Source organism: Amblyomma americanum, chromosome 5, assembly GCF_052857255.1.
Source record: "Amblyomma americanum isolate KBUSLIRL-KWMA chromosome 5, ASM5285725v1, whole genome shotgun sequence".
In the NCBI taxonomy this organism is placed as follows: Eukaryota; Metazoa; Arthropoda; class Arachnida; order Ixodida; family Ixodidae; genus Amblyomma; species Amblyomma americanum.
This window is the reverse complement of record NC_135501.1, coordinates 134,582,310-134,726,488: the sequence shown is the minus strand read 5'-3', so window position 1 is coordinate 134,726,488 and position 144,179 is coordinate 134,582,310. Positions and strand designations below refer to the sequence as shown.

The 144,179-nt window shown below is 45.1% G+C and overlaps 4 protein-coding genes across 12 annotated transcripts in view; 1 reads left to right on the top strand and 3 right to left on the bottom strand.

Moving 5' to 3' along the window:
- The window catches only part of Calx (sodium/calcium exchanger 3), a 345,062-nt gene extending 324,606 nt beyond the window's left edge, over window positions 1-20,456 (top strand). For 4 of the 6 annotated variants that reach the window (XM_077665296.1, XM_077665297.1, XM_077665299.1 and 1 more), the window contains 5 exons: window positions 945-1,084; window positions 3,318-3,417; window positions 10,778-10,903; window positions 12,466-12,624; window positions 14,851-20,456. In XM_077665296.1, coding sequence (XP_077521422.1) covers window positions 945-1,084; window positions 3,318-3,417; window positions 10,778-10,903; window positions 12,466-12,624; window positions 14,851-15,227 — 902 coding nt within the window. In that variant the 3' untranslated portion in view covers window positions 15,228-20,456. Of the gene's footprint in view, window positions 1-944; window positions 1,085-3,317; window positions 3,418-9,907; window positions 9,980-10,777; window positions 10,904-12,465; window positions 12,625-14,850 lie in introns of all 6 variants that reach the window. The other 2 variants (XM_077665295.1, XM_077665293.1) reach the window with 1 other exon arrangement.
- A 12,295-nt stretch (window positions 20,457-32,751) lies between these two features.
- LOC144135057 (progestin and adipoQ receptor family member 3-like) lies at window positions 32,752-33,998 on the bottom strand. Its single transcript, XM_077667815.1, has one exon. The coding sequence runs from the start codon at window positions 33,938-33,940 to the stop codon at window positions 33,116-33,118; it is 825 nt and encodes a 274-aa protein (XP_077523941.1). The 5' UTR covers window positions 33,941-33,998; the 3' UTR covers window positions 32,752-33,115.
- A 4,510-nt stretch (window positions 33,999-38,508) lies between these two features.
- LOC144135056 (uncharacterized) lies at window positions 38,509-40,411 on the bottom strand. The gene is made up of 2 exons (XM_077667814.1): window positions 40,302-40,411; window positions 38,509-39,041 (listed from the first exon to the last, which is right to left on the bottom strand). Exons 1-2 carry the CDS (start codon window positions 40,351-40,353, stop codon window positions 38,629-38,631), a joined length of 465 nt encoding a protein of 154 aa, XP_077523940.1. The 5' UTR covers window positions 40,354-40,411; the 3' UTR covers window positions 38,509-38,628.
- Window positions 40,412-52,098: 11,687 nt separating this feature from the next.
- LOC144132702 (ATP-binding cassette subfamily G member 4-like) lies at window positions 52,099-143,794 on the bottom strand. Of its 4 annotated transcripts, none has more exons than XM_077665290.1 (14): window positions 143,664-143,794; window positions 92,554-92,657; window positions 86,257-86,388; window positions 82,797-82,914; window positions 79,980-80,169; window positions 77,162-77,307; window positions 65,110-65,233; window positions 62,210-62,324; window positions 61,363-61,529; window positions 60,240-60,329; window positions 57,913-58,081; window positions 56,985-57,085; window positions 55,956-56,111; window positions 52,099-52,875 (listed from the first exon to the last, which is right to left on the bottom strand). In XM_077665290.1, the coding sequence occupies exons 2-14, from the start codon at window positions 92,600-92,602 to the stop codon at window positions 52,516-52,518; spliced, it is 1,917 nt and encodes a 638-aa protein (XP_077521416.1). In that variant the 5' UTR covers window positions 92,603-92,657; window positions 143,664-143,794; the 3' UTR covers window positions 52,099-52,515. The 4 variants fall into 4 exon arrangements, with proteins under 4 accessions (XP_077521416.1, XP_077521418.1, XP_077521417.1 ...); XM_077665292.1 differs by lacking the exon at window positions 143,664-143,794 and adding an exon at window positions 122,082-122,312; XM_077665291.1 differs by lacking the exon at window positions 143,664-143,794 and adding an exon at window positions 104,095-104,191.
- Between the last annotated feature and the right edge of the window lie 385 nt (window positions 143,795-144,179).

Sequence of the window (144,179 nt, the reverse complement as noted above, 5' to 3'; positions counted from 1 at the left end):
CCATATCTGCAGACTAAAATTACGCATAACCCTCCTCTTACACTTTTTCAGTTAACAACCTTGATAAGATGCTAAAAATATTATTTCAGCGTCACTGTAAAAACAGTGTACCTTTCAGCTGTCTGCGAAAAGCTTACGTCTGGGCGCATTTTGTCACCTGCGTTAATTGGTAGATAACCTTTTTTTTTTACAACTTCAGAGTTCCTTGTCTACTACACAAATGCATTAAGCACAGACCTTGCTGCCGAGTTATATCTCGTGCTTTAGGCAGGAGAAACATTGTTTTGCAGGCGACATATTCCTAAGACAATACTAAAGACCAGATAGTCCCAAATAATTTGGTAAACTTAAAAAAATATCATTACAGAATAATTTGTTGCCTTAAGAGGAAAATCAGATATGCTTTATGAATTGTTGACTTTAATCCTACGCTGTTCTTGGGGCCGAAAGTTTATTGAATTTAATTTCTGAATTTATTCTCCCAAAACAGAAGGTTAAGATGCTCTATTTGCCAAGATCTCAAATGAATAAAAGTGATGCTTTTTGGAGTTAATAACTTATGCTTTTACTTTGTTCGCCTAAGTATACTAAGTATTTCCTCTCATCAGAGGTCCAGCAGTATTCCTGCGCACAGTGAAGAGGTCCATAGCCTTTAACGGCCGGTGGTTAACTCACGCAGTTAACTTCGTGAAGCTTGTCAAGCGACCACATTGCTAACCCGGAAAATTCAGCATAACATCGTGCACAATTTCAGCGGAGTATATCCTCTGACGCTCCAAGATGATTCGCACATGCCCCTTAAGCTGCGAGAACCGAGATTAGCTTCTGCTCATTAACTTTCACGCGATCGTATCGCTGTGCGGGAAGCTCTTATCTCCCCCCTTCCTTCCTTCTTTCTATCTGTAATTGCGAGAGATTCACGCTCGCACTGTCGGTGGGCGCAGATCGTCTCCGAGAGCACGGGGTGGACGAAGTGCCCGAGGTCGAGCTCACCGAGGCGCAGAAGATTGCGCTCATGGGAAGACCACGACTGGGCGACCAGTGCCGCTGCACTGTTCGCATCAAGGAGAGCAAGGAGTTCAAGGTGAGTGGCCCCGAGACCGGAGTGTGGCAGTCCCGCGCTGTGCTTCTCTCTTATTCGCGAGAGGAAGCACTTCTATTCACGAGTCAGGACTTTCAGTGCGATTTTCTAGCATTCTTTATTTATATAACCTGTGTTCCTGGGTAAGTCTACATCCATGTGAGTGGTTGGTTGTGCCCTGGGTGCACACTAGACAAGCTGAGCTTGCTGAATTTTTCCGTGTCTCGTAATATCAGTGACGTTCTTGCCAAGATGTTCGTTTAAGTTCCCATAAACAAACAAGCGACACTTTCTATTCGCAAGCGGAAGCACATCTTCTTAAGAGCCAGGACTTTCAGTGCGTTTTTCCAGCATGCTTTATTTATATAAGCTGTGTTCCTGGGTAAGTTCTACGTCCATGTGAGCGGTTGGTTGTGTCCTGGGTGCACATTAGACTAGCTGAGCTTGCTGAATTTTTCCGTGTCTCGTAATATCAGTGACGTTCTTGCCGAGATGTTCGTTTAAGTGCTCATGAACAAGCAAAAAAAATCGTTTGCTGTGCGTACTTTATTTAATAACTATCTAGTGCATCAGGAATAGTGTGTTGAGTCGTTTCTGAGAGTTTCGCTGCAGTTTCAGAGTTATGCCCTTCAAGTGGGTTTAGATCGTCCCATCTTCCGCGGAGTGCCACTCAAGACATTTTGCTTTGGGCTAACCCATAAAGTGTGCTCTTGGATACGTAAGAAATAAGATATGAATACATACCGAGGGAGCCCTAATGCTTAATGTGTCAACCCTTCCTAAATCACTTTTCTGAGCATGTAGCGTCGCATCGAGAAAGTACCGCTCTTTGGCTGGTTGACTATCCTTGGTTATTAACTTCAGGTTTTTTTTTATCAGTGACTTTTACTGCGCGTAGTGATTAAAGAAACAAATATGAAAATCTGCCTAAACATGTACACTTACATTGTATATGTTAGGCATTCACATGTTTTGCGGATAATTTTAGGTGGCATCCTGTAAAGCATAGCCAATGAGATAGACTGTGTCTGCAAATTATCCTCAGACTATACGACTTTCTTTCAATTCCTTGCTTGCCGAAACGTTCCTGTACTTTCGCATTAACTGCAAATGGATATCAGTCCGTATACAACGGGAATTTTAAAAACCTTCAAATCTAGTTGTTCTCTGGTCAAATGTTGGCTGCTTTTGTCCTTCCCTTTTATTTCAGGGAACTCTGCGAGACAACTTCGTAGTTTTAGCCCCAGAAAGTTGCTTTAGTAGCAATATTTCATGCTTTTTATTTCATTCTCAACCTCATGCACTCTAGCTCTAGCACCTGAGGTATATGTTAAACTTGCAGGCTTTTCTTGTAGTTTTGAGGCGCAAAGTAGTGTCCCAAATGGTCTTGAGGATATGACCTAAAGTTTCATCAAGTTTAATGTTTGTTTTTCCAGCAGCTAGTAGCAGCACACATTTGCAAGGTGACTGAAAACTGCACTCGGGCGCACTAGGAAAATGATTATATAATATCCTCTAGTATATCTTACACCTAGTGAGAGCATTTTGGGTTGATAAGTGAAAAAGTGGCCGATATGAGACCAAGGAAGTACCTCGTGTCCCACACAGGGGCAGCCTATCGGTTATCGACAGTTAGTATACTTATATTATTCTAGTGTTTCTCATTGATTTCGTTGTGTCATAATAGTACATGCTTCTCTCATTATTTGCTTATTTTTTCTTTATCTTGTTTTACTCACTATATACATTAGGCTTTTTGCATCTTAAAAGATCGAATCGCTCTGTCACTTATTGCAAATAAACTTCTTCGAAGGCGGGAGGGAAGTTTGATGTTAAGACTCCACTGCAGAAATAACTAATCGTAAAAATACTGAGCAAAAAATTACGCTCAAGAAAATGCCAGAGTTTGCCTAATCTTCCTAGAACTCTCTCAGATTTGAATGGACGCTGAAGCTGATTGTCCTCTGATAAAGTAAATATTTGCTACATGAACTCAGAATAACATACATATTGCTCAATGCCTTCCTCGCCGCCTCTGTAAGGCGTTCACAGGGACGTGACTACATCGATCGATGTTCCACACCGCGGGTAATCAGCACGTCTTCCATCGAAGCCAAGCGCGTGTCGTTCGTGTGGTAGCCATAGCAGCGGCCATTTCGCTCAGCGTAAAACTTGTGTGAACACATCGTTCACCATGGCGTGCCCTAATGACCTTCTTTGCCTTCGCCTCTCGCAGAACACTGTGGACAAGCTGTTCCAAAAGGCCAACATTTCGTTGATGATTGGAACGTCCTCATGGAAAGAGCAGTTCATCGAGGCCATCACCGTGGTCGCTGGTACGTGCCACAATCTAACGCATTCTATCTCGGCGGCTCGTCATTTTGTGTCCGTGTGTGTGAACGTCGTTCTGTACCTCACCCGAGTGACACGTTATGGACATTGCAGTGGACCCAATTAACGTTCCGTGCTATTCCTTGCATGCTGTACACATCTCTGTGTTGTGAATATTTGAGTGCGTGTGTGCATGCATGGTGCAGACGCCTATCGCGTGGGGCCGAAGCGTAGTGGACGCATCTACGCGCTGAATAAAGTAGCTGCGCCTGAAAGTCCGTAATCGCAGTCGACGCCTTGTCCGCACACCATTAGTTAATACGGTGGGACCTGCGTCGAACGCCATTCGGCCGAACTGTTCGCCGGAGTTCATAGGCTGCAGATATGCGTGCCTCGTTATCGTCTCCTGAGCGTCTCTTCTCGAAATGTCCACTAAATCGAATCGTCCACTTTTGTCCAGAGAAAAACTGATGACATTAGTCTGAGTCCGAAAGCGCCCAGGCGATAGTTGTGTGAGGTCAGCCGACTCGTCTTTCTTGTTACGTCATTTCGGCTTAAATAACGCTTGTAGTTTCACCAACAGCTGCACTGTAAACGTGAGTGTAAACCTTGGGCTATAAATAGTTAATTAAGAGTTAAAGCGCTAGAAAACTGAAACGGCCGGCTGCGTTTGATTTAAAGGAGATTAGAGCTTCTGGGCAACTGACGCTTTTCGAAAAGGAGGCGGTGGCGATACCTTCTGTAGATCATTACGAAAACAGTGAAGACGGCACAAAGGATTGAGACCCGCTGCGGTGGCTCAGTAGTTAGGGCGCTCGGCTACTGATCCGGAGTTCCCGGGTTCGAACCCGACCGCGGCGGCTGCGCTTCGATGGAGGCGAAACGCTAAAACACCCGTGTGCTGTGCGATGTCAGGGTACGTTAAAGATCCCCAGGTGGTCGAAATTATTCCGGAGCCCTCCACTACGGCACCTCTTTCTTCCTTTCTTCTTTCACTTGCACCTTCCTTCCTTCCCTTAAGGCGTGGTTCAGGTGTCCGCCGAGATGCGAGACAATTACTTTCCTCAAAAACCAAACCAAAGGATTGACAGGACAGGAGCCTTAGAGTCGCCATCGTTGTTTTGTGTTGCGATCTACAACCACGAACTCGCCCAGCTTCTTGTTCTTTTATTGACATTCCCACTTACTGAACACTCCAAGAAAACGGGTAAAGCTCCAATTTTACTTTATTGCCGGATCATATGCTTCACCACTGTGGCACTCTTCAATGGTTAGAGGTGTATCGGAGAACTGATCAACTAGAGATGTCGCGGTATGGGTCGTAGCTCGGGGACTGCAGAAACGTTATCGGATAAATTCAGAAACCCAGCACGGCATGCAGCAACCTTAACGTGCAGGGGGTGCCCAATGTACAGCCATTGGTTCTGGCTGGGAACATTTTACATTGCATTAAGAAGCTTGCATTGCCACTCCAGCACGGCACGAGGCAGCCGTGCTTAAATGGTAATGCAGCCTTTCGTGCTGCGCTTGCCGGTTTTCTTTCGAGCCACGCCGTGGTTTGTCTGTGAGCAAATTAGCCTTCTTGGAGTGAACGACGACAGATTCAGCTTAATTCCGATAATTCAGCTCCATGGAGTAGGCATTTATTGTAACGGTCGCACCTGCCTTTAGGATCCTCCAGTATTGTTTATCTGGGTGGTCATGTTCTTTCCCCCTACGTATTACTAATTCGCATTATAAAATTGCTTGATTTCTTAATCACTGAATATAATAATTGAAACTTTAGTCGTCCAGGAGAATGACACTATTGTAGTGGCACAGGAGACAAATAATCTTCAGCGCGTCATTGATACAAGAATTGACAGTGTGGCGTTGTTTACGCCTATGTCAGTGTCACAAAATTGGCGTTGGCCAAAGTTCAGTGCCGGAGCTCATGAAGCGGTTCATAAAACGGGCTGCTATCGAAATATACAGAGCTGTTCGTATTTTTCGAAATACTTTGCAGTCCCTTGCGGCATAAACCTTAATATAAATGTCTTTTATCGATGTTTTATTACTCGTTCGTACCATGGTAATGAATTGGCCTCCTTGTTTTACCGCTTACAGCGTGGGCCTGCGCCGTCGAGAGTTCCGATCCCGCCATGAATGTTAGCTGCAGCACAGCAGAGTCATTCTGGATACTTTGGCAATAATCATCCGTGCTTTACAGGCAGTCGCGGCCATAACATGTTGTGCCATCACCCTTCCCAAGGTTTCTTTCCCACATCCTCGTTTGGGAGGGAGCCTTGGGTCGCTCAAGAGAACGACTTCGCCACGACGCGTGCTCGCTCATACCACGACCGCGGTCCTTCGCAGGAGTCTTAGTTCCAGCCGTAAACGTGTCGCGAATATTCCAAGTAATTTATTCGCATTACCTCTTTACGGCTTGTTCTTTACGGGCTCAGTTATACATTGGGGGCTGTCGGTTGCAACGAGCTCTTTACGCGTTTGCGCTGTAGACAAGGCGTAGTCTTTCCTGTTTATGATGCAGTGAGAAAAGTAGGTTCTTAAATACTCTTTGAACAGTGTCTGAGACTGGCGAATGGAAAGGTTTACGCACATTCGCGACTTATTCTTCAGAAGCAACAACAGTTGTTTGCAAGTTTGTAGCAAATGGTATTCTTCGAAGTCATATTTTATTTCGCAAGCATTATGAAAGGATCCTTCGTGTTTTCTATTGATTCTGAATTTTCGCTGTAAAGGTTCAGTGCTTATGAAACTGCTTTAGGGGCGAAAGCGTGATGGTGATCCTTGTAACGCGCCAACCCACGCCATGAGAACCCACATTTTTGGGACCGCGTAGATAACATTTCATCGGCGAGCTGGTAAGCGTGATAAAATGTCAGGTTTTGATTTACTACACCGCGAACAATGCTTAGAGAGAATTGGCCCCCTTGCAGCAGTCGTTGAAAGAAAAATAAAATATGGCGTATGGCATGGCCATGGAGTACCTGATACCATCTTAAGGCTTCAATTATCATTCAAACGTTTAGGCCCCGCACACTATTCCAATTTTCAACTCATTAATCTCGCTCGGTATTTAGTGAGCCTTTTACAACTTATTTGCTCTTACAACGTGTTTTAAAAACATTCGTGATAATGACATAAGTATAAGACCAGTTCAAACATTAAATTTGTTCTTGAGGTTCCGTCGCCGCAGGTCGTATTCTCCGTAAAAAAATCAATCAAAATTATCATCACCAGCACCAGCAGCAGTATAGCGTGCGATATACACGGCGACCTGCTCGTACCCTGTTATGAGGCCCAAATGTGTGCGCTAAGCGCAAAATTTGAAATGGGACTAATGGATGCGCTGCAAGCCGTGGAAAGAAACATAGTACCTCCATTTCCAAGAAACAAGAACGCATGGTGCGACAAGGCGGCTCAGCAGTTCAGGTTTCAATGATGAAGAAACAACGGTACGATGCGATAAGCGAAATAATATTTAGAAAACGCATAAAAAGTCCGTAACCCGGCAGCTTCCGCTCCATATTCATGCTTTGTGGGGCCGCGATTTCCGGAATCGTTATTGCACTGCTTTCCTCTATGGCGATTATAATAGTTTTTTTCATACGAACGCTTCAACAATGCTATTCTTTTAGCTGTGCTGTTCGGACCAGCGAACCCATCATTCTTCCTCCGCCCCGAAATCAACTTAATGTGTTTTTGCGTCTGGATGATGAAACGTTTTTCCGGGGCCAAACACTTAGTCACTCCTGGAACTAAGCGATGTTTCGCGCTGGAGGACCTGTCACAAAGTGCGAGCGCTTAAGCAGTGGGCGTTTGTTCTGGGCTGTCTTCATCAAGCTTGCGTGATAACCAAAATTAATCTCACATCTTTCTGCCGTTCTGCCTCTATTAAAATAAGTTCGTTTCCTTTTTTTAATTCGTTTCCTATTTGCACGTTGTTGCTACTCATCAAGGGTTTATTTATTACCTTGTCATCATTCTCCCACCAGCGCGTATGTAATTTTCTTTTCCTTTCACCTGCCCAAAAAGTTGCGGATCGCTATTTTGTTGCCCTTTGGGTGAAGGAAACTTTTTCGTTAGCTATGCTTGTCTGAGGAAGCTTTGCGATTCTGATGAACCTTTGCTTCCAAGGATTTAGTAAGGTAGGAGTTTTGCTCGTGGCACGACCGCTTTTCCACCCTTGCATCGTTGGTGGCACTGGCTTGTGCATAGTTATCATGCATGTCCAACATTCTGTGGCAAAATTTTTGAGCAATGTGAGACAGTGCAATGAAAATATTGAACGTAACTGTACATTATTCAGATATGTAGTGAAACTTTTTTTTAATGTTTCCATCAGTCGCATCAAACAGTTAAGACTGACATAAAAACGCACATGGAACGCTTTCTACGATAGCAAGACGTTAATATAATAAAAAAAATACAAGACGACCGTCGGGTAGTCTGCGAATGTTTTGGTTATTATTGTGAAATTTTCCATTATATGAAAAAATGGCGGTCATTAACGCCTTACCGGTCAAAAAAAATGCTTTTGCCAAGAACTTTTGGGTACGTTCTGCGCCGAAGTGCTTGACGATGCATATTTGTTGTGTAGAGGAAATGCTGCTAGCATTCGAGGCTGTGTGCCCACAGAGGCAGCCACGTGAGCGCACTACTCAGTTCTCTACGTGGTAGACAGCTGAGCATGCCACTTAGGTCACGATTAAGCTTGTATTGTTGCAGTTGCTCGCGTGCTCTTTTCTAGTCGGAGTGTCTGCTACGCCGGACGCGTGGGAGGAAAAAGAGTCGAAACAGTCCGACATTAAAACCAAGGATTTGGTTCTGTGGATGTAAGAGGGAATGTGTGGACCATATTTTACCGAAAATTCAAAATTAATGTCTTAAGGTTTGCGCGAAATTATCAAACTCTCTTCCTGCCTCGGCCTTGTACTCTTTATATAATCGTCGAGGGCCAAGCGCATAGAAATGCTACGCATCATGCACGCACACACGCAGAAAAAAAAGCATGCGTTTCTTGTTCCGATTGGTTTTTTTTTTTCCGGTTTGGTCCTGAGTGTGACGCACAGAAGGCCAGCGAATGCGGCCTGTGCTCCCGGTACAGAGTGTGGTATGCCTGTGGACGATCTTTACAAGTCCCGAACGCCAGTGATAGGCCTGTCGTGGACAAAATGTGTTTTAGAATTTCCGGCTGTTTATCAAGGCTTAGCGTTTTACCTGTATTGTACGAACGAATTACGCAAAGAAGAATAGGCATTACTGGTTGCGTAGTGAACATGCTCTGCCTCATCTTCACGTGTACACACAGCGTATCGAGACTGCCTAAACAGTTGGGCTGTGTTCAGTGTGTGTCAACGAAAGATTGTGAACACACACATGACTTCGTTAAAGCAGGGAAGGAAGAACACTCTTTTCTTCCATTGAGACTGAAGAATAAAAGAATTTTTCATTGGTGATTTGGTGGCACTGTAAAAAACTAATACGCTATAGCTGCTTAATCTTGTCGAAGCTTTTCTTTTTTATGCTCGAGCGCAAGTTGCGAAATTTCTTCCCTTTGGTGCCTTCTCAGCTTCGCTTGTGCTACTGCGGGAAGCGGACGGTCACAAGGCATTTCAAAGAGAGGACTGATTTAATAAAACTCACGACTGTTCTTTACGTACCATCAATTGTTCAGAGCAATTTGAAATGATCTCGAAGTATACTCACTGGGATTTGAAAGGACCGATGAGTGACAACATTACATTTAAGCATCTCTCGAAACGTTGTGTGCAGCAGGATATGATTTTATTTTCAGTGTCAAGTAATCTACCGATTATTTTTTTTGTTCCTTTGCCCAGACTGTCCCCGTTTTTTTAAACCAACACAGACGAAAAGTAATCGCGTCCTTATGAAAAATGCGCCACTGTAACCGTCAACTGAGCTTTTATAAGGTAGAATAGACGAATAAACAAAATGAAGATGTCACTGTAACCGGCCGATTTCACAGTAAAATATGGGTGCTGAACCCGGAAGCTACGCCACAGCTTCATTGACTTCTAAAGGGTGGCAACCCGTCCGTTTCGGCATGGACGTAGCGAATTTGAATCCATTGGCGGAAAGCTTTTTAAGCCAATTTTTCTGAGCGTTAAATGGGACTATAGCTTCCGGGTAAGGGTCAACGTAGCCAGAAATGACCAAATAATCAGTTTTTACTTTCGAAAACAACTGAACTAAGTTGCCCTCAACGTCGCTCTAAATTCTTCTGCTCCCGATTTCCTGTTACACCTGTTAACCCTGCTGCATTGATTTCAACAAAGTGCTTGTTCTTGTTTTGGTTTTCTTTTACGTTGGCTTTCTACCTTGGTTTTGGGCGAACGTGTGACCACCATCACCTGCCTGTCTGCCCTGCTGCCTGCCTGCCTGCCTCACTTACTGAAACCCCGCATGAAACAACCTCGAATGCCTCCCTGATTTAACAAAAAAAAATTCAAAATCGATGCACGGTTAAAGACGACGACAAGAACAGGTTTCACGCTGAAGAAACGATCGAAATGGAGAGTCTCAGCTTGAAACTCGCCAAAGGTAAGTGCATAACTAGACTGACCTGGTCGGGATTTAAGCCCGGCGATTGGTTAAGGGTACTTCCCATTCGACGTCGGCTACGCAGAAACAAGGAACAGAAATTATAAAGTTGCAGTCGAACGTAGTGCGTGTTTTTCTTTTAATTGATAAATTCTCCGCTTTGGGGTTTAAGAAAGTTCTGCCAGTTCTTTCGATCGGCTCCGTCTATTTCGAGGTTTTCAACAATAGTTGCTGACTTTGTGTTTTGCTGCGTTCGAATGCCCGGTTTAAATCCACGAAGTTAATTACCCTCCGTTGTTCGATCGTTTCCTGTGCTGCCATATTCCACGCTTAGATTTAACGACCCTGCTTGACGCCTTACTCATTATGTCCAACATTCTCGGACAAATATTTTGAAAATTGAAAAAATATCAGACACTGTTATGTAAATATTGAAGGTAATGATCCATTCTTCTGATATGTAGCAAAATATTTCTTTTAAATTGTTTCTATCGACCGCATCGAAGAGTTAAGTCTGCCTTACAAAATCAATAGAGGAACGCTTTTGACGACAACAAAAGCGTTAATACATAGAAAAAATAAGACTGTCGTCGGGTGATCTGCGTATATATTGATTGTTATAGTGAAATCTTCCATTGTATGAAAAAAGATGCTGGGAAGAATGGTTTCCCGCCGAAAAATGCTTTTGTCCAGAATGGCTGGGTATGTTCGGATTTTTAGCCCTCAGAAGAAAAGAAGGTTACCTTACTTCACTTCACTGTTTTTTTCTTCATCTGCTCCCTCTCGGCCAATCACCAGACGACGACGAGGAGGGTGGTGAAGATGGCGACGAAGTGACTGTGCGCATGCCTTCCTGTTCGGATTACGTCATGCACGTGTTCACCGTCTTCTGGAAGGTCGTCTTCGCGTTCGTCCCCCCCACCGGTGAGTCTCGGGACCAAAGTGGGAGTTGGGACTAGTTGGCAAGCCATGATTTGGAGGGGGTCTTAGTGCGAGAGGAAGGACGACATGAGGTCTTGTGTCGCTCTAATGTCTTTATTTTGCTCACACCAAGCCCCCTTCCAAATCTGTATAATATGCACGAAACAACGTGATGGTACCCGATACGGTATGATACGATGTGTTTCGATGCGACGCGACACGACACGGCATGACATGGCAGGGCGCGATAAGATGCGGTCCGATACTACTGAGCGCTAACACCAGTGTTAACGGAGTCCACAAAAGCGTCGAGTGTTTGTGAGGGGCGCACACAGTCATTCAATGCAGTTGCAGACATTGTATTTCAGGTTGGAGGCCTGCAACTGAGGAAGCTACGTTCTCCAATCACGCCCAGAAAGAACCAATCTAAAAATTGAAAACATTCAAACGCACGTGATGAAGAAAAATTTCCCTGGCAGGATTGTATCTTTGGAAAATAAAGAATATTCTGCAGTTTGGTGTAATAAGACAAAGCAAAGTAAGCTTAGAAACAAAACAAACTAATTTATCACTTGTCATGCTCCTGATGGTGCGCAAATGAGTCTGTTGCTGATGCAATTTGTGGCATACTTTCGGAAGAGGTGCCTCAGAAGAGTAACGTATGAATGCATGCGTTTGCCGATTGCAGTTGCGTCTCATATAGACAGCGCGTGCACAACTATATATGCTTAACGTAAAATATACATCGCTTCTTGGCTGGCAGATGTTACACTCATATGGTGTCATCGCAAGCTTGGCTTGAGGATAATCAAAATAGTATGCCTAAATGCTATCAAAACAGAGCTAACGGCTGCTCAGTGGTTGTATTTTGACTTGTCCCTTTTCATAAAGATATATAGTGGCGTCTTCTGTTTTCCGCTTTTTATTGTGTGCTTCTGTGTTAGATATATACATTGAGCGCTTTTATATTTCGTCCTTTAATATCTCATACCTTCCCCTGATCTCGTCGTTGTCCCGATCTGAATCTGTTCTTTGAAGTTATTGTCTTTCTCGCTGTGTTGCTTGGAACCCGGCAAAATGTGTAGCTAGCTTCCTAGTGGCCTCACGACAATGTTTTTGCGCCTAGTATCATGCCTTTTTGCCAATTGCTGCAGAGTAAAAAAATTCTGGCTCATGCTGCATCAGGTAATGACTTAACTCTGGAACCTAAGCAGCAACAAATAATTTTCCGTACCGAATATGACGGTAGAAGAAGACCGTTTGTGCGGCTGCTTGGCGAAGGCCCTCAGAATCTAGCACTACGTTTTTTCTAGTGTTCCATAACGCTGCACAGTACTGTTTTCTTTTTCTTTTGGGGGAACTTAAATCTCTCAGATTCGTCGCGGTGGTACCTGCTAGAAAGTTTCTGAGTAGCTTTTAGCGCTACTGATACTGTATACCGCGACAGCTAACAGTGGCAGCTGGTGGACGCGGTATGCGGCAACAGTAGCTCCAACGCGTGCTAAAACTTCCTATAGCAGGTTAGTTCCAGCCACAGTGCAACTTTGAGTTTCACGTTTGTGCAGACTACTGGGGCGGGTGGGCCTGCTTCGTGACCAGCATCCTCCTGATCGGCGTCCTGACCGCCTTCGTCGGTGACCTGGCGTCTCACTTTGGCTGCACCATCGGACTCAAGGACTCCGTCACCGCCATCTCGCTGGTCGCCCTGGGAACAAGTATACCTGGTGGGTGTACACTAAGAAGGCATACTCAGTCTCTGTGCTGGCCGGTTTCTGACCTTTCTATATTAGTGAATGTAAAGTTTAGGGGTGTGCGAATAGTTCTTCTTGGAGACTGAATCTATTGCAAATGGTGCTAGTTTGATGCTGAATCGAATACGAACAGCGCTGGGAAAAGCGAAATCGAATATGAATCGAGTAATCATAGATTCGACGCGAATGGAAATCGAATATTTTTACAGGTATCACTAATTAAGCGAATATGGGTACGAAACTTGTAGCTACGTCAAAAGACATAACACAGAACTCATTAGGAAGAGCGAAACGCGAAGCGAGTAGGCCGCCTCGATGACCGTCATGTTATACATGTATATCGAAGCTACGTTTTCCAACGGGTGACGAAAGCGAATACTACAGCACCACAGCTCAGTAGGTTAGAGGCATGAAATCTGCGCATCAGCGATGCCTCCATCTGAGCAGACAGGTCATGTTAGCATGCTGTGCGACGCCTCAGTAGGCACATTTTAACGCGAGAGCGTGAAGGCGCTCCTTCTGCAGAAAATCCGGCTTTGTCGTCGTCGGCGTTGTGAGCGAAAAATCCTCAGAGAATCAACCTAGGTAGGCCATCTAAGTGAAGTGACATTGTGGCGTCATCACAGGCTGCCCACCGCATTGTGAGCAAAGTGACCAACGTGGCAAATGAGAGTTAAATTAATGATTGGTCACGATAGGTTGCTCAGGGAGAGCAACTTTGGTCGCACTAGCCCCACCGGTGGCAGCACCTGTCATCGCAGGGAAGTGGCGCATCGCTTCACGGCTGCACCAGTTGACCACCTCTACACATCTATTGCACTAGAATATGCACATCAAAATCAGTTAAAGGCCCCTTTAAGGGTAACGGACTGGATTCCAAGAGAAGGCAAGCATAGCAGTAGCGAGCAGAAAATTAGGTGGGCGGATGACATTAACCAGTTTGGAGGCATATGATGGGCGCAGCTGACACAGGACAGGTTTAATTGGAGAGATATGGAGGAGGCCTTTGCTCTGCAGTGTGCATGATCAGGCTGATGATGATGATGATGGTGTCCGACATTCGATGTACAGGGTCCTTCACCCTCACAGTGAATCCGCGAGTGTGTGGCCGCGCTCTTCGGGGCACACGTACGTCCATCCCGACCCAGCGTCAACGCGAAATGGCAAGCATCGTGAAGTACCTCCTCCAGGTCCTTCTGTTCCTGCGAGATTTTCCTTCGATGATTGGCCATGTTGAGCGCGAAACATCTGTCATATTCAGCACGGCTACATTTGTTAGACAGCACGGTATCTTGGTGATTCATTTAAACATCTCAAGTATTTGTTTGAAAGGCGTGGTATTGTCATCATAGGCAGGGCATCATGACTTGCTAAAAACGTGTCACTTTATTGCTCTATGCCCCCGCTTTCCTTCTTCCAATTCTTTACGATACGATAGTCGGGCCACTGTTTTAGGCTGCGACAGAGTGCGAAGCATCGAAAGTGGCAAGGGAATACATCTACTTGGAGCAGGCAGTGACCGTATGCCCGGACCACGACAGCGAAATTACTCGAAGAATAACATAGGGGTGGATTGCACTTCACAGGCAGTCTGTGGTGACGAATAGGAATTTATCCATACAGCAGCTGTATCTTACAGGCACTCACCTATGGGGCAGAAACGTGGAGGCTAACAGAAAGGGTTCAGCTTAAACTGACAACAGCACAGCTAGCTGGAGAAATGAAAATGATATACGTAACGTTAAGAAATATAAAGACAGCAGAATGGGTCTGAATATTAATGCCAGGTAATGATATCGTTGTTTAAATTAAGATAATAAATATGAATGTGCAGTACACGTAATGGAGAAGGCAAGATAACCTGTGGTCTCTTAAGGTAGCGGGGAGATCCGAAGAGAAGTCAACCTTAGGTGTGGTCTTCAGGGAATCGGATGGGCGGATGAGATTATAAAGTTTGCGGGGATAAAGCAGCCACACCTGCCAAAGGGTTGGACTAACTGGAGGAATATCGGACAGGTATTTGTGCTACATAGGACGTAGTTAGCCTGCTGCTGATGCTGCTGGTGATGATGAAGGAACGTGCTCTTCTGAAAAGCAAGAATTTAATGCCATGCATTTTCTTTCTACGAGAGATTCTTTGCTAAAACCGAATTGAGTAAGAACATCGTCTTGATGACGGACACTTTGTCCTTTTCGCAGACACCTTCGCCAGCAAGGTTGCGGCCCAGAACGACAAGTACGCCGACTCGTCCATCGGCAACGTGACCGGCAGCAACGCGGTGAACGTCTTCCTGGGAATCGGCGTCGCCTGGTCGCTGGCCGCATTCGTGCACTGGGGCCGCGGAACGACATTCCGCGTGCTCCCGGGCAACCTGGCCTTCTCGGTGACCATATTCTGCGTCTGCGCGCTCCTCTGCTGCGCAGTGCTGCTCATGCGTCGCCACAAGCTCGTGGGCGGAGAGCTGGGAGGACCCTGGCGCTTCAAGCTGCCCACCACCATCCTCTTCGCCGGCCTGTGGGTCTTCTACGTGACCATGTCGGCCCTCGAGGCGTACGGAGTCATTCAGGGATTCTAAAAAAAACTCGGGACAAAATACCCTTCCTCGCTTCGGGGATGGTTTAAAGGCTGGAAGACATCGAAGGCCATCATGCTCCGGAGGGGAAGACTTCCGGTGGGCTGGTGCGCTCCTGCCGGAAAGTCTACAAGCTGGTTCCCTTTGAAGCGCGGACGTTGACAGTCTCAAGGACAGGATTCAAAGGTTTCCGCGCACACCTGTACGCCTGAGCGCGCGTTTTGAAGGTGGCTGTGGACGCCGTGATCATTCTGTGACGCGCTCCGAAGGCACATACAGACGTCCTCTGTTGGTGACAGTGCGTTTCAGCGTCACCGTGCTGGCTGCTCAGAAATACGCGCTCGTTGAGCGGTCTTCGAACGGCCAGGTGGCCCCTTGGGGTACATGCAGAATGAATAATACGAGCGGAGACATCGAAGAATTTGTTACAAAAAGGGACCTCATGCGATGTGTAATCCTTAGACTGCCAGCTACCTTGAGACATAGCAGACTTCCGCACGAACGAAGGCTTTCCTCCCCAAGACAGCACGCGTCATGAAGATGCCTTTGTGTCAAGCTTCCTGAGCAGTCTTGGCAGATGCGCTACACGTTACCCACTATCGCTGCATTCGTCCAGCTGATGGATCCGCTATGTCAGTGCGCCAGATGACAGGATGCGCATAGACTCTCAACGATTCATCTCGGCATGCACTGTCTCCCCCTGTGTCTGTCTGCCCAAATTGTGGTGAGGTCTTCAAACCGTACTCGCACCAGTTAAAAAACACTTTCCTCCGCCTACAGGTGGAGAATATTACAGTGCGTCAGGGCGCATAAGTACTCGCTCGAGATAGAACGGGAAATTGCTTTGGAAAGTCGGACAGCTTGAAGCCATCGTTTATCAGCTCCTGGAGCCTGCTGTCACCATGTTTGAAGAAGATATTGTCTCATGAGTTACTGGCTGCAAGCTAATAGCAGCCAGTTCTTTACCGGCTTCAGAATCTGAGTGATCGAAGCTTTAGCAATAGAAAGTCAGCGAGAAGCATCTGAGGAATCAGCCGTTGGAACAGCCTCGTCGTCTGATGAGGTTTCCTGTTGGAGCGGCTTCTCAGCCTTCGTCTGTACTAGCGGAAATTATCGAACCGCAACACGGATTCACGCTCAGTCCATGCTTGAAGGATGTGCTTGAGGACTAGCAGAGTGACCTCATAGCAAGACTGCCAGGCCAAGAACCATCGTAGGGAAATCTTGAAGAGGTTGAGGCTTGTTTCACTCCAGCAGGAACTCCCCTCTACTGCGTCGCCATATGCGGCAGTTTCAGTGCACAGCTTTCTTTGCTGAAATTTCCACGTCAGGTTTTTCCATACATCTCACTTGAGTGCCAGCGAATGCCAGCTATCGAAAAGTAAGGAGGTATACAGAGGCCGTGCTAATGTTCGGAAGCTCATCTTGCTGAGAATTCTCTTTGGTGGTCATAAATACTCGACAAAGAAAGCGTGGGCTACCAGTGAGCTTTTATGTCCTTAAGAACCTCCACTTGCAAAAAGAACATGCATAGTTCTCTAAGTTTAGTCTATTGCTTAGTGAATTCGCTCTGAAACATGGCACAAAACCTTGGCTTCACCAGAATTTTATCAGAATAGTAACAAATGCATAGACAGCTAGTTTTTATCATTAAGATTAAATAAGCTTTCTAGAGCAGTGTCAGTGAGGTCCCCCGAAACGAGTATCGTTCAATGGAGGATACAAGTAGTGAAAATTTTAGAAATGTCAACAGATGGTCTCCTTTTTCGCCACTGTGACGGCCTTATAATAATGAGCGTATTGAGGACCAGTAGTCGAAATTGTTTAAAGATACTTCCATTGGAAGAATGCGGACTAACTCTCCTCTTAGGTTAGGAACGTTTTTATCAAGGCTGAGCGCTTTGTTTGGTGTACCACAACGTACCACAACGTGTCGCATTTTAAGCTTGTCATGTTGAGATTGTCCTCCTTTAGGAACAGGGTACTCTGGGCTTTCAGTATCAAACAGCCAGACTACATTCTGTCGTTTACAACGGTAAAACTAAAGGTCGAAGGCGGTTTTTGTATTTTAATTGCGTGGTTGAAAGCTAGATTTCAGGTATTAGCAGGCACATAGATGTAAATGTTTCCCTAGGCCTCGGCGTTCCTATTAGCTTAAAGACACTGATACCGCGTTCTCACTCGCGCTGGTCCTGAACGTTGTCTATGTACTGTACCGTGCAGCATAATAGGTTCAGTTTTCTCCGGAACTGTCAGTAACAATTTCAGGTTGTCCATTACAAGATCGTTTTTTAGGTTTTTAAAACACATCCTAAAAACAAAATGATCCAAAGCAGGATGAGGTACTTCCTTTTCTTTAATGCGCCGTTCGAGCTCTGATCTATACTCGAGGACGAAGTTCCACAGCAGTACAAGATCGAATACGGAATTTTTGCAGACGCCCGCAATTTTATGGCTACGGAGAGGGCTATGTTCTTTCCATTATTAACGACGATGATTCCTCTACGGCTTTTTCGCACGCAGCTTTGTTCCCTATTTAATGCGGAATAAACTCTTGACACTACCTAACTATTCGGAACTTTAGACTTTAACAAAAGAATTTCTATTCAAACAAGTGCACCTCTTTCGTTCTAGTCACCGTCCGCTTTGATTTAGTGTAGCTGTTGCAAATATACAACAGGTTCATATGAAATGTTACAAATAATAAATCTATCCTGTGAATATATCAAGCTGAAACCCGTAACCGAACCAGGAACTACCAGCCATGACCGAGGGACAACTTATTGGTAGTCCTGTTAAAGCAAAGGAGCTGAAATGAATTGGGTTTTTTCATGCGTGACGAAACAAACTGGCAGAAAAAGCTGTGCAGACTATCCGTCTGAGAACTTAAGTGCCGCCTGACCTGGTGTGTCTACGAATAAAAGCATTGCTGCGGCCGTCAGAGCTGCCTCCGAAGGTACTCAGCTCAGGACTCCCAGAAAAGCCCTCTGGACACCTCTTGAAGACTTGCCGAAGGATGCCTAAAGTCTGGGAAGAAACATGTGCCTGCCTCTGGGGTTTCCGACACCTCACACCTGTCTTTCTCTCCAGAGGGGGCAGTGCAAACAAGCAAACGAACTTCGCTCTGAGCAGCACGCCGTGTTTCTGTGGTTTACCACCTCTGCTACTCCTGTCGTAAATAGCTCCTGGCTAGTCAACCAGACATGCTTGAGTGTTAGTCCAGGAGCCATAAATGTCTTCTTGCCTACCGGGAAGTCACAACGCGCGCCGAGAGAGGGCATAAGAAGCAGCCAAGACGGAATATACGGCTTAATATGCGTTGACGTATGAGTGACGTCAAGTGGCCCTAGTGCTGAAGAGGACTATATTGGTCGACACCATATTCTTCGTGCTGTTACTTTTGTTTTTCTCTTTTCTTTTGTCATATATTATCACTGAATCCTCGATTCCAACCCTCATCCACAACCCACGAGTGCTGCTCCGACTTCTACACTCCATTTTCAAGAAGGAAAGGTTATGCTGGCTCCCAGAACAGAGAGCGAGTGTGTTTCTGTGTGTGCTAGCGCCGTAGTCAAGCTTTCACTTTGCAGCTCTCGCGAACTTGAGCGTACTTTTCTAGCGTGAACGTGCTGTGAACTCAGAGTGGTTTACAGGTGGCTGCACTGGCTTTTGCGTTTTGTGTTGCCTCTCGCGAACCTGCGAATCAATACCAAAGATCGACGGACTTGAAAGGACACTGAGCGCAGGTTGCGAGTTGACAGAAAAAAAAGTAGACGGAGACTCAGAGAAGAATACCACATTCACATCTCCCTTCGCTGTTTGTATTGCGACGTGTACTCGTTTATTTAGTTTGTTTACTGCTGCCTCTAGAAATTCGCAGTTCTAGAGCGAAGATAATTGGTATTACTGTGCAATCTACAGGTTCAATGATCGTAAATAGATTCGAAGATTAGCATTCATGACAAGCACGTTTTTGTCAGGGTTGCTGCGCTATTAGAAGCGTGTTAAGGGCTGGACCATTTGCTGCCCGTTCTTACCGACTCGTCTATATCAGTAGAATTTCGCGGATATCGTACTGTTTCACAAATCGAACGTGTATTTCTACTCTCAATCATAACACCAGTATAGGAACGACAGCGTCTTCTGTAAGCTTTACAATGCTGTCAGCGGTGATTTTTTCGACGCAGGCCATTTAGTGAGCTTCGCTTTTCGCAATCTCAGGAGTAAAGATGGCAGATTAGGGAATACAGGTACGCTATTCTACATGTTCATATTCGAAGAGGCATATCTTAGGCAGTGGTCGACCAATGGATACCGCATTGTTCACCGAGATATCGGCACTGGGGTTTGTACTTGTGTATGGCATTTAGCTCCGCATAAGGACAGCAAGTGGAAGCTGTAGGTACGAAGCTCAACACCGCTGTATATTTTCATATTGAGAAAGATGGAATCATTTGCACTCAACAAATACTGCGGCGGTGTTCAACTAGCTCAGAGTAGTGGCGTCGATGTACGGCATTGCGCTTTAACAATTGTGTTTGAATGAAAAAAGTGCTTGAATACAGAATTTCAGCTTTGTTCTTCTTGTAGGTATGCACGAAGCTGGGTATATGTAGCTGCAGGGACAGATAACCTAGAGAAGGAGTTCTTACTTAAATAAAACTTTCTGTCGAGCTGTTCACAAGTTTTTAAATACAAAGTTTACTATATACATCTCGTGGACATAAGCCATGTGTATAAAAGATGCGTATAGTTAATAACGTAGAAAAATTTGTACAGAAATGCCCCGCACGTAGTTGAATTGCGCACTGCTCTGCGAGCCTGTGACGACGTTGGTGACCGATGTCACGATGAAAGCGTGCCTCAAGAGGATGCCTCTTTGAACTGAGAGGCAGGACTTCGTTGAATTGTTTCACCATGTAACTCGCTTGCCTCAACCGGTCGTCTCCTCGTCCTTAGTCAAGCACGCTGTTAACGGTATCTCCGACTTTCCCCTCTTCACACTTTCCGGATTTTCTCTTCTCCCCTCTGCCTCCTCTTTCCATGTAAGCTCGGGGAGTTTGTACAATTAACACCAACTACTTTACCGTGTTTCTTCAAACAACTCGCTGTGCTCTTGTCCGGTTGCTCCATTCCCAGGAAAAGAAGATAGAAGAAATGTTGTTCATGAGTGAATGTGCTGGAGGAACACTACAAAAAAAAAAAGAACCACAACTACGTGAGCAGCTGTTACCGGTGTCTGTTGTCTCATTTACTCGACGTGTGGTTTTGGAAGCAGCTTTTATCCTCAATGGATGTATTGAGGAATTTTTGTACACAGATTCTCGTGGGCGGAAATCTGTCCGTAGAAAAAAAAATGGTGCGCAGAGTCAATGGTCATCGCCACCAGCCCCCACAACGTGTGTTCGCCCGTACTGCTGGTGGCCCTCTGACGGCATGCGCAGCTGTAGAGGAAGGGTCGGCGCCACGGAGGCGGTGGGATAATCCCAAAATAAACGCGCTATGTGGCGCCCACATGGAGTGGCAGCTGCAGCGTTTCACGCTACAACGTACTTTCCATGCCATACGACGGCTGTGCACGAAAAAAGTTGGTCGGGCTGGTTGGGGTGTTACACAGTGAAACAATGAAGTAAGGCAACGGCCTGAGGAAGATAGACTGAGAAAAAAAAAGAAAAACCAGCTCGTCCCAGACATGGCGCATGATATGTCCTCCGATGATCACGGCTGTATTAAATGTAGTCACATACCACAGCGTACAACTTGGAAGAGACACTGGCATAGGAACTTGCCTCGTTTAAGGAACGCCTACCAAAGTGTCAGATGCACACTTCGACTTTGTTTTTCTGGGTACAAGGAGTATATTTTTAAGCTCTCCTTATGCTTTGAACTGTGCTTCGTTCAATGATAATCTGACGTTTGGCCTAAGTTCTTGCGACTGGCGATGCAAGACAAGCAGACAAAGGTTGTTTTTGTTTAATCTGTAGCCGGTCTGCTCTTCTTGTGTCACTATGCCATCATCTTCAAACACCCTGCACGGAGTGTGCGAATAGTACTTTTCGAAACTTACAAAGACGAACAGTCTACGTTCGATACCTAATCGGAAACAAATGATGCAGCTAAAGACCGAATTGAATGCAAACTGTATCACACATGAAGGGAGGGTTCGCTGAACCTGGCTGAACGCTGAATTGTCGCTCAATCGTGGAGGCCATATGTTCGAGCATCATGAACGCCGTTGAAAGTTTCAAATAATCGCACATCTGTAGCCCTTTCATAATTCTTTATGTTCTTTCCAGGTAGCTACTATGCTCTAAAGTGCTCTGGGCCATTTGGAACTGTTTCATGGCACTTCGTGCGCAAATAGAAATAGGAAACTACACGAGGGAAGCCTCCTAAGGTACTTAGTCCGATTAAACTTCAGGGCTACAGGATTGCACATGTAGCGCGGCCGCAAAAATTCCGCGACTATGGTTCATTGGTCACTCACCACTGGTATAAGCTTTTGGCTGATTTGTATTGATTGCACCAATGAGCTCGAAGGGAAAGCTCACGACAAAGAAGGAATCTGCAGGAAAATGCTCAAGTCTGCAAGCGAGGGTGATATCAACACTTGTCGCTTCTAAGCAGGAGCCGTACCGCTGCTCACGTGCACGTTGAAGCTTCCCAAAAGTTAGCACAATCTTTTCTTGTGGTGTCATACCTTAGTTATGACAAAATAGCCTTCCCGCAGCTCACACTGTCAGTCCGAAACGGCCATTCGGAATGGTCGAAGCGCTTTCCCGGGATGCAAATCATCGGCATCCTAATAGTAGCGGTGCTTTCCCCCTTATAAAACCGGACTATAGACTGTCTATACACTTCTTATAGTCTCTATTGCCTTCCTATAGCTATTTCCTTTTGCCTGTTTATAGTCTAAGCTTTGTCTATAGAAAAAAGTCTGCTAAAAGTCTATGGCCATAAGTCTAGATTGCCTATAGACTGTCTAAAAAATTTGAGTTGCCTCTAGACTAGCCCATAGGATATGCCTATAGAAAGTCTATAGACTCTATAGACAGAAGTAAATGATCAGTCTATATACTGTTTACAGAAATTTTTGTCAGGGCCAAGCAAGCAGCAATCAGCTCTGCAGTTCTTATAGAACGCCCTTAAAGTGATACACAGGTGTTATAACGCCCCCGATGCCGCGTATGCGCTGTGATTATCCAATAGACGGCATTATCCTACCCAGAAAGCGATTTCTGATGTTTGCGGTGAGATACTGGGAGAAATAGCAAAGCGCTATTCGTATTTTGGTACCGCAATCAGCTTCCACGGGGAGCAGATGGCTCTGACGGGAGCACACCTGCCACTGCACATGCACAGCTGGGTGTACGCGGAAACGGATCACAGCTATGCTAAATCTCTCTACTGTATCCCTGGAAACAAACGTGGCTTGCTCATTCGCTTTGCAATTTCACTGAGAGGCTGCTTTAGCCGGAACGTTCTGCGCATTGCGTTAAGCGGAACTGCATGCCGCACGCACATCGCAACTGAAACACGCTCCTACTATTGCTTACAGTGAGCGATCCAAGTCAATGAAATGCTTATTATATTACGGCTTCGACATAATCGCACGTCGGTCACATTGAAAATATGGTTTCCGCAAGAGCCCCTCTTGCGAAACTCCACTCCCACTTTTTGGTCATGATTTGCAGGTAACCTTGATCGTGCAGCATCGAAACTGAGGGCGTTAGTTTCTATTTTGCAGAAGCGTTTCACACTGTACCTTACGCACGTTTACTAGTAAAGCTAGAGCAGATAATTATGCATTCCAAGTCCTTGCAAATATCAAGCAATTCCTAATTTAAAGCTTCAAGTTTATTTTTGTGAATAAAGGATATTCTACCTCCTTATCTGTATCATCAGGCGTCCCATAGGGCTCTGCCCTGGGTCCTGATCTACCATAATTATTTACTAACACATCTATCATGTACTGCTGGCATATTTGCCGCAAGTTGCCTCATCAATCATGCAGTCACTAGTGTACACCACTAAAGAGCTCTTCAAAATGATCTCAATCACGTTCAGGAATGGCGCGACGAATGGCTCATAAAACTAAACGCTAACAAATGCAAACTTCTCTCGTTTCACCGTCGCAACAGCTGCCATATTTAACTAGGCTATGGTCGCCTATGCTGTTCAGCCTGTACTAGGTAATAAGCGCATTGGCTTAACTCAAAACAGCAATCGTTCCTGGTGCACTCATATAAGTAATGTGTGTGCCGCCTGCAAACAGGTCTCTCATATTTCTGGAACATCACCATCGACAGGCAAAACTGCACGCAAAACCACTCGCGTATAAATCGCTCATCGAGTCGAGGCTACGACAAGCATCTGCAATCTGGCACCCACATCAAGCTTATCCAGGTAGCCTACTTGAAGCTTTACTGAATCGCGCTGTAAGGTACATTCATTCTGTGTGCTGCTTTAAAACCAGAACAGCGTTACTATTTCAATCCGGTGATGCAATAGTCTGTAGTCCGACTGGCATCCAATCCAAGGGAACATCGTTTTTAGCGTACTGGAGCTTGCCAAAATGCAAATATCTCGTCCTATTTAGGAGCTGAACAGCTTGAAAGAGAAGCAGCGAACGCTTTTACGCATTTGTGCGAAATGTGTCATAATGATGGAATGTATCACGTAATGCGATGATACCGGAGTAAAAATCTGCGATGATAGCGGAGTAAGAATCAAGTCCTGTATGTATTACGGGGCCAGCTTTGATGGGCACGAGGGCGTCCTGATAATGTTACACAATGCGGTAAATGTGATCGGTCTCTAGGTTTAACGTAGCAGCTCTCGATAAAGCCTATTGACTTTGTGAGTGAATGATTTCCTTTCTTTGCCCTGTTCTTGTCTACCGGCTGCACCCAATCTTGCTACGTTGAGTTTATTCCGCTAGGTTCATATGAGGCTAACTGAACTGCATATCAGCCACAAATTTAATGAGAGAATACTGGAGTCCATTCCTGGCACCTATAAGAAGTGGTTTTGAAACTGTGTGTGGTTACCAGCAGCCTTGTGAGTTTTCGCTGATATTTCTTTTCTAATGCCCTTCACCAAAAATAGTATTGGTGCGCAACACATTAATTGGAAGATATAGTTCATTGTCAGAGTGGACAAATCAGCTTCTGCGGTAGTATTCATGCCCCCAGAGTATTGAATAGAGGCCTCAAGAGAGAGTAGCAAGACGCATGACGTCCATTTATTGTCGTATGTTGGCCCACTTCGTTTAGATTCAAAACGGTTGGTTTGTTGTATAAAAAAAAATTCGGCATACGAAATGCGGCAAGAAAAACCCGGTATTAAGTTATCAGTAAGAGACTATTGGTGAGACATTGCATCAGAAGAATCTAGGGTTCAGAAGCATCCTCGACCGCTTGAATGAGCAGGGATTTTATTAAAGCTAATGAAGCTAATGACGCCCCCGCTAATGAAGCCGCTGGAAGGTAATGAGGCTGCACTGTTACTTTTATCTAGATTTAATGTAGATAGATTTTGTGCTCTGCCGCTCAAGACAATTTCATACATATGCTTGTTTCCCGAAGCTGCAGGCAAAGACCTTTTGATCAAGTTTGCTGCTTTTTGTGCGGGTAGCCAAGTATTCATTGCGGTTATTTATATTTTCTTTCACTTAGCGTTGCTGATGAAGCCTGCTCTCACGTCTCTGATAACATACCAGTAGATCAGTTTGCCCTTTTACTTCAACTAAGGAAATACACGGGCTTGGCTTTTCAATATGCGAACTGCCTTGCTGACGCATAGCAGAGTTTTTACACACGGTGGCTAGAATATCCGCCTTTTCACTTAGGAACTTGATTATTTTTCCGGATGCGACTGAAGGTATACGCTTTTCGTGCGCTCCGCTAATAGTTACTTTCTTCATCAGTTAAGTGTGTGCCTACATACTGAGGATGAGTGGACACCCTCCTTAGTGGCTCTGGTATATGCTCAAGAGTTTTTTGGGGCCTCGGCTTCGTTTTTAGTGGACTTTTACCCATATTTCTAGCGGCGGTGACCTAGGCCTCCTGTGGACTACAGTGTACGCGCCAGTGCCTGAAACGTCAGTGCTCGGCGTTCAGCATGGCACAGTCGGACGCCTCCACCAGCTACCAATCTGGATACAGCTACTTGAGACTAGCCAACGCCATGTTGGAGGCGAAAATCGTGCTTTAATCCAGCGTCCTGGGGAACGAGATAGAGCAACCAGCCGAACACGAGCAGACCATCGGTGACAAAGACGGCCTTTCTACAACTATGGAGTGTCGACGCCCCAGCAAGCGCCACAAGATGAGCCGTGATGACAGGGTGCGCTGGCAACGGCGCGCTGTGATGACGTCGCCAACAGCATCGCTGCCACAGTTTATCACGAAGAGCATGAGGATAAGACGATGGGGCTAACTCGTCTCGCTTACAAAGGTAGAAACCAGATGACCGTCGTTCCAGTTAAGATAGAAGGCGTAATTTCTAAGAACGCTGTGCGTGGTGTCATCCGCACAGACCCGCAAGACGACAATGAAACGATATTTCAATGGCTTCGCTGCGAACAGCTAAAATCATCATCGGCCGAAACGTATGGTTTGCTAAACTTCCATAACAATGATCATATGGCAAAATACTGTACCGAGGACAGTGTGTACAAATAAAGACTGCGGCCGCAGTCGCACACCAGAGGAGGAGTACCATGACGGGCCATTTTGCGTCTCGTGCAAAGCATTTAGACGCATTGCGGAGAGCCACGCTTGCCCCAGCACTGTGCCTCCAACGGTTTCTGAGACGCCGGTTACTGCTCCACAGATGCCTGCGTCCGGAGCGGCACAGCCAAAAGCAGGTCCTCGGTGGCTGACGTAGCAGCTGGAAAATGCTCAATATTGGCTCTTCACAGTCAAGTTAATGGTGTACAAAGGAGTAACATCGTCAACTCTCTTCGCCAGGAGATAGCGCAGCTGCTCGCAGAAATTCAGTCTCTAAAATCCCAGTCAACCCGGAAAAGTGATCGATCCCTCTCATCGTCACAGGACCGAGCCGATCCAGAAGCGTACGTACAAACGTCAATCAAAAAAAATTCTGAGGGGGGGGGGGGGATTTTGTTGACCGAAAGTGCGGTGAGGCGAAAGCCTTTAGCGCGGTGTTGCTGCTTGTGTCGCAGTCGTTCATTAGCGCTCGCACGCTTGTTTGCTGGAGGACACAGGAGAGCGTTTAGGCGGCGTCCTTCCAGATCGGTGTTCAGGAGGCGTCTGGAAAGATTGCCTGGGGAGCGCTCCTCTCGAACGATGTCATTTTTAAATGCGAGCTAGTTTGCGAAGCGTTGTGTGCTAAGCCTTCCCTTACCGCGTTTGATTGATAAGCCACATATTTCAACACCACTGATGACGTCATCAGTTTGACTGACAGCTATAGGGTGGAAATTTTCTGTGAACATCCTCGCTGGCGAGTCATGAGCCTATAAAGGCTTTCGCCTTAAAACGCGGCAAGCAAAGAACCTTTAGATACGGAGACTTTGCTCGCAAACAGCTGCGAAAATCAGGTACGAAGCCACACGTGTGATTAAAGGAAATCAAGGTACTCCAACAGGACTTCAAGTCTCACATTGGTCCACTCGAGCAAGCCATGAAGTTTTTGGCATCAAATGTTGTAATTTTCCTTAATGAGGTGCAGTGTGACACTCGACCTAAAAAGAAGGCCCAATCTCAACGACCAACCGAAGCTCCGACAACACTGTGCATGACAGGGCTTGGGGCGAACACGGTTGGTTCTACAGGGGCACTGCCGGAGCTTTCGCCAAAACGGCCCCATCCTCAAATCTCGCATTAAATGTGCAAATCATTAGACATCCTACTTCAAGACACGCGAGAACCATGTACCCTTCCAGGGTACAGGGTGTTCACAGATGCTTCTATAGAGCATAAGGCAAATGACACGAATGAATTTATGGTAACTAGTCAGGCTGCAGTCCTCGTACGCACAGATTGCGAGTCTTTCTGGAGCCAGTAATGATTATTGAGAGGTCGTTATGGTAAAGATGAGGTCACTGAGCTGTAAACCCATACTTTTGGTATCTGCTTACTACAGGTCTCTTACCACACAGCTCAGGGTGTGTGGACAAATGTAAATGGCGTCAACAAGTGATTGCAACAGATCACCACAGTCCAGTTATTGTTGGCGGTGACTTCAATGAAAAAAAACGTTCTCTGGGGTTACTCCACAAAACCCGCCACGATGGCTCAGTGGTTAGGGCGCTCGGCTACTGATCCGGAGTTCCCGGGTTCGAACCCGACCGCGGCGGCTGCGTTTTTATGTAGGCAAAACGCTAAGGCGCTTGCGTGCTGCGCGATGTCAGTGCACGTTAAAGATCCCATGGTGGTCGAAATTAAACCGGAGCCCTCCACTACGGCACCTCTTTCTTCCTTTCTTCTTTCACTCCCTCCTTTATCCCTTCCCTTATGGCGCGGTTCAGGTGTCCAACGATATATGAGACAGATACTGCTCCATTTCCTTTCCCAAAAAAACCAATTAATATTATTATTATTATTACACCACAACCGACTGCAGGGGTCATCTCGAAGAAGCCATGGAATTCTGTAACTTACGCTTTTGCGACGAGCCACATGCGCCTACGCTTGTCGGCCTCTACGATAGAAAAAACAACACTACACAGGACCTTACTCTCGGAACCCTGGCAAAGTAACAGATTGGGGAATTTTAGATACTACATGTAGTAGTCATCGCTTCCCCATTGCTATCTGTGTTAACAACAAACCAACTCGAGCGAAAAAAGAACGTTGCGCTCACTTGACTATCAGAACTGTCGCGAATTGTCGCAACATTTTAAATGCCATAGCTTCCAACAATTTCTACATGAGGTTACCGCAGCTAAAGTGACGGCGAAAAAAGAAATCGAATTTAGCGACATCACCACTCATCTCGATAACCACTTGGTCAACCTGTGGAAATTTGCCTCTGTTTCGCTAACCGCTACCGTATACACGCGACAAGTGCCACAAGGATCTTCGAAAACTTTGTCACCACTACAACACTATACGCGACTACATACTTCAGCTAGACAGAGAAAACTGGCACCACGTCTGCGCTGAGATGGGGCAAGAGATAGGGCTCCGTAAACTATGGGCCCTATACAGAAGCTTGGCTGGAAAACGGAAAAAGCGGACTTCCAGTTTTGCAGAGCAATCTTTATAAAAACCGATGTCCTCGGTCGAGAAACAACTCGTAACTCGAAACAATGAATTACTTCGAAGAACCGTTGCAATCAAAGGAACTGGTTTTCCTTGACTCTCTGAGGTATAAAGTTGGCAGTTATGTTGCAAGTATTTTTATAAACAACGAGTATTACTAAAATATAACGTAAGAAATTATGAACTGCAACAGGAGAAGGACAGTAGGCGTGTTTGAGGTCTGTAGCTTTGGCTCCGTTGCCACAAAAAGCTATCGCGGAGTATAGCAGGCGTATTTTTTACAATATTGTCAACTGTCTTCGTTACGGAGGCCCTGGTTTAAAAGCGAAAAGCACGAGATTTTGAGTAACAGTTTGCAAAAGGTGGGTGGTGCAAGTCTGAAATCTCGCAGCTAGCTTTTACTAGATTTCTGCTCTGTTTTCGATCTTGCATATGTTGATGCAAGTCGGTTCCCTCATGTGCCCTGAAAAATCGCCCCACCATAGCTGTTTACAACGCTTCCCATCCTCTGTAGTCTCTAGAGCACTCCTAAGAAGTTAACTTGCTGGTAAATTCGCGTGCAGGTGCCACTTCAAATGAGCAGGATCGAAGGCAAGATAGATGAAGCGAAATATAAAAAGACATCAAGCGCTGTTTGCAACTCTGAATATGAGACAAACGGTGGCAACGAAGAGGAGGGGGGAGGGGCGTAGAATGTGCCTTTGACTTTAAATTTTTCTTCGTGCTGGCACTGTGAGCACAGCTCGTCTTTTGAGGACTTCAGTTAGGAAAAAATGTACTTACTGCTTCGATACATTTCATTTTAAGTATCTTGGTCTGGTTACAGCATCGCTAATTCCAGACAAACGCGGTGGTTAATGAGACGTTACGACCTTTGCAGCGTGTGAGCAAAATTATCGAATCAAAGCCGCTATTTTTCGGGCTCTTTATTCTTACCTCAAATTGCATAAATATAAAAAGCGATCATTGTTCTGAGTACAAACACGCAAAGAAAGATAAATCTAGCGAGTTCTGATAGCCCCTAAAGACATGCTGCTGCCATCTGCCGAATGTCTAAAGAATCAATCTAGCCGGTGCCGAATGCTGCATTTTAGTGGAAACTTGAGTGAACTCAAATAGAGGCGCCAGTTTAAGCGCACTGAACCTCGTTTTTAAGGCGTGCCTAATATTACTGTTACCAATTGCAAGTCTCTGTGGCCTTGTAAGACAAAGTCATTCTTCGCAAAAGTTGGTCAGCCCCCTGTCGCTCAACTCATCTAGCTATGACGTCTCATTTCAGGGTATACACCAATCATTGAAAGGCAACAAAAGGAACTGAAAGGCATACGAAAAAGAGGTCTTTGTGAGCTACGTGCTGGAATCAAATTAGATTATCGCGTTCATGCGACACAAAAATGATTTTTGCTTTCTTTGGGGAAATTTCCCCGAGGATATCTGCCGTATTGTTTGCCACCTGCCTTTCAAGATTGCAAAAAATCCGAGTGCTTTTGATTAAGCAGTGCGTTAAAACTCACGAAATGGGTTAAATATTCGTCCGCTTACGGACGGTGCAGATTTTGCTGTTATTATTACTGCTGGTGGTATTACTGGCAAGTTTTACCCATCCCACCGACGACTACAGAAAAACAGTGAAAAGGAGCACCCGTTCAACTACTCTGTAGTGAATTATATTTTTCCTTGTCAGATAGGCTGGTCAATGTTTTGCCGTTCGCAAGGAACCAAGTACATACTGTGCCAAGCTATCGCACAATAATGCGATCTTGATTTTACTCATATTTTCCGGCAGCGCTGGACGAAGAGTTCGAGGTTTTTGGTTGCAGGAGTTTTGCTGGCTGCAGATATGCGACTTCCCGGTCAGCACACAGATCAGGCTAGAAGATGACTTCGTTTAATGATGACGAGCTCCTCTGTGAGCAGTGGCATAAAGTGGCACGCTAGTTGGCGTCCTGTAGGATTTTTTTTTCTCTTTCGCGACCTTAATATTTCAATGAGCTAAGCTGAGCCGTAATATATACGGGCATAAAAATATGGGATGAGATGTTGCCTTGTATACTCCAGAACTGCGGAGAGTTTTGTTCTAAATGAAAAACACGAAAATTTAGCCACTGAAAGTCAGCGAATTAGTTGTTTATACTAGAAAATGTACTCTGAGTTGCACTAGCGATTGTAAATGTACAAGGTTTAAATAAAGACCTGATATACAATGAACCGCTGAACACTGAAAGCTCTGCTCACGTTTTGTGGCGCACACTGGACACAAACGCCTTTCTGTTGGTGCTTGTATGTGCGCGAGTACGTACATGAAGGAGAATGTCGCCAGTTTGCAGCCAGAACGTAACAGCTGCTCTCCATGTGCGTTATGCAAATAATTCAATGGGGCTTCTTACTGAACTCAACCGCATGCGACGGGGCTGGGTGGGTGTGTGGAAAATATATGTACAGCCCATGTGATATCCTTGTTGAATGAACGGTGCACGCACACAAAGGGGAGCGATTACAGTGAGCGTCCAAACACTCACTAATGCACTGATGAGCTAATGCAAACTCCAATCGCCTTCACAGCCACAACATTTAAGCGGGCGTCAGTTTATGCACAAACGAATTGCGGTGTCAGAGCCGGTCACAAAATTCCAAGGATTAAATCTTTCTTTGCTTATGGCGACGACACGGCTAGCAGGCTAGCACGGCTAGCAAACATGTTTTTCTTTATATGGAGCGCATAGAGGTAGCAAAGAGCACCAAATATGCACCGCCAAGAGTTGAGGCCAAACGCGTCAACTGATGCATCGAGAAAAGCACATATGGACCAACGAAGATGGTACAAAGGGGGGCGCTCGCAGGCGCAGCTGACTACCGGTGGCGGACTGGGTTGTCGTTTGCAGTATAGTCAGCTACGGTGCGCGGTACGCTGTATGTTCAGCACACAACAGTAAGTCGGACTACACGAGAGCTAGCGCGATTCGGAGATAAATAGCCAGCTTATTGAGCCCCGAGACATTGCCAATAGATGTATGGCTGGAAATAAACATTTTGCATGATGTTTTACGAAGACATAAGCTCCAAAATCACTTGAATGCTTGCTTCCTTTAAAACACTCGCAAGACGTTAAACTGCTTCGGCCTGCATGGGTACACTGCAAAATGAGAAAATAATTTTGGAAAACTTTGTTTACTTAAGGTTTTACAGGGCCACACTGACGCGTGGACCCCCCCCCCCCCCCCTCCCCCCCTCCGCTTTTTTTCATTGAAGGGGCGGTGGGGGAGCATAACTCTGGCTTTGAAATGAGATTCTATGCTTGCATATTCTATTTTCCGATGTGCAGGGCTTTTGTACGACCTCATAGGTGCGTGCGCTCTCAAGAGTCGGAAAGCGGCTGAAAACATTCGTTTGAAACTTAAAAAATAGACGCAGACCAAAAGCAAACAGGAAAAAACGACGTCTCAGCTCGCGAGTCTTGTTCACCTACATCGTTCTTTTTTATCGGTGTCCATTGTTGAGTTTTAATGACTGTCCCCGACCGAGCATGGCTTATCGTCGATAGAGAGTTTTCATTCTTTGGGCTGTCTGTTCCCAAGTGTCCTAAATTTTCAAGGGGCTGAGGCTAAGCGCAAAGCCGAAAAGACAAAGAAGAGACTACCGAAAAGCGCAAAATACTTGCTGAAACCGTTCTGTATACATAGGAGAGCCTATTTTGAATTCAGCCCATCGCAGTTTTTGTCTTTGCCTCGTGAGTGGCAGTGTGGTAGGCAGCGTGGAAACGGCTCTCGGGCAATGAGCGTTTAATAACCGAACGTCGCCGTTTGTAAGCCGTCGCCCCGCGTTCGTGGCTTCTACCGCAGAATCGCAAAGTTTACCACGAGTATATCTTCACACTGACACGAGCGCAGATTTTTTGAGGCCGAGAACACCTGCAAAGCTTACCAAAATATTTGGAGCATGCGAGAGACACATCACGTTCTTTGGCATTCTTTCTCTAAGTTTTATTAAGGCCACCTGAAGGAACTATTTTGCCTGCACCTTTTTACCGTTTGTATAGCAATTCCTTATGTCTGTTCTTTTCCGGCTCGTTCCGAAAAAGAAGGCGCATCGAATTCATGCGGGCTTCCATTCAGCCATATACATTTGGAGGGAATGGGAGCTGCCAGCTGTCTGACTTGCCGCGTCAGTCAGGGCTCTTTTTCGCGTTTCTCTACAAAGGGCGATAAAACTAAGCAGTCGTTTTGAACCACAAAACGGTTCCGCGAGTTGGGCAGGCGACTTAGTAAAGCCACAATTACTGACAACATTCCAGAAACTCTTGGCATCCTAGTTTTATCTGCCCAGCATTGTAAATTCGGTGAAGTGCAATTTTGGACGAAGATTTCCTGCGAAAAAAGAAAAGAAAAATGTTCAGAGAGTATGTGTTTGTTGACTATAATAGTTCACAACACAAAGGGGAAAATGTTACGCAGAGCACGTGCTACGCCAACGGGGTGCTCTTTCCTGATGCCAAGGGTGTCGACTGCGCAATGCCTAACAAGAGCCAGGGGTGCTGACGCGCACACAGTCACTGAAATGCGGTGTATATGGCACAGCGTCTACGCGCGCACGCAATGCGCTCAATGCGCTGAACTGAATAAGGCACGGTGCAACCCTCCGTTTGGTAATCTTGTATCGGAGTCAGCACTGGCCGCTTTTGCAGCGTATGAACTCGAAAGCCGTCTCGTGCCACCACACAGTCATCAGGATGACGAGGATGTGCCATATCTGATGGCTGGCTCCTAAGAAGTCGCAGCGACCTGGCCACAGCCGTTCGGGGAAGCGTCCTTCGAGCACAATGTAGGAAAACGCCGCGCACATGAAAAGAAGCACAATCCTCGGCATGACCACCCACATGTGAGGCGGCGCGAGGCAGAGCCAGTGGAACGTGGGGACCAGGCCAAAAATACCGAGGCTGCAGAGGACCTTGGTGTCGTCGCAGTCTTGCTTGAGGATAATGGCCATTAGAAGCATGACCTCGAGTCCGACGTAGAGGAACTTGTAGAACCTGTGCTCGTCGAATGCCATGATGACTCCCGAAGAGAACGTCGAGCACAGACTGAGGCCGACGCCCGCGAGGTCGAACCTGAGCAGCTTGTAGTAGGCCTCCTTGGACTGGCAGTTGAACGTGTGGTACAGCACGGACAGCGAGAGCGTCGTGATGTAAGTGCAGGTGACGGCAACAACCAGGACGGAGTCAGCAGGGTCGGCCTTGGCGGCGGGGAGCCGGTATCCGACGTCTCGGACGAGCATTGCGCTGAACAGCAGGATGCCCGCTAGATGGGTCCAGATGTTCAGCGTCTCATTGTTCCACTCGAACACGCTGCGGAGGCACTCTTGCGGTGTGTAGAGGACGCGGTAGCCGCTGCGGATGAAGGGGTTCTGGCGCAGGAAGCCGGGAGTTTCCTCGAAAGCCTTGAGCTTGTTGGGATCCCGTTGCTGGCCGTAGCCGGCGGCCGCCGCCATGGTGCGAGCCGGCGCGCCTCTGACGATTGAAGGTGGCCCGTTGGCGACCACGATGATGATAGCAAGTTGCTGACTGGTTTTGTGTCTAGCGGTGGCAGTGACGATGATGATGGAAGTTTCGTTTGCTTCCATCTCGTCTTTGCTATTTTACGGCGTTGAATCAACCATGGCGCTAGCTTTAAGATCGTGGGAACGAATCGAATGTTGTTGTTCACCATGAGGTGGCCTCCCATTTGTGGGCTTTGGAATCGAATATGCTGTTAGCCTGTTCTCTGTATGACGATTACAGTCGAGCGCAGAGAAACCGAAACACTTCCGAATCGAAGACGAAAGAGAATATCTCGGACTCTTAGTGCCACGTAGGGATGCAGTGAGCAAGTAGCGAGTGGAAATCGATGCTGAAGCTTACAGCAGCACACACACGATGTCGCTTGCTGCGTTTCAGAATGAAACGTTTTTGGACAAACTTTATTGTCACCGACAACTTAGCGACGCTCACAAACACCGCACAGATGTCAGCGCTGAATGGTTAGAAAAAAATGCAGCCCAAGAGAACAGAGAGGAAGCAGATGGGAGAAATTCGCTGGTTTGTCACTGATTTTTTCGAAAGGAGGTGATGCATTTTACTCATTGCCGAAAAATCTTGAAGGCCAAAAAACATGGAAGCCAAAAAGTCAGCACATAAAGCGACACACGCTAGAAGATATCAAGGAAAGAGATGAAAAAAAAGAATATTTTTATGGGTACGGGGGAGGGGCGGATTAAGCCGTGAAACGGACACTTCGCCCTTTAAATCTGAACTATATTTTATGCAACGAAAGCCAGCTTCAATTCACAGGCGTAGTTTCTTAGCAGCGGCAAGCTGCTGTCCATACGTGCAAGCTTTGCAGTGAAAGGAAATGTGCGACTAATTGCCGTACTTCAGTATAGTTCTAAATTTGAAAGAATAAACAACGATACGTTTGCCAGAATTAAGATAAAATAAGGAACTTTATGGTCAGCATGATCGAATTTGTTTCTTTGCTCTTCTGCTTGTCAGTTTCGCTCCTAGTGCTGGTGCAGGCTGCGGTGTCAAATATCGACAGACAAACACTCTCCTCGTTGTACAGAACATACATGCACTCCAGATTATTGCCTGTATAGCCACTAGGTAACCCGTAAAGCGCATGCGCTTTAAAAGCATGGCTGTGATGAGGGCACTTGCACTGCACAAGCATCGGCCATCTTAGCGGCTCACTTACCTGACCCATGGAGACCGCCATGCGTAGCTTAGCTGTTCGCGAGTGCTACATGGTTAGCACTTCCCTAGTCGCTTTGTGACAATGCCAGATGCAAAGATTAATGCTGCGCTGAAGAGGAAAAATTTTATACAGAATGTTTATCAATTTCATTCATTACGACGATTCTTCTGGCGTGCAAGCGCCAAACACAGCCTTGAAGGTTGAATTCTTCAGCGTTGATTTTTACAGGTTCCTTTTACGCAATGTGTATTTGTTGCCATAAAAAAAAAGCTTTAATAACCACGAACTGTTACCTTGTTAAGAAGAGTAGCGTGTGACGGTCATGACTGTGGATGGCGCTTCACTGCTATTAGGCTGTGACTACAATACCTACACACTGTCTTATCTATGAGTGATGGTGGCACCTGAAACCAACGACGTAATATATTGTCTGCTGGACGCGAAGAAGCATGTAGATGGTGCTTATTTTTAGAAAACAAAACTCCTACTGCACTAGGTTCGGCCTATTGCGAAGGTGGCACAAAGCGTTGCGTAAACAAAGCTCTTCCAGCACATTGTTGATCTCACATGTGTAGGGTCAAGAGTAGTCGTACTCACTGCTTGCAGCCTCCTTCGAATCAACTCGACGGAGACGCGCACATCACTTTTTAGTTATTGAGCGTAATAAGTTCTTGTGACAGTTTCGCACTGTTGCGAAAATTAAGCCCAACGTCTAGAAACTTCTAACAGATATAAGCACTCTCACTTAGCCAACACACGGCTATTCTTGCACATAATGGAAGGGGTGATAATACACATATACTTTAGGCACAGCTGGTGACTCGTTGGATCGTGGGGTCGTAATGATGAGGCTGTCCGACGTCCTTAGGGACAATGCGACGGAAAAGTCAACACCTTCGGCCTCGCGCCAAGGTAAATATATCTTGACAAGAGAGCGCGTAGAAAACGACGAAGATGAAAAAGAGAAATGACAAAGACAAGCGGCATGTCTGTCTTTTATCGCCTTCGTTATCTACACGCATTGTTGTCAGGAATGGATTACCAACTAGCCCAAACCTACACCTTATTAAATATTGCCGTTCGACGCGCTGTCGAACTTGGTCCATGTAGCTTGTCAACTTACGGTAGATCCACTTAGAAAGTTTGCTTGGAGACAAGGGTGTCGTTGAATATGCAATTTCTTATTCCGAGTTAGTCACCGACATTATCGCAGTTAATCTTTCCTTATTGTAACCATTTTCACGAAATAGTACGTCAACACCTGTTGCTAGCTATAGACTGGATGCTGAGAGAGCGCGACTACTGCTGCGCTTGTCTTTAAGACTGGACTTAAAATCGTCGAATACGCAGCCACCTCCCAATAGTGAAGCGTAAACGAAAGGTTCCTGTGAACGGCATTCTTTGAATAATGGACTGTGACACATGGGGCGCCTGTGCAACGGAGTGACGCGCTTTGATAGACGTCGCTGAGCACTCACTATGGGCGCGGAATTTTTTAATTGCACTGCTACAAATGGTCATAGTTTGTCGCCACAGCACAGTCAGTAATTGCGTTTTTGATATTTTAAAAACTTATTTGGCTGTCAGTACCAGCCAACTAACAATCTTTACTGTCAGTCTCCGAACGTGTAATCGGTAATGGGTAACTATCACAATTCAGTTGTCCAGCTTAAGAGTTCAAGATTCTAACACATGTTTTCAGGTGTCTGCCTACACTGGTATTATTGTGCCTGAAAGGTTTTGCATTCAAAAAGCCTATTTTTAAAAATCGATCCATTTTTTCTTAAACATCTGGTAAAAGCCGCATAAACTTCCGTTGAAGATTGGATGCGAGACGCAAGCCGTTCTTTCTGGCCAGCTGCCCACCACGTCCACCAAACACGTTACGTTGCAGAGCACATACGCGAGGCGGGGAACATACAAGATGAGGATCCCTTGAATATTGTGTTACGGATACTCATGTTGACTACCCACTAGCCCTAACCCTGACCCTTCTATGAACATACAAGAAAAAACTAAGACACAGAGCACCGGCCCCCGAGAGCACACAGGGCCAAAGGATACTCGACAGCCGAAGGCACTTCAACCACGCTGTTGCTGTTCGCATTATTCATTGCAGTATATCGATGACAAACCTACTGATGATACCTTCACTGTCTGTCTTAATTTTAGTGGTTAGAAGGCAAAGAAGCAGCTATTGCGGCTACCTAACTAAGCAATCAAATTTGTGTTTAAATTTACAACATTCTTATTAATGACTTCTTTGCTTTCTCTCACCCGATTGTGAAATTGAGCGCTTGGAGAGCGCGACTAGTCCCGCCAGGATTAACGTGGCAGAGATTGGCATGCATGCGCCGAAACCAGTTCACGATGGTGTATATTCTCTTCATTGTTGCTTACGGTAGCGTTGACAGTGCAGCTGGGTCTCCTGTTTAACTAACAAAGTTTCGACACACGTTTCATGGGGATTTATAGACCATGTATATAGACTGTCTATAAACTCTATAAAAAAAATTGTGTAGTTGGTGCACGGCACTCGCCGCCGTCTGTGACTATGTCATGAAAGCTGCTGGCACAAGCTCCACACCAGGGATCCATCAACGTTCCTTTGATCGTCAGTGCCTCAGGTATCAAAGAAGTACGTGGGAAGGATATTGTCGTTGAGGGACGCTGTGCTAACGTAGCAATGCTAGACGCTATGGTATAATAGTTGTGGCGGTAGGTTAGGATAAAAAACCGGCGAAAGCAGAACCGGTGTTCTGACACGGTTGAAAACGCTTGTCGTACCGGGAATTCTCCACACAAGCATAACTGAAGATTTTTTTCTTTTTTCGCCGGAAACTGTTTGCAGGCTGGCTACTCATTGAAGTTATTGAGCAGACAAGGGTGAAAAAGTGAGGGACTCGTTACGACATATGTATTAAAGAAAACAACAGTTAATTGAACTAGGGAAAGCATAAGGGAATATTTCTATTTCTTTTTTAAATTTTTTGGTGATCAACAAAATTTAGTAGTGCAGGTCCGAAAACTGATTAGAAAAGTGGTTAGAAAGTAGCAGGAAAACATTCCCCTACGTTTTCTTTGGTTTCAATGACTCTTGGCTTCTTTTATATATACTTATTGATTTAGTAGTTATAGCGTATCATTCCGAGTTGCTAATGTTAATAGCTGTTCATATTTTGGCACGTGCGTGGGTATCGATGGCTATAGATTACCACCTATCGTCCCGTGCTTGACTTGTGGCGTGGAAACGAACTGAAAGCGCAATTTTTGTAGTGTAAATCACGTCTCTCCATTCCTCTCTGCCTGAGTACGAAGAAAGCAGGGTCAGGAAAAGGTAGTCGCATTTATTTGATATGAGTTATTTGTTGTTAAAGATACGCACGAAAAGCCGTGGCTTGTGCTATTTTTACTTTCGTGTCTAAAATTAAGACTACCTGTTAATATTCAGCGGCATTCTGTGCTTGGATCTTCAATGGAGACGCACCCGGTGCATTTGCCCCTGAACATGGTCACCATACATCCCTCAGGGCAGTCAGCACAGGGACTGCTATGTTCGGTTCCTCCGTCTTCATGGCTGCTATCACCACCACTGCCGTGGGACTCCGAAGTTGGCTTTGACTGCGTCTTGTCTTCGGATTTCGGAGGTGGTTTTGTGGCGTCCTCGGTACTCTTACTGGCTTCATCTTTGCTTTGGCCGTCATTAGCGGCTTCCGGTTTTGCCTCTGGGTTAGGATCAGAATTCTTGCTTTCAGTGGAGTTACATGAGCAGTGTTTGCACGCGTCGTCAGGGTCTTTGACGGCGACGCAGTTCGGTCCTTGTTTGGCACACTCTAGGGGGGGACACTCCTTGTCGTCCGCTTTTTGGAGCAAGCAAAGAAAAACAATTCATTTAGTTCCGCATATTGCGAAAATGACACTTTACTGCACCGCAAGGATATTTTAGCCTAAGCAACTTTAACTTTGCGCGATGTAAAAAGTATTGACAATGTTCTTTGTTCATTGTGTATAAGATAAATTTGAGCGACATATTGGCACGACTACTAGCATAAAGAAGTAAGTACGGAAACAGTTGTTCCCGTTGCTCCTTCGGCACAATTCTTCTCTACGTAAGATGCGTGAAGCTTGCGAGGAATCTGGAAAGAAAATCATCTGTTCACCTATGATCATTAACGCTTCTGCGACTGCTGTGGGTAAAAAAAGTGCGGCAGCCTTGATGTGCCAGGTATTTGCGTTCTCACACAGGCTTCCTCTGCCAGCCAAACTGTTTCCAGAAGTTACGAGTTCACGGACAGTGTTTGTTAGCGAATATTTTTGTTTCGCGCCAGAAACTTCCTATTTTCTCAGTGCAAAGCGTGTTTTCAATCGTGATACTATTCAGCAAAGAGAAACTGTCACCCGTACCCAAAATTAAAACTCTTGCAACAAACGATCGAGGAACTAAAGACACGCTTTTCTAAAACTGCTTTTGCGCACCATTTTGCTCCTAAGAGACGACTTTAAGCCGACGAAAGCTGGGACAAATACCTTACATGCTGCACTTGCGGGAGTCAAACCCACCAACTACATTAAAAGCACGTTACAGACACCACATAATCACTAGTAGCCCTAACTAGTTAGATGCTCTATCAAAGAAGTTTGGTTCATGTCCTAAAGCAGAGCATGGCAGTGCCTCAGAAGAATACTTTGAAGTCACGAAAAGTTGCTTTTTGGATGAAGTACTTGCTCTCAGCGACGTTTTCAAGAAACGTATCGACCTTACGAACAACGTATCGAAAGGCTTGAAGGAATCAAATTTGTACCTCCGTACCACAACACATGGTATACTAAGCCCGAAATAAAAGCCATTCTTCACCACTATCACAACCTAGGTACACCACAGGAGAGGACTTCACTATAATTATGTCTTTGTGACTATCTCTGTGATGATCTTGCCGCGGCCAAGCTTATTTCAAGTGACCTCCTGATCGAATCTCGTTGACTCCATTCCTCCCACCCGTAATGTTACCGTTGACTTTCATCCAGTTCGTTATCTTAACTAACCATAGGCAATCTCCATTCTCACCTTTCGATTTCCGCTAGGAAAGCAAACTTATCGGGAGTGCTCTAATGCCACGTACCTCGTACGTCCCACAGAATGAGGGCAAACACGAGCGCTAATCCCAACATCATGTCGACAAACCCGGGACTTGTGCTTCCGCTGCCAGCTCGCCTTCCCGTCGTGCCTTTTTCACATGCTCTAATTACGAATGCGGGGCGTCTCGAAGTTCGTTAGTTGGCTATGTCGTAATTCACTTCGCGCCGGTCAGCAGCAGCTGGCCGAAGCCTTCCGACTTCTTTCATCGAGCCGGCGGCCAGCGCGGGCCCTGTCCTTTGGCCAGAAGCCAGGTTCGCACGATTGCATGCGATCAAAACACATGCTGCTGAGGTCTGGTCAAGCGATTTATTCTATTAAAGCGCTGCGTGAACGAGTAATGGCTTTTCGTGACTCTAGTGGCGTCTAGGCACAGCGCCAGTGCAGGTGTTGTATTTTTTTTCTCGAATTTTCTATTCACGTCAGGGTGCACATGCGCAGAACTGAAACGAGTTATCAGTAACGTGCATGGACACAACCAGCAACCACCGACACCTACGCCACCGGCTGTCTGAGGTCTGTAATCAGTTGAATGTTGTTAAGTGAAGGCTCGTAAACACTATAATTCTATACACAAACAAATTTAGGGTACACTAATTGCAGTAAGCGTTGAGAATGTGACAGCATCAATTTTTAAATGCCGCGCGATGAATGAATGTTTCGAAGACAACAGCTCCTATTGTCATTTCACATATGGTTACTAAATTAACCGCGCAAGAAATGTAGGCACATTTACAAATACGAAGCCTGTCTATTTTAATGTTACATTTTGGAAAATTGGCATTTATCATATATATAGGGCTAACGTCATCTCAAATAGCTTTCATGACGTATGTCATGCGAATTCATTTTTTCAGTTGCTGTCTATTCAAGAAAAGCACTATGCTTGACTACTGTTTCCTTTCACCGTGTGAACTGTATAGCATACAGCTTCAGAAGCCATTGTAGACAGTACGTCCTTTCTTGAGGAAATATTTTGCAGCATAGCTATGATACGCACGTCACGCAGTGATTTACATGCGGCTACATTCCATGATCACATGACCACCCTCTGCACATGCCTCGCATTAGCTTTTTCGCCTTCACGTACCGTGCATGTCACATCCTGCATGCACTCGACATCTCACTTCACAATTATCATCAGCCTGACTACGCCCACTGCAGGGCAAAGGCCTCTCCCATGTCTCTGTTTAACCCGGTCCTTTGTCAGCATCAGCCTCTGTAATCCCGCAAACTTTCTAATCTCATCCTCGTGCACCTAACTTTCTGCCGCGCCCTACTACGCTTGCATTCTCTTGGAATCCACTCCGTCACCTTTAAGGACCAGCGGTTATCTTGCCTTCGCATCACAAGCCCTGCCCCAGCCCATTTCCTCCTTTTGATTTAGGCTAGGATATCATTAATACGCCTTGGTTCCTTCACACCTCTGCCCGCTTCCGGTCCATTCACGTTACACCTACAACTTTTCATAGCTCGCTGAAATTTCAGTGATCGCCGGCTCCGCTTGCAGAGATTTTACACTACGGTAAACACCCCACCCCTTTCGTCAGCCTCCATGTGTCTGCTCCATAGATGAGTACCGTCTTAGTGCGATCTTCACGGTCATCGGGTAGGACACGTGATCGTGAGATGCCCCGGACGTTTCGAAACGCCTTTCTAGATTCCTATGTACTTTGCGATATCAGTGCACCTTAAAGAACCCCAGGCGGTGTAACTTTCCGGAGCCTTTCACTGCGGTGGTATTCATAGTCTGAGTCGCTTTTGGACGTTAAGAACCGATAAACCATAAACCACAAATATTTGAGACGCCGCAAGAAGCCAAGTAGATTAGAGCCCGAAGAGATGCGGCGGGTCCAACATACGCAGCATGCATTTAAGACGTTGGCCGTAGATGCGCTGCCAGAAAACGTCTCCATATCTGTGCTCGCATATTTGATAGACGGTGTAGGACAGAGTTTACGCCAACCGGTGCAATGTAGGATACTCAAAGATAAGAGTATCGCCTGTCTTCGAATGTTGCGGCTGCCAATTAAACGCCAATGCTCCAAGGAAGGAACATTTGTGGAAAACTCTGTGCCAACGAAAGACAAAACAGGCTTTAATTTATTATTTTTCTTTCACGAAATAGCCAGCTATTTGTCATCACATTTGTTCTGATTCGCTGATTTCAACATTGTTCTTTTATTGTGAAAGGGCTCCACGAACACTGGCTCTGGCAAGATCAAAGATAGCAAAGATACAATTTCGATGTCTTCCGCCATTAGTATAGAATATATAGAAATAAAAATTTCGACAACGGATGTTTACGAAGGAAAATGAGAAATTGCATTTACTATGTTCCAATTTTCGAACACTGGAAAGTAAAATGTTTGAGTGCAGTTTCCATACTCGCCGCATAGGCTAAGCCTGTGCAGCTGCTGGTACTGCATCTCCAGCGACGTATTTCCATGATCGCCGGCTCCGCTTGCAGGGATTGTTCACTGCGGTAGACAGGCGTGGCCTTGATTCTGGCTTCATTCCAACCTTTTACCCAGAGCAGTCAAGGCACGTCGGCACACAACCAAACTGAGCTGCCAACTTTCGCCGAGCCCTCCACTTCTCTCGGCCATGTCACGTGACCAGCTCACATGCCAACTGTCAGCGCACCTGCGAACTCAGCCATGCCACGTGGTCTCATGAAGGCACACACGCCGGCGAACATTCTGCGCTCGGCCATGTCAAGTGATCTTCCCACGGCAGCACTGTCTCGACTAATCAGCTTATTTTATCGCAAACCACACCATGTTATTTATGGCTAAGCACGCCGTGTCTTTTCCACGATGAGGCTTCTATCGCATTATAAAATACATGTGTTAGGATACTGTGCTTTGAGCTCTAATACAGGGAAGTCAAGCTAATTGAACTACTATAGAGGCATCGGTTAATACTTGAGGGTCGACATACCTGCAGTGAAGGGAAAATTCGAATGCACTTTTGTTTCTCTCTCACTCATTTTACAAGAGGCTAAGAAAGAAGTCAAATAGCTCTAGTGGCAAATGGAAAGAACTTTTTATTCTAATATGTTCCAGGTTCGCAGTTGTTACTTGCACTCAAGCCTTTCTGTCTTGCTGTTGCTACGTTGCTATGGTCTGACGTCATCGCTGACTGATCCACAAGATTTTTACGTGATTACAGCAGTAATAAGTAATACGTCCAATCGCTTAAATTTTCCCACACTCTTGGGACATGAATGTTTTTGGGTTTTTTCATCGTGTTAAGGACTTACAACGTTAATTCTTCTGTGATTTAGTTTATTCATCGTTGTTTCCACCAGGCCATTGAGCAGGGCCTTTATTTAATGAAAACGATTTTGGTTGCTCAGCTTGATATTAAGATGGCGCGCCGGTACATCTCCCAAATGGACTACCAGTGAGACACGTCATCTTCAAAGCCGACCAGGTCCACCTTTGGGAGCCACAAACCAGCGCGGCTTCGTGGTCTAGCTGTCGTGATTTCTGAGTCTCTACCTTCTGAAGAGAACTCCTCAGCAGTGTTTGCAGAAAGTATGGACGCACAAGCAGCAGAATTGGGCGCCTTAAGCTCCTTGATGCGGTGATGGAGTACCGACAATGTCCCTGCGGCGTAGTCTTCGTACTCGATGACTGACGCAGTCTTCTGCCACATTCTCCTCTCAAAGGGAAGTATCAAGCTGCTCATTAAGCAAGCGCACGTCGTCGCTGAAAGTCTTCAGTCGGTCATCAAGTGATTTCAATGCGTGAAGAGTGCCGGCGTCCGCGCTCACGAGGTTGCTGGACTCATTTAGCAGCCGGATGGGCAAAGCGCGCTGGGCTTTGCGCTAGTTTTTCAGGAGGTCCATGATGTGTCTTTAAGCCGCGTTTGTTTCATGGCGGTCTCCGGAGTTGTGACATCACAACATATAGAGGAAGGCCCACAAGTCGCGTTAACTGCTTTGTCGTAGCCTTGGAGCTAGTAGGCGTAGCACCTAGTCCCCAGACCGAGCTGTGCAGCCGTCCGACTCCAACAGAGCGGTTGTCTGCCAGTGCGACATACATGATCTTCCAAAGAGGAGTTTCCTCACACCCTGCATTTTGTAACTTGATGTATGGCTACAGTTCTTCAAAACCTCTTCTTTGGGGTTGGCGGTAATGTGAGGAGCGCACCTGCCAATGGAGTTCGGCTCCCAAGAACGCTGCAGGATTTCCGACACAATGCAAACAAGAACAGTCCGTTCGAAGCGCACACACTGTCCCGACTAGGGAAAGGAGGTGTGTATGACGCGGGGCAGGGCCTTGTAAAGTACATCCAAGCTTCGTATGGATGGTTGCAAGCCTGTTGGACACATCGTGGGAGCGCACTTTGTTAGAAAGGAGCTTCGAAATTTCGTGAATGGTGACAAAGTTCGCTTGCACACTTCCAGAATTGTATGAAAGCAGGTTCGACCGGCACACAGTGTTAAAATAGTAATTAAGGAGTAATTACCACTTAGCCGGGCTGCTACAAATCAAACGTAAAGGAAGTGCGATGGTGCTGGCAAAGCTAATTAAGTTTCTTCGCAGCCGTATGGCTGCATTCGGGCCAAAGCAGCGTAATAACTCCCCAGTCAAAACCTACACCACCTTGCGGCTTTCCTATAAATACATTGGGGAGAAATAGTAGGTAGCTGAGAATAGATGTATAATAATTTAAACTTTATTTGTTTTTTACCTCCCCGCGCACAAACTGTTGTACCATTCGCATTGAATAGTCTTTTCAGCGACACCTTTCAGCAACGATGACTTAACGAAGTGAAAGATGAACGTTTACTCGAAAATAAAGACTGCAAATGTTTGCGCTTTGCCGCGTAAAACACTGAGTCCGTTGAAAGACAACCTTCGTCTTTATTGGTCTTCACCTGAGCACAGCGCCGCCTATACTCGCGCCGTTCGCTACCCATAATCCCCCTCTCCATCTCCGTGCCCTTAGCAGCGCTTCACCTCCTCGCAATCGTCGGCCTTCGAACGATCACCTATCCGAACAATTCGCGCCGTGCTCTTCAAAGATATGACGTAACATATACCATGCAGCCCACGGCGTTATGCTCGCTTCTCTCTCCCCCTCGGCGCGTCGCCATCTGCGTGTGTGTAGTGATTAATATTATGGAAGGGGCTGGGATTGGTTGGGGATGATGAAGAGAGGTGTGCACAGCACTGTAACTGTCTCCATTGGAGGGATCACCGCAACGGCGCTGTGCATAGGAATGGGATTAAAAAGGACAGAGTAGAGGAGGGGGTCGGTCGCCATCTACGCAGCGCTAGTACGGCTGGACACCACCTCTCTCGTATGAGCCACACCACCTCACCCACTGTCTCCGAATCTACAGCACCTGAGCGCCGAGCGTACTCAGATGCGACCACCCGTAGCGCCATCTAGTACCAACGCGTCCAAGCCGTACTACATCGGGGCCTCTGGTATGTACCGTGCAAACAAATGGGGACCAACACGTGTATGGCTGCCGGATGAAAATCTGCCTTTACGGATTTATATAACGTTCTCACAGTAAAAAAAAAAAAAACTGGCGGATTCAAGAAACTAGTGACCAGCTTGTTTATTAAATAAATGGCAAGGCAGCCGCAACAGACAACTCTTGACACTTTTCTTCCTCATACGCATTTGTTTTTTCTTTAAAAGCGTAAAATGCTGAAGGTTGAATCAGCCGGTTTTCGATCAAGTTTTAGGAGCTCTCTCTTAGACGAGCAAACACTCACCAAAAACGGTTCATCAGCGACCAGTCAATAAAGAAGGAAAAAGCACGCACTTTCTACCAAATAAGAATGTTCTTGCATATCTCAGAGAAGGGAGCCAGGTGCTCTTAAACTGTTGAGTACTAGAGGGGCTGAGATATTTGAATTTGCTCACACAGAATTCATCACGATTAACAGAGGAGGACAAAATTTTTAGTATTCTTAATGTTTGAACAATGTTCTGCGTAGCTGAGAAATATATAAGCATGTCGATAACAGAAATTCACTTCCATCAGCCTTATACAGCATAGGGTTACCCAAGAAAAAAAGAGAACACACGCCGCACTTAGTTCGGTCCCTAGGCATTGCATGAAACGCCCGTGTAATGTGCGATATGAAAGCACAATAAAGAAATTCAGGCAGTCGGAACTCGTCCGGACCCTTCACGCTACGGCAACTCACAGCTCGTGGTCAGTTTTGAAAGAACAAACGCCAGATACCATATTGCGCCGTTTTGTTTGAAAAGTACATCCATGTATTGCACTGGTGACCTCGATGAGCAATCACTGTGTGTATGTACACAAGAATCCACACGTAATAACCGCAGACTCTAAAAGAGAAATGCGAAGGAATGCTCAAGCATTCTGCCTTCAATCTTGCTATAACTGCCAGGCAAGCATGCAAGGAGTCGTGTTGGGGTACGATAACTCCTTTCCGCCGACACAAAAGAACAAACTACTTACATATTCATGAGATGAGCTTGCCAATGCCGATACTTCAAAGACCACCAAGGCTATATCAATTCTATGCGCCAAGAAAAGAAAGATAGAAACCCTGGAACAACGTAGCGCCAGCAAACTATTGGCACCTTTCCTTCCTTCGTTCCAGTTCTGTTTAACCTTCGGGTCAGCCTGGTTGGCCAGCGTGCTCTCCACAAGACATAGGCACGTGCTACGCAACACCTCCTTAGCATTCATGTAGGGTCCATTCTAGTCATTTCCTTGCTCATGTGCTCTATCAGCCACTTAATCGTAGGTTGCACACGTTTAACTAAGATAATGAGGTCGTAAAAAAGGGTCTTTAGATTAGCACATCCCACCCGCCTCTCGAAGTCATGCGCATTGTGAAGCAATTATGGTTAACTGATTTTAACTTATTTTTTTCTTCGCGAGAAGAAGCTGCAATGCTAGAATCCTCTTCTAACCATGCTGTGACGCAACCAACAGGGTGACGCGGTTGGAACTGGCCCATAGAAAACCAGTTCGTTACCCCGGCTTATCGAAGAAATTGTTGGAAGTACAGTTTTAAGCTTCTCACATTCAAGTGCCCGATACGTGTAAACTTTCCGTTACGTAATAGGAACACAACACTCCCAGACCGTTTTCAAAGTCGTGTTTGTCGGCTTTTCTTCTGACAGGCTTCCAGCAGGCTCAGCTAAAGGGCCGACTTTTGTTTTAGGCAGGATCCCCCAGAGTGAGTAGTCAGTATGGAAAGGGCACAGCGTTAAGGCATGATAGAGGCACTTAACTTTAATGAGCCTAATGAACAGTACTGAAGCCCCTGAAAATTTTGGAACTAGTGACAATATTCACAAGAACTCTGCATTTGCCTCTCTGTCGTGTCTCGCGCAACCTCCCGCCTCTTTTCCTCCGGCACTGCCTCTTCCATGCCCTGCTTTCCTGGACTAAAGTCTCTGCATTTTGCAAAGGTAGCGCCAACTCCTCCTCTCCTCGCCGCTTTCTTCTCGCCCCTCCCTCTCGGCCGCCATTAGTGAGCGAAGCGCGCGGCCGCTACCGCTCGATTCTTTTCGACCGCATGCGACGCGCTGAAGCGCTTGCTTGAAACGCGACTGTTCTGGACGCATTTTCCACGGACATCCCCCATCGCACCGTCTGCATTTTGCTTAAACAAATAATGCCGAAGTGTACTGCAAAATGTTTTGCTTCGTGCATCAGCACAAGCAAACAACGACGGAGAAAACAGGATAGTGTCCTTGCACCGAGCCGGTTCCATTCCATTTACAAGTCAAAAGTCTACAAAGTTACAAATTTGGTCAAAACTCGGACAAAATAATAAAAACGCATAACAAATAAATGGCCAGCGAATAATAAACTCTCCTCTAATTGTACATGCGGGCGGAAAATTCGTAACGGAAGAACGGGGACAGAGGAAAAAAGTTGAAACTAAAATAACAGAAAAAACAAGGACGCCCGAAACTCGCTTACAGATTAACTTATAGTCCATGCGAAAACAGTTCAATTATAGGGTCATAGAACAAACACGTAGTTAAAAACATAGTTACGCCGGTTTTCACAAGGGCAGCTTTAAAGTATATTGCAAGTTATGTTGCTTTGGTGAATTGGTGGTATGTATGTGCCAATTCCTTTTTTATCGCACGCACCTGATCATCATATGCACCGCGGCAAAATGAACCCTAAAAACAACTCGTGAATACTTTTAAAGACACCAGTTTCACAGCCTCCAACCTTTGCGGAATCTGTTTCAAACGACTTGTGGCAACGAAATTTCGTGAAATCTATGGGCTGCGCGGTGGCTGAGCGAGAAGACTTCTTTAATAACTCATTCTCGGCCGTGTGCACAAATGTTTGCAAATGGAAAGAAAATTGCGAACAGTAAATATTCTGCTCTAATTACTGTCGCAGCTTCAGGTACCCGGTGTCCAATACGAGCAAAGTAGAACAATCTCGCTTTCATTGGTGTCGAAACCGCACAAGAAAACGCGGCTGGTAATGTTGCGCTGCATTTTTTCCCTTTCAAGCTAAGCGTCAGTATTAAGCCTCCCGTGATCTGAACGGCTTCCAGGCGCACGTATGCACAAAAGGGTTTAGTAGCGATCGACTTACCTCGCAAAGCCTCCCTCGGTGGCAGTCAGATTTCTTTCTTCCTATACGGTGGAGCCATATCGCTCGCCGTTTGAGGTTTCGTTTGCCACGAGGAACAGCAAAAAGCTTGCCCCCCTTTGCGATGCTATTCGAATATCCCACAGCACAGCAAGTCGGCATCGTGCTGCAGCCGAGCGCGTCTTCAAAATGTAGAAAGCCTACGCTCACGCAGAGCGCACTTGTGTCGCGGTGTTTCTACGCTCACTAATGGCGCCGTTTTCCCGCGATAACGAAAGCCGCGCTGGTTATTCGTCACGTGTGAAGCCTCGTCCAATGGGAGAGCGGAAAACGGCGAAATATTCAGGAGAGAGGTAGAGGGCGGGGAGGAAATTCTCCTTTCCTATTTGAACAATGGTTTGCGCTACCTTTGGAACATACAGGGGCCTTATCCTGGACCGCATCCACGCGCCATCTGTCGGCTGTTAGTAGCGAACATCGTGTAACTGAATGACATGAGTTTCATTTGTAAATCAGAGGAAACTAAATACTACGGTGAGATAGTGCACGAAGATGTTGAAATAGGTGGTCTACTCTTCCTGTGTGCTGCAGAATATGAATTAAAAAGTGCTTTGTCGCCCCAGCTAGTTCTGATGGCTATACGAAGACAGTGGGGTTCTCGAAAGACTGAAAATTTTCGTGGTAATTTTCAATGTTCAGCGCCATGCAGTTTGTGATATGCCCTCCACTAGCTGGAAGAGTTTCTCCTGATATTTCTGGGTTTCTTAATCAAAGAAATGAAGCAAGAAATTGCCGCCGTGTTAGAAGCTAGTGGGGGGAAATACTAAGCGAAATAGAAGCCTCCAGATGGCGGCGCCGGCAAGTGTGCCTAATCATTTAAGTAGAACAAGTGCGTTCTAATTAAGCCGCAAAAATTTTACAAATACAAACACCTTGTCTTAAAATGCGTGCTTGAATAATTTTAAGATTTACCTTTACAGAGGTAATATTTGCGTTCCTCAGGTATCTTTCTCAATTCCCATGAGAGTCTAATGTACGCACCATTTTTGAAGATTTTAACCTTGCGAAAACAAACTTCAGTCGCGAGGCCTTAAATAGAATGTTCGTTTTCCCATTGCTACAAGTATATGCTATAATTCAGTGCCGCAAGGTCTATACTGAACCTTTGTCCTGGTGACTGAGAATGTTGAACAAAAATATCTTTCTCGGTGTATATAACTGGTGTGTTAATAGGATATGGAATTAAACCTAGAAAAGTGTTCGTTCGGAATTAATATATTCTTGAGATTCTACATCAAAAATACCTACTGGTTATATTCAGAAACAATTTAGCATGAATCGCCCATGTCATAGATATTTGCTTCATAGCATATAATAAGCCTTGCTACCTTATTCCGAAGTTCATAAATGCTCGTGATACGCCCAAAATTCCCGCATGCAAAAAATTATTCTAGAGAATCTAGAGTACGTTTCTGCTTTATGAGATATTTTTCCCTGCCTAAAGAAAAAGCATCTGATTGAATTGGTCCACCGGAAATTTAATTTGTTTATTTGAAATAAATACGAAAGACTGGATTGATCTACCACACTGAAAAAAATTACCACATGCCATTCTTGAAGTGCGAAATAAAATGTTCTCTTTAATATTTAGGCAAAACGTTTAAACACATAAAGAAAAAGTACCTGAACCCGAAATACTAACTTATTCACAAGTTAATCTCAGCAGTCAGGGCGTCATTTGTTAAAACTAATTTTTGCGATGACAAGCCTTTAGCAGAGCCTTCTTCAGTGTGCCATTCTTGAGTGGAACTGCCTTCCAATGTTCAATTTCTAGTCCTAAAGTTTTGTTCGTGCCTTTAAACAGCACTTCTTTCATTGATTCAGTGCCCTATCGTTCTGTTATATTGCTCGTGTTCTTGCTAGCTACATTCTCTTGGTTCTTTTTTATTGTTTGCTTTGTATTGTTGCTCCAGCATGGGCCAAAAATTTTTGACTGCGACATTTTAAATAAATGAATAAAAAACCCTTCCTGAAACCAGCCGTCGAGCACTCTAAGTCATGACAGCCTTAGAACGCAAGCATGTGTTTAGAGAATGCGCCAGCGTTTGCTAAGGTTCGCGCACATGTCGTTAGAGGAAAGAAATGCTAAGCCTTCGGAGCTACACTTACACTGAGTTAACTGCTACGACCAAGTTGTCGATGAGCATATAGTCAATACCCCTTCCCGTTATATTATCTCGTCACTCGCCGTTTGCTTAGAAATAGCAATAAAGCATTAGTTTATTCTAACACTAAGTCAGGAACGCCGACCCGAAAGCTGGCGTTTCAAATGGGAAATACGCTTTGTCTTCCACAAAGAAACCTTGTTTACTCTCTTCCGGTTGAGTCCTGAGTAAAGATCACTGGAGACTTACGAAGGCACATTGATGAACGAGCATCCTGGATCTTTGAAATCTAATGTGTGAATGCAATGAACTCATGCTGTTTAATTAGTGTATTCATATAAAGAAGAAAGGAAACATAAGCGCTGACTAAAGGATGGGGTTAAAACGTGAGACATTTTGGTATTGAGTGACGAAAGTTTCCGCTTCTAAGCTGCGGAAAGAACGTATTCAGTTGGCTCCTGAAAATCGCGGTGGTGGTCATAGGATGCTTGAACATCTCATCATAAGGAAGCAGGACGGGTTGAACGCCTTTAGTATGTAATAGTCGCATAACAGAAGCCAGGTAGACTAATACAGTCCAGAAAATGTGCAACAGGGGGCAAACGTTTCCAGTATGAAAGAGAAGTTATTTAACTGCATAAGTGTCATGCTCCTGCTTTGACTACCCCAGACGTGAATAAGTGAGACCACCTTTCATCTCTGTCAGTGTCGTCGCGACTTTTGTCCCCGGTACAGCAGTTAGGGTCGCTATAAAAGAGAACACATTGTGTGCATGGAACATATGAGCGCTCCATAATTAGGAATAAAGGCACACATTCTCCGTTTTTTACAAGGTAGCTGCTCTCAGAATGAATAATGTGTGTGAGGAATTTTCAACTTCAGTGCAAAAGTAAAGTTTTTCCTTTTCGTTCTGCAAGCGGAAGGTTGTATATAGTATAACGCTGCTTGACGTGCCAGCTTCAGTCTTTTTTTTACAAAATTGGAGCTGAATACTCGTCCTTTACAGGCAGTGCAAATACACGTATGAACAAAGCTGCTACAAATTCACTTGTGTATTTGGTGTTTACAGCCAAGTTGTTCACTGAGTAATCATATGTAAGGTTCAAGCTAACGGTACAAATAAATGGTCCTTTAATGGGTTTATGCAGTAACTGCAGATATATACACACTGTGTTAAATGCCGCCTTTACAAAAATGCCTTCATCCTGACTAACAGTCGAGCCGGTGACCACAGCTTTAACTCATGCATGATGCCTCCGCAGGAAGCGAGGTCTGTTAGTTCTTTTCGCACTTGAAATAAAATGTTCGTTCACTTGCCCTCCTCTTTCTCACTGGTGTTTCTTTGCATACACACTGTCGCATGATTCACAAACAGTCCACTAACTGAGGACAATAACCGACTCAGAACACAACAAAACCAGTAGGCACCGTGTTGGAGTTTATGGAAGCACTCCTCAAAATGTCCGTTTGACTCTCAACCTGAGCGCCACATAAGTGGCCACGTTTAGGAGCACCGCGAAGGCAACGAGCGCAGTGGCACACACTTCGACGCTGACTTCGTTGAGACCCATGAACCGGATGAATTCCGATGGCTCCGTGAAGAGGCAGGGGACGGACCACTCGTCAGGCTCGGCGCATTCCATCTCGGGCCGGTCGTAGCCATAGATGACCAGCATGCATCCCTCGTAGGCGTAGCGCACGAACGACACGTAGGAGATCCAGTGAAGGTAGCGCGGCATCGCCCTCAGCGTCACGACAAACCCGCTGAAGAGGAGCATGGGTATAGCCACTGCCGGTGCCAGGAAGACGGCCACCTGCGAAGTGAGAAAGGTACGTAGAGCTCGCCTTGTATTCACTGAATTTATAGGGTGAAAGCAATTAAAACTGAGTGTCGATGGTTGTTTTTTGAAATTGGATTGAATTGTGCGGTTTTAAAGTCAAGATGCTAGTCAGGCTAATAGGGACGCCGTAGCGGAGGGCTCCGGATTAGTTTAGACCACGTGGGAATCTTTAACCTACGCTCGCATCGCACAGTACACGGGCATGTTGTAATTGGCCTACATCGAAATACACCCGCCACGTCTGAGAGCGAATCTGTGACGTCCGGTTCAGCAAATGAACCCCAACGACATTGAGCCACAGAGTTGGGTGGTTCTTCGAAACACGATGGAAACAAATGTACTAGGTCAAGCATCTGTCGTAGAGAAAGTGCAATTTCCAAAATTGGCCGTGAAACTTGATTTAGTTCGTAAGTTCACTGCACGCACTCTTTACACTGGTGAGAGGAAATCTACACTTGGCTCCTGTCCTCTCCTTTTTGTTCCTTTTTTTTCTATGAACTGCATACGTGAGGGGATGTAGTTGGATGGTTTAAAGGGTTTAACCTCCCAAAGCGACTCAGGCTATGAGGGACGCCGTAGTGGAGGGCAACGGTTAATTTCGACCACCGGGTGTTCTTTAAAGTGCACTGACATCGCACAGTACACGGGCATTTAACATTTCACCTCCATCAAAATGCGACCGCCGCGGCCGGGATCGAACCCACGTCTTTCGGGTCTGCAGGCGAGCGCCATACCCACTGAGCCACCGCGGCGGCGCTGAGGGGATGTGGCACTTGAAATTTATCTATTGATCCCTGCTTCGCGCCGTATTTGTCGAACAATACCTCTTCAAGACCGAGCAAGAAGCCGTAAAATTTCTCCTCATATGCAAAAGATAAAATAGCTTCCACATTTTTTTTCTTTTTCCTGGCGAAGAAGTGAAAGGTAAAAGATTATCGGGTGTGTCATTTAAGATAAAGCTGCCATTGGCTATACGAACTGCGCGCACGATTACTCGCATGCGTAATCATTAAAGGCTTGCCGGGAAAAATCTAGTAAGAAATGGACGATTAAAGCGTCCCAGCTTGTCGAATGTCATTGTGAGTAAGGGGTGCCGTAAAAGAGGACTGCATAACTTGCTTGAACGAGAAAAGGCCAAACGTCCTTAATCAACACATAAGCTCGAGCTGTAGTGCATGTTAGATACAACCGTTAAGGGACTTATTGTTCTGTGCGGTTTCGGTGTGTAACTAATATACATGAATAGAAAACTTCAGCTGTAAACCTGTATCGTAAAACTCAAAACAGATTAAAAAACCGGCAAATTCAAATGGCATTATATGCCGACAGAGGCAAGAAACAAACACCACAGGGTTTTTATATGCTACCTCAATGGCTCCTTATCTATGTCACGAAGACACAATCAGTCCAGCTTTCCACGTTTGCAGCCACACTTTATAACAGCGAGAGAAACAAGACGGCACGCGACGATTCATCTACACCTAGAGTACCTATTGGAAACCATGACAGGAGACGGCTTTCTAGATAAGATGTAGGCCTACAAAGTGATGTAGGATTGAAGAAAAATCTTACAATGCTTTGTAAGGTTGACGCAGAACTGCAGTAATTGCATTTTATTGCTATCAAGAAGTACAAGGGTCGTATTCCGTAAAAAAAATGTTTCGCATTTCCTTCCCGCTCCCGTCGACCATTGGCCTGCTCCGCCTGTGACGTCAGGCCTGACAGCTATCAAGCAACGCCGTTGGCCGTTTCCTAAATCAATGCAGGGGCTGACCTCGGGCCAAAGAGGCAAAAGAATGGAACTGGACGAGAACTGGTAAAAAATAAAGACCACTTCCTCGCGTATATCACCTCTCTCCATGCTTCCAAATGAACAACGACCCTTGGAGCCGCTTTAGATAAGCGCCGATGAAGGTACGGACATCTGCGGTGTCTGGACGCCACATATGTATTCAGCGCCATATCAGAACAAACTCCGCACAGCACTCTTCGAGCTACGAGATAATGCGCGGACGTTATCACACCGAGCGGTCGTTCGCGCCAAATAACAATAGCAAGATAATGGCACGTGCTGTTGCCGTACTCTGTTGCTAAAGGCGCTTTCTGGTTGGGAGAAGTGCGCCCTCTGGCGAAGCCTGACCACTGGCAGAACGGAACTAATAAGGCGTAGGAGTGCATTGTGCACACAGGCATTAAGTGTAGATGATGTCAGGACGGCGCGAAAGGAACAAGGACGAGTGAGACACAAGAACACAACCGGCCAAACGCCAACTTGCAACCGAGGTTTATTCACCCTTGCATTTTATGACGCACCCGAGCCGTATCGCAGTAGCCTATCACACAAGGATAAGAAATTGTAAACTACAGTCAGAACTCAGGAAGTAGGCGCTACTTCTAACAGACCGGAAGATATCTTCAGCACTACACACCTGATACCGGATAAAAGCAAACTTTTTTTGAACTAGGTCCCAAGATTGTCTTCAGTCTTAAGTCCTAAGTCCAGATCATGACGGAAGCTGAGTAATGCACATCCCGGAAAAAAATAGCTTTGAACTTGAAATACATTGGCATGAACCTGTTCTTTAGAAGGAGCATTTTTAAGAGACTCTTAGCTACAGCCCTAAATTAACTACGTGCTTTCTAAAAGAAAGTCATGGTTCATAGCTGCAGGCGATGAGCCTCGCTCACTGGTGCCTAATTATCCTGTTCCTTGTCCTTGTCCAGCAAACTGCCTACTCCCACCCGCCTATTTGAGGCTCTGCCGCCCACTGCTAACGTTTACTTTTCCTTGATATACACACGAAGCTTCATACAATGCCGAAGATACTAAGCAGAACCACTAAATGGTTCCGGCTGGTTTATTTTCTATTCCGCTTGAGCCGCACATCGCACCCTCCGGTACTTTGATTGCAGCTCTCATTTTCCTATTATTTCGCTATTTTGCGCCGCCTTCATGGTTTACTTATTTATTGTTTTAGACGCAACACGGTCGCCGATAATCTCTCTGCTGCTCTAAACAGTCTGGCACTTTTTTTCCTGCGTCGAGTGCTTACCTCGACGCTTGCGAAAGCCCCGATGAGCATCCCCAATGAGTGGGCGACTAGCGTCAGCAGGATGCAGAGGAGAGAGAACATGAAGAAGCGGCTCATCTCTGGAGGCTGCGAGGTCATCCAGTAGACGATGGCCACAAATATCGACGGGTAGGCCACCTGCACAAAGCAGCGTTCAGTGCGTTTCTACACTGCTCACTGGAAGCACTGCGCTCGCTCTGCAGTGAATACGCAATAGTACAATTGTGACGTAGCAAAGATTTTACTTTATAAGGCTTCCTGCAGATTACTATCCTTATGTATATTTAAACTCAAATAATCAGCGAATGAGCAAATCATTTTGTTAGTTACTTGAATTCAACCAATAACGAATAAAATCACTACCTGATTCACTGGTTACGTGATTGATTGACAGCATGTAATATGTAAGTAGTGACTTGATTTTCCAAACGTACATTAGTATAGCTACAAATGTGATAACTGCCTTGGATATTTTCACTTCATTTTTTTAGAATTCTTTAAGCCATCAGAATGCGTTAGATGGAGAACAAAATGGTAAGCGAGCATTGTTTAAAATGTATACACGCCAGGATTTCGCCTCCTATTTGCAAGAAAATATTTCACAGCAAAGAACTTCGATGCACCATGTCGCCAAAGAGGGTACAAATAGTGCATTGCTGACGCAGAATGTAAACAGCCCATCTCATACAGGGCTCTAAAAACAAAATCAGTGGTTAAAGAACATCGCTGCAGAGGCCCTAGCGTAATAAGGGCTCCATCAATCCTCAAGGATCACAGCATCTTTACATGATTTGCTGCATGGTGTATGAAGCGCCGTACTTGCAACTACAAACAGGTAATTTGCCATCGTAACTTTAGCATGCGGCGATCCGTTGTTTTTCTTGACCTATGAATAAGTGCTACCGCACGTTTTGCATTCTTATCCCTTAGGAAGTTTTCAATTAATAAGTGTATCGCGGTGTGCCGATCGGTATGCGTTCAGCAGCGTTTCATCAGAGAAGAAGGGCATACCTGAAAGGGAAGTTCAACGATGCTCTTGGACAGGTAGTAGGCCTTTAAGGTGTACCAAGAGTTGTACCGCTCCCGCGTGAACACGGCGGCTTCTAGGGGATCTGCAAATTGACAAAAGCCAGAGAGAGAGAGAACATGTAGGAAGATCGCTGGCCACTATCTTCATTTTTGCTTAGCAGGGGGGAAGCGGTGAGGTTTTTGACAAGCAGCCATTACTATGACAACCACAGCGGTGACCTAGTGGTGTGAGCATCCGCCTCGCACGCGGGAAGTGCGGGGTTCGATCCCCTGTGCCGCCGGGTACCACCCAGTGACACAATGAGCACAAGCATTCCCCTGGTCTGATGACCGGCTTATTTATGGTGAAATTATTGGGAAATGGGTCTTTGACCCCACATTTAGCAGAAGAAAAATACCTTGTGCCATGGCGCTGTTTGGCCACAGATGCCCTTGCGCCATAAAAATCCATCATCATAATCATCATCATAATCATCATCATCATCATCATTATGGGGGCAAACTGGGAGCAAACAGAGTGCAATAATCCAGCAATATCATTGTGATCTGCTCTAGTGATTATCACCTGCAGCATCATGGTCGCTTTCACGATGAAACTGAAACATACAGACAACAGGTAGCCCCTCTGCGGCATTGTTAAAAATCAGCTGCTCAGGTGGACGAACGTTATTCTCTTTAAACAGATTTCTGCATTTATTGAAGAAGCGAGTGCAGTTCTGAATTTTTCTTTAGTAAACATTATCTCTAAAAGTTGTGTTAGCCACACTACCGAAAGCAATAAAGATGGTATCACACTGCAGAGGCGTATCACACTATAGGCCCGCGGGCCAGAATGCTTTCATCTTTTTTCACTACTTTTTTTACAGATTGTTTTAACGTACGGGCCCACATCTTCTTCGGCGGTACTCACAGTTGAGGACGACAGGCATCATGCCGGTGAAGGTGAGAAAGATGGCGGAGAAGAATATGAGTGTGGCGTTGTTGAAGAAGCTGTCCGCCCTTTGGCCGATGTCGTAGTAGAGGAGACCCATGCACACACCGACCAGCAAGTGCGTAGCCAGCCGAAGGTGGAAAACCATCTGTAAACGCAGTGACAATAGTGTTTCTGAATACGTTGCAGATATTCCGAGGCGTAGTCTTAAAAATGCCTGCTCACAGACTGACTCAGGCAACTGACAACGATTATCAGAATGAAAAACTAAAGCGAACATTTATACGTCGCATAAGATCCGAACGACAACTGCGCTGAAAACGTCGGATATGTCAATGCCTTCAGACTAAGGACTCGTGGTGTCTGTGTCTTTCTTAAAGTTTTTGAATGTTCTGAAATAATGCTGACCAACATACCCAAGAAATTATACTTGCGAAATGACATGATTATGAAGCCGGTTTCAAAGCATAAGCGGAACATCGGTGGAAATAAATTGATTAAATAAGTGCTTGCTTTTGGGGTAGTTTGTTCATAATTTTAATGGCGCAAAGGAAGAAACACAGGAAGACAGAGAGATAGAAAGAGCGCCTAAGTAATAATAACTACCGAAACAAATGTTAAAATGTTCCGAGACCAAGGCTAAGTCCCAGCTGTGATGTAAACTGCCTTGCAGACCTGTATATTTATTCTTACTACCCATGTTTGTCTGTTACCTGATCTCGAAGCCCCGGAAACTAGCGTTTCTTCATTGTGTTTTCTCTGATAACCGGATGTCGCAGCCTGGTCTAACAAGCGGCCTTTTGCTGAGACTTAGAACGCAGCAGCGGTTCTAATTCTGAAGGCCCGACAGGTGTCGAGCATTCTTATTTTGAAGCTCGGTGTTATTTGCATTTTAGAGGGCAATCAGGGCATAATGAAGTTTCCTTATATCCATAAACTACATCATTTTAAGGACACACACTACTCCAGCTGAAGACAGAGCTTTTATAAGCTAGAAAAGGAGAAGAAACTGAATATAGATGCCGCCATCACCGACTGCTTTCGAAAGTAACACAGAATTCGGGGGTACGGTATCCCAGACGGTATGGTACACTGTCATTCACTTCAAGAAAGAAAAAAAAAACACTGGAAGCAACCCTTCCGGTTTTGACGTAATGAGTTAGAATCGAGCGGCGTGAAAATTTTAAAATTCAATTTTCTCAACCCTAGCTGCGTGTTTTGCTGCCGAATAAACGTTAAAAAACCCGCAAGTGCAAAGCAGCAAATTGTTACTAAGGGCAATAATAAGATTGAGTTTTTCTCTTTCCGTCTTTAATACCGAACTGAGAAGATGCAGTTGCGTTGAGCCGAGTCCATTGGAAATGGCCGCGTCTATGATACAGTTGAACTAAGGCGAAGCATGCGATCGAATACATGACATGAAAGAATTTTAAAGAGTAGTAACGCTTTTCATGAGCGCCTGCTGCGAAAAACGCATTTTTTTTTCTTGGTAGGGTGTACAGCGCACAGCCAGGACATGTGGAGAGAGGGGTGGCAGATGGACAGAAGCGTTGACTTCACAGACGGATCGCCATGATGAAGAACGCATGTTATCGAAGGTAAGCGGCTCAACGGAGCTTGGAGCGAGGAGAATCGCTAGTAACTTTTTTGCCGTCGCGTGGAAACTTTAACTTGAGCGATATCGAGAAGCACCGCACTTCTGACAATGACGTCTTAATTCACGTCGCCCACTTCACAGGTGCCCCTGCTCAGCACAGGCTGCATATTAGTTGCATCATAAAGAAACCTTCAAGGCAATTAGAAATTGGCCTGCCTGCGAGGTACCCGGCTATGTTATTATTCTGCTCTGTAAAACACTTTACTTGACGGAAAGCCTGTAGCACTGACGCCTGTCAGCAGGGCAAAGGTACGTAAATAAAGATATCTCAACGTCATTTGCGACGTGCTCTCGATTCCAATCCTAATGAATCGCACAAGAATAACTGGCATATTTTGAACAGGATTCAGCCACCAGCCCTCCTCTGTACAATTTTCGCTGCGAGTAAGAGAGACGCGATATTTTTTTGTAATGATATTCTGCAGGGTGCGAGTGACATTGTATTTTCTACAGGCGTTGCCTCACTACTGTGTGGTTGGGCATCTATTGCTTTATAGGTGCTGCTCTCATCATATATGTGCTGCTTAAGGCATGGTTCTAAACAGTGCCATGCAAGGGAGTTCTAAGTAGATTTACCACGAAAACAGGTACGGAGTGTCCTTTAGAGAAAATATTATGCATGAATGTCTCATAAAGGGTTGTTGCTCACCGGATTCCGAATAAGGGAAAGGCAGCAACGTTTGAGAAGAACATTCATCTGTACACAGCACGGAGCTGTGGTGACTAGGCGGTGGTCGTCCTGTAATGAAAAAAGCAGTATTCAGATAAAAGAAAATTCAGCTGTCGGAGCATTGCTAGGAAAGAAAACGCATTATGCAACATATGTGGTACACCGTCGTTTATACGCTTAGAACAAAATCGTGAGTGTGGGTATCCTACTCGAGAAACAGCACGCTCATCACGCCCAGGACATTTTGGCAGCGATTGCTGTCTGAGATGCCTTTTCTAAAGTAAATGGCACCCACGTTGTCGTCGCGCTGTGTCATAAACTCACACCTGTACCTCAAAGGCAACGGGCAAACCAGCTGCAATATGGCTCTTAACCAAATAGGTCAGTCACGTCGGCTGCAGAATTGCTGATCTCAATAATCTACCACACATGGTCATGTAATTTAAATATAACGGGGCAGATGATAAAGGGTGTTCAAATCTGTAAGGTTGGTTCTTTAAGCTCGATGGGAAGAAATAGAATAACTATTTTGTTGCCCGACATTTTATTTTTTGGGGTGATGAGAAACTAATTACCAGGGGCAGAGTAGGAACTTACGGACGAATAATGCGAAATCATTGGAATTCTATTCGGATTTTAACCGAATTCTATACTAGTTCTGTTCCAATTCGGTTTATATTGTATTGCGATACTATTAATACCCATTCTATTGTAATTGTATCCTATCGTATTGTATTGTATACAATCGAGAGTTTTGTAACATCACTTTTCGTTCGACGTCGGGTTTTCGTGCCGATGAAGCGTGTAATTCTTTCGCATTATTGTGTATCACTCAGTCAGTAAAAGAGTCCGAGAGCTAAATAGCCCCACCCTTTCCGTTTCCTGCCGTGAAAGAACACCGTAAAAAAAGGAAAACTAGAAATTCCTGTTGCCCGTTTAGTGTGGTTAACTGGATTTCTGTCAAAAAAAAAAAAACAACTGGGCAATGTACGTCGCGCTCAGCGCTATAAGAATTATTCCCTTGATTAACTCAGTCTCGGAAGTTTTCCGAACTTTGAAGCATCGATTGAAAACAGATAGATAAGAATATAAAAACACATACCTGCTTCAGCAGAGGTGCTATCGCAGTCACCGGTTCAATGAGATCATCCCCTCCATTCGCGAGCGATTTTGGAGCAGCACTGCATGGCACTGGGTCACTGTGCCGCTCAGCGTAGCGCACCAGGTCACCCTTTACGTCACCATAGTCACCTGAAGCCACTTCAATCACTGGATGCAAAGGATAAAAAATGAAGTGGCTTATCTTGGCTAACCCTGGAATTCAGCGAAAAGCAAGAACGCCTGCTAAGCGTCTGAGACTCGTCCGTGGCAGCTCCGCTACACGCTCGCGACAGCCGTTCTATATATGCCCACACGACCACGTGGCTATGACGTGGTATCACATGGTCTTACGACACCCTCATCGGATGTCATCACATGGCTTCACATCATCCCATTGGATGTTCTTAAGATCAAAGGTCAACCCAAACGTCACGCAATCCCGAAGGTCAAAGCTGAACTAAACACCATGGGTCAGGGTGAAGGGTCAAGGGTTCCGCACCATAACCACACCATATCTGGTCACACACGGCTAACGTAGTTGGACTGAAGGTCGTTCAAGGTCATTCTACCTAGCGACGACTGCTTTACCTAGCGTAGTGAAGGTTTTCGCTTCAAAACATGGGTCTAAGTTGTTGAGCCACAGCGGCATTTCCGCCAGATCAACACGGTGCTTTTAAGACATGCAACATGTAGAAGTATGAAACGAACTTAAGTGGGGTCCTCCTTCAACATTCTCCTTCCGAAGGTGAGTACGACTCTGCAGCTTCGGTTCACTTCGTTTAGGAGCAAAGTGTGAGTGGCGCAACAAAAGAAAATGAGACGTTAAGTACATATAAGCGATACCGTACCAAAGTCTGCGGGGTTGTAAAATGCAGGACAGTGCAGGCTGTTGGCTGTGAAGAAGGTGAGCAGATCTCGAACAGCGCCCTGATATATGCAATAGCCGTCCGCCAAGATGTATAGCTGTGGGCAAATGGAAACAAAGAAAGAAATGTCTGTCAGGGAATAGAGGAAACTCCACCCGTAGAGTAATAAGGGTGTAATTACTCACTGGCATTCCCTCAAGCGTAGCCATGCGGCTACAGTAATTACTCCCTTGTCCCAATCCTACTCCACCTTGGGGTTTACCCTAAAACGTTTTACGAGCCCTGTTCCCACTTCGAGATACTTAACAAATCGCTCTCGCCCTACTGTAAGCTTGCCGTCCCGGTTAGCTCAGTATGTTGAACGACTGCTCCATTGAAGCGGTGGTCCCTGGACAATGATGAATTTTTCTTTAAGTACGAAGGTCCTGAGAAAGCTGCATAGCTTTCCTTTGTAGCCGTATGGCTGTGCTTGAGTAGGTGCCAGTGACTAATTACTCCCTTGTTAGAAACCTACTCCACCAAGAAACACCGAAGCAAAATACACAATGGCAGATACATTATAAATAGTTCTGTATCGCATATGCTACTTTCCACTCTGGCTATGAAGTTCGCAGCTGCCTCATCCAGTGTGCCCAAGGGCGATATGTTATGTATTTGATAAAAATTGCTGATGGCCTAGCTCTGGTGGGCCAGGATATACGTAGCGAAAGCGCGGCGACTTCTGGATCGGAAGAGATAATGTATGAAACCTAATTCGATTCCCAGCCTCCACACAGTTTTTTTTTTATTCAGTGAGTATGCGGGGGTTTTAGTGGGTCCCATAGATGCCGCTACCGAATACAATGGTAAGCGGTTAACTGCGTAAGGACGGGTAAGGGCGGCTCCGCGGCGAGGCGCGCGGTGTGACGTCATGCAAGATGGCGTGGCGAGCGCGCGACGTCCGCCCAGCTGCGGTGGTTGCGAGGCAACGGCTCAAGGTCGGTCTCTGTGCCTCCTCGGAGCACCACCGCGGAGAAATCGCAAGTTCGTGGCCAGTGTAGCTTTCGCTACAAATCTGACGTATGCATGGCAGATGCTTGGTGTACTAGACGCTTACTTAAAGGAGATGCTCGTCAGCATCGCATAATGTATTGTGCTGTATTTTCTAGTGCGTTGATGCAAGCAGCCCTGAACAATGCTGTTATCATAATGCAGCACTTTTCTATTCCCACAGGAAGGTATGTTGCTTCAGCAAGCGTACCTTTCCGCACACGGCTCTTGGAGCCTCGATTGGCGACGAAAGTGCCCTCGTTGTCATGAGAGCCTTCCAAATTTACTCTCATTACACACTGACTCCCCGATCGCTATTCTCGACGGTGAAGCGTGTAAATAGCGCCGCGCTCGAATAAAGGACAAAAAATTCCACTGCACAATACTGTCAGATAACAACAGGATGTTATCCCAAGCAGCACAGATCATCGGCCCAATATTGCAACAGGATGGTCCCATCCTGGTGCTTTGTAGGGCCAGCTTTGCCAATACAGTTCCAATGTAGGGCCAATTACTTGTGCTGGTTGGGATATCAATGCATATTGCCGGATTTACAGCACCCTCTGTTTCTATTCGCTCTCAGCCATAAAAATTTGTATCTCGCTTTATTTTTTGACCCTATATTAATCCCCCGTAGGGCCAAAATTGGTCATCGGGCATATAATATTTGCCCCTTGGCTGAGGGAAGTGACTTCACTTCCAGTAAGGCATTAACCACTACTAATTCTTCCGCATAACCAACAAAAAACTACATCCGGAGTCCCTGTCAATTTTCATGATTATTCCTCGAGGTTCACTTTCCTACTTATTTATTAAGTTTGTACACACTGATCTTTTTGCTTGCTTTTAATAATTTGTGCAACTTCCATTTATCTCTAGACAGAAATTCCAAAAAAAAAGAGTTTAACAACCTCCTTCCCAGGAACACGTATTTTCTTTTTTTGTTAAGCCCTTCATGTAATCGTAGGAGAAAGAAGGAGGCCATGCGCCTCATCTAAACTGCAGGGTGGACGTGTCATTGTTGGACTACCGGAGGTCCCCGAAGACAGAACAAACAGCCAAAGTTATGCGCTTCACGGCTGACAGTTATATAAGTACCGCAATGCGGTTTTCGGGCCGTCAAGAAGCTCCGCCAGTGTTCTCCGACGGTATCCAAAGATCAGTGCACTCGTGACAGAAGGAAATTCTTGCCGGTGGCCAGTATATGAGAAAATTATTTGCTCACACACACAAAAAAAGAATATTCCAAAGCATTGGTTTGCATGCAATCCCTCGAAGTCTGACCACCTAACAGAAACGCTGCACCTATGCATGTTGAACTTTGTGAAGGCACTTCGTACAGTACGCGTCACACTGAGAAGGAAGAGGAGAAACGTTTGAATTGGCTCTTAACTCGAGAAAAATATCTCAGCGCCAAGCGGAAAAAATAAGGCGCATAGAGCTTTAGAGGGACAGCCTAAATAAGTGTTCCTGCTCCGCAGTGAAAGTTTGCTCTTGTACTTTTCTGAGCGTTATCAGGCAATTTAACAATTTATGTTTTTTTTTAATTATTGCACGAACTGTACATCACGTAGCAATGTATAAGCTTGAAAACAAAACACCCTTACGCACACGGGTGGTGCTAAGTGCCAACTTATTTAAATTCTCCGGAAAACACGGACACCTAAAGTAAACTTGAAGCTCTAAATCCCCGTAGGGGAAAGAGAAGCGAAGTAATTGCCTCTCACAGCATTTTGACCCTCAAGGGTGCCGTAGGTAGCGCACTGGAGAGATAGAAAAAAAGAACTTTGGGACCCGAAAATGGTTCGCCGAGAGTGTACTCTAAAACATGGAAACGAATACTGGGTGCCCACCTTGTCAAATAGTTGAAAGAGCCTTGAGCTCGGCTGGTGTATGCTGCAGACCACGGTGTGACCCTTAAGGGCGAACTTTTTCAGCGTCAGGATGCACTGTAGAGCGTTCGAACTGTCCAGACCACTGGGGTGAAAAGAAATGACATAAAGTTTTAAAATTGGAATGTTACCGCAAATCTCCAGTTTGGATCTCTGTATCAGTCAGGGTAAACAAAATGCTCACGACTTTCATCTTCATCATCTGCATTGCGAAGGTTCTAGGGGATGATACATGGCTACAATAAGAAAAAGCAGAAGCAAACCAAGGGAATACTGCAAAAAATTGTTTGCTTCTTTTCACCTCATCCCTTTCCGCTTTTGGGGTACCCCGAAAGGTATGTACGTATTGCATTATTGCAAGGTGAGATAACAATATCAGAATAGCAGTGCCTTCTCTCCGTTCACTTTCCTTGGTACTCTAGATACAGCGGTAGCATACGGAAGAACCAGTTACCTCGGGTTGATGCAGCTGTCATTTCTGATTATAACTTAAACGTATTTGCCGGTCGACTTTGTCGTAAGGGCTGGTAAAAAGAGTAAATTGTAATCTGAGCGGAAACTCTAGTGAGCCTAACTGTTGACACAACCGCTTCTAGCGAACGGGTGAACGAAATGCAGTTTAATTACAATGTCTTGATAGAAAGCCGCCACCTATTTTTCACAAGGTGATTCTGACTTGGATGGCTGGGCGGACCCACCTCCAGAGGTGTTAACGCAGAGTTCAGATCAGCACATTGTTACGAGCCATGTCATATATAAACGCCGACGTAAAGACACACAAATGCATGCCTAGTGCTTGGTCTCAGGTGCAGGCCATCTAACCAAAACTTGTATTCAAGGAGTCTTTAGACTCATACGTAATTAGAAGTTGGAGTACAAAAAAAGACAGTTCTATACCATCGAAAACATTTTTTGACGAAACAATTCCTCACTTAAAAAAAAAAAGAGAAAAGTGAGCATGACATGCGAGGTTAGCACTTGACTGGACGACACAAGCAACCTAACAAGTGTTCGTTGCACCCCCCCCCCCTCCTTTTTATACAAAAGTTGTGCAAGTTCTTTCGCGAAGTCCGTTCACTTCTCTCAGCGAAGTTAATTTGTACACCCATAGACACTCACAAGTTTGCTAAGAAAAGTGGCTAGAGTTCACCTACATTTTTTGTCACCCACATAACCCCGTGAAATCTTGTAGCTAGCACACTGCCTAAGCAGTCGCAGTGAGTTGCTCTTCGAAAACGGTGCTCGCCCTCATACGCCGTGTCCTTATCAGAGGAACGACAGTCTATTGGGCCGTGCCTGTTTGGCACCCTGAGTGTTCGCCGAGGACTACTGAGAATTAAGGGTTTTACACTATTTTATTACTTCGTCCTCTGAATGTCATCTCATCTCCTCCTGTTTCGATTATCAGCACCTCGATTAGTAACCTTCGACAACTCCGATTGCGTCCATGGTACCACCACCGGAGCGTCACCGACTGCCTCCCATCAATGTCTCTCCTGGCCCGCGTAGTCGACGGCAAGTCTTAGCGCAGCACACACTATCTCTAGTCACCTCACTACGCGCGTACTATGATATCAAGCACGGGTTCTTTGGCGTGCCCCATGGGGTCCTGAATTCCCGGAAGCGAGCTGCGATTGCGGTACCCGCTCGTGCAAAGAAACACAATCCAAGTTTTACGCTCTGCTTACAGCCGACAGACGTGGAACTTCCTCGGTATATCAAAGCAGGAGATCGACATTTTCTCTCGGCACCCTGAGGCGATTTACTGGCAGTAAATATCATCTTGCACCGCCCATGTTCTTTGCGGGGACAAGGGCTTAGACATCATTTTACTGCATAGAACAGCACCAAACAGAGCTTCTATGTGTGTGCTTTCATGTTTTTATTCACTTCTGCTAAAATATTGTGCTCATTTTGCTACGAGCCAAATTACCATATTTTTGTATGTCCGTTTGTGTTCATAACTGCACACTGTAAAATAAAGTATCCAACAACCTCGGCTTACTTTCATTCGTCAAGTGCGCTCTGCATAGCTCAGTCCCCGTGTTTTAAGTACGCAAATAACCCAGACACATGTACGTAAGACATGTACAGACACATGTACGTAATCCCGCGTAAAATGGCACGTACGATAACCAAACTAGGCGATCATAATAACGACATTTTACATTAACGTACGAGAAATCAAATTCCTTGAATATTATCACAAAATTGCATGCTATTAACCGGCAGATCACCCACATTCGACATCCATATTACACTGACCGTACGTGTCCACCAACGCGCACTTTTTCTGTCGCAGCCACCGTCGACACTTGCAGAGAACTACAACCATTAGGCGCGAACAGACACGGTGCAATGTATTAAGTGAAGCTTGTGGTGCCTAAAGCAGGAAAATGTTAAAATTAGCGCCCTCAATAACCCCGCCAAATATTGTGCCATGATGACAAGTTCCATACAAGTAGCGGCGACGGAAGCGGCTCGACAAGCTGTCCTCTCTACGCTCATAGCACTCCTCCTACACGCAGCGCCCTCTCGTGCCGCCTTGCGCGTTCATCTCCGAAAGAACACGCCTTCCGGGACACGACAACGTTTCCTGTATTTCAGTACGCTACACTTGTGAAGATCGGGCTACAGCCGGGGTGTCGTTATGTGTACGTTGGCTCCATTGTGGATCCTCGTATTCGCAATGGTTGAGCTGCTCAGGAAGAAACTTACGCTTGGCTACACCATGCACCCATTAGAGAGAGTGAGTCGCGAATTCGTCGTGTTTTGTTGCGCGCGAACGAGAAATAATGGCTGATCACACGCTTTGGGATGACATCGTTCGGGAACAGTGCGATAGCTGTGCATTCAGGCATACGAATCGGGGAAACGGCCGTTAAACGCTTATTATTGTGTCCACACAGTGTTGACTTCTACCTTCCTACAAAACGCGATGGGGTCCATGCCGCATGCGCATAGTATTTCTTTTTGCAGAAGCAGGAAATTCTACCGGCAGATTGTGAATGAATAGAAAAACAATTTCATTCGACGCTGCCGAGCGTTAGACTTTGGTAAAACAACTTGCTACATGGCCTTACAAGATTGGGTGACAGTTTTTCGCTCGAGTGAAGGTACACCCGGCGCCAACATTACTGACTGCACCGGCACTGAGAGATTAAATTATCTAATTACGCCACCGGTTGCGTGAAGTCTATGCTCGAACTTGAGAAAGCTGAGTGTGGCTGTACAGTTGCAAAGTTTTCGGTTTCAGCTCTTGACCATATTTCAGGACGGCGCCAGTGGTCTCGAGGGTAAGATTCGTGTTTTCCAAACGTCAAAGACACAAGGTAGTCCATGAGATATGGGATTGGGAAAAAAAACGCGGGGGGCCTTTATTTAAAACACACTTAGTGCATAATTTATATCTGCAGTGCTTGTATCTGCACATTATCCAAAATTCTTTCCCTGCTTGGCGACAGTCCATGCAACGAAGGAAATGCTGCAAGGACTTCATAGCAACATACCTTTATGCGGTCACAAGTAAAAGTCACTTCATGACACAGGCCGCAATGACTGGTCTACAGAAAGATCGATGCCAGAAACCAGAAGGTTACAAAAGTGCCTATAAATCTCCTCGACCAGCACTAACTTCATCGTTTTCCTTTCTTTTGTTTTGCACAGCAGGTATATTAAGCTTAGAAGATGAGTTTGAACGTGTCAAGTCTCTGTAAGCAAACCTGAACTATGAAAGGTTTCTTAAAGACAAGTTTGCACGAAAATCTGGACACGTCGCCTTACCAACCGCCCGTTCAGCGTAATAGATGAATTAAGAATTGAGTATGACCTACTAGGATATACAGTAATGTAGTATGAAAAAAAAACTAATCTGCCGATGAACCGTCATATTTAAAGCAAGAATTTAGCCGACCGAGGCTAGAGTAGCAGCGTGCCTACATCCGCAAGACTTCGTAGCAAAAAAAAAAAAAAAGTGAAATGACCGCTTACAACGCTGCACCTTAGAAGACCTGCTTAGCAGAATAAGGCGCTTGCAGCACTCCTGGACGCACGCCATTCATCTGAGCATGCTATTCCGAAAACAACGATCGGAAGCCGCCTTTGTATGGATGATGGCAAACAAACCAGCCGCAGAGCACATCCCTCATGCACTGTTCATGGAAATTATGCCTGGGATAATAAGGGAAAAAAAAACATTGCATCCTTTCCTTTCAGTTAGACTTGCGGGAGAACGGTGCAAGGTGTAGCCTCAGATGCTCTATTCGGCTAAACTTCCATTAGCTCGCTTCAAGAAGCCACCCAGCCTAGAGGCTCAAGGGCTATATATTTCAGGACGGCGCCAGTGGTCTCGAGGGTAAGATTCGTGTTTTCCAAACGTCAAAGACACAAGGTAGTCCATGAGATATGGGATTGGGAAAAAAAACGCGGGGGGCCTTTATTTAAAACACACTTAGTGCATAATTTATATCTGCAGTGCTTGTATCTGCACATTATCCAAAATTCTTTCCCTGCTTGGCGACAGTCCATGCAACGAAGGAAATGCTGCAAGGACTTCATAGCAACATACCTTTATGCGGTCACAAGTAAAAGTCACTTCATGACACAGGCCGCAATGACTGGTCTACAGAAAGATCGATGCCAGAAACCAGAAGGTTACAAAAGTGCCTATAAATCTCCTCGACCAGCACTAACTTCATCGTTTTCCTTTCTTTTGTTTTGCACAGCAGGTATATTAAGCTTAGAAGATGAGTTTGAACGTGTCAAGTCTCTGTAAGCAAACCTGAACTATGAAAGGTTTCTTAAAGACAAGTTTGCACGAAAATCTGGACACGTCGCCTTACCAACCGCCCGTTCAGCGTAATAGATGAATTAAGAATTGAGTATGACCTACTAGGATATACAGTAATGTAGTATGAAAAAAAAACTAATCTGCCGATGAACCGTCATATTTAAAGCAAGAATTTAGCCGACCGAGGCTAGAGTAGCAGCGTGCCTACATCCGCAAGACTTCGTAGCAAAAAAAAAAAAAAAGTGAAATGACCGCTTACAACGCTGCACCTTAGAAGACCTGCTTAGCAGAATAAGGCGCTTGCAGCACTCCTGGACGCACGCCATTCATCTGAGCATGCTATTCCGAAAACAACGATCGGAAGCCGCCTTTGTATGGATGATGGCAAACAAACCAGCCGCAGAGCACATCCCTCATGCACTGTTCATGGAAATTATGCCTGGGATAATAAGGGAAAAAAAAACATTGCATCCTTTCCTTTCAGTTAGACTTGCGGGAGAACGGTGCAAGGTGTAGCCTCAGATGCTCTATTCGGCTAAACTTCCATTAGCTCGCTTCAAGAAGCCACCCAGCCTAGAGGCTCAAGGGCTATATATAGGTTGCTTGGCCTTATTTCTTTGCTTTTTGTTTAAGTTGACTAAGCGAACGCTGTAAGCTGAACTCCGCCAAACGAAGGTCTTAATATCGTGAGAAACCACCAACAGCGCCCTTGGCAGACGATGCCAAGAAGGCTGCACGTGTGGAGCGCGAACTACGACGCGATAACAAGGCCGCTCCACAACTAAACCGCATAAGGTGAGCCAGGTGAGAGCTACGCATTGCGGGCATGTTTATCCCATTTTCCGGAGAACGGTCTGCGCACTATGCACATTTTGAAGTTTATGTCCCAGATTCTACTGATGATCTACTGCTGCATGCCAGGCGGCATTTTATTTTCTAGCTATACCGCCCACAGCATGTCATGGCCAGCGTTATTCCCAATGCCATTGTGTTATTTAAAGTAACACGCGCTGTGCTGTCGTCTTCATCGAGCTGATGATTAGTTTTGGTCCGTTTTTGGTACTTAAATGCATCTTGAAGTCCGAATAATACCGTTTACTGGATTCGTCTCTTAAATAAAAGTAAATGCATCGAACTGAAAAAAAAAATGAATCTGTCCACAGGCGCCTGATTTCCATGCATCATGCGCTTGTGGATACTTCAACCATAGGCAGTAACACAGTGGACATAAGGGAGTGGCTACACTGTCGCAGAGACGCGAAAGAACAGCACACGACAAAGCAGTATGCGACAAAACAGCACAGGAAAAAAAAAAAACGTTGGAGGACTCCTATGCAGCAATTATGAGCCTGACGCATAGCGTACGCTGTTTTGAGCATCATCTGATGCTGATGCGACTATTTAGTTTTTTTTTATAATATTCTTTTATTAGGACGACGATATACACCGACCCTTAGCATCAGCAAACATTAGCTTTCCATTTCGAGCTGTTTGATAGCTTTGAACGCATTTTTCAATTTTTTTTTTAATTGTATGAAACAATTAAATGATGAATTACACACTATATTTTTTTTAATTAGCATCATCAAGCATGGGTTGTGTATTCTGAAAATTTTACACCTTCAACCACCTTTTCCATTTTTTTTCATTTATTCATTTCTTTAATTATTCAATTAATTACGATAATTTCTTTAACTCGTCATTGCTTATTACACACCAATCAATCGTCAATCACTAGAACCACAAATTACCATGATACGATTTTTTTTACGCAGACCCCGATTATTTCCGACATGCGGTGCCGACTACGCTGACTGCTTTTTGACCGAACAAGCGGTAAACGCTATCGCGTAAAACGGCACAGCGACAAAACAGCACAGGGAAAAATATAGTACACGTTAAAACAGCACGCCGGACAAAAAAGCACAGAGAGAAAACAGCACAGCGAAAAACGGCACGGCGACGGAAAAGCGCCGGGAAAAACAGCACGACGATAAAACAGCACAACGGAGTATAGCGCAACGCTGCTGGAAGGGTGAACTATCATACCCATAGCCTCAAACGGCAAACCCACTGTCGCGATTTCTTCGGATGGCAGATTTTTTATCACGCTGGGCCCTGCTTGGATGTAATGCATTCTCCTACAGATGTAACGTGCGGACTGTTAACTGGTTCGGACAACCTGTTAACTTTTTCTTTTAATCAGAATTCAATTCTCCCTGGCCGTACGCCAGACGCAAATTATATATCTCCGAGAAATTGCGCTTATAGCCTCGCACGCGTTGAGTCGGAGTAAAACCGCTTCTAACGCGTGCCAAAAGCATGCGTCATAGAAAGCTGCTGTAGGGCCACCCGTTTGGCAGCTGTGTCGAAACGCGCCTCATCTGCAAGTCCGACGAGTCCATGTAATGAAGCTGGCCTCGGCAATCTTCACGCAGATCACCAATGAAAGCGGGTACATGCTCTACCGTGCTGAGAAAAAGATGAACTACTACGTTCATGTAAAATTAATGCGGACATTGTAATATGAATACACCTTGAAAGGCTTATATTATAAATGAGATGATAAGCATGCCTTGCTAGGGTGGCTGATCAGGGCTAGTTTAGCAGTCAAGCATGCCTTTCCGTTCGTTTTATGCTAGAGTGTTCAATACGAAGCGCATTTACTTCTTTACAATCAAGCTAGATAAGCTGACCATGCACGATCTATAAAATGAGTTTTACGAACACGAAAGTGGTAGCTTGAATTTCTTGTTTTTAAACTCTGGCTGCCTGAAGCCCAGAATATCTGGATTAACGGTTTTAGCTTGAACGGCGAGCAGCACGGTCCGCACAGCGCTGTAAATGCAAAACTGCCGCGGGAACATTGAATGCTTGGTACGTACACAAAAATTCATACTATGGCCGTCAGAACTAGTTGACGCAAACGCAGAAACCTTTTTAGGAATCAGATTTGCGGCACTTAGAAAGGCTACACTAGTAATAAGAAAATGTTCGCGCAGTGTGACACCACACAATTAAAAAAAATGACAGAATTACAAGTAAAAATGTATACATTGTGTTACGCGGTGTTGGCTACAGGCTACCTACAGATGGAGCTAGTTGGACGTGTAGGGAAAGCCGCGCATGATAGCCCAATGAGAAATACAACAGCCTATCAGTACCACCTGCGATACATGTACTGTGCTAGCGGCGTCTTTTACCGACCTCAGCTTACAGTCTGTTCAATGGTACGAAATTCTTGTAGGATCCATGCAGTACACTTTGCACGTTACTGGCTTTTCGTGACCGGAATTTATGCGACCCTATATTCTTCATATTCTTTACGGAGCGCTCAAGAGCCGGCCTCTGCTAACTCGCCTCATCACCAGCAAATGAGGAAAGTAATCATCGTTTGTGGAACATGCAAAGCCTCCTCCCTGACATCGATGACTGGCGTTTTCACTTTTGAAAAGGTGAAGTTTATAATTGTGCCTCTGCAGCCATGCTCAAGAACGCTATTGTTGTCCGACAACAGCCCTTGAAAAGCAAAGCAGCCAATCATCATGAGCATGATTCATTGTTTCCGTGCGCTGCAGTTTGATGCGCTAACAATGAAATTAGGCGCACGCTTAACCTCCGCGTTAAGGGTGTGACACGACAGCGTTAATGTATTTTTTCATCTTCCTTCCTTAATTAGTATCTCTTGTAATTACAAACACTGATTAGCATGTATTAGTAGGCACATTAGACCTCATCATAACCCAAAGACTCAGAAGGACCCGCTCTAAACAAATCGAACGAACGTGCCTCCCGAATGAGGCTCGAGCTCAGGGACATTTATGATGAGTCTTTCTAAAGGACTGGTTTCCGCTGTTGATACAGTGTCTATCGCTGTCGCTCTTTTAGTCGTGTTGTCTTCTGTCAAACTGATGGAGTGCAGCAACTGCCTGATTTATTTGTAAATATTCTGTGTATAGCCCCTTGTATACATACATAACCTCGTATAGTAAATACCATGTTGGAAAAAATAAGTGCCTCAATAGCCTAGGGTTAGTGCGTCTGACAAGCAACCTATGGTCCATGGGCTCGATTCCCAACTAATTACCTCTTTTTAGCGTAATTAATTTCTCCACACCTTTACATGTCATAATGACATTTGAATCGTGCTGCCACTTCTTAACCACAATTTAACTCAAGGTTTATTCATTTTCATTCCACGGCTCCAAGTGTGACGCGACGACCCTCTCGAGAAATGTTTTTCTCGGCATGCCAGCGCCTACGACTACGGCGGTTTTTGCGATCAACAGGAGCTTAACGCTGACGCGTAAAAGGCGCTTCGGTATACAACACTCGATATGCTCTATGCCTTTCTTCAGCAGCATTTAAAGCTTTTTGTTCTTCGTTTGCTTTATAGAGCTGTATTTCATATCTATTAGTATCGCTTTCCTTTGTCCGGGTCTTCTGCCATTGCTGGGGTCGGCCACGGCCTATGTCACCGGAAAACCGTAACCAATGACACAAGAACTAAATAAGTAAATAATAAAACTGTGTGGCTTTAACGCAGTTAAACCGAGTAGATGTGCGAAAACATGGGTTTAGCCTCATTGGCTCATGATTTTGCTCTGCTGGGTCGTCGGCGCGCCTGACGACTACATTGGACTCAGGTTAAAAGTGCACTAAGGAGGATTCAAAGCAGGTCTTTTTAGCACTGGAACGCAATCTACACGCTCCAAGCATTCTTAGAAACATGGGATTATTCAACTCCAGCTTTCTAGGGGAAAATTTTTAAAATTGGAAAATTATAAGATACTCTTAAGGAAATATTGACGGCAATGGTCCATTGTTCTGATATGTAGCAAAATCTTTCTTTTAATGTTTTTCCACTGATCGTATTGGAGAGTTAAGAATGCCATAGAAAGCTAATGGGGAACACTTTTGACGATAGCAAAAACATGAATAGAAAAAAAAATACAAGAATGCCGTCGGGTGATATGCGGATACATTGATGGTTTTAGTGAAATCTTACATTGTATGAAAAAAATTGCCTTCATAAACGGTTCCCCGCTTGAAAATGCGTTTGGCCAGATTTGCTGGGTATGTGAAATTAAACGTCCCGGCTCCCGCCTTTCTTTTCTTTTTTTAACGCACCTCCGAAAGTAGCAGGAGTCAATAAACGCGTTCAATTCAATTCAATACAATTTATTCAACATCTTGAGGATGTTGGGTGCGTCGACAAAAAGCCAGAGAGAAGGCTTGAAAGGTGTCGACGCACCCTACAATGACTTGACAGCAGCATCAGGATGGTATACAGATTGTCATATATGTTAATAACACGATCATTACATGAATATAAAATAAAACGGCAAGTATGCATACAGGAAAGAAAATACAAATAATAAGTACAACTCTCAGTTGGTAATAAGTACAACTCTCACGGTACCTAAGTGCACACAAATTTAGATGCCTTATTTAATGAGGACGGAAGAGTGTGTGAAAGCATTTGGCGACCATAATTCGTACGAGTTTTCGGCACGGACCATGGGAAACCAGTACGGGTGGCATACATCAGTTCTTTACATTTTAAGTTCGACAGGTGCACCATAAATAGATTATTTTTTTGTAATACTTGTTTTATACCGCCTCAGTAGTATAGATTCAAAGACTTGGGGAAGGGGGGTGATGTGAAGCGATGCAAAGATCGGTTCCGTATGTTCAAAACGTGAAGCGTTAACAATATTTCGAACAATTTTCTTTTGAAGTAGATGCAACCGTTTGATATTCATAAATGATGTTGTTCCCCAGACCAAAATACAATAGTTAGCAACAGAGGAAAACAGTGCGTTGCACAGCATCAGCTTAATATGCTTTGGAAAGAGGTATCGCAGGCGGGACACCGTACCAGCAGCCTTGGACAACTTGTCCCTGACTTTTTCAACGTGTTCATCCCATGATAAATTTTTATTAAAAAGCACTCCTAGGCTTTTGACCGTAGGAACTATTTGAATGACTGAGGAACCCATTTTTAGATGAACTTGTGAGACAGCAGGATCCTTATTACGAGATCTAAAAAGTACAGCTTGGTGCCTTTCAGCCAGTCCCGTGGCGGCTTGCCGCTCTGCCATCGGTGGAGTGATACGTAAAGCAATGAGTACAAGCGTATTTTTATTTCCGTGGGCCTAAGTTTCGGCTATGTTGTCTGCGACTGAAACAATTTATTCACTGAAACCTAGAAAACAAAGCGAACGCGAAAACTAAGTCACCACGCGACTGGCTGAAAGTCATTCCACGCGTTAGTTGACTCCTCCTATACTACTTTGGGAGGTGAGGTAAGAAAAAAGAAAGGCGGGAGCCAGGACGTTTAATTCGAATTAATAGAAAAATCGGCCGCACAGGACAATAATTCGAAGTTTCTTAGAATGCTCGGAGAGTGCAGGTCGAGTTCCCGTGTTATAAAGACGAGTACAGAATCCTCTTTACTGCACCTTTAAGCTATGATAGAAGTTAAGCTGATCTAATCTGTTCACGCCGCATACAGAAGTTGATGAAGACGACGATGTGTGATGCACAGCGCGAGAGTGTGCTGCAGTTTAACACGAGGCGTGATCGGCTGCGGCGATATAGCATAGCGCTCTGGTGTAGTGACCCGCGAAGCTGATCTGCTCACGCCGCCGCGAGTTCGAAACCCAGTCGCGGCAGTATTTATTCAAATAATTAATTATATATTAATTTATACAAGGTCAAGGCTTCAGCGATAGCCCGGCTTTTGCAGCTTTGGTCGTGAAGTAGAGCTTTCGCTCTAAAAAAATGTTACAAACTTGTTCCTTTGTTTGGCTATTTAGCCTGCCTGCAACATTGTTCTGGGAATGGCTCATCCGTTAGCGGGAACGACGGGTAACATAAAGAGGGTTTTTGGTATGAAAGCACTACTTCACTGGCAATCCTGAAAAAGGCGATGCTTGTCCGAAGTGTCTAAAATACCTGCAGAAATAAAATAAATATTGTTGCGACTTGGCTTTCGAACCAGCGGCGGCGCGAACAGATCAGCGTTGCTGGCCACCGCACGAGAGCGCTATGCTATCGCCGCCCCTACCCTTAATCGAGCTTTCTCATACTTGGCGGTGGTGTCCACATTTAAAAAAAAATGCTTTCGCAAAATATTCCGCGCTTTGAAATGCTAAACCACCAGCCAAAACTTTTTTCACTAATGCGGTACCAAAACTCTCACCACAAGTGGAAGTTTACCTGGTCGGTTCGTCGAGGAATAGCACCGGCGGGCTGTAGACCAACTCCTGAGCGAGCATCACCCTTTTTCGCTGACCCGTGGAGAGGTTTTTGACGTAGCGGCCCTCACAGGTGTCCAAGCCCCACAGCTTGAGAATCCCGGACACCTGCGAAATTCACGTTCTGTGCTAACACGGAGCTCCAAACAGCCCGCTCTAGCTGTATTCGCAACCAGCGCGCGCTAGAAGACAAGGAAATGAAGAAGCACATGCGCTCGCAGCCGATTATGCATGCCATAAAAACCGTGCATTGAGCGCTGTTCTCTTCTCATTGAGCGACCGCATCAGACGATGGTGTCACTTTTTGGTGCGATAGCTACATTACGGTAGCATTTCGAGCCCTCAGCGTGGCGGCGCCGCCACGCTGTCACGGGGTTGGTCACGTGGTGCGGAGGGCGGCGCGGCGCCGTGGCTGACTACGTGTTTCGTCACGTGGTTGGTCACGTGACCAAGTTTCACTCGGCCAGCTGTAGCTATCGCGTCACTCCAGGTTTAACCAAAGCTAAACCACCGCCAATTTTTTTGCTTCTTGTTAATCACAGTGTTTCTGGTGCCAAAAGATGAAACGACATATAAATGTTTGTATCAATAGAGTAGCGGTTTTTGTTTTATCAAAGCGTTTCATTGCCATAAGTTTGTGTATACTGTATGCCCTGAACGAGGATACGCGGCTATTCTTTCGTGGGTAGCTCTTGGTTGCGCGAAGTTTCTCGCATTGGGTTGTGGATGAGTTTTTAGCTATGCCAATGTATGTGTCGATCGTGCTGCCAGTCCCTCAAACAAAGACACAGAAAACCGACGGCGTTCGGGTCCCTCAATAGCTTTGTACGTATCGCGTACTTAGCGCAGCTGGACACGTGCTAAAATGCGGTGGTCAGTGCTAGCTTTCGAGAATGTGCGGAGAGAGAGTACACTTGGCAACCGTAAGAGGAAAGCGGCGCCTACCTCACTGCGAATTAACATTTATGCGGGCGTCGGTGCGCCAGTGGTGAATGAGACGCTTTTCTTTCATGCAAATGGGCAGTGCGATTATTGTGTACTTTTTCGACTTATGCACGCTTGCAGCTTGCGAGGCAGAGAAATGTCTCGTCCGAGCATTCCACTTTACATTAGCACGAACATTAGGATGACGACGCGCCTGATGACCGTGAGTAAAACATGAACGAATGCAAATTTCGCGGAAGCTGCTTTATTAGGAGTGATTTAACAGCAACAGCTCTGTATAGATTGGTGAAGAGTAAGGGTGTGGGTGAATTATTATACGGGCTTCGCGTGCTAAAAAGTGAAGTTGCAGCAATGTCCAACCGCCGGAGTTATCATTAAAGCTGTCGCGACTACCAATGGCGCATATTATTTTGAGAAAAAATAGTATGAATAGTACCGGAGATAAGCCGCGACTTTGTCTGATGTGAATCTATAATAGTTGCATTGGCGAGCGGTAGTGAACAGGGCACGGCCACTGGTCTTAAGTCCTCTCGTTTCTACTTAGTGCGCTCAAAACATTTTTCTGAACTGAACTGCCGGCTGTTGTGCAGAGATTTAGGGGTGCATTCCAAAACCTAACAGGGAAACCTGCGCTTTGCTGCACCAGTCCGCATGATTTACCTTTTTTTTGTGACCGTATGGTTGATGCGAACGAGTTGCACTGGTTGCAATCATTGGGCGCAAAAATATTTTAACCGTGTTCCGATCCCCGCACCCGCCAGACCTTTTTATTGATTTGTACGCCAAGCTGTGTGAAAGTATGATTCTTGTGGGACTGCCCAGGCATTCGCGGAGTGGTACTAAGGTCGTGCAGGTTGCCGGCACATATCTAGTTGTGGACTAGATGGTCCACTTTCACCTTGTGCTGTTAATGCGACGTGTAATGCACCGCTTACGGTAGCGTGGTATGGGCTCCATGACTAGATTTATACGTACCTTCTTTGGGTCGCGGCCCTGACCTATCAAGAAAGATGGTCCAGGACTCTTAAAAATGCTTCGACAGTTATTGCTCCCTCTCTCGAGCGTGTGTTCGTATCATGACAGAAATGCGCCATAAACACAGTGCAACAACCCAAGCAGCACAGGTAATCGGCCCAATATTGCAACAGGATGGTCCCATGCTGGTCCTTTGTAGGGCCAGCTTTGCCAATACAGTTCCAATGTTGGGTCAATTACTTGTGCTGCTTGGGAAGTAGGCTTATTGCACGCTCCCGGACAGAGTGATAACGATCGCATTTCAAAAACAATGCTCTCCACCCCTGCGCAGTTCGTACAGAGGCGCAACGACCACAGTTCAAGATCACAACACTGCAGACGTCTTCGGCGAGCCCGTTGAATAGAGCCGTGCATCTTCCTGATTGTTCGTAAAGTGGTTGCATAAGCCCTGAGTGGTGGCGCGATCTTTATTGTTGAAAAAAAAAAACAGCTGTAATTTCATTACCGTTTGAAATTAGCGCGATAAAATGAGACGAAGAGATGCAGACAACACAAGCGCTTCGGATAACTGTTGTTAGTAGCACTCCTATTGTCTAAATGCCTTTGCCCCGTTTAGTCGCACAAACGTGGTACGGATATATGAACCAGCTAGCTAAGATTCTTGTTATGTTGCACATTTATTAGCCAAAGGTGAGAAGTTGCCCCAACTTGCACCACCATTGAGCCCTCGCAGGTAATGATATACTACTCTAGACGAGGACGGCACTAAAAGGGAGAAAAAAATGACCTTTATGATACAACTTTGGCCGCAAATTTGAGTCTGTTCTTGTAGCCACCAAACGTAAATAATGCGTGCTTACCAAAGCGCTTCGCTGTTTGTAGGTGACGTCTGCAGGCAGTTTTAGCTTGGCGGCAGCATCCACTGTCTCGCGTACGGTCAGGTGCGGGAGCAAGTCCTCGCCGCTGACAACGTAGCTGCTCAGCTTGCGGAAGCTCCGGTCCTTGCACGGCTGACCGTTGACGAATAGGTCTGCTTCAAAACTTCTCGTCCTGCGAACGAGTGCATGTTCAAGATCATAGGTCAAAAATTTGGAATATTGGAAAACTGTAGGGTACTCTTGCGGAAATATTGAAAGTAATCCTTTATTCTTCCGATATGTGTAGCAAATCTTTCTTTTTAGGTTGTTCCACCCGTCGTATTTAATTCAGTTACGACGGCCATAGAAAACCAACGGGGAAGGCTTTGGACGGATAAATTAACTGTTATAGTGAAATCTTACAATGTATGAAAAAATTGCCTTCATAAACTCTTCTTCGATCCAACATACTTCTGTCCACAATTGTCGGCTATGATGCGGGACAGCATTTTGTGAACGTACAGCGGCAGTCACACAACACCGTATTGCAAGCATAAAGATACAAGTGGCTAACCAGAGCATACATTATTATACACACCTAACAACCTTTTTTGCAATGTCTTTCTACTTTAGATACGGCTCAACGTGAATCAGTAACGGAAAATAGCCAGGCCAGTTGAAGCATGACTTCTAGCGAGAAAAGAGCGTGAAGAACAGGACCCAGGCACGCGAACGAAAGACACAAGCGATTCTAGGTCCACTTTTTGATGCGCTGTTATCGCTAGAAGTAGCGCTGCCATGTGAAGCCGCTTCCAGGTAAGCTGACAGTACAAAACAGCATCTCTCGCTGAGGCGGGACGGCGCTCTGGCTCGCCAGTTCTAGCTTATAGGCTAATAAGGAGACAAACAGAAATACATACAAGAGGCGTTCAAGGGGTTCCAAGAGACTAACTGCCCATACATTGTGACATTAGATCGATGTAGAGGGCATAAGGTTTGCTGCTCGGTTATGTAGTTTGCTTCTCGTACACTTCCTAGTGCTCTTAGACTGCTCAGTGGTTATGAGGACCGTGCCCGCAATTCCTTGCTTCAAGCAGGACCTCAGTATGCACAGTCCTGAGTAATATGAGAGTGAAGAAATATTTTGTTCAAAAGTGCTGATTTTCTTATTATTACTCCTCCAAGTGATTTTTGGACATTATAGGCCAAGAGCAAAACTAGTGAGAAAAGAGGAAAAACCGCGCTGGTCACGCATACATTATGAAGTAATCAGTGAACTAATGCTCAACTCAGTCTGCTCTCATATTGCTCGTACAGTGCTTAATTGCTGCGTGAGTACGAAAGGTCTAATGGAAAAACGACATCAGGCAAAATTCTGCGATCAGGTGGTTTAAATGTGCATCGCTAATTGAGCTGCTTGAAATGAACGAATGAGTGTTTTGATTGCAGAACATAGACATGAAACTTGTGGTAGGTGAGGGGTGCATAAGATAATCGAAATTGTTCAGCTATTATAAAGTCATTTGTGACAGCTCTTGACGTTACTTGGTTGGTAGGACTTATTATACATCTGCCGTCACTTCATGCAGTTCAGACTCACAAAACTTTGTAGAGGAGTTGGAGCTTCCGTTCGGCTACACAATTCTGCGGGCTAGTGACGGCGATGGAGCGGCTTTCTCCGTGAGAAATGCATTTGTCCTGGCATTTCATCTTGGATGTCGCCGGTGGCGGCATCAGGCCACGGCATTTGCCCGGCATTGGATAACTAGATGCACGATACAAAATGGTCGCGATGAACGGATTTGATTCGGCATATAGATGTACCGTAACCAACGAAATGAAACTTTGTTAGCAATGCTTTCTGTGGTGTTGATTTCAAAAAAAAAAAAAATTGACACCACAGAAAGCGCTGCTTATTCACCGTAACCTCTCAGCGCTTAATGTACTGAAGTCACGAAGCACCACCTACTCCCCTTATTTGCATTGCTAGTCGGCCACCAGAGTTTCGAGCTATTTTGGTGTAAAATGAACACATGTATGGCAGAGTCCAGACGGAACCTTACTAACCAGTATTTTTTTTCCGGCAAATGGAGCAGTTTCTACTCGCGTTACCGTTTCGAGAGGTTACGTTCTTAGCGTGACATAATAGCCGGCCATTGGTAACACCGTTCACAGACTAAACAATACACGAAGCCGTTGGCTTACAAAAGAAAAACCTCGCCTCAGTCCTTGTTGTAAAAGCGGCGTCTCGATGGGCGCACTCATTTCTAATTTCGTTTAAGCCTCTCCTATCCTTATCTTATTTTTATTGCGTAGTTTTCAAATAATGGGTTTTATAATCTTCTGAGGCATTTCAAGCATTCAGTACTCCCTACAGAACCAACCCAACTAAAAAGAAACTGTGCGACAATGCTTCCTATTAAGAAGCACGAAACAACCCAATAAAAGGTGTTTTTTTAGTTAAAAGTCTCTGATGGTTTTAAATGAAAAGCCACAAAACTGGCGACATATTTGAATGAAACTGCCCGCTGAGGTTATCTCTGACAATTTCTGTTTTTACTGCAGTACTTTCCCTGTCATTATATCGGTTGCTTTCCCATCACCTGCCGACCTATGTCCCCCAAAGAGATTCACGGGCATGTTTCCCGGAGTATTGCGATACGTCGCTGGAGAGAATGCAGATAACTCGGTCATACATGAAGTAAATAAAGAAAGTCTGATAAGAACGCGGCGCAGTACTGCTGACTGCAGAAGGAAGCCTAGGTGACATTTTCTTCTGAGATCATATGTGCTTTTTGTAATATTCGTTTGGGTGCTTACTGAAAGCCGGCGAGTACGTTGAGGAGCGTCGTCTTCCCGGCGCCGGACGGACCTATCACAGCTGTCATCTCGCCAGGCCTTAGGTTGCCACTCAGGTTGCGCAGGAGTGGCTTTGTTCCTGTGAGATAACAAATGGCGGCAAGAATAGCGCTATCATGCTTCGTCTCCATCGAGAAGTGCATTTATTTTAATACTGAGTGACACTGTCACTCCGGAGTAGAGCAGCTTTCAAAGTTCTGTAAAAACACCGCTACCTATTTCAGGAGCTCAGGTGGTGACCTGAGTAGTTTTTGGAAAGGATGGACTGTGCAGTGTTGTGCGTATTCTGCCAATATAGCAAGCGCTTCAACCATCTGCTGAGCAAACGCTGTTTAGAACATCGCTGCCTTTACCAAACTTACAGGTCTCTCCAATATGAAATGTAACAGAGTTTGAGCATTCAATTATTAATTACTTCGTAATTATGCGGAACAAGCGCACTTTTTCCTGTTTTCCATTTATATAGCACAGGAGAAGAAATTCGGAGGTCGTGGGTTCGGATACCACCGGCGGAGTATGTTTTCCTTCTACTTTCTAATCAGCTATCTTTCAGCGACATAATAATTACACAAGTTAGTACCCATTGATCAACATAAGAGGTTTAAAAAACCCAGAAACATTACCCTATGGTCCTTGGTTTCGGGGCCTGTTGGTTCCTTTCACATGTTGGTTTTCCCTTGGCTTAAAAGATCTAAAAACTTTTTGCAGTATAGTTGAAATATTAAACGAAAACTGCACTTTTTTTTCTAAACAGCTTGTTATTTTTTTCATTTGGGGGTACCTGTACCTTAGACGGTAACAGCCGATGACTATGAAATGTTGCGAGAATACACCGTGAATAATTTACAGCTTGAGGACATGCAGGTTTTGAGAACCCCACTAATGGCAATTAACGAAAAAGATATAACCGAAGCCCGCACGTGCTGGAAACCATCCTTAAGGACTGGTTTACAAGCGTCAAGTGTAGCGCACGTGACCTGTGATCTCAAGTCGCTATTGAGCCTGAGACAACATCGCGCCATTTTTAAGGCTCACGACGTTGTGCAAAAGCGGCGGGGTTGCTTTTTTCTTTTGAAATCAGTTGTGAATTCCACCACCATTCGAGTTTGCCTTCTCGCGCAAATTAATTTTAAGGTTTTTCACCTCGTGACCTAAATTCGGCCTATTTCTACGGAGATCTTCACGTTTACAAGGTAACAAACACTACACAGATAATTCCACGCTTTGTTCAAGAGAAAATGGCTGCCTTGTTTCTGGTTACCTGGCACATACCTAACTGGGTAATCTTCTGCAGTCGCTTGTTAACCCATTCGATTTTTGCACAAGAAAATTGCCAGCAAATGTTTCCGGCGCGAAGCACTGCAATAGGTAGATTCCTTGTCAGTACTTTTATCGCTTTGCACCATCACTGCTTTCAAGATGCCCTGGCTGTTTTGTGGGCGGATTTATTTTGGGATGCATCCTCTCGTGCTTTAGTAATTGCCGCGTGTTGTCTGTTACGTCAGCGCCAATGATTCAATAAATAATTCATTCAATCAATCAATCAATCAATCAATTAACGCTTTATTTCCAACGAAGAGTTGGAGGGCCATCAGGCGAAAAAAGCTCTCATTGACAGCTTGTCGGTGCCTGATACAGGTACAGGAAAGCAGACATAAACACTATGCATAACACTGAACACATATGCATGCATTTTTATACCTTGCGATGCGGTTTAAAGTGCATTTGAACGTAATACATAGAAAGTCGCGACAGTCAAGGCGAAGATGTATAAATGAGGATTAAATGGACACTGAGAAACAAACTAAAGTTGGCCTATATGAAAAGGAGCTTTACCGAAAAGGGAGCTTTTATAACCCAGAAAGGATCCAAAAACAAAATAGAGGTGTCGCCATCTGTGGTCTATATCGGAAGTAACATACGTGCGGCGACACCGAGGCAACACGGATACCAGAGGCTCTGCTTCAACGGACAAACGTCAACATTACCAGAACGAGCTAAATAATAAACAAGTTACAGCGAACAAAAATTTAACAGGTTGTCCTGAGTATCCATTTAGCCATGCATCTCGAGAGCGGAAAGCCAACAAAATCGCTAGTCGCTGTATATACAGTCTCTGAGCAACTTTTTGAACGCTGACCCTCATAACATGCAGATATAGCAGACGGGAAATGTAGATGAACCTCTGCAACTTGACCATTGCAGTGCGCGCGAGCAATAACGTGTTAACTGTTACACACGAAAGCAGCGTGCAACATAGAAGTGTGGCTCAACAACACAGTGGAGCCTCACAGGAGAGACTGCATCAAAATTCCACGACCTATTGTCATCACGTTCATGACAGTCGCCCACAGACATAACCGCAAGGTAGTTGGAGGACCCCCTTGCAGCCATACTTGTCCCTGCGTTATTGAGTTGTATCCAACTATAATCAAAATTTTGCAGTGCATTGGTTGACTGAAAGCAATGTACAACCGGCTGCACTGGGCGAAATTTTTGTTGTGTGAGGTTCCCACGACATGCTGTATGCGACTGCTTGGACGTACTGCCCTCGCCTTCCATGAGTGCACATACGCCTACATGGATGACATTGGTTTGGTTTATAGAGGTTTAACGTCCCAAGGAACTCAGGCTATGAGAGACGCCGTAGTGAAGGGCTCCGGAAATTTCGACCACCTGGGGTTCTTTAACGTGCACTGACATCGCACAGTACACGGGTCTCTAGAATTTCGCCTCCATCGAAATTCGTCCGCCGCGGCCGGGATCGCACCCGCGTCTTTCGGGCCGGCAGCCGAGCGCCATAACCACTCAGCCATCGCGGCGGCTATGGATGAGATTACAGCAGATGGCGTACTCTCGAGACCACATCCGATAGATTCGATATACGCGCCACTAAGCTATCGGAAGTGTTCTTAAGAGCGCGCCATCTGTTCTAATGTTATTGGTGTAGACGCAAGCAGTGCTCTCGAGAGTACGACGATAGCTTGGATATACAAGCCATACATTCGCGCTGCGTGTTTCTGTCCTATCCGTCCGTGTCTTGGTCGCGTTGGTTATTTCTTCATATAATCTTATTGGGCTTACTCCTGCGGACAAAAATTCAACCGCACAATTTTGCATCGAATAATCCGCCGTCACAACGCTGCGGACACAAGACCTGCTATACATTATAGTTGCACAAGCAGAAGTCCAATCGCACAATTTTTCAGAAAAAAAGTGAACCATGAAGTTGTCCAAAAAAAATGCATCAAAAGAAGTATGCAGATGAAAATCGGAAAACAACATTCCTTGTTGAAGAATCCAGCCATGAAATTCTGGGGACAAGAACACCGCGGATGCAGCAATTAAAAGCAATCCTCCCTCAAAAAGAAAAAAAAAGAAAAAAGCTCATGACCTTAATAGGCAAAGTATGATCACCAACCTTTTTTATCTGGAACTTTGTACGTGAGATTCTTCCAGCTGACTGTGGTTGGGATGACCGGCGCGTCCGTGGCGTATGGTCCGTCAGCTTCATCAGCTTTCAGTATTTGCGGCTTTATCTCCACCGCTACGTCTGCAAATGCGAGCGAAGACGGCCGCAAAATCAAGCAAGACATCGCGCATTAAAATATGCCACGTAGGCAACTAAAAGAGGCAAATCGGCATCGTAACCTGGTTCCTTTAGTGCGCAAGGAAAAATGACGTTAATTGCAATGCGGACTCAGCTTTTAGGACCCACACCACGGCAAACAATTTACGCAACATCTTGCCATGCAGGTTCTACTGCTAAGAAAGGAAATATCACTTGATTGGCGGTTAATATCTGGTCGATTATTATCGTCAACTCGTTTCCCTTTTTTTAATAGTTGCTATAGGAACGCCTAGCTTGTACGGCATCCATATCGCTTTTAGTATATGTAATCACGGCAACCATCTACAAAGCAAACCACAATTCCCCTTGAATGCCGAAAACAACAGGACTTTTTCTTTGTTTTGTTTTTTGCTCTATAGCTGGCCTTCGCTTATAGGAATGCTCATGCATTCATCAAGTGCATTGCAACCGCGAGTGTCGTCAGTCAAGAGAGAATTAGGGGCAGTAATATAGTCAGTATATCTGAAAAACTACTTAAGCACAACTCACGAGCTGGCTGCAATCGGCTGTATTTGGAAATAGAAAGCGTTTGAAGAAAACTAGAAAAACAGACTAGTGGCATAAGGGGACATGGGATGAATTTCCGCCACAAATGTTTTCTGGTAAGCGCAATGAACTTGAGCGCCAGTAGCGCAACTAGGAGGTTACGGGCGTGCAGAGTGCACTGAGTGCTACGCGGATGGGAGGATTACGGATTGTGACCGTGTCACTCAAGGAGAACATTGCTGCGCATATCATTGCGTGTGATTTTACATGGGCAGAGAAATTTCTCTTGCAAATTTATTCCCTCTGCTAAATTTCAATTCTGTCTATCCACGTTACGAAACTTTCCACTGTCCATTTTTTCGTTATGTTGCTCAAAAGAACTCGCAGGACGGCTACGACTATTTAAAGCGTGGCCCGCATTGAGCGTTTTTCCGGGCGATTCGTCGGCATCGACGGCAGCGGAGCGTTTTTTTTTCTTTTTGCCGCCGGCGAGGACGTTTTTGCCATATCGCCGGGTTCTGGCGGAACAGAAAAAAATCGCCGACGCCGCGCCGACGCCGGGAGGGGGTAGCGACAGAGGGCCAATGAGAGCCGGAGCGGGCGTCACGTGAATCTGGACGGAGCCAAGCCGGTGCCCCCGGCTTCAGATACACGGCCGAAGAAGACTCCCTTGCATGGAAGATGCGCGCTGGCGCGCATCGCGCGAGAGCCGGCGGCTTCACTTCGCTTCCTGCGCATGTGTCTGATTTCAGTATGGATGGGGGCGCGCGCATCGCACAACTGGGCGGCAAAAAAAAAAAAAACGCCACTCGGCTGCTGACCATACGGGAGTGAATTCGTCGACGCCGGCGCGGGCGTCGGGCGCGCTACGCGATTTCGCGGGCAAAAAGCGCTCCATGGGGGCCACGCTTAACGAGAGATTCAGCGATAGCGCATCCACCGGTTACGCCGACGGCGACGACGCCGACGAGAAAGCCAGGGATGGGCGCTTAACAGCCATCGCTGTAAACAAAGTCACCCGCATAATATTTTGTTCATGTTTGTGCACCAAAAAACCTTTAATTATTGGCATCATGATCCCTGCAATATTATTTATGGATCTCAATTCCCCTCTTTGGCAGGTTGCTTTGGCTGCCATGGACCGCGAAACGACCACATCCGTTACAGCATGCGGTGTACACGTTTCACGTCTAAAGTCCTGCCGCTCAGCATACTAACCTCAACATGTTAACAGTAAACCTCAGTTGAAGTTCTGCGTTGTGTCTTGTGCATTCTTCTCTTCGTACCTCGTCGTTTTGCGCGGTTGCAATATGCACTCCTCCGTATTTAACGCTCCGGATATTTTCGAGCGAGTGATGGCTGTCTCTCTTGGGGGTTCAAGACGATCGCTTTTAAGCGCTACCTGGACGATGTTGTGCTCCTAATTCTCGTCTACGTTTTTCACATACCTCGAATGACTTTCTACAATTGTTGCCGTTTGTAGTCAGGCGGATCGTTTAGCTCAATTACCCGAATCTTGAGTTCAGCCTCCACCATGTCAACAATATTTGCGATCACTCGATGCCTTTATAAAACGACTGAATCAGGAAACATCAGCACAGTGAAGGATTTTTCTGTCCTTCAGTTCGCAAAGAACTTTCGTAGCTTCCTAAGCTTTTCTTCGTGCAACCGCAGTCTCTTTAAACATGAAACCAACAGAGGCCACAAGTTCCGTATTCCATAAGCTGTCAATTTTAAAACGGCGATTTCGCCCCCGTATGGTCCTTGGTCATTGGTCACGAAGCTACTATACCATCGACTTTTAAGCATGGCTAGAAAGCAAACCGGCCATTGGGTGGTTGGCGACCGAACCTCCCCGTTGGCTGCCATCGACTGCGATATGCAGCCAAGGGTGATGCGCATCCCACCTCTATGTAAACAGCAGGTGAACGGACATGCCCACTGGCTGCCATTGGCTGCGATATGCAGCCAGTGGGCATGTCCGTTCACCTGCTGTTTACATAGAGGTGGGATGCGCATCACCATTGGCTGCATATCGCAGTCGATGGCAGCCAACGGTAGATCCGGTCGCCAACAACCTAATGGCCGGGTCACTGTCCAGAGACGCTTCAAATGCACACGTATGTCGAGTGAGCAATGACCAAGGACCAGACGGACGCGAAATGGCCGTTTTAAAATGGACAGCTTATAAAATACGGCCCAGGACTCCTAAAAAGAAAAAAAAAAGATGTTTGTAAAACCTGGGGTCTTCCCCAGCGGGAAGTTTTTGATAGCTCATCGTGCTGCTTACTACGCCTCCTATTTCAGACTATTTTGACGCATCTGCCCTGCTCAATTTCTTGCCAGTCCCAGTGGACACGGAAGAAGCGGTGTGCTTAAACTATTTAGGACACTGAAACTCGTGAAAACTGTTTTGTTAGGGCAGAGCCACTGGGAACAACAAAAGCGAGTGCGAGATTTTCAAACACGGAAATAATAAATAATTGAGAAGTTTTATCCCTTATAGAGCCGTCGTGAAGCAGTCGTCGTTGTTCTTGCCGCGTCAGCCCCGAAAGGATATGACGCTCAAGGAGAGGCGGCAATCGGGACGATACTTATTGCGAAGCCAAGTGATGTAACCTGTAATTTCGTAAGGCCCTTCCACCCATGTGTCAGCGCCGTTTCCTCAGAGCTCCGCTTGTTCTGAACCTACAAGGAAGCATTTCATCACCGCCAGTCGCCTCGCTCTCGTTTCGACTTTCCTAGGTCATTAGACTCGTCCTTGAGGCGCAGCTGGCAACAAAGCACACCATTCTATTCGCTCCTGTGGGAAGTTGGCTGCTGCGGAACGCAACTAGGTCGGCGGCTAAGTTTCGCTAGCACCACGACAAGAAAAAACACCGAAAACGAACTGAGCGAAGCGTTGTCCCTGCCTTTTGCATAACTTTTATGCACAGCCTTTTATGGTAGGTCCACCTGCGGTTCTATAACCTTTTGACGTAATCCTTTATTTTCTAAATATATGAATTAAAATTGAAACTGAAGGAAATAACTAAAAAATGTGAACAGGAAATAGGACAGGAGTGAGGAAAAAAGTCCATAGAGGAGAAAGGAATCAGGAAAAGTGAAAAGGAAAGATAGGAGGAAAAGAGAGATGAAAAAGGCATGCAATATTGCCTGAAGGAAAGAAAAGACAAATAAAGCATTGAATAGAAGAAAGAATGATCGAATGGACAATAGCCTTACGTTCGCATTGATTGCGAATGGAGAAGTCAGCGCCTGCGCATCTATATATGAGCCCAATACCAGCTGTGGGGCGGATGTGATTTCAAGCATATAACCGTTTCCTGGCTATAGGTGTAACGATTTCTCCGGCCGTAAAAGGCAAGAAACTGTCATCCGCCGCTGCTTGGCGCTGTACATTTTTTTTTTTCAGAATTGCGTCGCGTGAAAAGCGAGGTATGCGTGAGAGGCGCACTGATGCAGCTTCCGGTGCAGAAAAATGGCGCTAATGAGTCTTATTGTCAACGTAAAACGAGCCGTGAGAAAGGCTTAGTCGCCCTCCCGGCGTCACGAGTTCGGAGTAGATTTTAATCGCTTTGCCACACGAACCGGATACCTTGTACACATGTGTGGGGTTGTTGCAAAACCACCGCCCTTGCTTTCAACATCCGCCGAAGGGAGACCTGCTTGGCATTGCGTAGGAAACCCGCTGTTTGGCAGGTTTCCTAGCCTTGAAACATAACGCAATGAAATGACGGTGAATATAGAAGTTCTGCAGCCCGAAGCTATGTCCTTGATACCGAGGATATAATTTCGCTGAAATATGCATTGCAAAATGTTAAAATTGCGGCAGCGGGATACAGTCAAACTCTACTTCAATCGGATTCGACACTGCGTTGTTTGAGAAGAGTGTCTCATTTTGTCTTCGCGTGAGTAATTAATATTTGTGTTGTGCCCTTGCAAAAATTTATTCAGGCTGTCTATTGACGGTCCATATACAGATTTATGCCTATAAAGTCCATAGACTCTCTACAGAAAAACCGTAGCGAACAGTATATAGGCAAAAGAAATCCTACAGACAATCTATAGATATGTGGCCTTACACTTTTAGTGTCTTTCTTCTATAGACAGTCTATAGAATATGAATCGACAAAAACAAATATCTATAGGAAGACAGCAGTCTACTAGAAGCCTATAGACGATCCATAGACCAATTTTGAAAGGGTGGTGTGCCTTTATTATCCTTGTCCTTGGCATGAGCGGGGTTAAGCTTTGGTGCGAAGCTGTAAACGGATTTTGTTCCTTTTCTCCTGGCCATGAGAGTATCTAGACAGGTTTTGACGCAAGTAAAATTCAACTTTTGCTTTGACATTGTAAGCAGCAGTTTCGCTCTCGTGAAACGCAGGCGGAAACGAAGGTTGCGGCAAAGGTTGCTGAAGCATTTGCTAAGCTGTGCTTCTGCATTGCGATAGTTCTGAAGAAGAAAGGACGCGAATACTGCACTTTCCTTTTTATTTTTTCCGGTTAATATATCGTAGTGGTCGGTAATTCACTAGGCTGATAGCGTACAGAGCCTGCTATATCTTAACCCGCGGGGCAGAGACTCTCGAGCCAGCAAGCCTTGGGGACAAAGAACACAAACATTATTCGTAATGCAGAATTTCGGTGCTTGACTGAGCCCTGAGCACATGTATTGATGATAGAATGGGACTTGTGTATATATGAGCTTTTCTAATGAGTCAAACAGGATGAGAAATGAGAGCACGTATTTTTATTTATTTTATTTAGAGGTACTCTTGGCTTTTTTTACTGAAAACAGCAAAATATGAAAGTTCAATTCCATAATGATTAGTCCCAGTAGGTTTGTGCTTTGTTTGCACTGACATCGTAGGCGTAGCAACATGTCCAGACTCGAAAGGTAATTTCAGCGCCTGCACCGAGAACTTTTAAAGTGCAGAATGCTATTTAGTGGAGGAACTAGTTACCTGTCTTAACAAATCCGAGGGATGAAAAAAAAATATGGCATAGAAAGCAGAAATTGTTAAGATGTGTGTCTGTACAATACTGGACTTTCGGAAGGTATTCGTGATTTTAAACACTCTGTATACTCTTCATACAGAAACATGTAGAGCTCCCGGCTTTAAGAATGGGGAATACAGTTAATCACGGTTGGTAGAAATTACATGCGGTTGCAAATAACAATAAAAAAGCATGAAACGCAGCGAAAGCATTATTTGAGTCAACTACAGTAATGCATGGTCATATCCTATGCTACAGATTCCTTTTGTATCATGATCAACAGAAAGATGTTTTTATTATAATTTCGCCAATGCCTGCATTCTCAAAAAAATTTTTTTCTTGTGACAGCAGATATTCCTGTAGTATTTTGGGGCTTCACAACAGGATTTTGTGTAGTATTGAGCAGTCTCCTGTCCTCACGATAGGGCCAGTTCTGTCGAAACAACAGACAACTTCACAATACTACAGAAAGATCTGTCGTAACGATAGGAAGACAAAATTTCTCTTGTATCTTGGGACCGGTTCTGTCGTATTTTTCCCCTGTGTCGGAGGCTGAATCCGCCAGCCTGCGGCATGCAAAGTAACAAAGGCCGTTGATACCTGGAAGCACTGAGCTGTCCATGGTCGATTGAAGCTCTAGGCTTCCCATGAGTCACAAATCACCTTCGGAGTAGTCCGAGCACGTGTCCTCCTCACATGGAGTCCTGTGGAAAGGTGAAATTCAACAGCGATAATGAGCCAGAACAACAACGCCAAGTAAATACGCGCTTAAAATGTTTGAAACACTTCCAGGTTCATTAGATGGCTTTCACTGCCCGGCAGGTTTAGTTTTACAGGTGTAGACAGCCTGTTGCAAGAGCTGTATACCGGAATGATTCTTGAGTAGCGAAAAATAAGAACGTACGCCCTCTACTTTTGAGGAAGAACCAACAGGAGTCAGTACCGAATCCAATCAGCCTGACTTGCTGACTCTGCTCAGCCTAAATTGGACTTGAAGCTTGTCGTACGGGCTCACAATCGGTATATGAATGACGATTCGTGAGGCGATAACACCGTGTAGGACACCTCTTCACTTGGTGACGTGTGTGAAGGCACCGCGGCAAGAAATACCTCTGTAAGTCGGTCGCTGAGCCGATCAGTGAATGGCCGACTGAAGAGTAAAAGTTTTTGTGATTTCGTCGTCGACCGAAAGAATTAAATGAAAAGAACCAAAAACGAGAGCATAAACGAATAGATTCTGTTCATAACAGAGGGCTTCGTGGACACATACTGTTGAAGAGGAAGCGAGTCAACTACGACATTCTCGCTTGAGCGAAGTTCGAAATTTGTACTAGTTAACGCTTTAAGCACTTTACATAGGTGACTTGTGAAGGCCAACTATTCTGTCACGTGTAAAGAAGAATCCAACTGGAAGCTTGGAAAGAGATAGGAACCCCCCGTACGTGGCATAGCCAACAATTCAGGACAAAAAAGCCGTTCATGAACACAGTTTTTTCATTTAATGTCAGATTTCACTATAGCGACCAATATATCCCTAGATTACCCGACATCAGCGTATTTTTTTCCTCCTCACGTTTTTTCTCTCGTCAAAAGCGTTCCCCACTGGTTTTTTATTGCAGTCTTAGCTGCTCGGTGCAAACCATGCAAACTCTTGATACCCAGAAAAACCGGAGAGTGAGCTAGGCCTCCTATCTCTGGAAATCCCTCGAAATTAGCGATTTTCCCTCTTGAACTACAGACATGCAGGTGACGCCACCAACTTCCGTCTAAGAGAGGAGCTTGTTTCTGAGAATGGGTGGACGACCTACAGAAAACGATTGCCAGAAACCAAGAGAAACAGAAATATAAATAAAAGAAGAAACAAGAACCCCCACTAGCGGCAGGATATCTATCAACTTTAATTCTTGATTACGGTTGAAGGGAACAAGAGGAAAGGCAGAGAAGAAAGGTCGTGATTCTTGCCGACTAAAAAAAAAAAAAGAGACCGACTGCCCGTCAACAGGACATCGACGATGTCTTCAGCTTTCTAATTTTTACCCCGCGCTTTGGCGACATTCTCAGCCAATGACAGTGAAGACGTGGCTCGAGAGTCGTGTCCAGTCGGCACAGCGATGTCTACCATGACATCTGAGCTTCGACGGGGCACCAGAGAGATAGTAAGTGAACAATCGTTCCTCAGAGAGTCAGATGTTCGTGGAGATGAGCAACCCGTTCGTTAAAAAAAAATTTCCCTTATTAATCTTGAAACGAAAGATTACACCAACATACACGAGATTGAGATTAAGGCACAATCTTTCCCAGCAAAACTCTTCGAAGGCATGTTTTGAAAACAATAAAAGTGAAAGAAAAAGATTGGAGAGGTCGTTTGTGCCCCTCCTTAAGGGTATGAAGACATAGAGTTAATGGGTTAATGCCCGTATTGCGGAATTAATCATGATCTACATTACAGTCATAGATCCCTGGGAGTCTTCATCCCGCTCCTGGAGCAGTAATGCAGCCGGTTTAAGCGATGCACCACTGCCCTGCGATGGCAGGTGCTGCCGCCTGTGGGGCTTGAGCGACCCTGGTTCCTTTTTCCGAGCAACCTCTCGTGACCAATAATTAATTTACCTCTCACCTCTCACAGTGGTCAGTTTGCACACAATTCCGGTGGGCAAGGTGTGATGACTTTACACGGTCACGTGATCTAGGTGGCCTACGTGCTCCAGCCGCTCCGGCTGCGAGGCTTCCGACGGTCGCCAACGCTGACGCTGACCCCGGGCAATTATTTCCGGCACTGGGGTACTAACGCTATCGCGTTACAAGAACATGACCCTCACTTATACTTTGTGACATGTGTCGCTTTATCTAGAGCCACCGGGTAGCCTTCGATTCCAAGAATTACTGTCAGCGGCAGAAAACAATTTGCTGAGGCCGACCGCACCAAGAAACAAATGCGTGATTTTGCAAGAGACACCGCCCATCAAGTGGCCGCCGCTAATGTGATACTAATCGGCCCCAGTTCTAGGTACTCATAATGCGGTTCTCAGACCCATTTCGACGTGATCAGAAATTTAAAACTCCTCCGCTGGCAGGTCAGCCTCTTTCGTCGGTTCGGTCTTATAGTTTGAACGCTTTTTCAAGGTTTACTCGCCGTATTCTTGATGTTCTGATTATGCTGTACGTCGCGATCAGACCTTCGTCTCATTTTTTTTTTGTGCCACAGTCTTTCTATCCCCCCCCCCCCCCCCCCCCTTTGAACTGCTTTCGCTCTTTAAGCCTGCGTTAATTGTTTTTATTCGCTTTTTCATAGCTTTGCTTGTTTTTCGTGAATATCACGACATGATTGACGCCAAGGACTGTGAACGCCTGTAAATTTCTTTTTGCTGGAATAGACGGCACGTTCTCTTGGTACGATTATTAGTTTCGATCATTAGTATACAGCCTCACATAATAAAATCGCGAATAGTTGGAGTCCGTTAGAAAAGTTATTATACTGATTGCACGGAAAGCACGGCTGGCTAAAGCTATGATCAGAAAATAACGTCCCCGATAAAAGAGGCGAAAATGCTCTGCACAGTCCTAGTAGCATAGTCGTTTGCAAGACTATGCTACTAGTGAACATTAGTGGTGAACATGGCGAACGTGATAGTGAGCTTAATTTTAAGGGCAAGAAGCTCGCTCCTATTTAATTCCTTGCTTGGGATCCTAGGTTCTGGTGCGGCGGGCGACACTTATTCGAAGATTGCACAGAATGCACCGTGGTAACTGCATAATTTTCGCTCGTTTAACGCCCTGCGTTTTCATGTAGAAATTTCCTCCTAGTTGATCACTTAGCCAGAACATATACTGATTAGTATTTCTCATCCACTGTGTTTTACTCCTTAGCGCCGACAACCCCTCCGACTTCGGGGAAGCATAAAAAGTTGAATAGAACTTCGAGAATCGTTGCATTACACCCGCCCTGCTCCGGTAATTTGGATGGCATCAGCATCTAATGTAGCACTACATCGTCATACACAATGTGTTCGCGGGAAGACTAAGCATTTATTAAAAGGAGTAAATCTAATTCTAAATTACTGCTCCTTTCCGCTCAGGCTGACAGCGGTTGTGGATGCTATAGAACAGGCGATATGTGCTAGTAGCTGTGGAAATGAAATAAACTCTATGCTTAACTTCTAAAATTGAGCAGCTAGGTCGTAGACTCATTGTAGACTCATTGGTGCACATATAAGAAATATTAGACGCTGAAAAATATGAGTGCCCACAGCGTTATGAGGCTAGGGATTTTGTTTTTTTTTAATTTATTTACAGACACTACCAATCGCATCCTTCTTTATTGCAGAAAGGGCACATATAAGATTGTCAAGTACATTTAACACGTTGGAATGAGCAAGGTTTGGCAACATGTTAGTGTTTACAGCAACTTGTAGCGGTTTGGATAGCACGGTAACAAAGTGATAAAATGAAGAATTGGTTTACTAATGCACACATTCATATTATTTATACATTCTGAAAAAGAAATACAACCAGATTACAGGCAAAGCTCTGAGCAAATAAAAAAAACAATGACATGGTTTATGTAAGGATGTTTCTTAGAAATGATCCGCAAGCAATGAAACACTATTAGTTGATGAACAAGGCAATACCATTCACTTCTGGCTTGAGAAAAATAGGAAAATTTGAAGGGGTCACTACGAAATGGTTGTTCGGTGAGTTTTTGTGAATGCTTATCTACCACGATTCCAGTGCACGTTAAAGAATCACAGTGGGTAGAAATTTCCGGAGCCCTTCACTACGGCGTCCCTCATAGCCTGAGTCCTTTTGGTACGTTAAACCCCCATAAACGATAAAGCATAATCTACCTCGAAGTATCTATGTTTATCTGCACGTGAATTAGCTGATACATAAACTTCGAACGCGCTGATTGGGCTCTGCTTTCCAGAGTTAATTTGCTCGTGTACTCAATGAGCCCAGTAGGAGAATCTGTTAATTCGTATTTATTATTTAGAAAGCATTGCTAGGCTACGTCGGCGAAAACATCTCCTCAAAAGGTGTCCGCAAAATGTGGAAGGAAAATGTAAAGGCGGAATTGAGGTGTCCACAGAGATGTAGAGATCTGAGAGCTACTTCGCACTTTCCTTTGGTCAAAAACGTTTCCTTTCTTCAAAGCACATGCTTTCGCATTCCTTAACGTAAGCGGACTTAAGTTCCCTCAGAATTTTTGCACATGAATCTAACTGCATACCTTTGCACCGGCTCTAGTTTGTGGATGTGTTCTTTAGTAAACGGAAACCAAGTTATGTCAGCGTACTCCAGTGTGGATCTGATGAACCTATTTTAGGCACTCATTCCTTGGGTGCGGCCACGTTACCGCACTTGTGCTGTTGCGGATGTTTCAAGGTACATCTCAAGGTTACACGCCTCTCGTCGGACGCAGACTTCGCCTAGTGCTTCACTAGGCGCCCTAAAGCCCCCTCGCGCCCTCGCCCCTCCATGCCCGCTAGGAGACACCGCTGACGGACGGACGCCTGCACGCGTCTCCGGCAAATATGCGTCTCATGTGGTGACACCCATGCGTGAGAGCGTCGGTGCAACCAAGTGCATAATTAACGATTCCGCGCTCGAAAAAAACATGTTATTTACAAACCCGCTGCGCTCGCGTGATGCACGAAGTAGCTCCCGCACAGCTCGCGCCTAAGAGTACGGGTCGCTTCCTGAGCTCTCATGTAGAAGGGAGAAAAAAAACAGAAACAATCCCGCGCAGCTGGATGATGCCTGTGAAGCTGATAGCACACGCCACATGTTTAACCCCAAGAGGAAATAGGAAAACGAGAGACATGACGAGATACAACGAGTGAGCTGCAGTATGAAATTAGCCATGTTTTAATACGAGGCACTAGTTTTCAAAGAAACTTTTTACAAATTTATCATCTCCCAATTTAGTAAAGTTGATTCGGAAACCATGCGCTACCATAGCACAGGTAGTTCCTGCAGTATGAAAACAGCCATATTTTAATACCACGCACTAGGTTTCAAAGAAACTTTTTACAGATTCATCATGTCCCCATTTAGTAAAGTTGAGTCGTAAATTACGCTCTACCATAGCACAGGTGATTCCGGATTATTTCGCTTAAACATCTTGTAATATTCTGCGGTTCCTGACGACATCGTTTCTGGTTAAGCGATCCACTACTGAAATAAGTTCTAATGGACGCAACCGCTGCCTCGGGCCCAATACATTGCGTGGGGTGTAGAGTTCTAAATTTTTTGAAAGCATTAACACCATAAAAAACCCAACCCAACTCTTCATCAGAAGTTAACGTCCTGAAATTTTCGTTTCATTTTGTATTTGGTTTCAGAGACCTGTGCCAGCGAATACATGATATTGGCTAGACGGCAGCACTGCAGACACACACAGATTATGTTGGGACTAAAAAAAAAAGAAATGGTTTATAGGAGTTTAGCGTCCCAAGACGACTCGGGCTATGGCGGACGCTGTAGTGGAGGGCTCCGGAATAATTTCGACCACCTGGGGATCTTTAACGTGCACTGATATCCACAGCACACCCGGCTTCTAGAATTTGGCCTCCATCGAAATTCGGCCGCCGCTGCTGGGATCAAACGCGCGTCTTTCGGGTCGTCAGCCGAGCGCGATAACCGCTGAGCCACCGCGGAGGGGCGAAATAGGAGAAATGTGTCCCAGCCTGCACACTGCAGACACACAGCAGCCCCACACTTGATGGGGATGTTGTGAATTGATTTAATCTTAGTGGCATCCTTCTGCAAAGAAAATGCTGATATGTTTCGTCGGCGCAAGATGGGGTCAAAGATCCCTTTAACAAGTGATTTCACACGAGAGAACCCCGTGCTCCAGGTTTCCGTGGCCTAATTCTCGGCCTCTCCGGGGCGAAATTCGTGGGAAAATTTCGTCTTTAACTACGCCTCGTTCGGGCAAACACTTTACCTTTTTACGCCTTGCCTAAGAGCGCAGTGATACCCTCTATGGTATTTGGTGCTGTTTGGCCAAGAAAATAGGAAACCCCAAGAAAATCAAACGCCGATCCGGGCACACGCGTTGTCAGCGTTTGCACGCGTCTGCAGCTGCAAAGCAATAGTCCGAGTTGATAGCACGATACTCTTGACGCGTAGAAGCGTCGATAGCGCCGCAGCCTTGACGCTTGCGAAGTAGCCGTGACACAAGTGTGCACGCGACGGGCGCCGAGCACGACAAAAACAAGTTACCCACCGACCGGCTGCGGTGACATGTGACATAGGCCACATTAAGTGCGGTTTGCTAAGCGGAAAGACGCTTTAGTTCCCCGAATTAATATTAGTTAGTTCCATGTCATTCTCAAATAATTTTTTTTAGAATAAACAAATTATTTTTCTGAATATAATTAGTAACGAAATACGCCGTCTAATTTTGCCTAAAACAGTGACATATCTTAAGACCGTCTTATTCAAGTTTATAATTCATAAGTGAAATGAATTCCTTTTTGAACGAAACCCTCATAGCAAGATTATTCTCTACTTTTACGATAAATTATCTTTATATACTCGACAGAAAACGTTGCATCTCAATTTTACGTTCAAATACATTACCGCCCAGGAAGGTGCAAAGAACCATAGACATTAACCTTATCTTGATCATTATTCATTGTGAGCTTTAGGAAACACTCGTCACTGATCCGTGTCTTCTGAGAAAAAAACTTAATGGGTTGTCCCTTTAAATGAGCAAAGCAGTTTACTCCAAATATTTATCTGCCCCCAATTCATGATGTGTTGTGAATACCATAAAGAGATATCATTTAGCTGTGGAACTTAATTACTTTTTGTGGGGAATTGTACCATTCGAGAACCTCCAGGTAATATCCAGCTTTGGTAGTCTGACTGTCAAAGCGTTTTGGATTAAAGTAGCTGAAGGGCTAGCAATAAAAGAGAGAGGCCTAAGGATGGGAAGCGCCTGGAATGCGGTAATTTTGCTTTTCCGCTGTACAAAAACAATTGTCGGAGGAGAAGTCATGGCCCCAAAAACTTTACTGGAAATTGGATCATGATCACGAAAATTATACTTAAGTTATTTTTCAATTCTTTGGGGGCCTTTTTAGAGCCACTGAAACAAACGATTAGCAAGTTTAGCAGAAGACGGGTGGAAAAGAATGACTATTTTTCATCGTCCGCAGGGGCTTACTTGCAGTTTACCGAGTGGACGCCTCGCTCCAGCTACAGTGTACATTGTGTTGTGATGAGTGTGTTTTATTACCCTCTATTCCTGAACTTATCACGCGTGCAACCTGTATATGTTTATTATTATGTAAAAAAAATTTTTGTATACATCACCCCTTTCCTTAACATTTCTTCCTGTCCCCTCACCTCTTTCATTTCATTTCTCCATTCTGCCTGCTATCCTTTACTTCCGCTGCCCCCAGCCCAGGTGCTTCAGTATCGAAGGTATCGATGGCAGATACCGGGCTAGCAAAAATATTTTCCTTCTTTGTTTCTTATTACTTTTTACAAAACCACTTACTACTAATTACTAGTTTAAGGAATGCTATATTCTGCCATCACGATTACTGCGTCTCATGTAAAGAATGTAATTACAGGTGAGGAAAAAATGAAAAGGAAATATGTGAGTAAATGTGAAATGTGGGTTTAACGCCCCGAAGGGAAACACGGGGCCACGAGGAAATACATAGTGAAGGGTACTGAATTATACTTTGCAACTCCATCGAAATGCCACTGTTGTGGAGGGGATCGAACCTGGGACCTTGGAATCAGCAGCCGAACTGCAAAGCAGCTTTGCCAACGTGGCGGTTGATGACGAGAGTATAACGACTTAAAGAACAAGATGTGCAAACCGCAACATAGGTGTCGGAATGTATACGCCTATCACTTTCATTTTAAGGCGTTACCTGAAATGCAAACAAAGCTGTTGTTCTCTGGCAGTTCTGGTAGTATTTCGGCAGCAAAAGCACAGCCCCCTTTGTTTGCAGGCTATAAAACACTTTTTATCTTTTTTATTATTTACAGTTTCTGTTGTTGGTCAATGGAGAACAATAGCGTAATTGTTTTTTGGCATAATGATACTTGGTTTGAAAGCAGAACAAACAAGAACATGCCGGTGGTGGGATCTGAATCCGTGGCCTCCGAATTTCATGTCTGGTGCTCTACCAATTGAGCTACGGCGAGGGCTGCCCAATATTCTGTTTTTGGAGGTATTCTTGCGCCGTGTAAGCGAACCTAGACAGAGTTCACCAGCGTCACCCTCGTACGTAGCGGTGGACGTGGCACGTCCTGTATTACCGCGAGTGCCACACGGAACAGAATCGAACGGGTAGGGCGGAAGCAGTGCGAGGACCCTCTTATGCTACCGCTGTCAACAAGACTGCCTCAACTGAGTCCTTCGTTCAGTTGGCAGAGCATCCGGGGCGAAATTCGGAGGTCGTGGATTCGGACGCCATCAGCGGCATATGGTTGTCTTTCTCTCCTATTTTATTCTTAGTGGTCTAGTATGTAAATTAATTCACGAATTCATTTTTTTTTCTCAGAAAAAAGTTGTAATAAAGATAGTATACAAAAGTAACATTCGCCTGTGCTTTCATCAACTCCCCTATTCATGTCTCTTATTAAAAACAACAGTAATAAGATTGAAACAAGGGGCCGCAATTTTGAAACGATGCCCTCCCGTTTGCTCTCCTGAATTCTCGGCAGTAGACAGCCGCCAGCCTTTCCAACAAGGTCGCAACTCAATTGTTAGCGGACGCCAGTTGTGTTTTCCCCACGGCCGTAAAGAGCACTGAACTACGCTAGCTCGCTTGTCGTATTCGTTCCCGCACTGATGAGTCTTAAGTGCGCTGAATTGAAGCCAAGTGCCAAACATCGTCAATGACGAAGGCCCGCCAGTTTCGTTTTCAGCACACTGCAGGCAGTCACCCTAACTTTGGGCACGCGCTGCGCCCTTGAAACGGGACCGGTTTTTGCTCCATATAAGTGCACCTCGCAAAAAAGGACTGAATTAAAGATTATAATCAATAGTACGAGCAGCAGTCTTCCCTTTATCAAAAAAAGAAATAGTTAAAGATAACAATCAATAGTACAAGCAACGGTCTGCGCCCTTCTTTCAACAAACGCTAATGTTTGATCGCGATAAGTATTTGCGAAACAATGCACACAAGGTTTGCTGAAATTGTGCTCGAGGTCTATAAATCGGTCCGACGTGCTGACGCATTGAAAAATAAAGCACACATTATGATTTTCTTCACAATAGAGGTGAAAATTTCGCTAAGGAGGTTTGGCTTGAGGAGCACAAATATCCTTTGGTGTGAATGGCTAGGTTGTCGCCCTTGATATAGTGTTCGCTAACAGAATTTCAATAACTTTCGTGCGCAAGAACGGAAGGAAGCTATCTATACTAGCTTTTCTTAATCCAATGTGAATGATGGGACAGGTTCCTCCCCTTAAAACAGGAAGCAAGTCAGATACTGTTCTTCAGAGTGGTGTGGTGTTTGAAATAGCTGGATTTTCTCGCCAATTTATTTAAATGTGTGTACCAAATTGAAGAGATTTTTTTTGTTGCATGTAACAATACAATTACATTCCTTCAACTCTTCAACTTAGTTACAACCCTCATGATATCTGTGTATAGCTAGCGTCTACCGTTTTGCCCCCCCCCCCCCCCCTCTCCCCCCCCCCCCCCTCAATCACGTATTAATATCAATAAACAAATTATCGGAATACAACCTATCTAGTCTGTTATTAAATAATATTCTAAAACCGTTACTTAAAAGCTTTTTAAAAACACCTGTGTTCTATGAACGAGTGCTAAAAATTCGATTGAATTACTAAACTTTTTTTACTAGTACTGCAGGTGAAGTAAGAAATGTGCTTCAAATTAGTGCAAACCTCAATAAAGAAAATATTGCGGAATAAATTTGCAGCCTTAATCCGTGAACACTTTCAAAATAGAAATGTTCGCTTTCTGAACTGGTACATTGCTGACAAAATAATAGTTAAATTGTATTTAGTCTTAAATATAACGGTTCGGACTTTAGTAAGCCATTTGTTGGCTTGCGCTGGAATGCCCAGGATCTGCGACAGTGTCTACGCACAGTGATTTGCTCACAAAAGCGAATTATATGATACAAAGTAGTTATATTACATATTTATAAGAAAAATGCCTGGTATCTGGATTGTTGCTGCCAGACGACCCTGTATTAGCCCTCTTCGGCTTTGATGAGCCTCTACGGCTTCTGTTAAGTGCTCGTGTGTTACCGTTTGTTTATTAATAATTATTCAATACTGATCCGTTGCGCAGGGAATTTGCACACTAGTATTTTTTTTTAATTTACAGTGGCAAGTACACCACGGAGCTTTATATTCTGCAAAGCCCTACTTGATATCTCTTTGGTTTCGTTTGGTTTGGTTGTGTTTAACGTCCCAAAGCGCCTCCAGATATTAGGGACGGCGTAGTGGTGGGCTTCGGCTAATTTTGACCAACAGGGTTTCCTTAACGTGCGCTGTTAAGAAACCCCAGTTCTGTTTTTTTCGCCTCCGGTGAATTGCGACCGCTCTGCTAGGGTCGAACCCGCGTAGTTCGGGTCAGCAGCTGAGCACCATAACCACAGAGCTACCGCGGCGGCTTTGATAATATTCTGATGCGACAGTCTGCGAAGCGAAGAAACATGGAATTCCATTCTAAAATAAAAAAAAACAGCAAAACCTGCAGCAGTAAAATAGACTTTTTTTTTATAAGGAGAACTTTGCTTAGTATTCCAGCAAGTTGCAACGAGAAGGTAGACGCCAGAAAGACATGGGCATTGCAAAATTTAAACCAGCATTAGATTCAGGCTTAAGTTCGGCAATGAGAGAGCTGACTTCTTCGAAAAGAATGCGAAAATTTGCTTTCTACTGACCTTTCTTATCAAAGTTCTTCCCGCTTGTATGTCCGACAAAAACCAAGGTATCCATCGTGACGCATATCGCACTTGGAAGGAAGTCCCACTGGCGATGTAACGCTTACACGGAAACACAGAAGCCACTAACTAGTGAAACAAAGAACAGCAGGAAACTACGGACGAATACTGTCGAGGTGGCGTGAAAAGTAAGGAAGAAGAGAAAAGCTACTTGTTGCTTTTTCTGAGCCAGGGAATCGCCGCGCACCTGTTGTATGGCGCGACCATCAGCTTTGTCTGGCACGTTCCACGGCGCGGTCCTTATCCTAACGGCCCGGACTCGCGTTGTGAGAAGAGATCTCTTCGCGATAGTCATCTGTGGGAGGCAGACAGGGAGAGCAGGATAGGGTGGCTCGTTTACAGACTTGGAGAGGGGGGTGAGAGAGCACGTGACGTGGCTGCACGTGCCAGAGAAAGGCAGAGGCGCGAGGGGGACGATTTCGAGTGCAGAGAACAGGAACAAAACAAAAAGGGCGCACAACCGAGAGGAGAGACTTGTTGGCGGTGGCGCGTGTAGGGGCGCTTCACGTAAAAGGAGCGGCAGCACGCTGGTTTCACCGAGAGAGGAAAGAGCGAGGCACCGCAGTGGTGACCGAGTGGTTGAGCATCCGCCTCGCATGCGGGAGGTGCGGGGTTCGATCCCCAGGAGATACAATGGGTACAAGCTTTCCCCTGGTCTGGTGCCGGGCTTGTTTAGGGTGAAATGCTTGGGAAATGGGTCTTCGACCCCATCTTGAGAAGTCGAAAATACCTTGTGTTATGGCACTCTTTGCGCACAGATGCCCTTGCGCCATAAAAACTCATAATCAACAAGAAAGGGTGAGGTCAGTGAAAGACGCCTAAAGGGGGGCACCTGCGCGACTGGAGGGGCGGTTTCTTACATGCTTAAACATAAGCGTTCGCCTCAACACAATCACATAACGATGTTGTTTGTGATATGTCGTTCAAACACTGCCGTTATTGAACATTGCGAAAGGAATCATGTGACAAAACAGTCTCCATGAAAACCGCACTTTCTTTTTTTTTTTTACTTTCGTCAGCCACAGTTAATAAATATGTGGGATATCAGAGCATACAAACTATTTTTGTACATGCTGGGACCAAAAGGGCGGTGTATGGTATGGCGAGAACTGAAGGTAGCGGGGAACAATTGCCATTTTTTTAGACCTGTCTCCATAGTCTGGTATAAATGGTGCTCCATCTGCATATCAGCGCAGATACGTTATCTGTGTAATAGAAGGCAAATTTTCGGTCTAATCAGTGCTGGATCTAGATTTCACCACTGCAAAAATGCATGCGTGCTGTTCATTGTTTTCATCTCATCCACACGCAAGCGTCTATAGGAGTAAGTTGGTCATTAGGGAAACCTTTACGATACGTCACTTGCGAGCACCCAAGTGGTAGCAGTGACGATGTAGTGAGTACGACATAACGGGATGCACTTGTTGAAAAAGCACACAAGACAACGTTCACCACAACTCAGCTAGGATTTGCCACTGAGCAACCAGTATTTGTGAATGAGCATTTGGCCTTCAGCTAAAGAAGCTACTTGGAATAACCGTATCAAAGAAAAAGGAAATGAAGCGGCGGTATGCACGGTTGACAGGAGGCAACATTTTTGCACGTAAAACGGAAACCTCTCGTTTGCTACACGTAACATGCGGGTCGACTTGGCAAAGATAATGTAGTTTTTCCTGATATGTTGATTCGGTCATTCTTGTTTCTTTTATTCCGGTGACCCTATCACGTGACCTTGTATGCCAAGTGGCGATGCTTATACCTCATACTTGCACTGCAATACGCGATCGGCCAGGAAAAAAACAAAAACATGATGAGCAATGTTTCTTGCTGATAGTGTAACTTGGTAAATTTGGCTTAAAATTTCACGTCCTCGTGTTCACAGAAACATGTACGAATCTGAAGAGGAAGTATATTGCTTGGTTTTGGAACCTTTTTCATAAATTGATCCAGTCGCCGTTAGGCCGGAAGGGGGGGGGGGGGGATATTGTAACTTGTGTCTGCAGCTGAGCAGATGCTACTGAATTTTCGATAATAACGCCAGACTATGAAGCCTTACCCTTGCAGAATCAAAAATGCACATTTATTGTTCTATGCTGCCTAGCAGATGGCAAACTCGATGAATGTTTGGATTTTCTAGAACGAATACGGAGTTTTGTGTCATTAAACAACCTACACATTACAATAGGTGGTGACTGTAACATTAATCTGTTGCAGAATGCAAAACAGTCTCGCAAACTGCAGTTAATATTCTATTCATTTGGTTCCAAAAAAAACGTTATTAATGAGCGAACGCGCATCGGCTATCTTCTCGGAGTGTTTATCAAAGTCTTCGGGATTTATCTGTAATTAACAATATTGAATTTTCTGTACAATCGGGTGTTGTATCAGTAGCCGTGAGTGACCACCTGCCCATTTACTTCATTTGTAAGCACTCTTAAATCTTGAGAAAAACGAAACCTTCCTGGCTCGCCTGATCAAAGCCCGCCTTAAGAAAAAATGATTAACTACTAATAATAAAGTTCGCATAAAGGCACATAATGAAGACAGGGATGAAAGAAACAGCTGCATTCTTCCTCAATCGGGCAAAGAACTGGTGTATGCTTCCCTTCAAAGGGCATTCACATCTGCTCACTTCGGATATCTTATGTTACGAATACGCGAGCAAGGAAAAAGAAATAAGAGACCACATTCTCCCGTACGACTACAATACAAAACGCAGTTGAAGACCTCCTAACAATGGAGGGACGAGTGCTTTCGTTACTGCGCTGCTTATTTTGGTCGGTGATGCCTTTGCGAGACAAAAAGCACGCTGGACCATTTCCTGGGACAAAATAAGGACCGGTGGCCCTTGAAAGGGCTTTCAACTCGACGTTCGGAAGGTCCTATCTTAAGCGCATTTGGCGACAGGGCGGCAGCATTGTCACGTTATCTCTGAACAATTTCGACAGCATTGAGTGAAAGTTGACAAAGAAGCTTAATTTATCCTCCATTATGACGGCCAGCTTTTCCTTCAATACGTTGTCTTATCAATTCTATTATTAATACGAAAGCATTATTTAGCTCAGCTGTGTGCGTAAACGTGTTAAAAAAAGTGTCCACACGATGACGTCACTCCAAATGAATGAATGTGTAAAAGATTGATAATAATAAGTAATCAATTAATGGAGTTATATGCCGTTATGAAGGATGATGTCGCCACGCCATTGATGAGTAAAAGCAGTAAAAATTATTTAGTATAATCACCAAAAATGAGTCAGTTATTAAAGCTGGAAATAGCGAAATGTAAAACGATGACATCACTAAATAGCATGACTAATGAAGCGAAGGAATTAGTGGGCCACATGGCATCACTTCCAAAAAAAAAGAAAGTCACGTGTCAAAGTGATTACGTCATACACAAACCACGTGACAAAATGACTTGCAAAAAAATTGGCAGGACATTTACGACTATGTAACGCGAGATTCATCGATAGCTGTGTAGGCATTTAGTTTTGGCAGGCGGCTGTTCGAAACACCGCCACCCGTACGGTCGTACGACCCAGGTTGACCGTGATATAAGGCGAGATCAGACGACGAGACACAAACAGACGCACACCATTAATAACGGCCATAACACATCCTACGTGGTGTCATGGGAGATGATAACCATACCCTGGTTGCCATGGTAACCATGGTAACGCACCCACCGGTTACGCCAACGGCGACGACAGCGACGCGCAAGCCAGGGGTGGCGCCTAACAGCTATCGCTGTAAAACCGTGAGTCATTCTGAGTCATTCATTGCTGAAGAGATAAATCAGAGAACATTAAATAACTGCAGAGAAAACATCGAAAAACTGAATTGGGGCCGAATTAATGAATGTGTCCATGCGAATAAAGCCTACGACATTCTCATTTCTGTTCTTGAAGAAGCATACAATACGTGCTTTAGGTTCAGAACGATATAAAAAAAATCAAGAAAGATCCGTAAGCCTTGCCTTACAGATGAATGCCTCAGTATGATAAAGGAAAAGTATGTGTTGTATTCTGTATTTCGGCGAACAGAAGATCTTAAAGATCTTGTTTATAAGAAACAGGAAGGAACCTTATGATAAAGTTTCTGCGGTATACTGAAAACAATGATTTTGGGAACCTTTTGAGCAAACTAGCAGCTCACGGTAATGCAGTCTGGCACGAAATCAACAAACCATTAAAAAATGGAAGCCGCCAAAATGAACTTGAAATAATTGATACTGAAGCACTGCCAGGGCTTAATGCGGCAAATAAGCTTAATGAATATCATGTAAATCTAGTAGACAGCGATCATGATGAATCTTACACGGGGTTTCTGGGCACACAAGATATAAATAATGCTTTGTTTGAGCTATAGCAACTGCAGAAAAAACATTTTCATTGTTTTGGTAAAGCACGCGATATAGATGGCCTCTAAATCGGACCCAATAAGTTCGTACTCGATCTTCACATACCAGTTTTAAATCATCTGTTTAATATTTGTCTTTCTGAAGGGGTTTTTCCAGACAAAGTTAAGCTTGCAAAGGTCACGGTGCTGTTCAAGTCTTGAGTCAAAAATGAGTTATCCAATTACCGACCACTAGCAATACTGCCCATTATTTAGAAAGGTTTGGAAAAAGTTATTTGTAATAGGGTGAGAGTGTTTTGTGACAAATTTTCAATTATAACACCTCACCAGCACGTTTTTCGAAAGCAGATGTCAGCTGAGCTGGCTCTCCTCACGCAAAAACAGTACCTACTTAATGAATTTGAAGAAAAAAAGTTGAGCTTGGGAGTCTTCGTTGATTTTTCGAAGGCGTTGGAAAGGATTAATCAACATAACTTATTATGCAAATTAGCGCATTATGAATTTCGTGGAACACCGCTTGAATTGATAAAATTATATTTACTACGAAGAAAGCAGTCCGTCGCTATTACAGGCGAATAGTCAGCCTTGCTTCCCGTGAAGGTATACGGGTTCCGCAGGGCAGTATGCTAGGGCCGATATTATTGACTCCTTATATTGATGATCTAATAGCCATTAGTCTTTCAGGAAATTTTGGTATTTACGCACACGATATCAGCATTTTTTTTTTCAGTCTAGAGAGGTTAAGGAACTTACATATTGAGCCAGCCTATCCCCCTTAATCGATTATTTCAATGAAGCATAGTAAATCCTTTAAATATAAATGCAGAAAAAAAACAAAATATATTTTATTCGCACTAGTACAGAAACAAATGAACTGTAATTAGTATGTTTATTGTGAGACCTGTAAAACAGAGCTTGTGAATGACGTCAAAACGCTAGGAGTCGTTTTTAGCGAAAATTCAACCAGGGAAGCTCATGTTGACCTCTTGGATAAAAAGTTGGCAAAATACTGTAATTGATTTGGAGACTGCGACAGGTGATTCCACCAAAACTTAAACTTTTTCTATATAATGCCTCATTCCTCCCGTATCTAAATTATTGTAATCTTGTCTGGTGGGACTGCATTTCAAACAAACTATCACAGATTACTTTTAATGCAGAAAAAAGCTGTGCACCAAATTGCAAATGAGCCATATGATGCGCTGCACGAGGGATTTGTTTCACTGACATAATCTGTTTTCTGCTAGGAATTCATACATACTTAATCTTTTTATAAAGTACAAACGAAGTTTAAAACATAAAAATTAATCTTTTCCTAGAATGTGCAACCTCAAAAGATCATTACAACTATAGTACTGCATAAGACAAAAAGAGAAGTTTGGGAATTGCCATTTCCCCGAATCAATAACGGTTTTATCAGGTTGCAATACCGTGTACCATATACCTGCTCAACAGCCTTCAACTACAACATATATATCTGGACACTGTGTCGAAAAAAACAATGCAAATAGTTTTTAATGATGAACAGCTGTCTCCGTATAAGAAATGCGTTACTTGTAGTGCAAACGTCTTTTTCTTCCAGCACGCCAGTGATATATCAAATATTTGCGCTCAGCATTATTGTATGTGCCTGTACATATTCAAAGAAAAGTTCAGTGTTGGACGAAAATCCTGCATTTTATTGTTTTTCCTTTTATGCTGCTATGTAGGACTTTAAACACATGAGCCTGCATGAGGGATGTTAATGCATGCATAGATTTTCTCTTGCTTTTCTCATTTGTGGATTACACATGTTAAAATATTTAACACTCGGTATTTAGTGTGTGTACAAAACTCCGCACTTGCAAGATAAGGGGCAACAACTTAGTCAAGCTGCTCATAGCAGCTTTTTGTTCTTGTCCTAGCATTTCTTTACTTGTATGCGGAAGAATTTTGAATCCAAACTTCATTGTTTGTTTGATTGAATGATTTATTGATTGATTGATTTATTGATTGATTGGTACTTAAAATGCTCCTCTGTTGTCGGTAGCTCTGCGCCCCCAAACGTTTATTTTCGCTTACTTTCAAATGGTGTCACGTGTTCCACGTGAGGTCAGACTTTCGGATGAAAGGAACCAGGACGGTAGCATTAGCAAAAAGCTTATTTTTAGACATTCTTTGCACACAAATCCAGACACGCAAAAACAAACGCAGCGAAAGAAAAAACGCGGTCGCTATAAGCATGTACCAGCGCTTACAAGAGCACACGCGAGGGAGGCTACGAACGCATCTGGAAAGCAGCAGAGCAGGCATGACAAAGTAATAAAGACAGACTGCACGTTCCAAGAGGAAAAAAAGCGACGTTTTCGGGTAGTCCCTATTTGGGCATCTCATGACAACTTTATGCATTTGAGAGCGGCTAAATGTTATCTCCCGTAGGGTGTCTTGTTTATACAGCTTTGCTTTTTTTATCCGTTGCTTCGTTGTCCGCGAAATTAGCGCCGGTATTTTGAAACGCTTTTGTTGTTCATGTTACCCGAACTGGATGCGAACTATTAGGCGGGTAGTGCATTTTGCTTAAACTTCAACGACCTCTAGGCAATGCGAAAGGAGAGAAGGGGATATCTGTTGCTGATGCAGCCGTCGTCACCGCTTCGGCGGTCGCGGTTGCTCACATGCGCGTCCTTTTTTCCAATCTTTGCGCTCAGATCTTTCAGCTCCCCTCTGCCGGCACGTGGTAGTGATAGTGCATTGCATGGGCTCTGACCGGACCGAAAGTCCGGACTTGGCTGCGTCCGTGAGCCGGCCCGGGCCGCAAATTTGCTGCTTTCAAGGGCCTTGGCTGGGTCCAGGCTTGAAGCTGTGGGGCCGGGCTGGGGCCCGTACATAGAACGGCTGTGTACTGATTTTCATTCATTATGGCAGAGGTGTGTTCTAGCAGCGACAGGGATTAAATAGGGTCATGGTGCTGGGTGGGAAAACAATTGCTCGGCGTTTATTTAGTTATTTTTGGGACCTTTTATAATTGCATTTTCTTCGCGCGACAGAAACTGTAACGAATACTGCTTCCTTCCTATCCTGGTGCCTGCAACTTCTCGCAAATGAAGAAATCCCGGCGCTACAATTTTTCAATTCCTTTATTAAAAAGCCATCATTAGGGCATTATAACTGACGCGGAATCAGATAAAGCTGATTTGTCGACCGATTTTAATCAACCTCAGTATACAATATGTCCACGTAACTTCGCACGCGTACGCCTAGCCACGTTGAACGATGCAAAAGAAGTTAAAAATAAAGAGCAAAAACTCCAGCAGCAGGCTCCAGCGGGGTTCTTAGCGCAGCGTTGTAACTCCTTACACACGCATTATATGCGAGAGTGCGCCCGCCTACTAAAACACACGTCTCCGCTTGCTTGGGATATTTCAGTTGTCGGCGAGCAGATGCCGCCGGATCTATACCACAAAGCGCCCCACACCTCTTCGGTTTTTTTTGGTGCGCCACTCACGAATTGACATCTGAACTCTCTTAACAGCTGCTGGCCAAGACATTCATTCGATTGCTTCGCAGGAAGCCGTCTGTGTGAAGATAGTCCTTGATTGTGTAGCTTTGCCTAAAAAAAAAAACATATTACTGAGAAACGCCGTAAGAGAAGACCATTAGTATTGGTTCAGGACGCATCGTGTCTTCAAGCATTATACAACGCAATAAACGGGCGCTTTTGCTTTTCGTCTGCATAGAAACACGGCCTGGCCAGTGCAGCACTGAATTCAACCCGCGCAGTCATGCTGATTAGAAAAAAAAGTCAATGCTGCGGTTTAAAGGGCGTTTTAAATGCATATAGACATTGCCGACATTAAAAAATGGTTGATTAAAATTCTACGGTAAAGCAAACATTTAATGCGCGTGTAAGCAACCCGTTGCATTTAGCTCTCTCAACTTAGGGCAGGGGGGGAGGGGGGTATTGATAGGCAAGATGTCTGTTCAAAAAGCCGAGCCGGAAAACCCGCCTTATCTTTTTTTTTGTTTAAGTATACCAACCAAATTTTTTTTCTGAATGTGACTGCAATATAAGTGCCATTGCCAGCCACATGTATACTTGTGTGGCAGGCGAATACCTGCCCACAGTGTGCAATTTACCTCGTTACGTGACGCGGGAACGGGCCTGCGGGAGCGGGAAATAGCCCGCGTTAAGATTACTGCAACCTTGAACGCCAGTAACGCCATCATGCGCCATGCAAGCAGAATATTTGTCTCGGAGAAGACAACGCCCAAAGGGCTTCCTAACAGAAGTGGCTATCGGGGAATTCTTTGAAATGCCCATGGCTTCATTACTGTTCATTGCCATCACCGTGACGTCATGGCCATTGCGGTGATCATAGCTTAAAACTTAGTCAAGCTCGCATGCGAGGGCTATACTTCGCAATAGCTTGTGCAGCCAGGACTGCATTCGCAATCGTTGCTTAGTTGACGAAGGTCGCGTGTATACATACGATACCGCAGGGAGGAAGAATTGCTATGTGTTAATCTACGGCCACCTCTAATTTTGCGGTTTCTTAACGTTAATTTACCGCAGTTACAAAGAAGGTTCTTGATTTATTCCGGAAATCGCGAAAAAAATTCTTTGAGGTAACTCTGGCACACTGAATGAAGTTATTGTGCGCTGATAATGCGGATTGGTTTTCGGCTCATTTGCTTGCCGATGCTTTTATGAAAACGTGTATGCTTTTCCTAATGGCTTCATCGCCAAAATACAGTGCCACCTTTGAACTGTTACAACTCTCGCTGCTCATTCTCGCTGTGTTTTGTTTTACTCTTTGTGCCTGCCTGTGCTTTCTACATGAAGTTGTTTACGTATGTAAATAATTAAAAAATATATTTTCTTTTCGTTTAATAAGTACAAGCTAAATGTGCAGTCCGAGAAAGAGACTATCTGCCTTTTGACGATTGGGCTCTATATACATGAAGAAAAATATCCGCGCACGAAGTTTTCAGTGCTTCCACTCTCAGTAAAACACGACCGGCGCCGCAGCGGTTAAACCTAAGAGGCTGCACGGAATACCAGAACATCGAAGTCTTGAACCAGTGCGAGTGTAAAAAAAAGCAACAACTGATATTTCACGACCATTCTTTTGGATATAAATGCTTCAGATTCAAACTTGTACCCGTTTCCTTCTCACGTTCCGGTCATCACCTGCCTTGCGAGACATCAAACCTGTGGCACGCACACTTTCAAAACCATCCTAATGAAGGTGAGAATACATGCGCAGCTGTGGGAAAAAATCCGTAGGGATTTAACATAGTTAAACCGAGTACACATGCGGAAGCATGTGTTCAGCCTCATTGGACCATGTTTTTGCTTTGCTGGGTAGTCGGCACGTCAGGCGACGATATTAAACTCTGACTAAGCTCTGATTGAAGTTAAGCCGATCTGATCTGCTTGCGCCGCTGATGGAAGCTGATGAAGACGACGATGTGCATTGTACAGCGCGAGAGTGTGTTGCAGTTTCGGCGACGTGCGCTTTTAAGCACGCAAGACACAACACTTGTAACATCAGGGGTTTATCAGCACCTCAGATATTCTTGGAACAGGCAAGTTTGTCGATCTCGGCAGCTTGAAGAATCTATTAGGAGGCTGAGGTGCCGTACACCTCCTCTAAATTTCTATTTACACAGGTCGGGTTTGGCGCTCTCTCCCATTTGTGCATTTTGCCGTGAGCCTGAATCGATTGAGCATTTTTTTTCTCTATTGTCGCCGATACACCTCTTTGAGAAGAAGGTTGCTGGAGGAGCCCTTGCAGCCCCTTGGTCTTAGTTTCAGAAGCCCGCACTTGCTATAATTTAGCGCCACCATATTTGGGTTCAGCCACAGATCTGTTTGCACCGCTGTTCTAAATTTCCTGCTAGAATCTCAAAGACCGCCATGCTAAGGGTTACAAAATTGTCTTTCCTCTAAATTAGTACATTTTGACTCAATAAATCTTTCCAGTACCTCTCTTTATTATTATCATTATTATTATTATTATTATTATTATTATTATTATTATTATTATTATTATTATTATTATTATTATTATTATTATTATTATTATTATTATTATTGAAATACAAACTTTCATCCCTTTCCTGTTCAGGAGGAAGAATCCTCCGGTGTTGCCTTTCCGCGTGCTTTTCATTTTAATTTCCTGAATACAGGTGAATAGTCACCCGATTCTTGGCCGATCCCCCAGTGTGGGTATGTGCCACCCTTTGATAGGCTAACAACAACAACAACAAGTTCAACGCGAGGCGTGATCAGCTGCGGCGATAGCATCGTGCTCTCGTACAGTGGCCAACGAAGCTGATCTGTTCGCTTCGCCGCTGGTTCGAAAGCAAGTCGCAGCAATATTTATTTTATTTCTTAAGCCTCAAGGTCAGGGACACCACACAATTCTTCGTTGGGTTTTTGACACCGTAAAGTTGTACTTTCGCTCTAAAAACAAGCGCAGCATCCAAGGACCAAGGAATGGTACCAGTGCTGCCAACGAACTAGCCCAGATTGGCACTCTCAATGAGAGACATAATTGATCAGGCGTATTGGAAAAGGCCAGAAACAGGGGCTTTCAAGAGAACATGAATGCCTGCCACTCCAGTTTGTTGCTGGCACCTTCCAATATACGGGGAGTGAGAAAGGAGGAACGCCACAGCTGGCTTCGGACAGGCGGCCGGCCTTTTCATAACCGGTTCGAGGAAAGAGAGGCCACAGAGCCGCATACCATGGGATGTAAGTTAGACGATGTGTGAGGAGGCCTAGGAGAGAGAGAAAAAGTGAGGAAGTAGGTCCGTAAGGGGAGTGCCCCTGTCTGGTGGCCTTGGAGGGGTTGATGCGCCGCTGCCTACGTTGCAGCCCTGTTCGGTGGGTGCTTTCTTGGGCGAGGCTGCGTCTTTACTGCGATTCGCTCCTCCGGAAAATGGAGATCGTTAGCATGTCGCGTGACTATGGTCTCTATCATGATTGTCTGGTCATGTTTGCTCTTTACTGTTATCTTTTTTATTTTTTTCGCAGCCTTTTTCACAGGTTCGTTCGCGAGCGTGGCATGCATGGTAACGCCAGACTTTCTTTACACCTTTTGGTCGAGAATAGTTTTTAATGCCTAAGCATTAGTTGCCTCATGCGTGGCGTGTACAGAAAGCGTCCACACTTTCTGCCCACAAAGTAACTCGGGTAAGCTCGGATAAGTTCGAAGGAGCGCCGCGCAAGCTTCAGCCAATGGGAGGAAGCTTTGGTAAGCTCGGGAAGCAACACGGGTAAGCTGCGCGAGAAGTTTCTCGGGAATGGCAGCATGGCGAAAAAATAGCGCCAAAGGAGCGCGAGTAGCACGGGTAATTCTTTGTGTATGCATTTTTTAAAAGCTAATCAATCCTAATTGTTTTGCAAAAAAACAAAACGTCGAAAAGAAAAAGCTTATTATTACTTCTGGCAAAAGATATTACCGTGAGAGTGACGAAGGATTTGCTAAAAAGCTCAGTATTTAGAGAAGTATTATTAAATGCATTCACAATTTTAATAAAAAAAGCACGCCATAAAAACTAAACTAGATATAAAAAACCCTATAAAAGATGAAAAATCTTCCTCAAAGAAATAGCAATGAATGATCGGAGTGGCACACTCACAGAAAAAGCTGTCAGTTCGCACTGTACACAGCTGTGGGCATAACGCCTTTACTCCGCGACAAGTTTTTCTTTTTTTTTTTTTGACAATGCAGCCAAAGCTATGGAGCCAAAGCGCTCTCTCTGTTCCGAGGCAGCCGAACATATCCACGGTTGTAGTTAATAGTGTCCTCTTAAGGGATTTTACTTTGGTGATGATGGCTATTTCAGGAATATTTCTAACGCGAGTTCAGATTTTCCGCGCTCAACATTCGCGGTACAAACATATATTTGATCGCAACACATTGTTAGTAACGTCTGGTTAAAATATGCTTTTGTAGAAGGCGCTAGCCGCAATATCAGCGCCATGAAGCAATTGCACGGGGGGCTCCAGGCCAGGTGGTTGTCCTGCATCTATACTATGGGCGGGATGCCAGAGTTATACAGAGGCGCCGCCCCTGTAGCTTTTTTATTTTCATTGCCAAAAAGAGTAGTCCACGAGCATAGAAGCGTTAAGCGATGGAGCTTAATATAAAGGGGGATCATAGTCATGGGCCGTCGTATTGTGGCGCATGCGCAGCACACGAGCCACGATTTGCGCAGAAGTTTAGTGCATGGGGGCGAGCGCTATTTTCGATAAAATAACGTGTTCCTATAACCCGCTCAGGCGCTCCAATGGAGTAGCGATGGAATCGATGGGCTTTAACGAAATAATGAAATTAATACCCAGGATCGCGAATTTGCAACATACCGTTTGCCTACCGTGTGCTCATTACTTCATTGAGCTTGCATACGATGTTCGATGACAACATGTTCTCAGTAGCCAGGGCCTTCCACTCAAAATGTTTTGAGGCACTGCGAGAAAGCTTCGTGAAAAGAAGGAAGGAGGCGCGAATGTATGACTTTCAGACTGCATCCAGCAAATGCTCGTCTTTTATTTTATGACCATTTTGGGGGGGAAAAATAGAAAATATTTGTTGCATAAAAATTGCAGCTGGTTCGAGGGCTATGATTTTGTCTTTCAAACAACTCGGACTAGCTGAACAAAATGGACCAAGTGTTAAGTGTTGACGACGCACCGATTCCTTAAAATTTAGTGACGCTAACAATATTTGGATATTGGCTTTTGTCTGTGGATATACTTGCTACCACAATGCCAACGCAATAATTCTTTGATTACTTCAAGGTGTGTGCACTAAGCTCTTGCGAAAAAAAAACTAACACTGCCCATTGCTTCCCGCTCAAACTTAGAAAGCGCCACTTTGTATATACCCTAGTGAGGTGATTCACGTCATGCTGTTGGAACGCGAAGAAATGACTTAGGGGCAGGAAATAGCATAAGAGAATTTAACCCGACAGGGGCATCTGCAATATGGATACGTTTTGACTTCAGTAAGGTTTTTTTATAGGCTTAGGATTTTCAGCGACATAAAGCTCATGAAAGGTATGGGGAGGTTTATCAAAATTTCAACCACTTCCTTCATGTATTCGCCGTAAGATTCAGAAACTGAGAACAGGACCAACGTCTGGCCTCGCAGGCCACAGGTCTGAACTTTGCCTTTCGCATCCCCTTCCGTGCCCACCATGATTGCCTTTGTGCCAGGTACAAACTTGGCGTGCATCAGCGTTAACGGGGCTCTGAAAGGGACTCTAATAAAGTTGCGGCATACCTGGGATGTGAAAGCACGCCGCTTCTCCAATACTGCCTAGGAAGAATTTTTTAATGCGCTTTGTAGAAACAGAGTTTTCTGCAGTCAAAATTTGAATTTCAGTCTCCGCGCCTTTCCCTCTCCTCTCGTCACTTTTTTCGCACTAGAAGGTCGACGCTCTTCCGCCGGCCCCCTTCTCCGGGGGGAGAGCTTCCCGACCCGCCGGAGCTACGCGTCTTATTGGCCGCGGCCATGGTAGCTGCCTGACGTCTGAAAGAATCTAACCAATGGCCATCGCTCAACCTGTATACGTAGATGCGAGCGCCGGAGGAGGGTGCGAGCATGAAAAGGTCGCCGGGTAGGGGTCGCCAACTTTCGCGCGTGATTGTGGGTCGTCTGCTGCTCGTTGAAGTGTATTATTAGGCTCAGATGTTCAGGTGTGCTGGTCACGTGACTAACCAGGTGACGAACCACGTGATCAGCCACGGCGCCGCGTCGCAGGCAGCTGTTCCGCACCCCGTGACCAACCAAGTGACAGCGTGGCGGCGCGCCACTGCCACCGCCACGGCGCCGCCCCGCTGAAGGCTCGAAATGCTACCGTAATGTAGCTATCACTACAAAAAGAAAAACCTATTACGAAACAGTTTCCTTCTCTTAATGAAGGCCCCCAACTAGCTGGCGTGTACCATGAAGCCTCTTGCCAATGATTGGTCCCATTCCCAAATCGATCACCGTAACGAGACCACACATAAGACTGTAACGAGAAAGGCACTCTCGCGGGCCTCGTTGCATCACCCAATCCAAGCTCAGCTTGAAGCGCTCTGGCTTGGGGAGGAGGCGAATGCGGAAGTTACAACACTCTTCGATGAGACTGATGAAGAAGACTACATTGATTACCGAGGAGGCGCCTTATGCTGCTATTTCCTTGATAACCGCAATGAATTTATCGTGAATTGCAGCCTCGGTTGAGCAAGAACTGATCGAGGTCAGCCTTGAAATTCTTTTCCTGGGACTTAAGGGAACGCTGGTAAATGGGGGGCTCCTGCTTCCTTGTTACGGGTATTGCGTCGTTACGGGTGTTACGGGTATTGCGTCGTAGATACCCTCGTCTTGCTTCCGCCTCGGATGTCGTCGCAGCCTCCACGTACTAAGCTTGACATTGTATGCTATGATGGAAACGATGATCTTGCGTTGAGCCTTCGGCACTGCCGTGACAGTCCTTGTTGCTTATTTACTCTCACAAACCCCGTAAAACCTGCAGATTCGTAGTGGCCTACGAAACTTCCACTTGGGTGAGTTTCCTTGCCATTACCGAAAAACTCAATAACCTGCAAGTCATTAAGAAACGTTTTACTGGTTCTCTGGGTTGCGGCGGTTCCGCGAAATGGGTTGAGGACACTTTCGAGATTATGCCTGTTATCACCACGTGATAGAGGTAACGTTATGTGTGGACGCTCTCAGAAAAAAAAAGAACTTAGTAAAGAGGCAGTGGTGGCACCTTCTGCATGCCATAATTCATAGGCATGGGCTAGAATACTGGATCACCCAAATTGTTCATGTGGGGCCCGCCCTCCCGAGGTCGTCGTGAATACCTGGCCCGGCCTATGCCGACCCCGAACTCGATCAGGTCCTGGAAGCAGCTTTAGGGCCAAGTTGCTTCATGGACTGCGGCCATAGTTAACTATCGCAGTGGCGTTTTAACCTTACAGTACGTTGAGAAGCCTGAAAATTATCTTTCTTTTTTTATATGGAAAAGTTTGTCCGCTGGCACAATGATGTTTTTTAACAGGTGTGAGAACATTTTCGCGGATTGCGAATATTGATGATGTCGTTTCTTTTTCCTTTTTTTTCTCGTTAACTTTAAAATTCCTTGAAACGGGATGGCCGAGCCGAATGCAATGCCTTCCTAGCCTAGGCTGAAATAAATCTTGTAATGTGGCATTTAAATTAGTTGCAATGCAGTCGAACTGTACTACTCTGGCTGTGAAGGAAATTTGTTTTGCCGTTTGACATTAAAGCCTCGGAAAAATGTAGGCTACACCTCATAGAATGGTTTCCTCGGAAGTATAATGAATGTTGGGGACATCGGTAACGCTTCATCACGGGGAAAAAAAAAAAAAGGCGCGAGAACGGTAGACAGAGACGCAGGAAACTCGTAGGAGCAGAACACGATATATTACAACAGCTGAGTAAATTTTCGCGGAATAAACATTCATCCGCGACTTTTAAAGAAAAGCAAAAGGAGCTGAAAAATGTAAAAGGATGAAATAACCTATACGTTTCAAGAGAAGTTCACTCCTCTAACAGCGGTACTAAACTTTGCATGATGCACTACGAGCCAGATTTGGTATGCGGTGTACTTGGAAAAGATGACGTGTTTTTGTTTTGTTTCTATTGCTGAAACTGGCCATGACCTCCCTAAACGCTAATTTTTTCTTGCGTTTAACCTTCCTCACTAAATCCTTCCTTGGTGTCTTTGCTTCCTGTAACCACGTTTATATGTTTTTTTCGTCGAAGAAAATCAGCTGCGGGAACGTCAGATTTCTTTCTGTGTACATGGTGCGGAGCATTGTCCTTTACCTTTCGGGGTTATTCCTCCACTTTTATAAAAGCATATTCTACCAATAGTATACTGCGAGGTAACTGTGAGCGTATTTACTAAATAAAGTAATCAAGAAGCAAAATAAAATCAGGAGCTGTAAATGGCTAACCTTTCTTAGAATATTCCTTCTTCACTTCCTTGCGCACGGCACAGAAAGATGGGAACAACGCTGCGGAAGGCGAACACACGTGTGCTAGAATGTCGCCTTTGCGGGGTAATTGTGTGTCTACGTGGCTACGGTGACAGCCAGCGGCTGCGAGTCTGGCTAGGTGAGACAGCTGGCTAAATATTTCCTGCGCACAAAACGACCCGCAACAGCTGCTCATCACAATTCTGCTTCATTTTGTCTGCATGCGCCGGACAGCACACGGGGAAGGCTACGACGGGGAAATATTGCTGAGAGGGGGGGAAAGAAAAAAAAACAAAAAACAAGGAGACGCATTCCAACAGGTGCGCTAATGCGCGTAGCCGCAGCTGACAAACAAGAACGAACTTTGAATGTCGAAGGGATTGTTCTGCTTTGGTTATGCTAATGCTAAGCGGCTTACAACCTCAAGGTGATGCAGAAGAGTGCGCGCATTTTTCATTTTGGGAGGCGGAGGGTAGCGGGGATAAGAGCTTTACTGTTCATTTATATGACTGAAGAGTTCACTGCTTGTGGCTTACCAGAAAGTAACTTATTGAAGAATGATAATTAATAATTGGTTTTGGGGGAGAGGAAATGGCTCAGTATCGGTCTCATATATCGTTGGACACCTGAACCGCGCCGTAAGGGAAGAGATAAAGGAGGAGTGAAAGAAGAAAGGAAGAGAGAGGTGCCGTAGTGGAGGGTTCCGGTATAATTTCGACCACCTGGGGATCTTTAACGTGCACTGGCATCGCACATTGAAGAAGAGTTGCAGACTTGTGTACGTAACTTTTTCTCACGGATAATCGCACTTAAATGTCTCTTCTCTAGGCTATATATAAAAACAGTGTAGTGGCTTCCTTTTCCCCTCTCGGGAAACTTACAGTCTTGCTGCTAATGAGACCGTTCTAATTTAAAGATTAGAAGTTGCTGACACATGTATTTCTAAAAATGTGTGTATTTAATGCAGCGAACGCTATTTGTACGGCTACCTTGAAGGTAAGATGATCGGAGAAGATCGGTTGAGTGCTGCTAGCGATTAATAATTTAGACCGGCGATAGGTAACTTCGCTCGTCAAAAAAAAAAGAGGTGAATCCTAGAAAAGCCCCTTGGTTAAACTCAACACATCAATGAAAGAGCAATTTGCGCGAGAAATGCCAAACCTAATAGTCTTTTTCGTGTCCTTACTAATACGCTTGCATCGACGAAATAGGCTGAACAGCATTCTCATTCAATGGATGAGGCTATACAGAAAGTATTGTCTGGAGAACGTCAGCTCTGCAAGGACATTTAGGATGCCGCATTGGCGAGGCGGGCTGCTATTGAGAAGATCGTTCTGGATTCGACACCCGTTTCGTGGCTGACCGAAGAATGTACCCGGTTCTTAATAGAGTAACTGTGAGTTTGAAAGTGCAGGTTTGGAACGTAAAGAACCCGTGTTTTTCTCTACCTAATATAAAATAATTTGCAGTAAGCTGATGATTGACTACGCAACGGCTCCTATTTTGTATTCAGTCAAGTATCACATTCATCGACGATACTTGTCTGCACAATTATAAAGAGGAAATGAAAAGAAATATGTAAAGTATCTGAGCGCTGCATTCGAAATATCAGTGCGTAGTGACTATGTTCAAAGATCTGTTTTCAGCAAATTGCACCTCTACGTACACATACTGCCGCCAACTTTAGAAGGCGACATATTTCAAATGCCTTCTCTCTCTATTGGTAAGGCCTTCAAAAAAGGCATTATGGCTTATTTCCCCCCATTTAAGCGAGGTTTTATGTTCCTTTGCTACTTGTAATGTTACGTAGATGAGAAAAGCCCACTCACGTTTAATGTATTGAATTTGGTGTCGGATTCCTCTCAGCGTGCGATCAACGCTGGTCCGAAAAGATGGTGAAGAGCAAGCCCAACTAAACGACAGACAGAGACCAGCCCCATGGGGAACGTTCCAACAGAAATAAAATGCGACGATCCTCTACAATCACAGACACCCGTCATACATTTCGGAAGGTCGGAGATATGCCGCGCTTGCTTTGGCACACACTCGCACAAATGTTCTTACTGGACGAGTTTGTGTCAGATCTAATACTAAGCAAAAAAAAGAAGCGGGAAAGAAGGACTGAAAACAGCCGAGATACAGTTTGAGTCATCAAAGCTGATATAAATGCCAAGCTCAGTTGGCCAGTTGCCTCCACGCACGACCCAGTCCGATGAAGAAATAAAGAGCGGGTAAATACTGCCAGGTGGCAGTGCGGCCGTTAGCTCCCTGGCTATGGGCTTAACCTGTGAACCGGTTCGCAGAACGAGATGCCATTCTGGGAAAGCGTCGAGAAAGTTCTCGTCAAAAGAAACGTTGTGTACATGCAGCCTTGAAGTGTGCCTCTGAAGTATCAGCAGCGGACAGCGCAAACAGCACCGAAGGACAGCAAACGTGAGGCACCAATGCATATTCAGCCAACATGAGCGGGGGTAAAGAATTAACGAGAAGAGTTCGCGGGTATTCCCCTCAGCGGACGCGTAAAGGAAATAAGGCTTCTTCGAACGCATGTTTTGTTTTTGCTTCGCCGACTGAAAAACTGGTCCATAAAAAGATGCATCAGAGTACCTGTGCTGCTTACCTCATTGTGCTGCTCTGGTCCCCATCGTGTCATTGTAGCGGTTAACATTTACTTATTTATTTGTCTAATTGCCATTAGGGCCCGAGGGCATTACCTGCTGAGGGGAGTGGGTTGAATACATTCTTGTGAAAGAAGCCTTAGAACATACTGGCAGGTTCTGGGCGGAAGGTAACAAAAAATGAACAAGGCAAAGGTAGATGCAAAAAGACACGGTTGTGACGGCAAATAACTATTGAGTATATTCGTTATACAATTTTTGATTTCATACTACTTTCATCCTTCTCCTCATTCAGTCAGTCGTATAGATGACACATTGGGTTTGCAACCCATCTGCAATAATTCCCAACGGGCCATGAAGGCATATGCATAAAAATAAATAAAAGCATACATAGCGCTTATATATGAAAATAAAGCTGCAGAAATTTTATGAAAAAAAGATTAGAAACTGCAGTTTTAGGTCCATTCAAATAAGTTATGTCTACATGACGGGGAAGACGGTACCGGTTCCCAAAAGCGCTTGCAATAAATCAAGAAAATATTTAGTTTCACATTCAAATACACCTACTTTCTGGCGATGTTGATGCGGATGAAATATAAGTAGATGTTAGTAGCCTACTCTAAAGAAAAGAATCGTGATAGTAGGTCTATTAGAACATACATAGACGTGAACTTGTGTGATGGTTTGAAAGCAGGGGCAATGATAAGACAGTATTGATAGCAGTGACGCTGCAGTTAGGGTGGTGACAAATGGAGAATACTAAACATCGCACATGGTTTAGCAGATATTAAAGGTTAGGTGCTAGCGATTGCAGACTGGGACCGCAGAGAGATGCTGGATATTCTAAATTCGATTGAACAAGGGTTTTATAAACAAATCTAAGAAACTAAGAGAAATGTAGGAATTCAGGGCATATAGCATAACTTATGGTTGGCATTGTTATCAATAAATTCAACATGCGCTTTCTAAGCGATGTCAGGATTTATATACACCTGCAGGTACTAGTACGAGGACGCAGTTTTCACAGCGGTAGTGTTAAGTTCTTAGGTACCTGTTACAGTACTTACGTCGAGAGACAAGAATGTGTTGCTACTCATTAATGTTAAGCTCCATGTGCCATGAGTTACATCATTCGAAAACTTAATATCTAATCAAGGCGTCGAATCTTCAGCGTAACGATAAATTTCGCGGTAAATAACTCAATAATCAACAAAAAGTAACAAAGAAACAAACTATATTAAACTTGAGTCATAATTACGGGTCGAAGTTATCACTTACCTTTGGACCTTTTAACTAGACATCGTCGTTCATTTCCGAACATAGCAACTTGGAAGATCGCAATGTCGACCAGTGCTTAATGTCCGCTTCGATATGATTCAGCACCACAAGCCCACCGTCCTTTTGAAAGACCATTGTTCGCCACACACTGATGTGCGCTGCGCCGCAAATAGATCATTAAAAAAAACAGTTGTTCTTTATCGCTGGAACTGCCTGTTCACCGGAGGAGTTCCAACGTCGAAACATATATTCTGCCTCACAGCCTGTAGGCACTGAAACGAAAGGTACATCTTGCCCTAACGAATCTCTGGCTACAGTTTTTTTCATTATACAGTCCAGATGCACAATTCGTCGTTGGCTGCTGGCCGTCCCAGGTAAAAGTTCGATATCTATAGTACTGACAAAACCTCCAACGTTTCGACGTTCAAAAATTCGCTTTCGTAACTCCCAGGCTTTACTTTGCTGCGACGCAAGCTACAGCTTGCAAAACAGATTGCACCAGAGTTCCATGAAATTCTGAGAAGAAATATACAGATAGACATCGAGGCTTATATATCTCCCAGATTATCTCGTACCAGAAGAAACAAGACAGGGTCCATTACTTCACCAAGATTTCATAATCACGTGAACGTCCAAAACTGCCAGGAAGGCTGCGAGTCACTAGAAAAAAAAGGAAAGGAAACAAAAAGGTGGCCACGCAACTTTTTCGCCGTATGGATGGCGAGAACGACGTGCGCGTGATGTCTGCCAAACGGCGCATTCCGCAGAAGATATATTGGATGTAATCTCGGCGTATAGGAAAGTCTCATTCTCTGTGCTTGACCGCACGTGCCGAGTAATTGCCGAACGCAGCTGCAGGAGTTCATAGCACATTCCGGACGACCAGCACATTTTCTGAGCACCATTGTGCAAGGAAGAAACATTGTTCTTTCACTGCATGGAGGTAGGAAACGTAATTGGTAGCGAAATGCGCTTCGTAATTTTAGGTTCATTCTGCGATATGTGCTAACAACAACGCCTTTTTCCTGCAGCGAGAAATGCGCCTAAAGATTGATGCTAGCATGTGGTAAATCTTGTTCGCTGCGAGGTATTTATACAGAGCAGCAATATAACTGCCCCTTCATTGATGCCACTCCCTTGACGCGAAGCCTCCATTAGAAATTCGATATTTCTAACTATCATCCAAACTTTCATCTATGGCACTTTTCAGTAGAGCACATAGCGAGGTAGTCCAAACGCAGTTTTCTTTCTGATGTTGCGAATTCCAAATGACGCCCGTTTCTGGGGCCATTGGGAAAATGTAAATGCTGGCACAGAATCAAGAGAAATGGTCTTCGCAGAGTCCCTGACAAATCACTTCGAAGCAGCGAGACAAAGCTGCGGAAACGATAGCCAGGATGCCTGCGGAGCCGTAAGCAACACAATTACTCCCTTCTACATACACAGAACACCGAAATATAAACGGCTCCGCACCTCAATGCCACCTCAATGTCAACTCTGGGTCACTGTGAGGTTTGAAAGAACAAACCTGCAAACTGCTTAAGGTGCGGTACAACATCATGCCTGTCCTTCATATAGTGCAATGAATGTCAGCCTCAAACCCTCTTAAACCTCCTTAAAGACTACAGCAAGGCCATGCTCAGAAAGGGGCGGTAGCATTGATGCGCTTTGACTGCAACGCACCCTTTACACTTGCGCCAAAAGAGGCGGGGAACCCACTCACTTTGACATGATCATTTGATGCACTACGTGCAACAGAACCCCGGGCATCCGGGCGCAAATACTACATGGGGTACCCTGGTCGAAATAATATATTCAGCCGTGTATTTAGGCTTCCTTCGCGCAGTTCCTGTGTCAAATATCAGACAAAAAAATATTCTGCCTACCACGCCTTATTTAGTGACACGTCCTGAAGAGAACAACCAGTGCGTCCCCATTTACAAAAAATGGCTGCCTAAGCACACCGAAACACTCAACTTGGTAGTCCGTAAAAGATAATTTTTCTCCCTGTATTTCTTTCGCTATCTCAAAATGCAATAGTACTGCTGCATTTTTTGTTTCTTTTTTGGGTACAATGAAGTTATAAAATGTTTATCGGGTAAAGGAAGGGTAACGACGCTCCGAATGCAATGAAATATACGACAGTGTTCCTTTTCTTAATGCATCCTCCGACGCTGCGAAGTATCAAAAATATCCTGGTGGAAAAGCGACCGGAATTGGCCGCAGTTGCTGGTAAAAAGTGAACGCAAAAGATTATCTCCACTTAGTATCGGGGTGAAGACAGTGGAATGATGAGAAGGGAGGGCCATAATCACTTTCTCCTGGCATAATGATTTTCTTGTGACAGCCTGCACGGCAAGAAGAGTGGAGTAGACAACACAAGCCAACCAAACTGCAGCCGCTGGACAGGGTGGTTATGCTGCGGACTTTCTTTCACCCAAGGTTGGTGTGTGCACTTGGGATGCAAGCACTCATACAAGAAAGATAAATTGCTGTGTTTACATACGCAACATGGTTATTGTACAGCTTCTGGATACCCAGACATGTGTCTAGCATGTTGTGTAACAGCCGGCGAGAGTGACAAGGAAAATGTAAACATTGAGGCATGGGAGAAAGTTAAAGGAAATGAAGCGTTTTGTCTACGGCCTTGGGCGAGGCTGCGGTTTGACTTTAAAAACAACGGACGATACATGCATGCAAGAAAACAAGCATGAATTACCATGAAGGCGCGTCACGCGCCAAAACAACAGAGCACAACGTCCTTGCGACGCCGTGGAGCTGCGAGTATCCTTCGAAACGGCGTAGAGGGGAGACCCTTTGGCCTCGCAACCTATTTTTGTCGCTGTGAGCTTTGTAACCTGGCCTCTTTCAGAGCCTCGTGAGTGGACAAAAACAGCCAAGCAGGAAGTTTCCAGAGCCGTATGAACTCGTCATAAACGAGGCTGCTGCTACTGTGCGAATAGTAGGCATTCGCTCGCCAGTAGCCTACCCATAGTAAGTCGAGGATTGATTATAACGCTCGCTAAGACAGCTGTAAGTATTGCGCTGGGAATGCCCAGATTCACGTGGGTCGTTGTTGGGTAAATGCTTACTGTTTGATATTTAATCAAAACACAGAGCTGTTCTTCACGTGAAAGTCATGATTTCGAGGAACTTATTTATTGCATTCGTTTCAAAAGCTTAGTTCACCAGTAGAGAGAGAAAAATGGTAGAGGAAAGGCAGGGAGGTTAACCAGAAGAATGTTCCGATTGGCTACGCTGCACTGGGGGAAAGGTATGAGGGGGGGGGATAAAAGAATAAGACGTAGTGCAAGATGGTCTGTGTCTAGTACGGCACATTACAAAGGCATTGAAAGTCACAGGCCGTCGCGGCTATAGTCTGCACACCTTGAGAGCTACCGAACGCTGCGATCTAAGTAGAAGAGATCTACAGCCCTCCATAGCTAATACGAACCATTCAGGCAGCGCAGACGTTTCAGTGTGAAGAAAGGCTGCTTGCCGTTGCGGCTGATAATGTTAATGACAACAGAAGCATCCAACTTCTTCCCAGAACGATGAGGCCGGAGGATGCGTTGTGCCAGCTATTGGAGAGCTGCAAGCACTGGATTGAACAAATCCAGCATCTGCAGAGCATTTTATACAGCTGGAATATGCAAGCTTGAAAGCAGCACACGCATGGCGTTCACGATTGGCTTCAGCATTGCAATCACTTGCTCGTCTGTGACCTGGGCCGGTTTCTGACCTGCTACGCGACCAGCAGTAGGCTCAACACACTGGGTGCGTGGTGCCTGTTCTATCATTGAGGGTGTGCAGTGTTTCGGGAGCGATGGCCAAGTCCCTTGCCGGTCCCGGTCCTGGACCGGAGTTGTGACTAGTGCTTCATTACTAACAGGCTCCGGACTCTGGGTGCGAAATGCCTGCTTGGTCACTGCGGATGTGTGTAGCTCAGGCAGGGATGGCCAAGGACTGTCTGTGACAACCGTCTGTGCCTCGCCAGTCATATTGCTCCCGTTCCTTTAAGTAGTAAGCGGTGGGGGAGGACAAGTTGCAGAAATTCTTGAACGATCCTTTCCAATGCTTACTACACTTTTAGAAGGATTGTGAGGAGGGTGACGACGTTTTCGCACCTTAGAGGCGGCTTCTCTGTGTGTGCAATTGTCTCTTGTCATTTGTTTGATTATCGCCCGCCCCCTTTTCAGGCGAGGACAATCTTTTGAGGCAGCGTCACGAGGCCGCGGGAATTGGCACGCTTAAGGACCGTTGTCCGGCAAGCATCTCCGCTGTGTGCTTGAGAAGGCTGTGGGAACACGATGGCGAAATTTCACACACTACTCACGCGTCCTATCTTCATGCATTTCCGGCACTGGAGAGGCTTTGGGACGAAAGGCCTAAATACATGCCGAAAGTGCCCAACCTTCACGTACGTTGGAATGCAGCCCCTTGGAAGATAGGTTTAATGCACTTGGTCCTTACAAGGCGCTGAGCTTGCAGTATGGCTACAGGGCCGGTAGCTGGTTGGATCGAAATGGGCAGATCAGAGTCGCGGTTGGCCACGCCGACGTAAATGACTCCTGCCGTAGTTCCACTGCCCAGAAGGACATGGGCACGAACGTTGATGCCGCAGAGCGTTTTGATGTTGTTCAAACTGCCAAGCGCGTTCCGGTCCATGGCATAAATGGCGACAACATTCGTAATGCTATTCACCCTCACATCTTTAATTGCTGCGGGGACGCGAGCCTCCAGAAACGCAGACGTGGATTGCCTGTTGATGCGGTTGAGGTTGTCGGTGGAAGTCTCTGGCGCAAGGAGGACAGTGTGCGCCGATGATCCTCGCTACGTAGTAATCGTGGACGAACTCGACGACGACGAGTCATCACCTTTGCGCAGTCTCCATTTGGCCTTCTTGCTTACGACTGTGATGAAGACGTCGTCAGCCGAAGAGTCATCACTGGTGGCCGAGTAAATCACGGTGGCCTGGCTGCTTGCGACATTCGTTAGGCCGAGACGTTTCCTCTGGGTGGCAGCGGCTGACCCACCGGTCTGAAGTCCAGCAGCGCCCACTTCCATCACCGTCACCAAAAAAGAAACAATGGTTTCATTATAATGTCGCAAATCAGGCAAAAAACAGGAGACGAAGGGATGGCGTTCTGGTGTAGAGCCACTCCGGCGTCTTCCCCAAGTTTACCTAGTAAGTGAAGGGGAAATGAAATTAGACGAAGATTAAATTTTTGATGTCAAGCTTTCTGAGTATTGAAGAACGTTATCATCGCAAAATTTTCATTAGATGTCCGTAGGCCTATAAGGAAGGACCTCGAAATTTAAGTTCTGCGCGGCGGGTCGATTGCTGAACTGACACGAAATGCCCAAATGAACTGTTATTAAAAATGGCGCTTTGTTTACGACCGAGGCGCTGTATAAGAGTCTCGACAAGTTCCCGTAGGATGGAGATCAGTGCCTTGAGTTATCACTTCCAGCGGGTATACTCCGCACGTAATAAAGACCGATGCGCCGAGAATCCCATGAGAGCTTGCATGATGTAACTGGTTCACTGCAGCTCCGCGCTTTCTGGGCGTAGCGAAGTCAGCATTTTTTTCTCACCGGAGTAAAAGACGAACACAGGGTTTTGCTCTCTTCGGCCCCATCACGGTAATTACAAAACGGTTTTTTGAGGTTTTTGCCGCAGAATTTGCTGTGTTGCGGAATTTTTGATAAACATGGGATGGGGTTTTAACGCGGTAAAACCGAGTGCACGTGCGAAAGGATGTATTTAGCCTGTGTGGCTCACTTCTGTGTCGTCGGCACGTATCAGAATCACAATCATAATTATGTTTATTTAAAATCATGTAGATGTTCGGCGCGTCGACAAAAACCCAGTGAAAGGCTTGACGAGGCCGATGCATCCCACAGAGGCATTGCAGTGGTAGACAAAAAAAGAGCATATTCAAAGAACAACAAAAAGAAAAAAGAAAAATAACAGATTTGGCATTAGCTGTACATCAATTCGGACTCCTTCTTTCATTGATGCGAGAGGGTGTAGCTCATCATTTGATTGCCGGTCCCTGTCTTGTTCGGAATATCAGACTCAAGTTATGCACTGGTCGAAGCTAAGCAGTATTTCTTTGTTTTCCCTCTTACCACTAACTCGTTAAAAGACTTCCTCTTCACTAACTTCTTCCGCTGCCTCTTCAAGTCTAAGCTAATTAGAGACTTTACAATTCTGCAATCCCTACAACTTTCATAGCTCTGCTAGTTCTATTCTCTCTGAAGGGTTAGACACCCTCATGCTCTGACGTTTCTTAATCAGATCTTTCGTCTCTTGAGATAGCTTGTTGGTATCCTCTCGAACCGTCCTACCGCCTACTTGTACTGCGCACTCGGTAATGATAGCGGCCAGATTATCGTTCATTGTGCCTACATTAAGATCGTCTTCCTAAGTTAATGCTGAATATCTGTTCTGCAGCGATATCCTGAATTCCTTTATTTTCCCTCTTACAGCTAGCTCGTTAATGGACTTCTTCTTTACTAGCTTCTTCCGTTCCCTATTCAAGTATAAGCTAATTCGAGACCTGACCACTCTGTGGTCGCTACAACACACCTTTCCGAGGGCCTCTACATCCTGCACGATATGAGGGTGAGCGCATATTATGAAGTCAATTTCATTTTTAGCCTCACCTTTAGGGCTCTTCCAGGTCCACTTCCTGTTCTGTCGTTTGCGGAATAAGGTAATCATGATGCGCAAGTTGTTTCTATCTGCGAACTCTACTAATAGTCCGCCACTGCTATTCCTAGAAGCTATCTCATAGTCGCTTACCGCCTGGTCGCCAGCCTGCTTCTTGCCCACCTTTGCATTGAAGTCGCCCATCAGTACAGTCTACTGTGATTTTACTTTGTTCATTGCCGATTCAACGTTTTCATAGAAGCTTACAACGGTCTGGCCATCATGGCTGGATGTTGGCGCGTAGGCCTGCAAAACCTTCAGCTTGTACCTCCTATTGAGCCTATTTACGATAGCTGTCACTCTCTCGTTAATACTATAGAACTCTCTACATTACCAGCTGTATCATGATTAATGAGAAATCCCCAACCTAGTTCTCGTCTATCCGCTAATCCGTGATAGCACAGTATGTGCCCATCCTTTAGTACTGTATACGCCTCACCTGTCCTCCTAACTTCACTAAGCCCAATGACATCCCATTTAATGCCCGATAGTTCCTCGAACAGCACTGCTAGGCTAGCCCCAGTAGACAAGTTTCTGGAGTTAAACGTTGCCAGGTTCAAATTCCAATGGCCGCCTGCCCGGAGCCAGAGATTATTAGCGCCCTCCGCTGCGTCACAGGTCTGACCGCCACCTTGGTCAGTTGCTCCGCAGCCGCTGGCGACTGAGGGCCGGCGGTTAACTGGTTTGTTCATGGAAGGTTGTGGCCAAGTACTACACCAGGGTGGCCAAATCCTTTTCTGTTGAGGGAGTGCGTTGTCGGTTCTCGTCACCGAGATCAGGCCGCACCCCAGGCCTGGCTATGGAATTCCATCGACACGGGAAGTTTTCTTTTTTAAACCTTGTGGAGAATTGCGCACCCCGGTCCTCTTGCACGCGAGGCAAACTCTTTACCTCTACGCTATCGCTGCAGGTCTCATCGCTGCTGTAAGAGGGAAAATAACGAATTCAGGATATCACTGCAGAACAGATATTCAGCTTTAAGTGAGGAAGATGATCTTAACGTTCATACAATGAACGCTAATCTGACGGCCATCATTACAGAGTGCGCAGTGGAAGTAGGTTGAAGAACGGTTCGACCGGATATCGGCAAGCTATCTCAGGAGACGAAAGATCTTTTTAAGAAACGTCAAAGCATGAGGGTGTCCAACCCTACAGACAGAATAGAACTAGCAAAGCTATCGAAGTTAATAAATAAGCGCAAGGTAGCAGACATAAGGAAGTATAATATGGAGAGAATCGAGCATGCTCTAAAGAACGGAGGTAGCCTAAAAGCGGTGAAGAGGAGACTAGGCATAGTTAAAAACGAGATGTATGCGTTAAGAGAGAAGGACAATGTCATTAGCAATATGGATAAGATAGTTAAAGTAGCCGATGAGTTCTACACAAATCTATACAGTAGCCAATGTAATCAGAACGTTAATGACAGAGACAGTAGTGCACACCAGTGCGTCATCTTGCCGGTAACGAAAGAGGAAGTAAAGAAAGCCTTAGGAGCAATGCAAAGGGGAAAGGCAGCTAGTAAGGATCAGGTAACAGCAGATCTGTTGAAGGACGAAGGGGAGATTGCGCTAGAAAAAATAGCCAACCTGTATACGCAATGCCTTGTGACCTCGACTGTACCAGAAGCTTGGAAATATGCAAACATTATCTTAATTCATGACAAAGGAGACACCATGGATAGGAAAAATTACAGATGATCAGCTTACTGTCGTTTGCCTACAAGGAATTTAGTAAGGTAATCGCTAATAGAGTCAGGGCAACATTAGAGTTTAATCAACCAAATGACCAGGCAGGATTTCGTAAAAGATATTCCACAATAGATCATATTCACACTAACAATCAGGGGATAGAAAATTGCGCAGAATATAACCAACCCCTATATAAAGCCTTCATTTATCACGAGAAAGCATTTGACTTAGTGGAAACCTCAGCAGTAATACGGGCATTGCAGAATCAGGGTGTAGAGGAGCCTTATGTCAAAATACTGAATATATATATATATATATATATATATATATATATATATATATATATATATATATATATATATATATATATATATATATATATATATATTAACTGCAGAGCTACTATAGTCCTCCACAAAGTCAGCAGTAAAATTCTAGATAGGAAGGGCGTCAGGGAAGGAGACACGATCTCGATATTAGAATTCACCGCCTATTTACAGGAGTTGTTCCGAGGCCTGGTTTGGAAACAGTTGTGGATAAGAGTTAATGGGGAATACCTAAGTAATTTGCGATTCGCTGATGACATTGCCTTGCTGAGTCACTCATGAGATGAACTGGAAATCATGATCAATTAGTTAGAGAGACAGAGCAGTACGGTGGGTCTAAAAATTTACATGCAGAAAACCACAGTAATGTTCAACAATTTAGCATAGGAACAGGAGTTCCCAATTGGCAGCGACGTGCTGGAAGTTGTAAAGGAATGCGTGTACTTAGGCACGTAGTCACGGCTCATCCGGATCATGAAAGGGAAATAACTGGAAGGGTAGGAATGGGGTGGAGCGCATATGGCAGGTTCTCTCAGATCATGAATGGCAGTTTACGAATATCCCTCAAGAGAAAATTGTACAACAGCTGTATCTTACCGGTACTCACCTATGGGGAAGAAGCGTGGGGGCTAACAAAAAGGATTCAGCTTAAGTTAAGGACAACGCAACGAACCATGGAAGGAAAAATGGTAGGTGTAACGTTGAGAGAACGCAAGCGGGCAGAGTGGGTGAGGAAACAAACACGGGTTAATGACATCCTAATCGAAATCAAGAGGAAGAAATGGGCTTGGGCAGGGCATGTGCTGCAAAGGCAACATAACCCCTGGTCTTTAAGGGTAACGGAATGGATTCCAAGAGAAAGCGAGCGTAGCAGGGGGCGGCAGAAGGTTAGGTGGGCGGATGAGACTAAGAAGTTTGCAGGCAAAGGGTGGGCGCAGCTGGCAAAAGACAGGGTTAATTGGAGAGACATGGGAGAGGCCCTTGCCCTGCAGTGGATGTAGTCAGGATGATGAAGGTGATGATTATGATGAAGTTAGGCTGATGTGACCTGTTCGAGCCGCAGGTGGATATACAATGTTCTTTTGTTGTTTTGGTTATTTACTTCTATATTTGTTTCTAGCTTGTGTGCACCGCCAGGTGTGCTAGTGTGCTGCCGTCCAGACTACTGGGTCTGTAATTAACTGAAGCTTACAAGGAGTAGCTTTTTACACGCAGCCATTTGACGGATTTGTTTTTACACGCTGAACGAACATCTTCCTTCCAATGGGTAAGGAGGTACGCCTCAGAATTTCAGGTTTGTTCAATGAAGTGCCGTGGTAACTGTCAGCAGTTTGTTTCGAAACGCTAGAAGTGCGCCTATAGGATTGGTGTTCGCTTGTGCTAATTTTTGTCAGCGGGGCCATATACGCGGTGTTACTAGGAAGACTTTAAGTAAATTTTAAAATAGGATTTCTGAGGTAAAAATACGGCTTTCGCTACACAGTATTGCCAGCGTTGGCGCTCACCAGGAAACTGGTGAATCACCTTAGCTAGAAAGCGGTTTAACTAATTTCTAATAATTAGCTATTGAACTATAAGAGTTAGGCGTCTGGTTGCAATTAGAGATATGTAGCACGTCGTTAGTAGCCGCCATACCAGTTTATAGAATTTCGAAAATGCCATTGGGCCTTGCCGCTATCGCTCGACAAAATTTGGCTGTTTCGACTAGTTCCGTGCAGTGGTGAGGTTGCTTTGGCTGCATGTTTTCGAAACCGCATGTATTTTCGCAAGATGCAGCCAGATTTTGTAGAGCCACAGCAGCGAGGGTAATCAAGTTTGCAAAATCATAAAATCTGACATGATGGTTATAAGGACCGGCTACAAATCTCTAATTGCAACCAGGCGTCTAACTCTAATAGTTAAAAGTTTATTAGCGTTAATTTTTGTAAATTACTTAGGCACCTCACTATTTAAAATGATTCCCCGGTTTTCTGTCGTCCGCCAAGCATGGCATTATCATGCCGCAAAAGCCCTATTTTTGCATCAAAAATACTATTTTCGAAAAATTACTTAGTCTTCCCTGCAACACCCGTTATATAAGTGGTAGCGATAGAACTGCTCGTTCTTCACACCAAGATGCGGCACATTACGAGGCTCAGCTGCCATCAGAAATTATGTTTCCAACATCCATCCATGTGTTGCATTTTTCAGCGGCGTACCAAAGAACGAGGTAATCAAAACACACTATTTTCTCGAGTTATTGAGAACTCTTATCACGCCACTTTCTGGGGCTATTGAAAATCAGAACTGCTGAGACATAACTAACGGAAATGGCCTTCGCATGGTTTCTGTTACATGACTTTCAAGCAGCGTGACAAGTGTGAGAAAACGAAAGCCAGGTTGCGTGCGGAGCCATAAGCGACCCTGTCATTCTCCTCCACAAACACAGGGCACAAAAATTAGAGACTGCTACCCACCTCAGTGTCTCTATTCAGTGCACTCCTGGACACTGCGGTTTGAGGGACTGAACTTGCAAGCGGCTTGACATGCGGCAAATCCCCGGGTCCGTCCTGCCTATACCGCGAAGAACATGAGCCTCAAACACAACGAAACCGCCTTATGGGTCAGAGCGACGTCATGCTCGGAGAGGGGTGACTGGATTGATGCGTTTTGACTGCAGTGCACCCTTTGCATTTGCGCAAATAAATGCAAGGAGCCCGGACTCAGTTTGATACGACCATTGCATGCACTATGTCCTACACAACTTGGCCCACCGGCCGCAGATCCTTAAGGAGATATTCCGGTAGCACTTATATATTCTGGGAATGCCCATATATTTAGTCCTCCTTCGACCAGTTGATGCCCCAAACATCACACAACAATAAAGACATACTCTGCTTATCTCGACTTACTTAGCGACATCTACTGAAGCGAACACGCTTGCTTCGCCACATTATAGCCGGTGCCTACACAGCAGCAGGCTGTCGTTAAGCACACCAAAACTGTACGGGTTTCCTAACAGCGAACTTTGAAGCTTTATTGAAAACGTTTTCTCTCCCTTTCTATCTTTCGCTAACTCCGAATGCAAGAACTGCTGTGTTTTTAGTTAGTTTTTTTTCGTCCTGAAGTTATCAAATGTTTATCCGGTAAAATAAGGGTGACGCAGTTAAATTTGTGAAGCTTGATTTCTGCTGTTGGCACGCAAGCGCGCATATAAGAAGAATGTATTGCTCTGTGTACTTGAGGAATGTAGGCATTGTAGAGGTTCTGGGTACGCAGACATCTTTCAAGCGTGTTCCCTAACACTCGGCGAGACTGCCACGGTAAGCAGAACCCTTGAGAGAGGAGGACGATTGAAAGGGAATGGATCTTGTTGTCCGCGGCCTTCAGCGAGGCTGTGCTTCGAATAAAAAACAGCGTAGCGTGACAAAATATGCAAACATGAAAAGAAGCACGAATCTCTGTGTACGGGCATCACGCGCCAAGGCAACAGCACACAATGACCTTGTGACGCCAACTGCGAATATTCCTCGAGGCGGCGTACAGGGGAGATGCGATGATATCGCAGCTTTTTCTGTCGTTGTTAGTTTCGTAGGCTGGCTTCTTTGAGAGCCACGCGGGCCGACATAAATAGCCACTCACGTAGTAGTAAGCGCTGCGTAGACTCGCTGTAAACAAGGCAGGTGCCTCGGTGGGAGTAGTAGTCATGGACCTTGGCTTTCCCTTGTCAGTAGGCACTTTCGGTAGGGTCGAGTGCCGATGTCATCAAGCTTTAAAACAGCTTTAATTACAGCGCGAGGTGGCCCACAGGGTTTAATCTGCTTTCGAAAGAGAGAAAATTGTTCATTAAGTGATCATCCTTGTGATATCAGGGAACTTTATAGGTGAATTCATTTCAAACGATAAATAATGGAATAAATAAAAGATGGGAAAAAAATAGAGCAATATTGAATTTCCCAGAATATCCAAGTTATCGAGAAATTTATCACACAAAAGCTTATATTAGGCACCCGTGCATCTGTAAGAATAGACGTCGGAATTTCTAATGCGCGCCTAGCCATTTCTAGAAATTGGAAAAAAAATTCAAGTAACCGAGACTTAATAATGCGTTTCTTTACGGACAAGACGTTGTATAGAACTCACGACCACTAGTTCGGGGTTTCACATACGATTTAGATCACACAATCGGCCAATCGGCTGTGAGAGGCCGGGACCCACGTCTTGAGTTATCACGTGCAACGAGCAGACTGCGTCTTCAGAAAACCACGATGTGGAGAGGATCACGCGAGAGTTCGTTTGAGTCCCATTGGTACCCTGCCGCTGCACTACAGAAGTCTCGGTGTTTTTTTTTCTCAGAGAAGTAAAGCTCGAAGTCAAGGTTGTGCTAATCTCTGCGGTACCATAACGTTAAGGTCAAAGTGCTCCTGTAGTTTCTGCACAGCAGAGTTTCCTCACAAAAACTTCTTTAGATAGTCTATAGACTGTCCATAGACTTCTGTCTGTAAACTCTATAGACTGTCTATAGACGAACCCTGGAGAACACTCTGTAGACAATAAAAATCTTATAGACAGTGTATAGACAACCTTTAGATTTATGGCTATACAATTTTAGTAGAATTTTGTCCATGGACATTGTATAGACTATGAGCCGACAAAAATAATTATTTATAGGAAAGAAACTGAGTTTATAAGAAGTCTACAGACTGTCTATAGACTATGTTTATAAGGATGCGCTAAGTTTTATGAAATTTCTGCGAAAAAAAAAGAAGTTGAAGATCACACATACAGGTTATAATACACTGAAACCTGTGTAAGAAAATGTCCTTAGTTCTGACCTCCCTGGTGTGAAATATTTTCTGAAAAAAAGCTCTCCCGCGGCCGGTTTGTGATCGGTGCTTCAGAATGAAGGAACCTTCGTTGGGCTTACGCATCCGCCTCCACCTCGTATCCAGGAGGTGCTATAGGTCTGATCTCCAGTATGGCCGGGCGCCCCCCAGCCTCCCAGGGGCACAAGCTGTGTCCCTGCTGCCGGTCGCCGATGCGTCAAGAAGCTGAAATTCGCGCTGTGCAGTATACGGAAGATTTAGGCCATTCGACGATTGGTGCTCCATGGAGAGTGGGAGGTCTATAAGAGGGGAGGGGAGGTCGATTCTGGGTTTCGAGAGAATAAGTGGAGGCAAGTGCAGAAGGGGGTGGCATAATGGAAAATAAATTGTATTCAAAAGTCTGCTGGAATGAGGTGGCCGCAGCTGGCAGAAGGCAGGGTTCATCGGCGGGACACGAGAGGGGCACTTGTCCAGCAGTGGGCGTATGGGCAGACGGTGACGACGCTTAGGCCAAATGAACCTCCCCGTAAGGGCGCACGTTCATAGAAGGTTCGAGCGCACAATCTTCACCGTCAATGTAAGGCGGCGATCAACAAAGGGTTAAAAACGGTACAGGTATGTGGGCTGTAGGTTTCGGTCTTCTAATAGTAGCGGCTGTCATGGTATAACCAGTCAAAATTGCGTGGTCTGACGAGGTCAGTGCAGCACGAACATTCGTTCATGAGTACCTCTAAGGTTATAAAAAAGCGTATGCGAAGATCTGAAGCCAGAAATAACCAATATTTGCATGATAGTGCAGTTAATGTTTTCGCTCGAGAAGCAATCTGTGACATCTATATTTTTTTTTCTCGCCTTGAGACTGAAACTGTCGCGAAGGTAGGCCCGTCTGCGTAAAAAGTGCATTGTTCGCATGCCGAAGATTCGTGTGGGAGAACACCTCTAGAAGACGCAGGCTTTGCAGCCTCCAAGCAGGTTCTCGCGAGTGATTGAGAGGCCATTTAAGACTCATTTGAACGCTCTAATACGCGCGGTCTAGAGACTTTAAGTATGAGTCAGTTCGCCATGTACGAGTGTTACACAAAAAAAAAATTGTAGCACAGAATGCTGTGGGCACGTTTGCTTCTTGAAAGTTTACACATACAAAACTACACCACAAACTCGCCACTCTACCCGCCACTCCACAGACAGGTCTGTCCTGCATCAACACTGAAGTCTATGATATGGCGATGATAATGTAGGCAACGAAGTCATTGCAAATTGGATTTTTTTTATTTGTACACGCTTTTCTGGTGCAAATTATAAATGAGAATATTTATTAGCAAAATAATCGAAAACTTTATCTCCTGAAAAATGTAATGATGAATATTCCTGTTGTCTGCCGAAAAAAATTTAAAAACAAATTGTGACACTTTTTCTTCAAAAGCGCGTTTTATATCCAAATTGGAAGCAAAAAAAGCCAAAGCCCGATTTTAGCGTTGTGAGTCGTGAAGAAAAAATAAAATCCGGAAACAAAAAGAGCTGTTCATAGTTGACCCACGATGAAAAAGCTTTTATGCCATGATTTCTGCAAAGTACAATTATTTAAGGTACTTGCTTCGTGAGCAAGCACTAAATTTCTAGTACTTCTTATGCTAAGGTATTCGTGTTTATTAGTCTTGGTTTGGAAGCCCTGATATTGTCACGGGGACATGCCCTACCAGGGCCTCGTTAATCTTCCTCTTTTCGTTTCAGCACATACAGACAAGAATTGAGTTGCCACAAGCTGTCTCATCTGCATTTCACCTCTCTGCTCTCCTTCCCTCTTCTATTCTATTCTCTTGCTACAAAGTGGAGCGTTTGCAATTTTGAACCAATGCAACTCCATTTGCCGGCATGTATCCCGAGCGGAAGCAGGAAGAATTGCTGTTCCCATTGACTCCTGGAGTGCCTGCTTTTTGCACCCCGGTGGAAGCCGATAAGCTTAACTCCAAGAGGGACTCCGTATCGCAGCCGTCTTGTGGACCTTGCCTCAAAGACAGTTACTACGTGCAAGTAGGGGAGAAAAACTGTCCTTCAGAACAGCGTGGCTTTCATAGGTTTGGGAAAAATATGTGCGCCCGCGAAATTCGTGCTTTCAATCAAGTTCAGCGCTGGTCGGTCCTGTGAGTTCCTCCTTTCTACAGTGCTCTATGCGCTGAAAACATGTACTATGCCTTAGAGAACAGCAACCCTGTCATTCTGCCCTGTATTGATACTAAAGACAAAGTTAAGTTGGCTTGTATTGAAAAACTACCGTGTTATTTACCAAAGGCGCTAATTTAACTAAAACGGAGCTTTTATCAGCAAGCAAAGGTCAGAAAATGAAATTCAGTTGTCGCCACCCTTTGTCACCTTACAGGGCAACTTCGCTGCGTTAACAGAGTTTACGGTGGATCTCTGAAGCTAGTCTATACCGACATTTCCCTCTTAACAATGATCACGGAATACTCTTCGGTGCGAATGTCACGGGTTTGAGTCGTGTGGCAGGAAAAATTAAGAACATTTTGGCAATAAATGCGTCTTCTGCGCCCGCACAAACGTCCACATTTTCTCTAACCCAAACGTCACTATACTTTCCAGTCTTGGGCCTTATATTCAGTGACTGCAAATTATTGTCACCACAAGCTCACCGACAAAGTGCCTGCTTTAATTCGAATTCAGCAGGGCAACATTGTGCTCAGCGGCAAGGAACTCAGGAATTTTCGGCTCCGGCAGAATACAAAGTTGACAACCGCGTTTCTTACTGACCAGAATTCCTTCACGCAACAAATCTTTCGAAAAACAAGCACCAATGGTTTCAGCACAGGAGACCAACCTATAGCGACCACAAGCTCTTCAATCTAGCAGTTAAGCCAACTCTGTATTTACACCACCTGAACATCTCTACTAGGGGTCGAGCTGATCAAATTGTCAGAGCTGACGCAGGGGCATTTCACATACCAGCTTTGAGTGCTGTCTCGTCTGCCCGCCTTAACATTGTTCTGCCGACAACATAGCTGAGAACATTGCCATTGAAGCGGCAATAAAGAAATTTACTTCGTCCTTGCCTTCATCATCATCATCATCAGCCTGACTACGCCCACTGCAGGGCAAAGGGATCTCCCATGTCTCTCATTCGCGAACTAAAATTTCTGCCGCTCAAAGCTACCCTTGCTTTCTCTTGGTATCCACTCCGTTATCCTTAAGGACCAGCGGTTATCTGGCCTTTGCATTACATGCTCTGCCCAAGCCCATTTCTCCCTCTTGGTTTCGACTAGGATTTGATTAACCCCCGTTTGTTCGCTCACCCACTCAGTCCGGTTCCGGTCTCTTAACATTACACTTATCATTTTTCTTCCCATAGCGCGCTGCGTTGCCCTTAACTTGAAGTGAATCGTTATGTTAACCTCCACGTTTCTGCCCCGTATGTGAGTACTAGTAAAATACAGCTGTTGTATACTTTTCTCTTGAGGGATATTGGTAAGCTGCAATTAATTATCTCAGGAAACCAGCCATATGCTCTCCATCCTATTCTTATTATTCTAGTTTTTCCCCTCTCATGATCAGGATAAGCCTTCACTACCTGCCCTAAGTAGGCGCATTCTCTTACCACTTCCAGCACATCGCTACCAATTGTGAACAGCTGTTCCCTTGCGATACTGTTGAAGGCTACTTTGGTTTTCTACACGTTAAATTTTAGACCACCGTTCTCCTCTGCCTCTCAAAGTCGTTCATCATACTTTGCAGTTCCTCTCGAGAGTGACTTGGCAAAGCAATTTAATCAGCGAATCGCAGATTTCTTAGGCGTTCTTCAATAATTCTGGGGTAATTTGGACGTATTCGACATTTGCGCTTGAGAGGTTAAGTATCGGATTCCCGCTGAATAGTTCTGCCTCAGCTTCCTGCGTTTGGTCAGGCAACTACACCGCAGGGGATCCTCTATACGTTTTCTGTGGGTTCATTCACATATAGCGCCCTGGGAAACGCAGTGCATGATAGGCTTGCTCATTAGACCATTCTGGAATGAGACAGTGGCAACCTCTATAAGTAAATATGGCGACCGCCTTACGAGCTCTGTCTGAAGACGTTACGGAAGAGGGCTGAAGCCACACCACTTCGCGCCTACACATGGGTTCTGCTGGTGCTTACACGTGAACGTATAAGACTGTTTTGACATTTGACATCGTCACCCTTGCGCTTTCTTCTGAAGCCTTTGCGAGTATATGCAACATTACCTCATGTGCTGCCCCGGTTAGGACACGGAGCGGCAGTTCCTGGTCGACTCCCTCAAGAGATCAGGGGTACAATGCGAATCTCTTGCTGTAGGACACTATATCCGCGTGGGAACCGGACGTTTGGAAGGCAGCTTCCAACTTTGTCTGCAGCGCGTTCAAGTTTCTGAACAAGAGGCTCAGTGGTGACTGATATTCTGACTCCTGTCGGCTCTTGTGCATCTGGCAAGGTGTCAGAACTGTGCCAGAAACTCTTTTTTTTATTTATTCCTTAATGCGTTGCTATGGTGAAGCAATTTTCGGCCTATTTAACACAAGGCTAACCACACTTCATTGTAGCCAACAACGACCTCAATTTTTTCAAAGGAACTGAAAAGAATACCATAGTACGGTTTCGATGAAAATCAAAGGGCAACCCTCAAAGTACAGCATGCAGCATGAAACCGAAGCTGAAAATTCGAAATATTAGTCAGTTCCGCACGAAGCACAGTGCAAAATTGCATTTTTTTTCGCAGCAGGGCTGAACATGATGGTGACAACTAATAGTTTATTATTGAGTTGCTATCATTAGTGGCCACTGTAGCTGAGATATAAAACGTATGAACCACAGGTAAGAAATATGGTACATTGAAGAGGGTCTAAAATTGAATTTGTTGATACCTCATGGTGACGCTGGAAACGTTGTCTCTTGTTTGTTGCTTTGAACAGTAGATCGCACATAGCGTGCTCACTACATGATAGTTTTACTCGGTTTTGTAGGCTTGGTCGTGCAGTTATTTATGTGGAAACACTGCAACCAATCCAGGTATTAAAACTGTATATACGTATGCTGCGAGAACAATTCAGCGCAGGTTCAAACTTTTTCCGACGCAGTATACGACGACACTTATGCGCTATTGCTGACCGTTTTGGGAAGTCAGTCAGGGTATTTTTTTATTTCGCATTTAAGGGTTCCGATGATTTTAACCAACTTCTGTGGCATAGAAGTTTAGACAGTAGTTGCAGTTATAAATTTTGGCAGCCTGCAAGTGATGCTAATCTTAAAGCACTATGTTGATGTGCTTTAAGATTTCTTTTTGTATGGAAGAGCCTGCAAAATTTGAAAAAGAAAAGTACGTACATGACTACTCGCGAGCACACAGCGATAGACGTACTAAAAAAATACAGGTTAACAACTTGCCCCGAAAGTGACATCGCTATAGCAATGACGCAGGCGCAGGCGATCAAATTGAAATACAGTTCAGACACAATTGAACAGCCCGTACGCGACAGGCTGGGCCGGTGAACTTCATGCTTAAAAGCGCTGCTGCTTTTGTTTTAGTCGCGATAATCACGTAGGCCTTTATGGAAGCTTGGAGCCTTTTTGAACGCAAAAGAAATGGAATGCATGATACAATTATAAATAAAAAGTGACGATGTATAGGTTCTTTGCGACAGTGTAGAGCTTTGTTACTCGATGTTTTGGCCTAACTTCCGTATGTTAAAATTTGTATCTATATTGAAAATGCTGTGAAATGCTTGATAGAGCGAGCTGCTACGTGATTCATACTACGCCGTCATATAGAGCACCGGTATATTTCTAAACGCTTGTTCTAACACGGCGTGGGCGCTTGCTACGTGTTTATGTGCGTGCATAAACCTAAAACGGCACAAGTTATGACGAACCGATAACGTGTACGCAATGTGGCGCAGTGAAGGCTTCACTACGACCCGATGAAAACAAGTAAACAAACAAGAACTTTCACTTACCCGCTACACAAACTTCGTGCTAATTCCCTGAAGATGAAATCCACGACGGCCTCAGGCAACACGAGCAATAATATGGGCCAGTGTGGTCGCATCTGAGCTCTCGCTGAAGTGGTCAGCTGGCAGCACTTCCGAAAGTTTATGGGGCCGAACAAAGATAAAACACGGCGGCTTCATCAACGCTAGAGCGGAGTGGCTTGTCGCAACGGTCTCCGATTGATAAAGGGAGAAAAATCAAGTGTTATCTCCACGCCGCCGCTCTCAGAACGCGTCAGAATCACTGACTCAGAGAGGAGTGGTAACGGAGACGAAATCCGAACTCCCGACGGGGTCCTAGATATGAGCGTACGCCGAGCTGATAGCCGAAGGCTGAAAGATGCTTGGCTCCTGCTTCGCGTTTCTCTTCGTGAAAATCATTGCGTGTCTTAACATGTCGTCCGTGGCCTTCGCAGACATTGTCCGGAAGAGTTGATGGAAGACTCGATTTCACTCGAGCATATGAGCTTATCATATCAGTGT

Bases quoted from the DNA above. Each gene is read 5' to 3' on its own strand.
- LOC144135057 (XM_077667815.1), bottom strand. From the start codon at position 33,940: ATGGCGGCGGCCGCCGGCTACGGCCAGCAACGGGATCCCAACAAGCTC.
- LOC144132702 (XM_077665290.1), bottom strand. From the start codon at position 92,602: ATGGGAAGCCTAGAGCTTCAATCGACCATGGACAGCTCAGTGCTTCCA. The intron at 60,330-61,362 runs GTATGTGTTTTT...TTTTCATTACAG, and splicing joins TAGCACCTCTGCTGAAGCAG to GACGACCACCGCCTAGTCAC. The intron at 57,086-57,912 runs GTGAGTACCGCC...GTCAATTTGCAG, and splicing joins GATGCCTGTCGTCCTCAACT to ATCCCCTAGAAGCCGCCGTG.
- LOC144135056 (XM_077667814.1), bottom strand. From the start codon at position 40,353: ATGATGTTGGGATTAGCGCTCGTGTTTGCCCTCATTCTGTGGGACGTA. The intron at 39,042-40,301 runs GTACGTGGCATT...TGCTCCAAAAAG, and splicing joins CATTCTGTGGGACGTACGAG to CGGACGACAAGGAGTGTCCC.